The sequence below is a fragment of the Eschrichtius robustus genome, chromosome 3, assembly GCF_028021215.1.
Source record: "Eschrichtius robustus isolate mEscRob2 chromosome 3, mEscRob2.pri, whole genome shotgun sequence".
Classification (NCBI taxonomy): Eukaryota; Metazoa; Chordata; class Mammalia; order Artiodactyla; family Eschrichtiidae; genus Eschrichtius; species Eschrichtius robustus.
The window spans coordinates 74,920,939-75,065,117 of record NC_090826.1 but is presented as its reverse complement, the minus strand read 5'-3'; the positions used below and the strand labels follow the sequence as shown (position 1 = coordinate 75,065,117).

The 144,179-nt window shown below is 38.3% G+C and overlaps 2 protein-coding genes across 3 annotated transcripts; one reads left to right on the top strand and one right to left on the bottom strand.

The window, feature by feature from the left end:
• Window positions 1–9,450: 9,450 nt before the first annotated feature.
• Window positions 9,451–47,542, top strand: SYDE2 (synapse defective Rho GTPase homolog 2). 2 transcript variants are annotated; one of them, XM_068540220.1, is made up of 8 exons: window positions 9,805–10,611; window positions 14,226–14,273; window positions 19,936–20,631; window positions 25,966–27,068; window positions 30,724–30,850; window positions 37,620–37,801; window positions 40,943–41,174; window positions 45,971–47,542. In XM_068540220.1, exons 1-8 carry the CDS (start codon window positions 9,900–9,902, stop codon window positions 46,465–46,467), a joined length of 3,597 nt encoding a protein of 1,198 aa, XP_068396321.1. In that variant the 5' UTR covers window positions 9,805–9,899; the 3' UTR covers window positions 46,468–47,542. The 2 variants fall into 2 exon arrangements, with proteins under 2 accessions (XP_068396320.1, XP_068396321.1); XM_068540219.1 differs by lacking the exon at window positions 14,226–14,273 and having other exon boundaries at window positions 9,451–10,611; window positions 45,971–47,541.
• Window positions 47,543–71,061: 23,519 nt separating this feature from the next.
• On the bottom strand, window positions 71,062–143,918 carry DNAI3 (dynein axonemal intermediate chain 3). Its single transcript, XM_068537550.1, has 22 exons — window positions 143,855–143,918; window positions 140,160–140,489; window positions 137,019–137,200; window positions 136,322–136,426; window positions 133,621–133,770; window positions 132,364–132,563; window positions 127,140–127,256; window positions 118,553–118,743; window positions 117,672–117,796; window positions 115,484–115,573; window positions 113,233–113,319; window positions 112,230–112,358; window positions 109,761–109,834; window positions 104,730–104,877; window positions 103,271–103,358; window positions 95,766–95,896; window positions 87,181–87,244; window positions 80,312–80,442; window positions 78,438–78,642; window positions 76,852–76,943; window positions 75,491–75,613; window positions 71,062–71,279 (listed from the first exon to the last, which is right to left on the bottom strand). The coding sequence occupies exons 1-22, from the start codon at window positions 143,916–143,918 to the stop codon at window positions 71,136–71,138; spliced, it is 2,970 nt and encodes a 989-aa protein (XP_068393651.1). The 3' UTR covers window positions 71,062–71,135.
• Between the last annotated feature and the right edge of the window lie 261 nt (window positions 143,919–144,179).

Here is a 144,179-nt window from a genome sequence, read left to right as displayed (position 1 = left end):
GGAGCAACTAAGTCTGTGCGCCACCACTACTGAGCCTGTGCTCTGAAGCCCGCGAGCCACAACTACTGAGCCCGCGAGCCGCAACTACTGAGGCCTGCGCGCCTAGAGCCCGTGCTCTGCAACAAGAGAAGCCACCGCAATGAGAAGCCTGCGCACCGCAACAAAGAGTAGCCCCTGCTTGCCACAACTATAGAAAGCCCACGTGCAGCAACGAAGACCCAACGCAGCCAAAAATAAATAAATAAAGAAGCCACTTATATGTATTAGTTGAATATGTAGAATTGAGGGCTCTGTTGAAAAACTAGGATACGATGTGTGAAAGCCTTTCTGACAGTGATTGCCCAGTGAAACAAGCTTTCAAGCTAATTATTTGCATCTCTAGGTGCATCTAGGAAAACTGTTTTCATGCTTCATCGTAAATGAGTCAGTAGAGATGGTAACTTTGTTTACTGTGGTGATAAAATAGATGGTCCTATTCTTCATCTTGAATTCATCATTCATGTGTGAAAGAACTTCATTAACTCTTGGATGAGTTGTTTAGTAAAAATGATAAGAAGGTGTGTTTTGTGAACAGGCATGTGACTTGAGACTACTGTCCAGATTTCAAAGAATAGGTTAGGATGTGCAATGTTGGGCCCTATGGGTTCAAAGAATAACACATGATCCCAGCCATCAATGAAAGTATAATGCAAGAAAGAATTTCTCTGGAAATTATTGTCTTGTAATTAATAACTGGAGGCAGAATTTTTCAGAGCAAAGAAATTGTCATAACTTTCTGGTGTGTTCATCAGTATTGTCACAAATATGCATAAAACTAAATCTTTTACCACTTCAATTTACCACTTCTATAACATGTTACTTTAAGAGCCCTCCTATTTAAAAGAACACACTTGTCTTAGTCTGCTCAGGATGCTGTAACAAAAATACAATAGACTGTGTGGCTCAAACAATAGAAATTTATTTTCTTACAATTCTGGAGGCTGGAAATCCAAGATCAGAGTGCTCACATGGTTGGTTTCTGGTGAGGGTTCTCTCCTTGGCTTGAAGAGGAGCTCACACTAAAGACTGAATGTTTGTGTGCCCCAAACTCATATGTTGAATCTTAATGCCCAGTGTATTTGGGTGGTATTTGGAAGTGAGGCCTTTGGAAGGTGATTACGTCATGTGTGTAGAGCCAACATGAATGGGTTTAGTGCCCTTATAAAAGAGATTCTAAAGAGCTTCCTTGCCCCTTTCACCATGTGAGAACACAGAGAAAAGATGGCCCTATGTGAACCAGGAAGTGGGTTCTCACCAGACACCAAGTCTGTTGCTCCTTGATCTTGGACTTCTCTGCCTATGGACCAGTAAGAAATAAATGTTTGATGTTGATAAGCCACCCAGTCTTTGGTACTTTTGTTATAGCAGCCCAAATGGACTAGACAAGCTCACACGGACTTTCCTTTGTCTGTATCTGGAGAGAGGAATCAAGCTGTCTGGTGTCTCTTCTTACAAGGACAGTAATTCCATTAAACCAGGGCCCCACTCTCTTGACCTAATTACCTCCCAAAGGTGCCATCTCCAGATATTATCACATTGGGGCTTCAACATATGAAATTTCGGAAGATGCAAATATTTAGTCCATAGCACCACTTGAAATGTGTTTCTTGGAATCTACCACTTCTACACTGAATGGGCATTTCTGATCTTGCATATACTATGTTCCCCTCTCTTGTATGTGTCATAAATGATTCATGTACCACAATTTAAAATAGCACCTGAAATAAAATTGAGATTTCTCTAAAGTAAAACCATGGAGGTATTAATAGTTATATGTGCTCTCACAAAAATGAGATTGGGAGGAAAATAACTGGTTTTATACAGTAAAAAGAGTCTAGCATTCTTTCTGGATTACCTGAAATAGTTAATAAATAAGTGCTTACCCGAAGTTCCCTCTTGACATATAACTGAATAATCAGAAGATGATTTTAATCAGGAGGAAAGTTATCAGGCAGTGTTTGGTTTGGTTTTCCCCTCAACAGGTTCCCTGCTATTGCAAAAATAAGTAGCTCCTTACCCTGTGCTTTAGACAAAATCTTCCAGTAGAAGAATACAAAAGGCTAAAACTGTGTTTACTTACTTACCTCTCTCAGTGTAATTATGGGTTTGTTTTTTTTTTTTTTTTCGGTAATTTCTTGCTTATAAGTGTAAGTAATGCTCTTTGGTTTTGTTTACATGAAAGAACCATGAGTTTCCAAGTAAGAAATGAAAGGAGGTTATTTCTAATTGCCAAAAATTCTTTTGTCTTTGTTTTCTTGGTGGTAGTGAGAGGTTGAGGGGGTCAGAAAAGTCTTCTTGTTTATTTAATTTCGTGAGTCTAGATTTGGTAATTGATATTGATAATTATCAAATATTGATAATATTTGATATTGATAATTTGGTAATTGATACCAAGTCTATTACTTGGTAATTGATAGAGAAAAGTAAACTGTAAGTAAGAAGCCACTGGTATTTATTTGTTGAATATGTAGAAACTCTATTGAAAACCTAGGATTTGGTATGTGAAAGCATTTCTGACAGATTTTGCCCAGGGAAACGGCGGCCAAGCTGTTCTTATTTGCATCGCCAATCTTCTCTTAAAGTTTCCTTTAAAACATTTTCTTTCATTGAGATTTTCCATGAATATTAGCTGGGAGTATAAAGATAAAAGGGCAGGAAAATAGAGCCTCTTTTAAAAAAATGAGATGTAATTTGCTTACCATAAAATTCACCATTTTAAAGTGTACAATTCAGTGATTTCTAGTATATTTACAAGGTTGTGCAACCATCACCACCATCTAAGTCTAGAATAGTCTCATCATTTTAAAAAGAAATCCCATGCCCTTTAGCAATCAATCCCCATCTTCCCCCAGTCCCCGGCAAATACTAATCCATTTTCTGTCTCTATGGATTTGCTTATTCTGGATAGTCCACATAAATGAAATCATAAAATATGTCACCTTTTGTGTCTGACCTCTTTCACTTATCATAACCCACCTCCCCAACCCCACAAAGTGCAGCTTGCAGCATCTTAGTTCCTTCCCTGACCAGGGATTGAACCCCCCAGGGCTCACGGTAGTGAAAGCTCCAAGTCCTAACCACTGGACCGCCAGGGAACTGCCGAGCATGGTGTTTTTAAGGTTCATCTATACCCTGCTAAACAGTAGCAATCTGATTTTACCAGGGAGGAAATGGAAACATATACTAACTTGCTCTTGGGTGTGAAAGTCACACATTCATTCAACAAATATGTATGGAGCACTCGTCTACCAGGTGAGGTTACAGCATTTGGGGGTGTTGCTGGTGTCACATAAACAAATAAATGGACATCTCATGCAGTATTAAACAGTAATAGGTACAATGGAGAGAAATAAAGCAAAATGATGAGTAGATAGGGGTATTATTTTAGGTAAAGTGGTCAGGGAAGGGCTCTCTGAGGAGGTAACATTGGAGGTGAGACCTGAATGGAAGGAGGGAGCAAGTCACCCTGAAATCATTTCAGGCAGAGGGAACAACAAATGCAAAGGCTCTGAGGCAAGAGTGTGTTTGGGGTGTTGGAGGGCAATGAGAGGAGGGAGGAGAGGAGAGAGGTCAGAAAGTTGCCCTCAGGTAGGTGCAGGGCAGCCCATCTAATATAAGGGAGTGGGGGAGGTGGAATACAGGGTAATGCCAGCTGGTAGATTTGGTGGTGGAAGAATGAGGAAGTTCTCTCCTGAATGTTTCCATTATCTCAGTGTAACAAAAAGAAAAGTCATAACTGAGAGTGAGGAGGGGGGTGGTGTCAAAATTAAGTTCAGAAAGGGAAGAGAATGAATGGACTGGGCTATTTAGTGGAGTTGTTTGGCAGCATCCAGGAACCACTTGAAGTTTGTGATGTTTTTCTCCAGTCACATTAAGCCGTTCCAGTATCAATGCAAAGTATGTGGGAAAGTTAGTTTTAACCAGGGATGGGGTTTTGCCAAATGAGTAGGACAATGGGAAAGAGGGACAAAAGAGTTGAGGATGTATGCAAGGGATTGATTATACGAAGACCATGCAATCTAAACTGGGAAAGCATGAAGGGGAGTGATAGACTGGAGGGATAGTGGGATCGAAGTATTGTTGCAGGCAGTGCTATAGGGAGTGAGCTGGAAAATAGGAAGTGGTGTCTGAAGAGTTTGCAGTTATTGGTTATGACAAAGTCTAATGACTCTGGGACTGGGTGGCTGAAGTGGGTGAAGGACAAGATTATTAGAGAAGTTCAAGAAAACAACAGGCCAGGGTATTGGGTGGATCCTTTCTGTGAATAATGAAATCACCAAGAGTGATGACAAGAAAAATAGTGGAGAGAAAGAAATAGTGAGGTAGATGTTAGCAGGAATGAAGGGGAAGCTGGTAGATGACTACAAAAGCAGAGGCAGCAGGTGGTATTTCAAAAGAGCTGTGGAATTTTAGAAGGAAGGGGAAATATTGATCTGGAATTGGCAAAGATGAGCAAGAGTTCACCATGATCAGTGGTTTTGGGGTATATGATTGATCAAATTAGGATTTGAACTAGTTCTATCTGATTTCAGATCAATTCCATTATACCACTCAGAGTTTGGAATGATAGTTTTTTTTTTTTTTTTAAATGTTATTTATTTATTTATTTATTTATGGCTGTGTTGGGTCTTCATTTCTGTGCCAGGGCTTTCTCTAGTTGCGGCAAGTGGGGGCCACACTTCATCGCGGTGCGTGGGCCTCTCACTATCATGGACTCTCTTGTTGCGGAGCACAGGCTCCAGACGCGCAGGCTCAGTAGTTGTGGTTCACGGGCCTAGTTGCTCCACGGAATGTGGGATCTTCCCAGACCAGGGCTCGAACCCTTGTCCCCTGCATTGGCAGGCGGATTCTCAACCACTGCGCCACCAGGGAAGCCCGGAATGATAGTTCTTGGACCTAGATTTCAACGTTCTCTTGCCATCCCTGCAGTGTATATTATTTGGCTGCCCTCAAAGTTGTATTGCTTTAAAACAGTTGCCAGGATCTATTTGAAAAGTTGGAATCCAATTAAAATTTTGAAAGTTCATACAGTGCAATTGGTTAATATGTTGAAGAAACTGGATCCTCTGACCTGTAGCTTCCCATAGTCTGGATTTTGTGATCGCATTCCCATGGTGCTGTCGAACATTTTCCTCTGTTCTCTGTAATACCTGGAAATTGGTAATCAGATCTTGAGGTTGATCAGACTCAGGTTTCATTTTTGGTAAGAATACATCATAGGTGGTGTTGTGTACTGGATCAGAGGCCATGTAATGTCAGGTTGTCTCTTTCTCCCTTTGTGATGTTAGTAGTCATTGGTGACTTTTGCCTAGGTCCATTAGTAGAGCCATTATTTCTTTAAGATAAAAAATGTTGATATTGCATCAAATCTTGTTATTAGAATGACAACTCTGCAAAAGAGCAAATTCCCTTCAACTATGGGTTATCCTGAGGCACAAGTCATTTAGGAAAGACAGGCTATACCAGTTCACTTTTTCAAGGGGCTTATCTGAGAGCTCCTGTGGTTTTAAGGATGCATATATTTTGTCTTTAAAGTATTTAATTGTAGCTTGTCCTACTTTTCAAATTAGACGACATTTACAGGATGCAGTTTCACATTGTGGCTTAATATTTACAGTTAAATGGGAATATATTATAGGATTTAGTTCTAACACCCTTGAAGAGGACTGCACAGAGAAGTATTCCAAACGTTCAACAAGCAGCTTTCCAATGTTCAGCTGCATTTCACAAAAGCTCATAAAATATTAAAATCTTTTCTGAAAGGTGACCAGCTAAATAATTTATGAAAACAAAGGTTCAAGTCAGTGCAAGTAGAAAATGTCTGTTCTCTTTTTCTATACAAGGAAATATCCCAGGGCTGTAGTGGTTTTGGAATCAGATAGATGGGGTCTGAATTCCCCTTCACTTATTATGGTGACCTTGAGCAAGTTACTCTGCATATCCCAAATATGTAATAAGAGAAGCTGAAATAGTGAATATTCTAAAACATTATAAATTTCTAAATATTAGAAAATACATATGTACTTAGCAAAAGCCTCCTTTTTATTACTTTGGTTGGGGGTGTGGGATGAGGTAAAGAGTATTACCAATTGCCAGACACTGTTACGAGAAAATTAACAGAAAAAATCGCTCTATTGAGGACATGCCTTCTTTGATTCCCAGGGCAGTGGTGATGCGGTCAGCTTTTGGCTGAAGCACTTTTTATTCAATTATTTATGGAACTGCATGGCAGACCAGGTAGGTCTACACCAGAGGATCCCAATAAGGCAGTTTAGAGAGAGAGAACTGGGCAAATGCCAAGTTACACTGGCCTTTGGTTCCACTAAGAACCAAGAATGGAAGACTGAGTAGCAGTGAGACAGAAATGCACCCTACATTGCCTAGAAAATAACCATAAGATACCTAGATATTTCCCTTCTACTGCTGTTAGACTTAGCCCTCTGCCTCAACCTGCCCTGCTTTTCCTGCCTTTTCCTAGACTGAGTCAGTATGACCCCATCTCTAGTTTACCTCTCTGCTTACTAGAGCCCTGTTATCCCATAGTTATTTTATCTTTTGTGATAGTGCCGACACATAGTTGTTAATTCATGGGGCATCAGAATGATTTCCAAGTCGGTGAGAAGCAAGTACAAACACTGGAAAATATATCCCTACCTCCTAGTTTTCATAGGAATCTGTTGATTAGAAACATATGAAAATTGAGGTAACTGCGGGAATAGGGTAGAAATTGTTAAAACACAAAAAGGATTTTACACAATATAGCTTATGTTCATATCTTGTCACTGTCTTAATTATACGTATAGGTAAGTTTTGAGGGCACTGTCTTCTTAGAATTACATTTTTATAAACTTTTTATTGAAGTGTTATGCACATACAGAAAAGTGGGATTTACATTTCTAAAGTCATTAAATAGTGTCACATAGCTATGACTGCCTTCATTGCTGTTGTGACCCAAAATACTTCTTAAAAATTGGGAATTTATGCGATAGAACATTCTCAACTTTAAAGCAACTTTAAGTTCAGTTGTGCCGTACAGCATCAGACTTAGTTCTGAATAATTCTTAGAATACTGCATAATATTTTATACTGGCCAATATGTTTTATAGTTCCTGAACTCAACGAGATGACAAGTTGAATTAAGGATGAAATTCAACCAAGACCTTCCAGCTTATATTTTTCTATTCATTTTAACAGATATGCAACTTATGGTATTCTTAACAACTGTGTTAACTACAAAGAATAAAAAGATTTTGCAACCAAGAGTTGGAATGGAAACAATTTCTGAGATAGAGGTCAAATTGTGTTTATAGACACCATTGGCAGCTTTATCATCAGTCATTTCCTGTGGGAATATTTCACTGGGACATAATTTTATGCCTTGACTATTCATTAAATAGCTTTGGTTCCACAGAATAAAAATAGTGTAGAACTATAAATAGTAATGTATGCAAATTGTAGTGTAACATTTCACTGTATTTTCCTAGATGAGAATTAAGATTATTTAACAAAGTGTGTTCTTACACATCACTGAAAGAATTTTAAAACAACACTAATAGAGTATGGTCTAGTGGAGAGTCAGGCAATAGACTGGAAATTAAAGTCATTTGCTTCCTTCAAATTAAAGTTGACATTAGTGTTAAAATATTTATTCATCATGTACAGTGTATAAGATGTTATACTCTATGAAGAATATAAAAGTCAAGTATAAGTAGTCTCTGCCCTCAAGGAGTTTATGAATTTTCTTGTACGGGAGATAGGGTGCACCTTGTAAAAAACAAAAAATAATAAACATACTTTGAGTGGGTACGAATAAAGTACTATTGGAGTTTGGAGGAAGAGAGATCATGTCCATGTGGAAGATCAGAGACAACTTCATGAAGAAGGCAGCTGAATGGAACCTTAAAGGATGGGTAAGATTTCTGCAAATAGAGATGCAGGTAAAATTATTCCAGGACGCAGAGACTAGGTACTAATAAAGGAAGTATAGATCAAAGCACATTTAGAGGCTGGAGCCTTTGACTGATTGATAGGAAAAAAAAAAAAAAAAGGAACTTACAGAGATATATCGTTGAAAATAGGGTCAGTTAAATTCACTTATGCAAGCATTTGTTTATTCAACAAATATTTCTTGAGTACTTACTAGGTGCAAGTACTGTGCTAGGAGTTAGTAGTACACTCATGAGGTACTCAGACAAAGGCCCCTTCTAATACATAAGCGCTAAAAAGTTTAACTCTGAAATCAGATTGATTCTCATCAACCACAAACAGGTCCACTGCTCTGTGGCAACACAAGGTATTTTACAGCTGTTACACAGAACATGGAATTTAATGCTTTTGGGAGAGTGTTGGTATTTCCAAATAACATTGTTTCTCAATTTCAACCCAATTGTTTTTCAACCCAGTTTTAATTAAAACAAAGTGTTAGGTGATGGGGGAGGCTATATTTGCGCCTCCGTTTTACAAGTTTTGGTTTATGCCATAATTAATTTTGTGTTAGCATGCATTAACAGGAAGGAAGGCAGGAAGAAAGAAAAATAGACTTTAAAAAGAGACACCAGTGGTGATTTTTTGGACAAAAGGATTCTTCCTAATTGAAAAGGAATCTCTGCAAATTTCCTTTAAATAGCCAGCTCCCTGTACAAATTAAAATGATTCGGAACGTTTCTAGAACACACTGCACTAAGTGAGATACACCTGTACTCATACCTTATCCGTCAAAACAATCTTTTTCTCTCAAGCTAGGACTTGCACTACAGGACACGCCTCGTGCAGCGGTGGCAATGCGGAGGGTGGTGAAGGTGACTGAGTGGCAGCCAGGAGGGCACTTTCCCTTTCTCCGTCTCCCCAACCAGAACTTTGCAGCCTCCAGCCAGACTCACCTTCCCGCTCCTTCTTTTTCCCGCCTCGACTCTCACTGCACCGCCCCCCACCCCCTCGGTGCGCTCTCTCTGCATCCCTCGGTCTTCCTTAGCTCTCACCCACCTCCCTTCCCCGCCCTCCGCCTTGCCTCGCCCGGCGCCCGCGGAGCGGCAGCCGGCGGCCCGCGCGCCCCGTTGCGGCCCGGGGCTCCGGGGCATGCGCTCTGCGGCGCCGCCGCCCTCCCCCACCCGTCCCGCGGCAGAGTTATGCCAAGAATGTGAGGAGCCCGCGAGGGCCAGTGTAGGTCATGGGGAGCCGCCGCCGCCGCCGCCGCGAGCGCGGCTTTCTCCCGAGCGGGGCTCCGAGCTCTCCCCGCACCAGGGGCGAGCCTGGCTGCTGAGGCGGAGGGGGATGACGGACCCTTTGAGGAGGACGCTGTCCAGGCTCCGGGGGAGGCGGGGTCCTCGGGCCGCCGGGGGGCCCGGGCGCCGGGCGGCCTCAGCGGGCGCCGGGCGGCCTCAGCAGCCACCGTGGCGGCCTCTTCGGCTGCCGAGGGAGACGCCGGGGGTGTTCCGGGCGGGTCCCTACGGGAGCGCGCCAGCGGAGCCCGGCCGAGCCCGGAGCGACCGCCGCCGTCGCCTCAGGCGTGGGGTCGTGAGGCGCGGGTCCCGGGAGGGCGGCCGGAGAGGTCGGGGGCGCTCGGGCCTCGGCCGCTCGGCGGGAAGGAGGCTGCACCCCCGGGCCGCGGGCCCACTCGCGCCTCTCTGTACGCTCCGCCGGGCTCCGAGGGCAGCGGAGAGGACGAGGAGGACGACGCCGACTACTACGAGAACCTGCCCGGCGGCTCCCAGCCCGCGCCGGAGCCTGAGGGGGCGGAGGCGGAGCGGTGGCCCCCGCCTCCCCCGGCCTCTGGCTCCTCCCCAGGGGCGGAGGGCGGCCGTCTGGAGACAGGCAGGCTGCAGACCCAGTTGCGAGAGGCCTATTATCTGCTGATCCAGGCCATGCACGACCTGCCCCCTGACTCGGGCAGGCGGCAGGGCGACCGGGGCAGGGCGGATCGCGGCTGCCCTGTGGGAGCCCGGGCTCCGGGCCAGCCGCCTTCCCCCTGCGGCGCGGCGGCCCGCCGAGCCTGCCCCCGAGACTGCGAGCGGGGAGGCGGCGGCCGCCCTTGGCAGCAGGTGTCCCCGCCCCGGTCGCCTCCGAAGGAGTCGGGGGGAGGCCGCCCGCGGACTCCTCGGATGCTGCTGTCCTGCAGCAGAAGCCTCGACAGCCTCCGCGTGGGTGCCAAGCCGCCTCCCTTACAGCGGTGGCGGAGCGACAGCTGGATCAGGTGCGGCGCGCGCGGGGAACCGGAGGAGCCCCCGCCACGTGGAGGCGGGATGGACGGCTGGAGCGGAGGCAGCTCCCGGGCCGCGGCGCCCTCCGGCCTCCGGACTCGCAGCTCCGAGGACCCCCGCCGCTCCTCGGGAAGCCGCGGCAAAGAAGACGGCCAGGAGGGGCTCCCCTTCCTCAAACCGCCCGCGGTGACAGTCAAGAAGCTGCAGAAGTGGATGTACAAAGGACGCCTGCTGTCCCTGGGAATGAAGGGTCGCGCTCGTAGGACACCCCCCGAAGTCACCCGAGCGCAGGCAACGTCTCCAAATCTGGGCGCTTTGAAAATGCGGGAAAGCCAAGTCGTCTCGGTGCCGCCAGACCAAAGAATTACGCTGACAGGTAGGATACCTTGCAATCAAAATGTGTTTACCGACTGGGCTTCTGTCTTAAGAGTGAAGAAGAAGGTATGGTTTTGCAGACAGGTACGTGCCGGTGCCAAAGTGAGGGTCACGTGAGTGGCAGCCTAATGCCATTTCCAGGTTACCTAGTATAATGCCTTATCTCGGTTTTGTTTGTTTGTTTGTTTGTTTTTTTAAGACAGTGGCATGAGGAACTTGGGGTTTTTGTTTTTTCTTCTCTAAGAACCAGTGTACGTAGTCCTAAGCGCAACAGTGAGTAAAGGTTAAGTTCACCACACGCTGGTTTTCAGTCGGCTTAAGAGTTGGGCGGTGCTGCCTTGACTTTTATTCTTTGTAGCTCTGGGCTAATCTGTAGACGTTTGTGGAGTTTGTGAATTTGAATTTGATCCATGTTAGACTTTATGGGCTTCATAAACTGTCATTTTACTCATTACACCTCCCGGTCAGAAGCGTTTGTGTACACAGACAGATACACACAACCAAAACCCAAAACCAAACCAAACCGAAAAAACTATCATAGTAATACTTCTTTTTAGTCAGGTAGGATTTCACGTTTCTTCTCTTCACCTTTCCCTCCCCTCCCCCTCCCCCCTAAAAACATAGCAATGTAGGTAATCTTATTGTGGAAAATGAAGGGCACTTGGATTTTAATCAGAAGAAAAGTATGTCTTATGTACTTTTTAAAAAAGTGTAGGCATTTAAAGGAATTTGTAAAAAGTATATTTGTGCTAATAATAGGATTTTACTCCCTATTTTGTATGTGTGTGATTTTTAGTTTTCACTGAAGGTTTAAGTTATCCATTCTAGAAATCTCTTATGTTGTAAGTAGTAAGAGAATTCTCTTGTGAAAGAAGTACCTTTAAACTGAGCCAAAAACAACATGATCTTTTGGACTACACTTTTAAAGACTTTTAGTGAACATAATGACTTACATATCAGTAATACTTTAAAAAATATTAAATGCTGAAATGTAAAAGTATTCACAGTACTTGGCAGTTTCTCTGTTAAGAATTACAAATCCTACAGGACTAGGTTTGTACACATTAACTTTTTTAACCAATAAACACAAAACGGGGAGAAACAAAGTTCACACAACTTTTTATTACACAATGAGGACAAATCAAATAATTCACTTCAAGTGTATACAAAATGAGAAGTTTTTTTGAATCTATAAATCTCTAACCCACACCTGTCAATTTCCCTCAAATTTATTCCATTCCACCTGAATAAAAAGATAGTAGAATGTAAATTTTTGTGAAGAGAGGTGTACTTCATGCTAAGTTCATATTAAAATATGCATTTCCAGTGGTAAAGTATTTGTAATCATTTATTACATTTTAGTGCTATTATATCTTTATCTCCACTGATTTTGGTTCAGTTAAATAACTCTTTGTAAGACAGTTAATTTTTAGCCATAACAAAAATCTTTATAAAACTTAAGTAAAATATGTATTACCCTTTTGTTGCAAAGGTTAGACATTACTATCTGATGGCTTTTAATGCCCTCAGTTGTTGTGTAAACATTGAAGTGTTTTAAAAGTAATAATAACTGTAGTAACTCTTAGGAATGAATTCATTGACTTTTTCATTGAGAAACTAAATGAAGCCAATTTTTAAAGAAATTGAATGACACATTAGAATTATTTCGTGATGGTATTTTAGATATTTTACAAGAAATCTAAACAAAAGCTTAGATAATCTCTGGTTTTAAAAACTTTCTCAGATCTTATTTCCTTTCAAATCATCAGTTCATCTTTTAGGAAAGATAAAAATAATTTGTGCAATGTTTATATATCTAGTATAGATTTGAAGAGTTCATTTTTTTAAAAACTGTTTTTTATGAAGGTTAGTTGAACTTATTAAAACCATTCTGAATACTTTATGGGGTTTTCATATAATCTTTATTACTTCCCTGCCCCCCCCCCCCCATGGAGATATGACAGCTGTTATTGAACAACAACAGCAAAAGCAAAGAAGGGGTTAAGTAGTTTTCCCAAGGTCACTTAAACTAGTATTTGGTTTATGTATACTAATATATAGATTCAAAGTATTACGTGGATTCAAACTCAGGTCTTTATGACTCCAAAACCCCTATTTATATAAGGTCAAAGGGACTCTAAATTTCTTTAGAGGTTTGATCCAATTAATTCTATTAAGTTGCTTGGACTGAGGAGATGGATGGAATTTCAACAAGGTTTAGAGGGGTAAGTAACTTCCTCAAAGTTGCAAAGAAGATGGGGGAATCCTAGAATAGGTTTAAAGTCTTTCTTTTAGTCAATTGCTTTTCCATCTTAAACCTTTACCTTTAAATGTTTAGTTCAAACTGGTTACTTGGATTCTACTTTTAATCATGTTTTCTAAAAAGTTAACTGGGCAGTCCCGATGAAGCAGTACATTCTTGGTTGTATAAAGATGTTAAATAGCTCAGAAGGGGACTTCCCTGGTGGCGCAGTGGTTAAGAATCTGCCTGCCAATGCTGGGAACACAGTTCCAGCCCTGGTCCGGGAAGATCTCACATGCTGCGGAGCAGCTAAGCCCGTGCACCACAACTACTGAGCCTGCGCTCTAGAGCCCGCGAGCCACAACTACTGAGCCTGCGTACCACAATTACTGAAGCCCGTGCGCCTAGAGCCTGTGCTCCTCAACGAGAGACCGCCGCAGAGAGAAGCCCGCGCGCCGCAGCTAGAGAAAGCCCGCGCCAGCAACGAAGACCCAATGCAGCCAAAAATAAGTATAAATAAATAAATAAATGTATTTTAAAAAATAGCTTAGAAGGTTTATATCACATTTTTCTGTACAATATTATTTGTGACGATGTTTTCTTTCAAAATAAAGTTATAGTTAGAATTTATAACAGAATAACTATATAAGGAGATAGAAATACCTAATCTACTTAGGTGTTTTGGAAATTTTTGAAGCCATATGACAAATGGAAGCCAAAATGATATTCTGTTTTGATTTCTGGCTCCTACTAAGAACCACTAAAACTTTTGATAGTATAATACTGCCAATGATTTGATGCAGTTGGGAATATAGTGCTCACAGATTGATCAATTTGTTACTAATTGAGATGATTATTGAAGAAATCTAAAGTCATTACACACAGTAAATATTGTAAAGTTTCTTCAAGCCTTAAGGTTACAGAGGAATTTTAATCTATTTGCTGACTATACTTCATTATAAGTCTTTATAAATAAGTTTTAATTAGCATATAGTACTCAGAAATAAATCGGAAAGCACTGGGTTGAGCTATTTTGGCCTTTTACTGCTTTAAAAAATAATTAGCCTACTTTACTCTTCTTGCTCCGTGATCTGTGAAAGAAAAAAAATTTGGGCATGTAATATTCTGTTCAAAATCTTTAGACAGTTCTTTAAAAGTAGTATTAAATAGCTGGTATGATCTTGTGCATTATATCTTAAAGTGAAGTTGACACTGTTAATGCAGATTCCTATCTATTCCCTTCTCAAGTATTTGTAGCTTCAATTTCTTAACTTTATGAGCTACATTATCTTTATGAATTTTTCCAACAAATTCTTTTATGCATTAGCCCTTTCAAGACTGGTAACTATAGGCAAATACTTTCTGTCTTCTAGCTCTAAATTCTTCTGTTAGAAATTCTGCCATCGTGGCCCCAGAAGCAAGTGAGTCCATTTTTTTGTTTTTGTTTTTTGTTTTGGGAAGAGTGCCATAAAACATTGGAGTTGCTGGTGGCAGGAAAACATTGAGAGTTACAAATTCAGCAGAAAATAGTGTTGTGTTGATTTTTGAAAGTCCTACATTTCTAAGTGGTGTTCATGTTTTGAGAATCCTAAGGCTGTTTTCCAGACCTTTGCCACTCAAAGTGTGGTTGGCAGTTATAGAGCAGAACTTTTCAAACTTAATGTGCATATGCATTCTCTGAAAATCTTGTTAAAATAAAGATTTAATATGTATGGGGGTGAGACCTTGAGATTCTGCATTTTAACAAGCTCTCAGTGTAGATGCTGCTGTTTGGTACATGCTTTGAGTAGTAAGGTTCTAGAATTCTCAGTATCTAAATCACCTATCTTGATATATTTTAAAAAGTTTTGAAAAAGCATTCTACTTTATTCTGATACTTGATACTTAAACTAACCCCTATTAGAGCAAAGCACTTGAGCTCTTTCTGTTTCAGTTTTATGTGTATGAATTTATACTTACTACTTATATATGACAAGTTTAAGCAGATCCCTCCATATTAGTCTCATCTTGCACCAATAAAAGTGAGATTTTAGAATCTGCAAGAGAGAATGCCATATAGTGTAATGGCTAATAGAATAGAGATTCTGGGTTTCTGATCAAATCTACCACTTACCAGGCTTATGACCTTGGACAAGTTACTCAGCTCTGCATAGCCTCAGTCCTCAGGTTGCTGTGATGATGAAAAAAGATAATCCATTTGGTACCATGCCTGGCGCTTAGCTGTTATCAAGAGAAAGGCAAGCAGGCTTTGTGAAAATATATTAGGATTCTGGATAGAGAGTGAAATGATCTGAAGTTGAGAAGGACTGCTTTAAGGAGCATTGGGAATTGAACTAGAGGACACCACTTTAGGAGCACTTATTTATTCTACTCATCTTTTCTTCTGTGCTTCTTTTCTCTTGTTCCTCTTCATTACTTTCAGGGAACTGAAAAGAGTCTCAAAGTTTCCTTCTCTACTTTCCTGTCCGCAAAGCTAGCACACAGCTTTTTTCTTAAGAGTTTTTATTGCTAGTCACAAGGGAGGAAAAATAAAAGATAGAAAAATACCTTTTTTCTTTTCATTGTACCCCTCTCCTCATTTAGATTTATCTGGGAAAGATAAAGACATACACATAAGCACACTCATATGTAAACCTAAGGCTTAAGTTTATTCTAGTAATTTCATTTGGGCTGCCAAGCTTGACTCTATAAGCAGGGCTGCTTTTATTTATTTAAGCTCAAATACATTGTTCATAAGAATGCTTTTATTTAGGAGTTTTAAAGAGAAGTAAGCTAAAACAACAGTTTGTTTTTGCAGTAGAATGTTTTAAATGATGAAAAGATGCTGTAGATACTGTACATTTTCAATGAGGGCTGCAATACATAATTTCCCAGAAAGTTTGCTGTTGATTTTGATCTGGGGCACTAGTTAAATGTTTAGTAATAGTAAATCATCTAGATTTATTATGAAATACGTAATAGTTGAGAACACAAAATTGGCTTGAGTAGTTCACCACTATGTAAATATTTTTCTGAGTGAAAAACTTTTAATTGCCACTTCCGCATTCTCTTACAGATTTTCAAGGAAAATGACTTTAATTAGAGTCTGATAGTTATACCATAACGTGTATAGTTGCACGAGAATAAAGACTTTATTGCCTTGCAACTTTGCACCCTTATTTTTATATCTTTTTTACTTGTGTCTTCTTTCAACATTTAAATATATAAATGTCAAAATATATATATACACACACATATATATAAAATTTGAAGCTAAAAGTAACTTTTACATTTATGCCAGTAAGGTTTAACATTAATTTTAGCATAAATGGGGAGTGAAGGGAAGATGGTAAATTTTAGCATAAATGGGGAGTGAAGGGAAGATGGTAAATAGTTTTCCATTTCTGTGTAACTTATATTCATATGCATCCATTTAATTAACTGAGATAAATATGAAATGCTTTAAGTTATATATAAATAATTGCCCAAGTAAAATTTTCTGCCTTGAATAATGTGTTGCTTATATTCAGTTTTAATAACGGAATAAATTTGGCTTTTATCAGAACGTATAATAATGTACCTATTTATCTCTAAATTTAAACTTCAGCATTATGTGTTTTTAAATATTCAGCAATACCAAGCAGACTGTTTCATCTCAAGTTTATGTAGTTTGTAGTTTCATGAAAAATAGTCGTATTGTGTCTCACGATGTAATTATTCCTTTTAATATTACATATTCATTACATATCACTAGATGTATCAGTTGGTTTAAATATGGGATACTGGTAGCTTTATTTTTCTCATTGTAGTTCCTTGGAATATAGTACAAGTGGAAGCATGTTTATTTCATTTATAATGTACATCAAAAAACTCTGAAAAGACTCAAAATAATGTGTCTATATAAAATTTTGGATGTTTTGAGAGACATCTGAGAAAAAGATAAAATAGATATGGCTCATATCCATTGTGAGTTGTATAATTTTGTAGTTTTTTGCTTTAAATTTATAATTATGTCAAAACTGCATGTAATATCCTGTGAAGGTCTGAAATGCTGTTAAATAGTATAGGATTTGACCTTAAGTGTGAAATAGATCTTAGATTTTAGTGCACTCAGCAAAAGGTTGTGGTCACTAAAAACTCTGAAGTTCCAAGCGATTCCTGAGTATGTGTTGACTTTCAGTTCGTAATTTTTTTTTTATTGAAGTATAGTTGATTTACAATGTTGTGTTAGTTTCAGGTGTACAGCAAAGTAATTCAGATATAAATATATATATATATACACACACACATACTCTTTTTCAGATTCTTTTCCATTATAGGTTATTACAAGATATTGAATATAGTTATATAGTAGGTCCTTTTTTTAAAAAAAAATGTCTATAATCAGTTTACTTTTTTTGTTGTTGTAGAAGTATAGTTGATTTACAATGTTGTATTACTTTCAGGTATACAGCACAGAGATTCAGTTATATATATATATATATATATATATATATATATTCTTTTTTCAGATTCTTTTCCCTTATAGGTTATTACAAAATATTAACTATAGTTCCCTGTGTTATACCGTAGGTCCTTGTTTGTCTATTTTATACATAGTCATGTATGTCTGTTAATTGCAAACTCCTAATTTATCCCCCCCCCCCTTTCCCCTTTGGTAATCATAAGTTTGTTTTCTATGTCTGTGAGTCTGTTTCTGTTTTAGAAATAAGTTCATTTGTATCTTTTTTTAGATTCCACATACAAGTGATATCGAATGATATTTGTCTTTGTCAGACTTACTTCACTTAGTATGATAATCTCTAGATCCATCCATGCTGCTGCAAATGGCATTATTTCATTCTTTTTTATGGCTAAGTAATATTCCATTATATATATATATATATGTGTGTATATATATATATGTATATATATATATATATACATACACCACATCTTCTTTATCCATTCATCTGTCAATGGACACTTAGGTTGCTTCCATATCTTGGCTATTGTAAATAGTGCTGCTATGAACATTGGGGTGCAGGTGTCTTTTTGAATTAGAGTTTTTGCCTTTTCTGGATATATGTCCAGATCAGTTCTTAATTTTAAGTGTAAAGAAGACGGAACCATAGAAAGATCTTGAATCTTCAGGTTTCATTAGTTAAATTAAATCAAATCAATTCAAGATATTTATTGACTATCTGTTACATGTTTGCATGTTAAATCCTGGAGAGTGGAGGTGGGTATCCTTTAGTTAGTAGACCAGGTGTACTCCTACAAACTTTGGAGTCAGAAGAGTTTGTTTTGAGTGCTGCCTCTTCCATTTACCAACAGGTGATCTCAGGCAAGTTACTTGACTTTTCTGAGTAGTTTTCTAAGTATTTCAAACATTACCTTACTTAATCCCAAGAGCCACCCTATAAAGTTAACTTGATGGATATTATCATAATGCTCAGAGAGAGACACCTACTTCCCTACTTTTAGGGGTAGCATGGTGTAGGGGAGACAGGTGAGAGCAAGGATTTTAAGGTTAGACACGCTTAAATTTGAATTCTATGGCTAGCACCTTGGCCATATTCCACATATGTTTGAGGCTCATGGAAATAATCCTACCTGTCTCAGAATTGTTGTGGAGGTTAAAGGAGGTTAAGGGCTTTCTTACTGCTTTATCTCTTGTTCCTGCCACATAATAGGCACTCAATAAATATTTCTTGAGTAAATAAATATCTGGCATAGTAGACATTCATGAGAGATTCCTTCCCTTCTTATTCTTAGTCTATTCCTCTATTCCTGCCTGCCTCTGGAACTATTGAACTTGAAACCCAGTTTGTGTTTAAGGTTTTGTTTTGTTTTTAAATTAATCTGCTTGATTAGGTATTTAGGGTTATAAAAAGGACAAATTTACATTTTTTTTTTCAAATTTACATTTTTAAATGATTTTTTTCCAGTAGAAGGGAGATCCCTGAAAACCTTGAGTATGCATGAACCTAATTTTTTGGTTGTTATTAAGCTCCTCAGAGTTTAATGTGTTTTTATCACTCTCTGTTACTGGACTATTATATTTTACTTGCTGTAATACTAAAATGAATCAACCAAATACACACTCAAAGTAGCATAGACCATGATTTACAAACCTGACATGATCTTAAAATTAGAAATGTGGTTTTGTTTTAATTATCTATGTGTAGTGAATTAGTTTATGATATATATTTATTTAGCTTATTGACTGTCATTGAAGCCGGCTTTATGTAACTCTTTGGAAGTGCAAAAAAATTTTCCCCTTTATATGGAATTAATGTTACATATACATTTTTAGAGTCTTATCCCATTATATTAATACATACACATATCTAAGTATTTGACATCCTCCACTGGGCTATGAATTCCTTAAGAGCAGGGGCTATTTTGTTCATTCTTGTATTCTTGCTGCTTAAGTTTGTGCCTGTCAATAACATAGCTGTGTTGTGCTTATTGTGAGACAGGATACCTGGTCCTAATCAAGGGCCTCCTTAGGGACTTTTATTTTTATTTTTGCCCTAGATATTTAGAACTTAAATTCTGCATAAGTTGCTTCTGCACTGTATGGTTGGGAAACAAATGTTATTTTGAATTTTTAATAATCAGTAAGATATTCAGTAATAAGTAAGGCACAATTGTTTTGAAAGATTTATTCAAAGTTAATCTTTGTATGAAAAGGTAGTAATCTTACTTGTGTTTTCCAAAGTCCTTGTAGCAGTGAGTTTAAAATTACCCAAATATTAATGAAAGGCATACTGTGTATAAAGCATTCTATACAAGCTTTTTATAAAGCATGTTTTGCTTAGGGTAAAGCTTTTTTTAGCCCTATGATATTTATAAAGGCAGTCTCAGAGTTTGTTTATCCTTTTTCTTAGAATTCTTAATGATACCTATACTAGCAGTCTGATATCTAAATAATAGAAGTCATGTTTAGGTGGAAAATCCAAAATTTTTCTTGTTCAATTTTAGTCTCTGAATGTGATTAATATTACTTTTCTTTCTTTTTATCTTTTTAAAAATCGTATTTTAATAACTGGTCTTAAGTGACATGCCTTTCTTGGTATGCCAGGCATTATATTCTGCCTTCTTTTTTCTTTGAAACAGACTTATTTGAAAATGTCTATGAGTCTTCAATGAAGAGAAGAGAACTTGAAGATCTGAAGGATAATATTGGCTTCAGGGGTCATAAGCCACTTAATAGCATCACTGTGTCAAAGAAACGCAATTGGCTATATCAGAGTACTCTGAGATCTTTTAATTTGGAAGAAGAAAATAAGAAATGCCAAGATATAAGTCATTTATCCATCTCACCCGTTTCTCTACCTAAACTGCAGCTGTCACGACCTTTCCTCAAATCATCTGAAGAATATTGTACATATATGGTGTGTAATGCTACAAATTCTTCATTATCAAGAAACTGTTCATTAGACTTTAATGAGGAAAATGATGCAGATGATGAAGGAGAAATATGGTACAACCCCATTCCTGAAGATGATGACTTTGGTACATCAAATGCCTTGAGTTTTGGGGAGGCAGACTCTGCTGTTCTGAAGTTTCCTGATGTCGGTTTGAGAGTATTATCTGGTAGTGACCTAATGAAAGGAGAGCAGCACACTGAAGACTTGCTGTGCTCTTCTGAACACACAGGCGATGTTCAGACCACACAGTCAAATGAAATAAATCCTATAGATTCCACCTATTCCACAGAGTTTGTGCAGCAGTACAAGCAAAGGCATGGACACAAGACACAAGAAGGTATAATAGTAGAGGAGAGTCCCATGTTGAGATCTCCTTTTGCAGGTAAAGATGATCATATATCTCCCTTTTCTTCTTCCATTTTTCAATTCTTTGGTAGTATCTAAAACTAAATATAGATGTCTATTGTAGCTATGTACTTTTCCTTACAAAGTGAGTATATTTTCATGAAAATAAAGAAAACTGAAAAAGGTTTATAAACATTTTTATGTACATGGTTAATTATTCCTATTACAGACTTGGTTTTATAAGGGGTGAAGGAGCTGGGGTAGTCCTACACCAACTTTTAGTGTGTATGGTGTGGTTTTAGTATGTCTATCCTTTGAGGCAGTAATTACTTTTCTCTTAGTTGACAGAATGGAGTCACAGGGACTGGAAGAGATATATTCTTCATGTATGTCTTGTTTTACTTCATTCATGTATTCATTCATTCATTCACACCTGGTCTGGCCACAGATGAAAAATTGTGTATTCGGTATACTAGCAGTCATTAGTTTTCACTTTTCTGCCTACATTTCTTCAGAAACAAAGGAAAGGAAGAAGAGAAAAAGAAAGGAGAGGTAGAAGTATAGATCTTGCAAATAGGTGCTACAATAGATATGGAACCCAGAAAGGAAATAATTGAAGTTTGATATGTATTAGGTTGAACCATATGAAACTGCCAATATTTAACAGTTTTTGGTCTGAAAACAAAAACAAAAACAAGAACCTGGCATTTCATATAGTTCAACCTAATGGTGTTATTTTCCCTTGATTGCCTTGATTTCTGGTGTGCTTCTTTTTAAATTTAGTCCCAGACGCACTGCCTAGGAAACAGAGCATAAACACTTTTAGTTGCAATTATTAAATGTTGAATAGAAAGCAGTTCTATATAATATCGAGTCATTTTAATTTATAAAAGTTCAAATGATACAGAGTAGTCGAAGATGTGGGGTATAGCAGATGCTGTTAGTACTTGTCCGTATCCCTTGAGTTTTATTACTTATTTAAATGGAGGCGGCCTACTTCCAAAAATCCGTATCTGCATCTCTACTTGAGGACTCCTTCTGAAGTGTTAGGGAGTCTCCTGCAGGACATCCTGGGAGTGCCCCTCAACTAGTGACTGACAGGAGTTGGTATAGGCCTACCCCAGCTCCCTCCACACTTGGGTGGGATAATTCTATATTGTTTCCCAGAGTTTTCTCATGAAGTTAAGCTCCAGGTGCCCATAGTGGTAGCAGGCTTGATAATTCACCTTGAATTTTCTCCTGAATTTTCTCAGTTTCTTGCTGATCTTTTTTGTACTTTACAAATAATCTACTTGCATTTGGATCCTTCTCTCAGGGGTATGAGGAGAAGGAGTAAATGTTATATTGATAAGAAAAAAAGTGAGTTAAAAAACTGTGTGAACTGTATGATGTCAATTTTGAAAGAAACAATGAAAAGCTGTCCTGGAACTGTTAATGCTTGACCCACCCCTACCCCCTGGTGTTGGGATTAAAATTGTGTGTGTGCATTTCTAATTGTAGACTTATTTTCCAGAGCGAATGTGTGTTTCTTTTGTAATATGGATGGGAAGAGGAATAAATAGTCTATAAAACAATAGTTTGGAACAGGGGTTGTGATCAGGATGGAGTGATGAGGAAGGCTTGCAGGAGTAGGGCAGACAGATAGTGATGGGTCTGGAATGGTACAGAAAAGGCAAGAGGGCATAAGTATAAGAGCAACATTAGAGAGCCAGTGTGTGTAAAGTGATATACACTTTAAGTACTGTCTTTAAACTTTATTATTTTATGTTTGTGGCAAATTGTGAATCTGTAAAGACTGACAGACATTACCAAAAAAACAAAAAACAAAAAACCACCGAAATTTGAAAGTACAATAGGGCTGCCAATTATGTCTCCTTTCTTACTGTTATTCTTCTCTTAAGTATATTATTACAACAAGCACGTTCCTAAGTTGACCAAAGGAAGTATTTGGACAATTCGTTTATATGTCATCTTTTTTTTGCTTTAGTTTGATCAGAAAGGTTATTTACCTAAAGTGGTATGTTTTCTTTAGCAACATTGGCAGAAATCTGTTGAGAAATAGGCAAAGAGAATGGTTGAATTTCAAAATAATTTTTTGATTAAGAAATAGGAAAGTTTAAGTATTTTTAATATGAATGACAATTTTATGATCATCCTAACACAATTGTGACTTGTTTTTTGCCTGTTAACTTCTGGATGTATATATATGTATCTTTTACCTAGTTGCTGACATAGTGGACTATTTTTGGTTTTTGCTAATTTCACTTGCTATCTATATTTTGTATTGTCACATGTAGATTAATGTTATGATTGTTTCCCTATTTTTATAGTATTTAATTGAGTTGATGTGCCCTAATCGGTTTGACTGGTTCCTTAATATTGAGTGTTAATAGAATCTTTCCACTACTGTTGCAGTGATCTTTATCATGATCTATTTTGCTTCATTAGGATCGATTACTAGTATCTTTACTTGGTCTTTTTAGCTGGTAACTATTATAGGTAATTTCTATATTGTATTTCCTGAAAGGTTTACCAATTTATAGGCAATTAACAATTGGTTAATTCATTTATTCAATAAACACTGAGTTCCTGCTATGTGCCAGTTACTGTTCTAGATGCTGAAGGAGTGTGCCAGTTTCAATTGATTCTAGCCTAGTGCATAAATTTATATTTAAAGATTTTCATTTTATGCTTTCCCCTTACAAGCTATAGCTAATCTGTGATTTGGTTAGTATAATTTTGGTTTAATTTTAAGTGATTGTTCAAATTGGTCATATTTCAGCTCTTGGATTTTATAAAAACAAAGCATTTTTTAAAAATAAATTCAGTCTTGTCTGAAGTAGAAATGGCTAACAAATGCAGTATTTCATTTTAATAATTAGGTAAGGACTTCAGTAGGAAATATTTAATGCATAATATGTAAAAAAAGTCAGTATGTTAGATTAACTCTTTATTGATTTAATAAAACCTAGAGCAATTTCATATACTGGGTAGGTTTTTTAGGCCATGACAAAATAGATTGTAGACTACAGCAGGACCCTGACTACTATAGAATGTTTTAGACCAGGAAACCAGTAGAACTGTACTACAATTTACAGTACAAGGGAACGCTTTGTCTAGTTTATCAAACACTCCATTTCTTATTAGTTGCTTACCAGAAAAGCCCAGCAGGCATACTTAAAATAGTCCTTTCTCTATAAATAAACTACTTTGTCAATAGGACACATTGAAGGGTGGAGGGAGAATACTATATTAATACTTTAAAGAAAGGTCATTTAATCTACTGATTTTTGAAATGAATAAACACTTTTTTCTCATTTTAATTGTCTAATGTAGTATTACATAGAGTAGCCTCTGATATTAGGGTCATTAAGGATCTCTATAAGGAATAATTAGATAAAGTATGAAAATTTAATTTAAATTTTAAATATTGGGATAATACTAACAGATTTTTAGAAGTTATTTTCACTTTGTTCTATTAATTTGAAAACTTACTAGGAACAGGTTCAGATTTTTAAATGAAATTGATTAGTCTTTACATTCTTTTTTTGGGGGGGGGAATTGAAAGTTTAAGGTTAAATGGAATACTTTAACTTCTTAATAATAGTTGAGAAAAGGTATTTGAAAATCAGCTTGATGTATATGTATGGACAGAAAAATGTTTAAAAGGATGGAGAGACAGAAAGCGTAGTATTTTAGAGCATAGATTCTGAAAGCCTGTGTTTAGGTTTGAGTCCTGATTCTTCCACTTACCAGCTTTGTGATCTTAGACAAATTAGCTCATGCATGAGGTTCCTTACCTGGAGAATGGGGTGGTAATAGTATCTTAACTCTTAAGGTTATTATGAGAGTTAAATGAGGGTCTGCTCTTACCAATTGTTAAATTAATTTTTCACACTTTGTCTAACTCAGTAAATGTTGGCTGGTATTATTTTTAATAATAATTAAATATTAATAATTTAATAATAACAATAGAAACTACTTTTAATATTATTTTCACCACAATATTTAGCATGATTAATCTCCTGGCAGTGCGGTTTTACAATGGTTAATCTCTTGGCAATGTGGGCTATTATTTACTTTATTTGTACTTTTCTGAATTTTTAAAAAAGTTTTTATTGTAAACCTGAATAATTTTGACATTTAGGAGAAAATAAAACTATTTTTGTGTGGAGAAGAATTCGAAAGAATTTTACCACTTTACTCTTTATGAAAATTGAAAATTATGAGAAAACATATTTTATCTCTGTACTGTCATTTAATATATTAAAATTGCAAAGAAAGACCCTAATTTAGCTTTTGAAGTTCTACGAAATTATTGCATACAGATAATACAAGAAAGAAAATGTCTATACCGTTTTAAAAATTATTCAGTTAGGTTTATGATATTCATTATTCAGTTATTCTTGATTAACTAGAGTTCATTCTATATAATCTTTGGTGATATGTTCTAATAGAATTTTAGAACAAGAAGGGGCTCTTTTTTTTTTTTTTTTTAAAGAGCTCCTGACTTATTTATTTATTTATTTATTTATATTGCTGTGTTAGGTCTTCGTTTCTGTGCGAGGGCTTTCTCTAGTTGTGGCAAGTGGGGCTCACTCTTCATCACGGTGCGTGGGCCTTTCACTGTTGCGGCCTCTCTTGTTGCGGAGCACAGGCTCCAGACGCGCAGGCTCAGTAATTGTGGCTCACGGGCCTAGTTGCTCCGCAGCATGTGGGATCCTCCCAGACCAGGGCTCGAACCCGTGTGCCCTGCATTGGCAGGCAGATTCTCAACCAGTGCGCCACCAGGGAAGCCCAAGAAGGGGCTCTTGGTTGTCAAATTATACACTTGTTTGGTTTTTAACTTTTTTTTTTAACCAGGAATGCTATGTGATGAAATTTAGTTTTTAGAGAATTGTAAATATAGAGGAATCATTCTTATGTTAAGTAGAATTTATAAATAAACATTAAAATAGGAAACATGTTGAAATTAATGTTTTAATTTGTTAAAATGAACATATTAAAATAGGAAGCTTTCCTAGTTTTCTCTGATATCCGCTGTTTACAGTTATAAATACATACTCACTGAAGTATATTGCAGTGGGAAAGATTTAAAAGGAACCTATATTACCTTTCCTCCAAAGCGTCAGAATAGAAGGGCAGATGGAGAGGGAGATGTTTCTTTCCACCATGAGCCATTTGTAGATCTTGATATTCTGCTTAAACATGGTAATGGAGATTCATCTAAACTTCTGACTAAATCTCACCCTTAAGATGAGACAGGGAAGAATTTCTGTCCGTGTGAGAGCTTGTTAAGTTGGTGTTTTATAAAGTAAAAATAAAAGTAGGAATCAAAACATTTCACCTTATAATGTCTTTTATTTTCAAGGTCCTGGGATAGTAGCTGCTACAAATAAGCCTGATTTGGGAGTTACAGAACCATCTTCTACAAGCCCTAGCCCTGTGAAAAAAGGCAGTTCAATTCATTGGTCTTTCCCGGATAAAATAAAATCTCCACGAACTGTGAGGAAACTTTCCATGAAAATGAAAAGGTTGCCAGAATTTAGCCGGAAACTGAGTGTTAAAGGAACCTTGAATTATGGAAACAGTCCAGATAATACTCCTTCCTTGTCTAAATGTAACTGTCAAGAAATTCATCATGCTGTTATTCTACCTTCTGGGAACACAACCACAGCTGCTAAGAGGAATGTTATAAGCCGGTACCATCTTGATACTAGTGTGTCGTCTCAGCACAGCTACCAGAAGAAAACCTCTGTGAGTTCTAAGTATTCCTGCAAAAGTGGTTACCTCAGTGATGGAGATTCTCCTGAACTTATAGCTAAATCTAGCAAACATGGATGTGAAAACAAATTTGCAAAAGGAAAAGAAATAATTCCAAATAGTTGCAGCAAGAATGAAATAGACATTGATGCTTTTAGACATTACAGCTTTTCTGATCAACCTAAGTGTTCTCAGTACATATCTGGGCTCATGAGTGTGCATTTCTATGGTGCTGAGGATTTAAAACCACCTCGGATAGATTCAAAAGATGTCTTTTGTGCAATTCAGGTAGATTCAGTAAACAAAGCCAGAACAGCTTTGCTCACATGTCGGACAACGTTTTTAGACATGGATCACACTTTCAACATAGAAATTGAAAATGCACAGCATTTGAAATTAGTAGTATTCAGTTGGGAACCCACCCCAAGAAAAAATCGAGTGTGTTGTCATGGAACTGTTGTTCTTCCCACCTTATTCAGAGTGACAAAGACACATCAGTTGGCTGTCAAACTTGAACCTAGAGGTCTTATTTATGTGAAAGTGACTCTTTTGGAACAGTGGGAGAATTCACTTCATGGACTAGATATAAATCGAGAACCAGTAATATTTGGTGTTGATATTCGAGAAGTTGTAGAGAAAGAAAATATAGGCTTGATGGTACCACTCCTGATTCAGAAATGTATTATGGAAATTGAAAAGAGAGGCTGTCAGGTATTATTTTATTGTGTTTCTCTACTGCCCCCTTATCTATCTATTTGAGTAATAATTAAATTTATTTATAGTAAGTCTTGGGGGAAGGAGTTCAAGGTAAGTTAAAAAAAATCCAATTTAGACTTTTTCTCATTCCGATTCTTTATTTTTATTCCATTACTGTTTAGGATGTAATTTATGCCTTAACCTATGTTGTCAATGATTGAAAGCATGCTAGGTGGTTCCATAATTTATGTTGTGATGCAGAGCTGCATGGTGTTATACCTAGAGATGAAGATTGCTTTACAATGGCATTCCTAGGAAAAGCCAGAGCTTATAACATAGGCTAAGCCTAATTCATTTAAGGAATGTTTCTGAATGGTTTGACATTCTTTTGGTAGAGAGTTCGACAGTGAATATTATAACCCTGTTTCACTCCTAAAATTAACTCCCTGCCCTTATTCCCTGTTCTCCCTCAGTTCCACTCTTTGGAAAGCATAAGCTTATCCATGTCTTACCTTTGGGATAGCATGTAGGATAAGGAGAGGTCCTACTAATAAAAGCACATCTCATTCTCTTTTCCTTTTAAAGAAGGTAAAAGCAGTTCATTAGAACAAACAAAAAACCTGGTGTTATTTGTAACAAGATATGTAAATCTTAACCAGTTAGTAGACCTTATCTTTATTTTCATTTATACATGTAGACTATGACAATGAGAAACAGTGTATCACTGAGGATATTAATCTGAGGTATAAGTAATTATTTATACTAATTTTTTGCAATACAAAATAAGCCTAAGCATCATTACGTTCTGAAGTATTTTGCTTTAGTGCTATCGAATTTATAACATTGATTAAAAAATATCGAGGATAAATACCACAAAATCTGAATTATGATTTCTTTATAAAAATGTATAAGCAAACTTAAACTTAACCTACCTTGAATTTAACATGGAAATGATAGAAATTGCATAAGTTAGTGGAGTTTTATATAAAGGTACAAGAGACTTGGATTCTGGTTTCTCATCCATTATTGGCTGTGTGATATTGGGCAAGTCACTTAATCTCTGTGGGTCTTTTTTGCTTATATTAAATGAAAATAGATGCAGTAGCTTCCTGAAGCTGAGAGGTAGGACATTTGAATTTTTGAAACCTCTTTTCAGATATGTGATTCCATCAAGTCAAGTTTACGTTGTCTGGGTGGAAGTGAGGCCTTTAGTTTCCAATCCAACTTTTGGTCCAGTTACTTTTTTCTTAAGGTCCTCTGTTTTTCCTGTATTTTTTTTTTCCACGCAGCATGTAGGGAGGCCAGAGATTAGGCAGACTTTAAAGCTAATTATTTAAACAGAAACTTTTACAGTTGTATATTAAAATAAGTAACTCAAATAGTGCTGTACTTTTACAGTCTATTTTCTGAAAATATTTTATAAAGAGCAGGTATATAAGACTGTAATAACTGATTTTAAATGCCAAGAAAATATTTTTAGCAATGCTTTTTATTTCTGTACTTAAAGTTTAGAAAGATTTATTTTAATAAAGAATTATTTCCTGTGAAATAAAAAGTAAAAAAATTTTACAGTTGTATGTTTGGAGCTGTACTTTTTCAACACCTTTTCTTGTTTTGTCCCTTTTGCTTCTCACTGTTGCACCCCAACACACACACAGAAAGAGGCTGATTGTGCCTGCAGTTTACAGAGCGGCATACTGCTTAAATTTTGTTTACCTCTCTAGTCAGTAATTATTCTTGTTTTTTTACAATGACCATCAGGTTTTGATAGTCAAACAAAAAATCTTTTGTGATATCTTCGAAATACTTTGAAGGCTACTACCACCTATCTTCTGCTTCCAATGGGAAAAATTAGTCCAGAAATCATCCTCATGGTCCATCCGGTTCAAATTCTGTCCTCAATAGAGGCATCAAGCATGTACTTCAAGTGTTTGATTCAAGAAGTCAGCCTGGTAGGGATATATCCTAAAATATCCCTTCCTGACATATCTATATTAGCTCTTCCTTCTTTTATTCACCTTTAAAACTATATTTGTAATTGCAGCTTTTGGGATAACATGTTCCATTAATTTATTACTTGCTATTGAAGTATTGCTTTCTTTAATTTGTTCTAGGTTCATCTCTTTCTCAAGTTTAAGAGGATACATCCTTATGAGATTTTGTGACACTTAAGTGTGCTTACACCAGAAGGGCTGTACTCAAGTTAGTTTCTTCTCATGTGGTAGCATTTCCTTTGATCCTGTTTAATATTTTAGTTTCATTGTCTGGATCATCTACTGTTCTACTTTTCTTTCTTGTGATGATGTGATGTGAATGTACCATGAATGTGGATAAGAACAGGAAATTTGAATTTTCTTTCCAGTACCTTCCTCGATTTCCCATATCATGTTGATTCTTTTGAATGCAGCAGCACCTTGAATTACCTTCTCTTAGAAATAGTTGTAGGTTCTTTACTATCTTTCAATTAATACTTAATGCTTGTCATCACAAGTATTTTGGATAACATTTCCATGTATCCATTACTGACGCTTTCCTATATTGAGACCCACTTTCTGTGGTGTATTCTATCAGTTATTTAAAAACTCAGAAGAGGTTGTCATAAGTAAACCGGGAAATTTCATTTGCATTCTTCCTCTAGATCATTTTTAACATTTTAAAGTGATTCCTAGTTCAAATCCTTGGGGATTGCACTGTGTGTTTTCACTTTATTTCTGTCTTGAAATTATTTCTTTATCTGTAACTTCTTTCAATTCAAGGTGATTAAACTTCCTAAATAGTCTTTGGTGTGGAAGTATGGGTGACAACCGCTTTCCTCAATTTTCTTGAAGGTTTATCCTTTTAAAAAACTCCAATTGCTTAATCAGGCATGTTTTCTCTTTAAGATACCATGTTAACTTCCTCTTAGTGAATTTATACTGAACTAACAGTGTTTAAAAAACAAATCTTTTTAATGTAGGTTGAGGGGAGAGTGAGTGGTATCTTTGCATCTTATATACATTTTGAACTAGAAGTTTTATTTTACCTTTAATATACTATTTTAATTGAATTTCCTTCATTGCTTTATAATCAATTAATTTGGTAAGTTAAAAAATCCTAGATTTATTTTTATTTCTTCCTCAGAAACTTTTTTTTTTTTTTTTTAAAGATAACTTTACACAAATAGTATACTGGAACCTTATTTCAAAAATATACTTTTTTTGAATAAATAAACCGAGTTTTAAAGAGATTAAGTACCTGCTCAAATTCACCAAGCAAGGAGTGATAGTGTGGGGCTTTATGAATCCAAAACCCTAGTTTAACTGCTGTGCTGTATTACTTCAGTCTAGAGCAAAAGATATGAAAGGGCACCATCTTGGGGCATGGAGATATTGTTTGAGCATATAAAACTAAAGAGTAGGGATTGTATCTTTGCTTAAGATATGATAACCAGTATTACAGAAATCACAGTATATTGTTCAAATTTAAAGGAAAGAATATAATTTTTTATTAAACTATATAAGTATAATCAGTATAGTCTATGGTGAGATTTCAAAAGCTATGTTTGAGATATTTTTAATTAAATGCCATCAGAACATATTAGATTGCCAAGTTCATGTGATTTATACATACTGCACTATAATATTTTCTCTTTATCCAATTTACCATAATGTGGCCATAATTTTATTTCTAGGTAGTTGGCCTGTACCGATTATGTGGCTCGGCAGCAGTCAAGAAAGAACTTCGAGAGGCTTTTGAGAAGGATAGCAAAGCTGTTGGTCTGTGTGAAAGCCAATACCCAGATATAAATGTAATAACAGGTAATAAATAGATGTTATTTTTATGTACACATTCTGGAAAGACTACATCTGCAGGAAAGAGAATTGAAATACTATTTTGTAGCCTAAATTTAATTTGGTTTTATTCTGCAGTCTTATTTTCCTTCTTTTACAAACACTACTGTGTTATTTTCTGTGGGGAGATACCAAGATATGGTCCCTATCCTCAAACAGCCAACAAGTGTTGGGAGGAAGAGACCTACATTAAATTAACTGTAGTAGCTAACAGAAGGAGAAGGGTACCTTTTCTTCATAGAGGGATAAATAAAATGTCATCAGAGTTCAGTTTGACTGGAGCAAACATAATATAAGGGGCATTGACTATCTGGTTAGAGAATTTAGATTTATTTACTAGACAGAGGGGATCCATCAATGATTTTTGAGCCGGGGAGTGAAATCTTTAGAGATAGTCTTCAGGAATATTTATCTGGCAAGTCTGTGTGATGGACTGAAATTAGAAGATACAAGAGGAAGGAAAACCAGTTAGGAAGCCTTGGCAATAGTCTTAGCAAGGAGGTAATGAGATTGGACGGCATCTGGCAGCAGCAGCAACAGCAGGAAGAAATAGAATTGAAAGTATTTGAAGAAAGGGAGGGCCCAGACAATCCTGACTTTGACACCTGGTTGATTGGGTTCCATGAGCAGAAATAAGAAAGCTGAGAGGAAAGCTACTGCTTTCGGTGGAGAAATGTAGGAAAAGGTTATGAATTGGGTTTCTTTTTCAAACTTATATATTGAATTTGATGTACTAGTAGGAGATCTCAGTGGATATATCAAGGATATATCTCCTACAGCTAAGGAGAGGATGTAGTAGAATGTGAGGGATCTGCTGTTTACCCAGGTGATGAATACAATCCAATGTATAGCATTGTAAATACACTTCTAATACCCCGACTGGTGGGGTTAGAAAACGGCAATTTGATGGTCATTGGCACTAGTTGTAATTAACGCCTTGCAGTTGTCTATAGAGTTTGAAAAGACAAGAACTTTGAGGATCTCCAAACTTTGGAGGCAGGCAAAGAAAGAAGGAACAGCTAAAGAGATTGAGAGGAAAGGAGTCAGAAAGTATGGGAAACAAGAGACTACAGAGTTTTAAGGAAAGATGTGATGCACTGTCATTCTGTGGAGAGATCATATAAAATGAGAACAGAAAAAAGGCCTTTGAATTTGGCCATTAGGAGATTTTTCATAACTAATCGATATTCGAGGTCTATTGGCTTATAATTCCATGTTTGTTTTTTGTTGTTGTTTTACTTTTTATTAGCAAAGTTTTCAAGCGTATACACAAGTAGAGAGAATACCATGATAAACCTTCTTTATCCATCACCTGGCTTCCATAATCAACACATGACCAAACCTGTCTCATTTATACCCCTCATTTGATTCTTCCCAAACTTGGATTATTTTGAACCATATCTCAGCTATCACATCCTTTTACCTACAGATGCTTTGGTATGTATTTCTAGATCATCTATGTATTTTGATAGTCTTTCTCTTCTCTCTACTGTCAACTACTGTTTTTTTTCTTGCTGTAATAGTGTTTGTTTTTCTCTTCTAAGTTGCTTTCTTATTTTACACACAATTAATTGTCTAGGTGAGAATTTGAGGAAGGTTCAACTTGTACATATTCAAGAGATTTTTATTAGTTGAAATCCTTAAAGCTAACTGTTAGGATTGAGACTTTCCAAATAATTGAGCTTCCCAATCTCTGAACTCTGAATGACTGTATTTCATAGAATATTTAATATTATATTCTTAGATAACTAAAACTTTGATCCCAAGCATTTTAATTCTAAGAAGGAGCAAACCAAAGCACTTTTTCTTTCTCTTAAGTTTTAGCAAACCAGAAGTAATTGTTACTTTTATTTTATAAAGGAAGAAGGCATATTATTTCTACTAAAAAATGGATCATTTCTACAAAAAAGTAGAATTTTTCCCTTAATAATGTATAAATAACAAAATCAGCAAAGGACTCATTTTATGAATTTATTAAAGAAAAATTTTATAAATAGCAGTTCTCAGACAATTACACTCTATAACTAAATAAAAGGAGATTTTGTCTTGGTTGGAGCCTTGTCTTGGAGATAAAAATTATGTCAAATGTGTATAATTTAAAAAGATGAAGTGATGTGGTTTGAATTGATTATTTGTTATAAGAGAAGGTCCTTAGTTGGAAATTTGCAGCATATGCAGAAGGTATGACAATAGGTCAATGAAAGATTTATAGAAGCATTCTTTTCTAAAATTGAGAGTCTACATAATTTATGAATTGGGTATTTCTTGGCTTTATTCTTTGTATATTCCATTTCAGTAAAGCTGTTTTTCAGAAGAACCTAGAGCTGTTTTCTTTCTTGATAGAAAGCCAATGGAATGACTTAAGGTTTGTCTGAGAAATATCATTGGAATTGCAATAAAATATACACAAGGGCTCATCGTGGTTCAAAATAAAGGGTATTGTTGATTTGGGGAACTGGCCAGTAATAGTGTTGCCTCATGTGTTTGTTCCATGTGAACTCACATTTCAAGTAAACTTTAAAATATAATTAACAGTTCAGTAGGTCTAAAAGAAGAGATATTAATGGAGTGAATGATAGAGTTTACTCACAGTTTAATGCATTCTTAGTAGCTGGTTTGTCTGGAATACAGAATGAAGTGCTCCAGACAAACCAGAGTTTTTTCAATCAGGTGCAAAATTTTTTTTTTTTTTTTTTTTTTTTTATTGGGTAGTTGCTGTGCGCAGGCTTTTTTGTGCGCGGGATTTCTCTAGTTGCGGCGAGCTGCTCTTCGTTGCGGCGTGCAAACTTTAGTAATTGTGGCACGTGGGCATAGTAGTTGTGGTGTGTGGGCTTTGTTGCTCCGCGGCATGTGGGATCTTCCTGGACCAGGGATCAAACCCGTGTCCCTTGTATTGGCAGGTGGAGTCTTACACTGTGCCACCAGGGAAGCCCCAGGTGCAAAATTTAAGGTATAAAATCTATTCATAGTACAAGAGAAGAAATTAGAAAAGTCAAAACATTATTTATTTAGTGATTATTAGAGTTTTAGGCAGAGAGAACAGGGTGAATTTTGTGATTGAGAATTAATAAAATATAGGTACTTCAAACCAGCCTCTGAGAAGAAGTAGTTTTAGAGATGAGAATGACTTTTTTTTAGTGTGGTGATATGTATATCCCACCATGGGGATGAGTAGAATTTCTCTGTGTAGTTGGTCCTGTGCCTGAATGAGGGTGAGAGGCATATGGTTTCATAGTATCTAACTATTACAGGGCAGCTTAAGAGATGTAACTAGAACCAGTTCTTTATTTATCAATAATTGCCTGCTTCAAGCACATGATAAAAGATTTACTGTGTTGCATTAAATAAACTTCATCATAAATTCTCCCCAAGTCTTTTTAAAGTAGCTCCTGTAACATTAAAGATTGTCACCACAAATTTATTATCTTATGGTTTTTATGTCCCAAAGTGTTTGAAAGATGTTAAGAAGGCAATACGGCTTTAAGATGCTCCTGCCTATCACTAAGTTTTTGGGATAAGGCCATATAGCTAATTTCTAGATTGATGAGTAGTTATACCATATATGTTACAACGCACTATGAATACCTCCTCTCTGTTTCATTTTATAAAATCTTTTGATTATTTTTCCTGTGACGTTTGTCTGCTTATAGAAAAGCAACTATAATTTTTACTTCATTGAACATAATGTTCACTGAGCATACTTTAAGAGCTTAATATTTGTTATAATAATTCTCTCTTATTTGCCCTCAAATTATAGTGAAGTAAGTAATCTTGAACTTGGGTTAATTTAAAATTCCATTTATATTAATGGTTGTTTAGCATATTAATCATATAAAGGATAATGATATTTGACATATATGTTTCACTAAGGTATAAAGTTATCTTTTCTGGAGATCTTTTAGGTTTTGATTTAATATAATTGCATTATAGGGCAAGTCTCAAGCTACCAGGGCATATTGAGTTTTATAAGAACTAACAAGTCTTGCTTTGTCAAGGAACAAATATGGAACCTTTAAAAAATATTATGCCCTAAAGGGATAGTAGTGTCTTTATTTGGCAGCTACAGAAAATTGCATTTTCACTTTCTAATTGTAACTCAATGCTCTTTACACTGAATGTTGCAATTCATTGTAGGAAACTAATGATAGTAGTAAAGATCACATGATATAAGTTAAGGAATGTGAATAGACAATTGTTGCATGCATACTGTGTACAAAATGCTTTATCATTATCATCACTGTACGTCTAACATGTATTGATTATTATTATATGCCAAGCACTTTATATATGTTGTATCTCTTTGTATACATCAAAGAAAAAGTTTGGGGCTTCCCTGGTGGCGCAGTGGTTGAGAACCCACCTGCCAGTGCGGGGGACGTGGGTTCGAGCCCTGGTCCAGGAAGATCCCACGTGCTGCAGAGCAGCTGGGCCCGTGCGCCACAACTACTGAACCTGCACTCTAGACCCCATGAGCCACAACTACTGAGCCCGCACGCCTAGAGCCCGTGCTCTGCAACAAGAGAAGCCACCGCAATGAGAAGCCCGTGCACCGCAACGAGGAGTAGCCCCCTCTCGCCACAACTAGAGAAAGCCTGCACACAGCAACGAAGACCCAACGCAGCCAAAAATAAATAAATAAAATAAATAAATTAAAAAAAAAAAAACAAAAAGTTTGGTCACTATTCTCTTGGTTCCTTAGTGCTATTTCCTGGTTATTACCTTTTTACTACTGAGTAGGAACTTATGCTCAATGAAGGAATAAGGCTTTTTGGAGGCTCGTGGCACAGTCTTGCACCACCTCTGCCTTTCATATTTAACATCACCTACAGAACTCTTGGGCATTCCCATTTATTCAGTGAAGACTTTGATACCTTGCCTATGGTTAGATTTCCAACTGGAGTCCTGCCATCATTCTGAATGATTTTAACATACAGATGACCAATCCAGAACACTCTTCTTATCTAACCTAACTTTTATTGGGTATCAACTGATACCTTAAACTCTTTCTTGAAACATTCTTTCCTTGACTTCCTTGCAGCATATTTGCCTGTCTCACCCCCACCCCCATCCTGCCTCTTCTTACCACTCATACTCCTTTAGCCGTTCTTCCTACTGATGTTCTTCACAGCCTTCTCTTATCACTAGGCCTTCTCATATCATGCTGGATGCTGCCCTGATAATCTCAGTCATTCCCAAGTTTCCAGTTATCATCTTTAAGTTGATCATTCTCAGATCTGTGTCTCCAGCCATTTCTTTCCTGAGCCTCAGATTTTTATATCCAGTAGGCTTGAATGTCCCATAGATACCTTAAGCTTAATATGTTCAAAATGAAACTCCTTCCTATACCCTAAAACATGGTTTTCCTCCTTTTTCCCCTATTTCAAGTAATAACGCTGTTATTCGCCTACATGCTGAAGCCCCAGACCTAGGAAATATCCTTACACCTCCTTTTCCCTCAAAATGACAAATGTATTTTTGACCCAGTGGTCCTGTTTTGGGAATTCGTCCTACCAACATACCTGCATACATACAAAGTAATGATGTGCAGGTTATTCATTGTAGCATGTTTTGAAATAAAAGATTAGAAAGAACCTAAGTAGCTGTCTATTGCAACTGACTAGATCAAATTATGGGACATCCATACATTGGAATACTGTGATGTGGCTGTAAAAATGTTTGAAGAAAATCTCTATGTACTGAAAATATGGCAAGGATATGATGTTAAATGAAAAAGCAAGAAACAGAACAGGACATATATGCTATCTTTTATGTAATAAAGGGGAACAAATAGTAATATATTATTTATATTTGCATAAGCAAATACTGGAAGGATGCATAAGAAACTAATGAACATGGTCTATCAAATTTAAAAGATTTATTAGATGGGAAACTTCCTTTATGATCATGTTTAAATTCAAATTAAGCTCTCAAACTAAGTTCTCGGCTAAGCTGAGAGCATTTTCTAAATATTGTCTCTATTAAGGTTTTTGGTGTCAGAAATGTCTTCTATTTTTCCTTGTGATCACATTCTAGCCTTTAGCTAGTATCTTACCTACCTTATATGTAACAACCATTAATTACTCTTTCCTGTTTCCTCTACTATAGGTATATCATCTCTTAGTTCATAACTACTTGTGGTGTGTTTGAAATTGACTTAACCTCATTCCTATTATGGTGACAAGTCTGATGTTTTCTGTTCTTGGCTTTTGGTTTCATTTGTTTGGTTTTAGGGATGATTTTTTCCTTCCATAGTATAGCATTAGAGATTATCCAGACTATCCAGTATGTATGTTTAAGCCATATCTTTTGTATTAAAGAGGAGATATATTTATATAGCTCACTTATTTGCAAGGGCTTATGAAAAGCCTAGAAATTAAAAAAATTCACATAATTGGAATAATTTACAATTAATATTAGTATGCCTTATTTTCTTTACATGCACTTAGAGGAGCTTTTTATAAGGGATTTACTGTATGAACAAACCTAATATGTATGATAATCGGCTATTATGTGTGTACATTATTAGCAGGGTTTCAAAACAAAAAGTCAATTAGTGAAGCAATTTCTAAGGATACAAATTGCTATTGTTTTGTTATAATACTTCTTTTTACATTGTTGCTTTTATTGTTTTCAGAATGTTAAAAGTTGGCTGTAATAATTCTTTGAAAAAAAATTCACCACAGTTTATTTCACTCTAAAGACTAATTGCCATCTGTCTCTGGTTTGTTTTCTGAAGGTGTTCTTAAGGATTATTTAAGAGAACTTCCTTCTCCTCTGATAACAAAGCAGCTTTATGAGGCTGTATTAGATGCAATGGCAAAAAATCCTTTGAAAATGTCATCAAATGGTTGTGAGAATGATCCAAGTGATTCTAAGTACACTGTTGACCTGCTGGATTGTCTGCCTGACGTTGAGAAGGTAAGCACAGTTGGTATGCATTGAAGGTAAGCACAATTGGTATGCATTGAAGGTAAGCACAATTGGTATGCATTCTTTCTGAAAGCCAGCTAATGAACTGTATACTTAGCTCCAGAGCTACAAATAATTTTTTAGATATTTGACATTTGTAGCACTCATGAGTTTTAGCTCTGCCTTTGCCAAAGGCTACTTAAAAAGCATAAATCTAGAAACTGCTTCTTAAACAGAATAAATCTAGAAAATAATTTTATCTTTTCTGTATATGATTTTAGCCTAGGCATGAATACTCCCGATAAGTTTTAAAAGAGTATTGTTATTGTTAAAATGATATATGTTTATTATAGAAAATTTAGGAAGATATAGAAAAGATGAATGGAAATTATAATTATCAATATCTAAAGGCAACAATAATTAACATTTTGGTGTAGTTCCTTTTAGTATTTTAAAAATATGGTACTTATTGGTGTACATGGCTTAGCCTCAAGACTTAAACAACCCTCACCACCACCATTTCCTTCCTCCTTGTCTCTTTCCATTTGCCCCCTCCCCACAATCTGAATCTTGGGACCAGTATCTTCAGATATGCCTGCAGGAGAGATAGGATGACTGGGTCTGCAGAACTAGTTTTAGCCTAACTTTAGCTCTTGTTCCTTAGAACAAAAGGGAAAATAAGGGAAAGAAATGTGGCCAGGCTTATCCAGATGAGGCTGGCTTTGCCTATATTTCTTTCTTTTTAAAAAATATTTATTTATTTATTTATTTGGCTGTGCCGGGTCTTTGTTGCGGCACGTGGGATCTAGTTCCCCGACCAGGGATCGAACCCAGGACCCCTGCATTGGGAGCACGGAGTCTCAGCCACTGGACCACCAGGGAAGTCCCTATATTTCTTATCATATGAGAACAGAAAGTCAACAGTGGGGCTTCCCTGGTGGCGCAGTGGTTGAGAATCTGCCTGCTAATGCAGGGGACACGGGTTCGAGCCCTGGTCTGGGAAGATCCCACATGCCACGGAGCAGCTGGGCCCGTGAGCCACAACTACTGAGCCTGCGCATCTGGAGCCTGTGCCCCGCAACGGGAGGGGCCGCGATAGTGAAAGGCCCGCGCACCGCGATGAAGAGCGGTCCCCGCACCGCGATGAAGAGTGGCCACCGCTTGCCGCAACTAGAGAAAGCCCTCGCACGAACCGAAGACCCAACACAGCCAAAAATAAAAAAAAAAAAAAAAAAAAAAAGATTTAATCTATTAAAAAAAAAAAAAAAAAAAGAAAGTCAACAGTGAGTGGGTAAAAAAAAAAAAAAAAAAAAAAAAGTGAGTGGGTAGAAATGTTTTAAGCCCAATACCTTCATTCACTAGTTTATTGTAGTCATCTGAATGGCCTGTACTCTGTCTGGTTAGATTAGCAATTACTGCTCTTTTGGATGGGGGAGGGGAGCAGCTACAAAGGTAGACAGAAGCAGAAGGGTGGGGTGTGGGGTAGAAATATCCCTTCACCAATATAAGGTAAAGTTATACATGTCATTTTACTTATAAGTGAAGATTTGAGTATCGGAATGTAAATCACTTGCCCAAGAGTATATAGCTTTTTTGAGTGTTGTAGTCTGTCATATGAACTTAGGTCTTTCTGGCCTTAAAGTTCACGCTGTTAATATTCTTTTTCAAAAGGCTGCATAATATTCCATTGAGTAGATTTGACAATTTATCACCATTCTGTTTTGTGTAATATTTAGGGTTTGAACCTATTTGTATATATTTGTCCACAGATTTCTTTTCAGTTAGAATTACCTAGTTGGAATAGAATTTCAGAGTGGAATTGCTGATTTAAATAATGTGAACATTTTGAGGCTCTTAATACATTTTTCATATTACTTTTCAAAAGGGACACAACAATTATATTTTTTGGCTGATCTTATTTCGTAGACAAAAAAAAAAAGATTTCTTATTTTAGGTTGTGTTTCTTGGCTTGCTATTGAGATTGAACCTAATGTATTTAACCAGTTGTATGTGTGTGTGTGTGTGTGTGTTAACTGGGTTAACCAATGTGTGAATGGTTTTGATTTCAAAATATCAGTCTAGTCTACTCTAGATCCATTTTGATTTCAAAATATCAATCTAGTCTACCCTAGATCCATTTTTCCCCTCATTCCTTCCCTTCACAGCCAAACATTGAGCAAATGTTTATTCTGGCGTTTATCACTTCTTCACCACTCATTTACTACTCAGCATATTGTCATCTGGCTTCCTGCTCCATCTCTGTGGACCTGTTCTTGCCAAGGTTACTAATTACCTTCTAATCATCAAATCCAGTTGTCACTTTGACTCCAGAAATGTCATTTTGATTTTTTTTTTCTTTAATAATTTTTAAAAATTACAAATTATAGTTGGCGCTTATTTCTTCAACACAATTATGAAGAAGAAATTACACACTTATTTTATTTGTTAAATGATTGATCATATGCTAGTATATCAAAAAACATCATTCCTTTCCATAACTGCTTAAACCTAAATAACCATTCTAACTTCTTGAATAAACTCCCCTTACTAGTTTTTTCAAGGATTTAAAAAAATATTTTTCAATCAATTTTTTTCCATTTCTAATTATACTATTCTTCCCTTTTCCATGGTTTGTCTACTTAAAATATTTATTAGCTAAGAAGCGCATTGGCCTTTTTCCTACTCTGGATCACAATAGAACCTGGCCATGGTTGGCTCCCTAGATTTTAGGATGTTGGTCCCTACTTATGACTACAGGATTTATCTGAACTTAAAAATGAACATTCTCACCCTAATCCCCTTTCCATTGCAGCCTTTGCTGTTATCTTTTTAGAGGAGGAAAGAGAGGAAAAAGTTGATGGTATATTTTCCCAGGGACTCCAGCTGAAATTTGGAATGCATTCATGAGTACTTTATAGAATGTATATTTTAACCATTTAATGAATCAGATTATGTCGTTGAACCCTAAGGGTCCTGTGTAACATTTCTGTAAGAAACTATGTTTCAAGTTCCAAACATCCAACTTACAAGCAAATCTTTGAAACAACCTTTTAAAAAGTGACAGTATGCCCATCTATATTTTCTGCTATAAACTGTGTCCTTGAATTTGCCCCTGTGTGACTGTGTTAAGTGAAATTTAATTTAATTTAGGCAACCCTAATGATGTTGTTGGATCATTTGAAATTGGTGGCTTCTTATCGTGACGTGAATAAGATGACTTGCCAGAATTTGGCTGTGTGCTTTGGACCCGTATTATTAAGTCAGAGGCAAGAGACTTCCACCCATAACAACAGAGTCTTCACTGATTCAGAAGAACTTGCAAGTGCTTTGGATTTTAAAAAACATATTGAAGTTCTTCATTACTTACTTCAACTCTGGCCAGGTAAATGATTCTATGGAAATGTTTTTCTCTTTCAATGATAGGGTGTTTGAATTAGCTAATCATTAAATATGCCCATGTATGATTGAAGAAAATCTTTTCTAGATTTTGCTTTTTAAAATAGTTATGAATTGATACCTGCCCTTTAGATTTTTCCATTTAAATTTTCTGCTTTTGCTGATACTATTGTAGACATAGAGATCAATGTATACATTTTGGATTTGGTCAGCTCTGGATTTGAATCCTGGTTGTGTCACTTATTAGCAGTCTGACCTTGGACAAGTTCTTTAACATCATAGAGCCTCAGTATCATCTTTTGTCATGTGGATTAGTAATATGTTTATAGAATTTATAGGAGGATTAAATAAAGAATTAACGTGTGTAAGGTGCTCAGCACAGCTCTTAGCACATAGTAGGTACTCAGTAAAATATTAATTTCTTTACCCTTCTCGTTTTTATTTCAGCTGATATAAAGCAGAATTCATTTTTCTCCTTAAATCAGTTCTTCCTCCTGATGTCTATACTGTATTCATGGTCATTCTTCAAGTAATCCAGGCTTGAGTTGACGGTTATCTGCAATCTTTCCATCTTTCTTATCCATCCCCATTCTACTCAATAACGAAAGGCTGACAGTTATTTTTCTAATACATCTCTTATGTAGTTTCAGAGCTAAAAGGAATATGTATTTAGTTAGATGTTTTATAAAGGGTCCTGTATTTAGGTTCCAAAAATTTCTTACATGGTAGTAGCCCCTGCTTCCCTCCCCTACCGTGCATAGTACCAAGTGTGAAAGTACTTAGATGCTTAGTGTAGTGCACAGTGGTAGAAGTGCTTGGGCCCTGGAGTCAGGCTTAGATTCAGATTCGACTGTGGCACTCACCAGCAGTGTGGACTCAGGCAAACACTTTAGTTTTCCTAGGCCTCAGTTTGCTTCTCTATAAATAGTGCCTACCTCAGGGTTTTTGTGAAGATTGAGATAAAGCATCTAAGGAAATGAGCAGAGAGTTTAGCATAAAGTTAGCCCTCAGTAAATGTGCTTTGTTACTCTTTTATTAATGTATATGAGAAGAATAGACCAAAGTACAAAGGAATGCTTGATTTAGTCTTTTAAAAAATCTAATTAATTTTAAAAAATGAATTAAAAATTAAGCTAATAAAAATTTTCAACTTTTAAATTTGTAGAGTTAACATTTTTGCTTTCTTTTAAACACAGGCTTAAAAAATCATTTCTAATTTATATTTTACCTGAGTTAGTATGTGTTATTTATTATGTAAAAGTTCTGAATGAAGATGCTCTGGTTAATTGGTCTGATTTCTGCACTTGGTGCCCAACATAAGAAATCACTCAGGTTCAAGTTTTAAATGTGTGTTTCTTAGCTTTTCCTAGAACTGCTTTAATTTTAATAAACATGAGGAATTGGGAAAGGGGCCATCTTATCATTCTAATCACAAATGAAAATTTGTTTGCCTGGAGATACTAAGTTTACTATCAGTACCTGAGTTCTTTATCATTAATTCTGTATCAGTGGTTAATGTCATTTCATTGTTTTGTAATAGTCATCTTAGTCTTGGGTTTAGGAGCAAAAACTTAACTTATATTGTATGTTATAGAAAAAAGCCAGGTTCAGATTTGAGATTCACTGTACAGTATTTCAGTGACAACTTTAAGCAACTGTCTCCTAATGTACAGTACCTTATTCCAAAGGTTTGTGTGATTGGATTTAAAAATAACTGCCCCATCATCTATAACCTGTTATTTTTCTTTAGTTATAATACCTCAAACAAAGGACAGAACAGGGCAGAAAGATAAGAGGAAACAGCAGTTAGTTTTGCCCTCTAACATCACTTGCTTTTGGATTCAAGAAGAGGCAGAAATCAAGTAGATATAGTGCACTTACTGAGCCTGAGAAAATTGACGGTGACGTAGAGAATGGGCCACACCATATTAACTTGGTGAATGCTCATCTCTATGCATTCAGTGGAAGGTTTTAGCTCCCTTGCTATCTGTATCCTACTTATTTTTCTTTTGGGAACTTCCCCTACTCCAGAGGTAAAAAGAATTGATTCCACCCTTTCCTGCCCACCTGCCTTTTTACTTCCTTAACTTTTTATTTTGTTTTGTGTTATTTTGGGCAAGAATATAATTTGCTTTGAGCTTTCTACTTGAAAAATCTGTCTTCAAAGTGATCAGTTAGAACCCTGGCATATTGGTACTGGAAGGTAAAAGTCAGCCTGCCAATTGCTTTTCAGATTGTCTTCTGCCAAAGTCCTAAATTCTTTAGAAGCAGCCTTGAGGCCAGATTGGCAACAGGTGAGGGAGCAAAACAGAAACATATTTCCCTTTTGACCAAAACAGTCTTCTTTTCATCTTTCGTATGTACTGGGTTTTTACTAAATAGTTGCTTTTTAAAAATAGGGTTGCTGTTTTAAGAGTATTGGAAATTAATGATAGGCTACCGTTTCACTTTATAGATGGGGAAATAGCTTTAGAGAGTGTGTAACTCTTAGACCAGCTGTTTGGCGTATCACATTTTTTATGATGAATAGATTTGGGATAGGGCTTTCTTTTTTTTTTTTTTTTTTCTTTTGGAAAAGCTATCAATTTTCCCTAATTCTTTTTGTTTCATTTTTCTCACTAGACTAAGCTTCATGAGGTCAGGGACTATATTTTGCTTACCCTTATATTTCCAGGTCCTAACAGAATACTTGGCACTAACTAGACACCCAATATATTGTGTTAAATAAGGTAATTATACTATAGATAAAAAGGTAATAAAGTGGTGACTAAAAATATAAATCTATTGGAAGAAAACAAGATAAGAAAATTAAGTTTCTTAGTAATTATCATTATGTTTGGAAAAATTTTCAGCAAATTTATAGACTGCATGTTCATTTTATCCTGTTGAAGGTGAGTAGTCAACAGTGCTAGGAAAACCAGAACTTTTCTTTTGGGGTTAAAATTAGCCATTTTATCTACATATTTAATAGGAAACCATTTCACCATCAGTAGTTTAAAAAGCTAGTAAAGTTGATTTTGTAGAAATTGAAGTTTTAGTCTAAAAGATATAAAATATTATAATTGGTTTCTTAAATATTTTCCAAGAAAATATACAAAAGTAATGTTTGGATAAGAACTTGGTTAAACAACTTTAAGCACCCGACAGTAAAATGAATGTGGGTTTTGCAGGTGAATGTCGGAAAATGCAGACAAAATAAGACAAGCTTAACACAGAATCAAAAATGTTTTGCTTTGGTTGGATCACAAACCAGATGACCTCAATGTTAGCAGAGTACTGTAATGGGTTGGCAAAAACAATAGCCATGACACTTAAGCACTAAGAAGAACAGGAAAAGCACAGAAAATGAAGGGAGGAAAGCAAGGAGATTTAGAGGAGATAAGCAGTTTCAACAGAAGAAGGAATATGAATAATTAAACAGTGGAAAAATTCAGATATCAATTCTGCAATTACATCAGTTAATGACATAGGACATTCTATATTAATATTGTTATTAAATATCAAGGTAAAGTAATTATCAGACCTTTATTTTCTAGAAAGTTTTAGATCAAGAGCTTTTAGCTGTCATAATGATCTGTAATAACCATCATAAAAATACAGATAAACAAAAATGTTAAAGACATACCTATACAAAGTTATCAAGTATTTTAATAAAATAAGTTAAAAAAATTATGCAGTCTCTGAAAATGTTATAAAATCACTGTATGTCTGGAAAACTAGAACCATATACATGTTTATATATTATTCTTCAATTATTTTATACAGTAGGAAACAAGTATTTATTAGATGTTGGAGAGTGTAAAGTTGGTGCGTTATCACTGATTATATGTTCCCTTTATCTTAGTGAAGGGAAGTATGAATGGAGAGGTACTTATTAATGGAGAATAAACAAGCAGAAAGAGAAAGGTATTATGGACAGTTTTTAATAGCCATGCCTCAACATTTAAATTAAGTCCATTCGACAAGTGTTTTGTTCAATACACACAAAAGAGTAAACTGTAAAGCCTTGGTTTGTTGTGAAATAATGTGTGTCTCCATGGTAATATATTTGGCCAGTGCAATGCCTACTAATAGAAGAAATTAGTCTTAATATGAGGAATGTTATTTGAGATTGTTAGATTCCTAACCAGAATGGGAAAATAAAATATCTGTACTATTTTCAGGCAATAGATGAAGACTCTTAGTAGCTAATGCTGTATAATCAAGCTCAGGTAACAAGTGGACAAGTCTAGATTTCGTTCATTTTATCAAAGTGAAATTTGGGCTGCTTAAAGTAAAGTAAATTATGACACTGCTGCTAATAGAATTGCAAAAAAACACAAAGGTTAGAACTTTTAGAGTGAGCACTTTAGATGCCTTGGCCTCATTTAGATGTTTGCAGATGAAGGAACTTTTGTTTCATTTGTACTCCAACATGCCTTGCCTGCTTTTTGCTGTAGCTTTTAATTTAGAAGAAGCTACCAGCTTAGCTACTGTTTGAATTACATCTAGATAATAATTAACTTGCACAGAAAGTTAATCAACATTGGAAATTTATTTTGGGATGTTGTGATATAGCATGAATTAGCACCACTGAACATTCTCCTGGCTTCTGTCCCTAATCTTGATTATGTCTGATGATAGAAAAAATAATTATGGAATGCTTTGTTTTGGTAGTGTGCATGTGTTTGTTTTAATGCATGTTTGTAGTTGATTATTAAATGGCTTATATTTAGCTCTGTGTTTTTAAATTGGATTCAGTTGGATTACTGTCGCTAAAGCAAATTTATTGTTTGTTTCTAGTGCAACGTTTAACTATCAAAGAATCAGCAAACAATTTGTTCCCAGAGCACAAGTCTTCTCTAAATTATTTGAGGCGGAAGAAAGAACGACCTTACCTGTTAAATTTGAGTGGTACTGATTCATCAAGAGTACTTAGGCCAAGGCAAACCAGGTTAGACAGTCCACTAAGTAATCGATATGCAGGAGACTGGAGCAGCTGTGGAGAAAACTACTTTTTAAATATGAAAGAAAATTTAAATGATGTGGATTATGACGATGTGCCTTCAGAAGACAGAGAAAATGGAGAAAACTGTAGCAAAATGTATGAACCAGAGATCATGATTGAACAGCCAACTCCCACATCCAAAGAGTGCGCATTTCAGACATATTTGACAATGCAGGCTATTGAGTCTAGGGACCGAAAAGTCAATCTCAAAGATCTACAAGAAAGTATTGATACTTTGATTGGCAATCTGGAGCGTGAACTCAACAAAAACAAGCTTAATATGAGTGTTTGAGGTTGAGAGTTTCTTTTTTTAATAATGTCTTAAGTTTCACATCAATCTTTGTCACTTTCTTGTATCTCTCACAGTGATGTTTTAAATTTTTTACTCTTGAAAGCTTCAGTTACTTTCTAACAGGTTCATGTGATTCAATTAAAAACACCATTCATTAACATAATTTTTACTTATTTCATTAGAAAATTTTTCTTGAGGTAAAAAGATAACCTGGACTTCGTATGGATATTTGTTTAAATCTTGCCAATTCTGTGGATATAACTTTAAAATGCACTTCTAAGATTCACATAAGTTATTAGCCCCTCAAGATTTTTGTACTTTATAGGAACTGCTTTTCTGAAACAGATGTTCCTTCTAGAAGAATGCTGTGGCTGCTTAGTCTGATTTGCAGTATGAGTCCGTGCACACTGCAACATCATTCAATCACATTTCATTTGCAATGCAAATGCTGCTATAAGAAAACCTTTTTATAAATAAAAGTAAAATTATACAAATAGTAATGTATTCTGTATTAACATTCAGTAATTATTTAAACATAAAATTAAATATTTTTATAATCCCGAAAATATGTATATATTTATAAGTGCATATATATATAGGTATTAGAATGAGGGGAGGGATTGGCTGCAGAATCACATGTATCTTTAAAATATATGTCATGAGGCCAAAATCGTTAGCTTAAAAATGTCCTTTTCAGGGAAAGAACATTTAAGTTAAAGGAGGAGTTGCATAGAAACTCTTGAACCAAAACACTAGAAACATCTAAATATAGAAAAAATAGACTTTCCTTTTTTGATTCATAGAAAGTCACAATATCCCCAGTGAGAAGTCATCCTTTAAATTGAAATCTTCTAACTTTTTAAGAGATTAAGTTTTGAGATTTCTACACTGGTGACTTAAATTTAAAATTCTTCACCTAATCTATGTGTTTTTATCTTCTGCTTTTTAAAACAAAGTAATTATACTTAGAACATATTTATTTGTAATAGTACATATATAACTTTGACTTTATAATTACCTTCATTTGTTTCTAAAGAAATCTTGCCAGCATACTACATGTTATTGATTTTTAAAAATTAACTTATTTTGGCTAATTATATCTTCAAGATAGTCATTATAGCAATCACAACAGTGTTTGAAAATGTAAATTTAGAAGTTGTTTTATTAAATCGGAATGTATTTTTTTAAACTTTTATACCTACAGAATGTGTAATTTAAAATTATTAATAAAATTTGAGTTATCAATTTAAAGATGTAGCAGCCATTAAAAAAACTGATTCCTTGATGTTTTTCTAAATATTAAAGTATTTAACTATTTCTATGCAATATACATTGATAAGTGGAACACCTTGTTATTTAATTTGAAAATTTACTTGTTAAAAAACCAGATAAATAACTATTTTTATATGAAATTTTCATTTTTAAAGCTTTGTATAACAATTCAGAAGAATCCCAAAAGAATATATGACAGATATATATATATTGAGTAAACAGTCAGTAGACCTGTACCTAAATATTTTGTAAGAAGACTGTCTCAAGTCTTCTTCCTTTTGTTTGCTATATCACGTATATTGTATGAATTACTCAGTTGTTCCAGAAATGTAAAAGCTTTATTAAAATATATAACCTTGGTGGCATGCTATTAATTATTATAATGATTTTTAAGGGTCACTTATTTTAAAGTCATTCTTTTAAAGCGAACATGTTAAAGTATTGGACCATCATATATTATCCATAAATATATGTAATAACTTTTTTTTGTCCAAAATTGAGTTTTCCAGAATCTGCAGTACTTTAAGGGCCACACTTATTTTGTTACGTTATTTTGAATGGGAATAGTTTTAAAGTTAATCTCTGCCATCTTAAGTAGAAAATACTAAACATTTGTTGTGTAAATCACTGTCATAATAAACCTCTTATTTTTTTATTTTTTAAATTAATTAATTAATTAATTAATTTATTTGTGGCTGTGTTGGGTCTTCATTGTTGTGCACGGCTTCTCATTGTAGTGGCTTCTCTTGTTTCAGAGCACGGGCTCTAGGCACGTGGGCTTCAGTAGTTGTGGCTTGTGGGCTCTAGAACTCAGGCTCAGTAGTTGTGGCGCATGGGCTTAGTTTCTCCGCAGCATGTGGGATCTTCCCAGGCCTGGGCTGGAACCTGTGTCCCCTGCATTGGCAGGCGGATTCTTAACCACTGCACCACCAGGGAAGCCCAATAAACCTCTTTTATTGACTCTGCTGTATTCAGAAGTGCTCAATAGGTATATGCCTTTATTTAATATGGCCTTTTACTTCAAATCTATTTTGAACTTCTGTACCTGCTTTTTATAATCTCCTGGGATCTTCCTGCATTGTTAGACAGTCAACTCTCATTCCCGACTAAGCCTGCCAGCCCTAATGGTTTTTAGGATTAAAAACAATTTTAGTTTTAGTGCATGTACCTGAACAAAAATTTTAAACAATTCAGGTAGATGGAAAATTAAAAGTGTTCCTCTCTGACATCCACATCAATCCCACTTCTCAGAGGAAACAACCACTTTTTTCTTTAGGTAGCTTCCTCTATCACTCTAGGTTTACTGCTGCTGTTTCTTGATTTGTCATTTAAGCGATATCTGTTGGTTGTCCATTATGAGTGGTAAGCAATTTATCTCACTCCATTCCTCCTCCCCATTTATTTTTTTAGTTTTTCTTTTGTTTTATAACTTTAATTGTTATTCCTTGATCCATCAGTTTTAAACAGTATCCCTTGACTCCATACCATTGTGGAAATGACCAACCCTGTACTTACTTTCCAAATCATTACTGCCCTTTACCTTCAACTTCCGTAAGTTATACTATTAGTTTATATAATCAATCATTAATAGATGTGTATTGTTTTGGGGAACTATACTTGACGTATGTTTTTCCTTTATATATTGATGCTAAAAACTATAAATCAATAACTAGCAGTTGTGCTAGATTGTGCAGAAATATTCATGGGTAAACCAGGTGATTCTACAATATCTCTAATCTTATATTCTTAAGTCTATATACTGATTTAAGCAGAATACAAACTAAAGGTCAAATGGATTATTTTATCTTATAGCCATCAATTTCTCCAAATCATACTGTGTGTTACTTGCTTCATAATTGGGTCATGGCTTTTGAAATTTTTAATTTTTCCTGGAGTAAGAAATTACCTTTTTTTTTGGACAGAAGAAAAATACTTCCTTTACTATAATACTTGCTTTATCATTGAATTACCAGATTTGTTCAGAGTGCTTTTAGTTCTCATCCTGAAGTGTATTATTGCCTTTATTTTTCTTTGATAGAAGAAAAATATTTTCTTTACTATAAACCCTGAGATCATTTTAAGCTTCTTAATCAGCTTTATCACACTTGGGCAAAGTGATTTTTAGCTGTTATCTTGGGATGTATTTTCTTTGCACTCCTATGTGCTACTTTTTTTGTTTCCTGTTCTTTCTTGTGACTTTTTTTTTTCTTTTGGCCTTGCCGCGTGGCATGCGGGATCTTAGTTCCCCGACCAGGGATCGAACCCGTGCCCCCTGCTGTGGAAGCGTGTAGTCTTACCCACTGGACCTCCAGGGAAGTCCCTCCTATTCTTTCTTGTTTTCATTTTTTTTGTTTTTTTGATTTGTTTGCTGAAGTATATTTATAAGTACCCCCCACACACACACCAACCTCCCAAAACAGGGCGCATGGGAGATAAACTTTGAATCCTTACCTGTCTGACAAGGCCTTTATTTCTTCCTCATACTTCACTTTGATTGGACTTGCAGTTCTAGGTTCAGACTCATTTACCTTTAAAATTTTGAAGACATCTCTTTATTATCTTCTAGCCTCCAGCTTTGCAGTAATCCAGGCAAGAAAGAAGGTGATTCAGACCAGGGAGGAGACAATAGAAGTGATTGTATTTTCAATACTTTTTGAAGTAGGAGCCAAAGAAACCTGCCAGTGGGCTGTGAGAGAAAGGAGTAAGACATGAGCAACTGAAGGATGGAGTCGCTATCAAATGGGACTGAGATGACTCTACTGTATTTTTTTAAATGAGTTCCTTGTAATGGATGTTGCTATTATTAATACAGTGGTTATCGAAATGCCTTATAAAGTCCTGTTAACTATAAGTAATAATGCTTCTGTACCTGGTGATGATGCCCATAGAGTCATTTCAAGAATAAAAAAGCAAGAAGACTTCATATATATCTAAGCAAAGTCCCACATCATAACTGTCTTTGGATATTTTCAGATTGTGTAGCTTTATATTAGGGATCCTAAAGAAACAGGTTTGGGAGTGATACGGTTCCTGGAAAGAATTTAGTTTCAAAACCACAGAATGACTTTGAGGCTTAGGATTTTATAATTTAAAAACATCAATTTTTAGCTACTTGGATAGTGATAAAGTTGTAGTATGTTTAATAATCAATAACAAGTCCTAATTTGAGTCTTGCTGACCTGAGGAATCTGGTACAAAGAGGAATGCCCTTTTCTCTTTTCCCTGTCCAGTGTTCACTTTGAATTCAGTAAGGCTCATACATGATTAAACATTGAAGTGCTATCATTCCCGATTCAAAGTCTGTGACAGAAACATCAGATTGTGCCCCAGCTTCCAGGAGTCAGAGAGCAATTAGTCAGCATCGTTTCTCTGAAACTTACACAAAGGTAAATTCTATGAAAATAAAAAAGAGATTTAGATGCTGAGCAGCTGAGCAGTGACAAATGTCCACAACAGTTCCCTAGGCTTCATCTCGCCCTGTTGCCCAAAACGTGGAGTCTTTCTCTTACCCCTCATACACAACCTGCCAGCGGTTCTGACTACGGTATCTCCTGAAACTGTGCACTTAAGTTTGTCACTACTAACACCCTAGTCCAAGCCACCATCATCTCTCAATAGCTTCCTATTTCATCTCTTTGCTGTCACTCTCCGCTCTCCACACCCACAATCCATTCCATCCATTGAAGCTAAAGTAATCTTTAAAAAAGATAAACCACATCCTTTCCTGGGCTTTTCCCCTTGCTCTCTGTGCTTCAGCAATACTGCAGACCTCATTTCTGTCTTAGGATCTTTGCTCTTCCATTCCCAGTGTCTGGAAAGCTCCTTATCTAGATCTTACTTGGGTGGCTTTTTTGTCATCTCACATCTCTGCTTAAATGTCAACCCAATCAGTAACTGCTTTGAGAATTGGTGGAGGAAGAAGATGGAGATTTCTGTTTCTTGTAACAAGTACAAAAATAGTTATGCTATTAAATGATTAAACTATAGACATTTATAACTTTGGAAAATGTTTCCTGCCTTATTTTTGATGACTTTTTTTTTTTTTTTTAATTTATTTTTGTCTATGTTGGGTCTTCGTTTCTGTGCGAGGGTTTTCTCTAGTTGTGGCAAGCGGGGGCCACTCTTCATCGCGGTGCGCGGGCCTCTCACTATCGCGGCCTCTCTTGTTGCGGAGCACAGGCTCCAGACGCGCAGGCTCAGTAGTTGTGGCTCACGGGCCCAGTTGCTCCGCGGCATGTGGGATCTTCCCAGACCCGGGCTCGAACCCGTGTCCTCTGCATTAGCAGGCAGATTCTCAACCACTGCGCCACCAGGGAAGCCCTTCCTGCCTTATTTTCATCAAGACGTGTATCAATATCTGAAATTACCTTGTTTATTTGATTATTATCTGTGTCCACCCTTCTTGAATGTAATTTCCGTGGCGGCGGGGACCTTGTACAGCTAGTTCATTGCCATAGGCCTAGGACTTTTAACATAGAAGATGTTCAGTTAATTATTCATAAATGAATGAATAAAAAGGGATTCTTAGAGAATGCTTTTTTTTTTTTATAAAATTTATTTTATTTATTTATTTTTGTCTGTGTTGGGTCTTCGTTGCTGCGCGCAGGCTTTCTCTAGTTGTGGCGAGCACAGGCTGCTCTTCGTTGCGGTGCAAGGGCTTCTCATTGCAGTGGCTTCTCTTGTTGCGGAGCACAGGCTGGAGGCTCACGGGCTTCAATAGTTGTGGCACATGGGCTTAGTTGTTCTGCAGCATGTAGGATCTTCCCAGACCAGGGCTCAAACCCGTGTCCCCTGCATTGGCAGGCAGATTCTTAACCACTGCGCCACCAGGGAAGCCCCGAGAATGCTTATCTTTTGTCAGGAAAAGACGAAGGACTATGTGATGCAATGTCTCTGTAATATTTCAAATATTCACTCCTGAGCAATAAATCATTTGTGGTTAAGAAGGTAATGCCTTCTCTCTCTTCCTTTCTTCCTTTCTTCCTTCCTTCCTCTTTCTTTCTTTCTTTCTCTCTCTTTCTTTGTTTCTTTTTCTTTCTTTTGTCTCTCTCTCTTTTTAAAATAATTTATGTTTCTTTTGGAACTAGAGTGGCATTGGGAAAATTAGTGACTTAAAACGTTAGTGGATTGGTAATTTGGGGTAATTTTTTGTAGTAATTTTTTGCTACAGAGCTCAGTAGAACCAATTATTTAACGATGTGTGAAAAAGTACATCTCACCATAAGAAAGGAAGGTTTCTAAGAAAGCTTCTGTTAAAACGCATCATTTATTTCTTTACAGAAATCGTGATGAAAAATATCCTCTTAATTTTTGTGCACTTATTACTAGATCTAGAAAAACCTATTCTTCATTTTATTAAAAAATATTTTCATAAAGTTGAATGAACCCTATAAATATTTAGAATTCCTTTTTTTTAATTAGAGAGAATAGCAGAGACCACTGTGGGAGCCAGGCACTACATTTAATATTTTTATTTTTCTCAAACAAGTGTTTGTTTTAACTAAGTGAAAAAATGCCTAAATATTGCCTCTGAGTTGGGTTAACCTAATCCTTATTTGTTTGATAAGGCCATTGGCATGCTTTTAAGTCAGTTGAGTTAATCTTTCTTTTTTGGCTTAATGGAAGTATTATGTAGTGAAAACTTGGTGTTGGCCTCAATATTCTACATATTTCTTTGAGTGGAAATTCTACTCTTCAAAACAAACTCTTCCAAGGAGAGTTTAAAATTCCAACTTTAGAAAAGTACAATGGGTATTAAATCAAGAAAAGGGAAAGTTCTTTGCATTCAAGATGTTTATGTGAAAGTGATGGGCCTGCAGCTCACATTTTTTCACAGCAACAAGATACTGAACAGTGACCCCTTGTTCCTGACCTTTGTTCAAGAAAAGGGATCTCTCTGCATCTCTTCTTGCCTGACTTTCCCCCCTGTCGCCAGTGTAAAGCCCACATTTTAACCCAAGAGCAAGTTTGAATCATTAGGTAAGTGAAAACAGCTTGTCTAAACCTGGTAGATGAGAAATGTCAGAGCATAAAGTGTCATCTGTCCTAGTTTATGAATCTGTGTTTGATCTGTACATGATGTCAAAAGTCACCTGTAAAGTCAATCAATCTATATACATAAAAGAAGGCACGTTAATGTCTTTTTCCATCAACATTTTACTATGAACATTTAAAGTATAAAGAAAAGTTAAAAATTATACAGTGAACGCTCACATATCTATCATCTAGAGTCTATAATTGTAAGCATTTTGATGTATTTGCTTGATCAAGTATCCATGTATCCACCATTATCTCTCTTAATTTTTGGTACATTTTAAAGTAAGTCACAGAATTCCTGTACATGTCGCCATGTGTCATTTTGGACACCACAAAAAATTGAATCGGAGATCAGCTTTGTGTGATTATAATTAACCTCTAAAAGAGTCATGGAGTATGTGAATTCACCACAAATCCTAGGTTTCATCATCGTTAGAAAGATCAATTTCTATGAAAATCCTCTAAAAAAGTAATACGTATTTTGGATATTTTGTGTTCCTTTCCACATTGCTTTTAGCTATCCCAGACTTCCATCATTCACAGACAACCTCTACAATTTCTGCCACATTCAAGTACCATGTGTAATATTATTTTCTAATTTTCTCTAAAATTTTTTTCAATTAAGTTTATTATTAAAGTAAAACTTCATATTGCTACCATAAATGGGAAACCAGTATCATTTGTCATAAACAAGTTAACTACATATATTTTTTCAATACACTAAAACAAATTCATAATGTACACCTTGGCATGCATACCACACTTAGGGCAATACTGAATTATAGTCTCTGTTCTATCCAATTTTCCTACCACAAATATTGGGACACGAGAAAAGTCAAAGCTGCATTGGAAGTTGGACACACAGATGACACCAGGCTGTTCTCTTTTTGAGGGACAAAAGCACCACATGCAGATTTGCCCGAATCTCACCTTGAGCTGGCAATGGAGAGAGGTGAAGTGTTTCCTAGCAGGGCTAGGAAGGATCTGTCTGCAGCCTGTCTGACATATGTCCCAAGCAGGGTCCATTCTTCATGAGCCCTGTGCTGTCAACCCCAGTGGTCCGACAGTCCCCGCACCAGCAGGAACAGAGCCAAAGCCCAATCCTTGCAGCCTGAGTTCCTACTTTGGGAACTTCTCAGCACTGTGGCCCTGACCACATTTTCCATTTTGTTTCCTCTTACACTTTTGGCCCTCTCCTGCTAGCACATCTTCCTCTCAACTACCTCTGCTAACATAGGTGAGGTAGGAGACCGACAACATGCCTATCTTTCCCTCCTGAAATTAGAGCCAATCAGATTCACTACTGATAAAGGTAAGCTGGAGAATGTGACTTGGGTCTATGGTGAACTGGGCTTCTTTCTACATCCCTGTGATCTGATTGTCCCCACCAGTCACTGGCAGCATTGGTTAAAATCAAGCCTCCCCTGGCAGCAGTAGAGCCTGTCAGAGATATAAAAACAAGTGCATATTCCCGACAGGCTGGCTCTGAGCATGAGGGAACAGAGAAGCACCCAGCCAAGCAGGCTCAAGTCCTGCTCCACTCCTCACTCAGATAAGTCCATCTTCTTGTGGCTTGGGGAAGAGTAAATGAGGGGCAGAGAGCAGCTGAAGAGTTCCTCCCATACTCTTTCCCCTTGAGAGGTGGGGAAGTTCCCTCCCTTTTACGGAAACAGGAGAAGAACAGGATGTTATCGCCCAACAATTGCCTCCTATTGCTTCTTCCTCTAGTGACCAAATGTCACAGGATGAACTCGGGGACCCTTGGTCAAATGGAGCAGGAAATAGAAACGCCAAGCTGCATGTTGGCAGCCAAAAACAACATGTAAAGATTTTCCAGGTAATCGCTAGGAAATTGCTGCCATTCGGCACCCTGGTTAATCTGCACAGTGGCCGAAATTCGGCATATTCTCGCCTCTCTTGATCAGTCCCTTTCTCCTCAAGGCCCTGAGGCCGTGTGCCAGCTCTGGAGCCTTGAGCCCCAGGGGCCCAAGCAGTCTTGCCCTTCCCCCCTGTGCCCAAAAGAATCTGGCCCCCCCTCCTCCTCTGCCTCCAGGGAAAATTCACCTTCCATCTGGTCCTACAGGCTCACCTGGAAGTATGCAGTCTCCTCCACTGAGTAAAACACTAGGGTGTTGATGACAGGGTTTAATCTGTACTTTATTTTAAAATGACAGTGGGGGAATTCCCTGGTGGCCCACTGGTTAGAACTTGGCACTTTCACTGCTGAGGGCGAGGGTTCAATCCCTGGTCAGGGAACTAAGATCCTGCAAACCAAGGGGGTGCAGCCAAAAAAAAAAAAAAAGACACTACTGACTGTAAAATGAGAGCTTACTAAGCCCCTTTTTAAAGAATATGTATAAGAAAATATCAGAGGAACTCTTTTAGTTTCTCTCAGTTCTTTCTGTTGACTGTGGGCTCCCTTGCTGCTGCTGTTACCCTTCCAATGTCATGTTCACTTCTGGAAGATTGTCAGCTTTTGTATGAGCCTTCTCCCTTTCCCATATCTACTTACATCCTCAGCCATCACAGAACAGTACTTAAGCCGTTATCAGCTCTATCCTTAATACATTTATATAGGGCCCAAGTCACAAAGGGCTTGGGCTTCTAGCAAATCACTTAATGGAAATTTTATGAAAGTCAGAATTGCATATGTAAATTAACATATGAAGGCCTAGGCTAGCCCAAACAACATTGAAAAAAAGAACAATGTTGGAGAACCAATACTACCTGATTTTAAGATGACTTATAAAGTGATAGTAATCAAGACAGTATGGTATTGGCATCAGGATAGATGAATAAATCCATGAAACATAATAGAGAGTTCAGAAACAGACTCATACGTATATGGACGACAGATTTTTGGCAAAGGCAATCCAGGGGAGAAAGGATAGGTTTTTCAACAAGTGTTGTTGAAACAATTGGATATTCATATGCAAAAAAAAAAAAATCCCACCTTCAATAATATATCTTATACCATATATAAAAATCAGCTAGAAAAGTATCATATATCTAAATGTAAAGCTTAAAAGTATAAAACTTCTAGAAAAAAATCTTGGGTCATGCAAAAATTTCTCAGGTCACCAAAAACATGATCCTTTAAAAAAAACAAATTGCTCAACTGAAATTCATCAAAATTTAAAACTTCTGCCCTTTGAGAAACACTGTTAGAATGATAAGATAAACCAGAGTGGGAGTAAATGTTTGCATGTTTTTGGTAAAGGACTTGTATACAGAAAACTCCCAAACCTGAATAGTAAAAGAAAAGAATGAGCAAACTATGTGAACAAACATTTCATGAAAGAAGATATGTGGATGGAAAACAAACACATGAAAATAAGCTCAACAGCATTAGTCATTAGGGAAATGCAAATTAAAACTACAGTAAGATACCACTATATCCTAATTAGAATGGCTACTTTTAAAAGACTGACCACACTGGTGAGAATGTACAGGAACTAGAACTCCCATCACTGCCGGTGGCAGTATAAAATTGTTTGGAAACATTTGGCAATATCTTAAAAAGTTATATCTATCCACACCATATGATCCAGACATTCTACTCCTGGATATTTACCTAAGAGAAAAAAAAAGCATATGTCCATAAAAAGGCTTGGACAAGAATGATTGTAGGAGAATAATTTGTAATGAACCCAAAGAGGAAACAACCAATCCAAATGTTCATCGAACAAATCGTGGTATATCCATATAATGGAATACAGTTCAGCAATGAAAAGTAATGAACTATTGATACACAGAACACGGATGAATCTCAAAAGTGAAAGAATAAGACAAAATAAGTATATACCACACAATTCCATTTATATAAAATTCTAGAAAAATACAAGTTAACCTATAGTAATAGAAATAGCAGATCAGCAATTACCTGGGAACTGAGGGGAAGATGCTAGAGGGAGCTATTAAAAAGGAGCATGAGGAAACTTTTGGGTTGATGGATATGTTTATTTCTTGATTTTGGTGATAATTTCATGCGTGTATACATACGTCAAAACCTAACCAGTTGTATATTTTAAATATATACAGTGTGTTTCATATAAAGTATACCTTAGTAACACTGTTAAAAGTGTGTACGTGTGTATATTTGTGTATTGTACATATGAGATTCAAGTAGCACAATATTCTGAGATTCATAGCATAATATGGCCTGTGAGAGCAGGAACTCCGGAGCCAGTCTTGGTTTGTGTCTCATATATCTTGGAACAGTAACTTGACTTTTCTATGTCTCAGTTTTCTTGACTGTAAAATGGGGATGGTACCCACTACCTCACAGAATCGTTGAGGGGATTAAAATATATTAAAGCATTTAGGGGCTTCCCGGGTGGCGCAGTGGTGGGGAGTCCGCCTGCCTATGCAAGGGACATGGGTTCGAGCCCTGGTCCGGGGGGATCCCACATGCCGCGGAGCAACTAAGCCCGTGCGCCACAGCTGCTGAGGCCTGCGTGCCTGGAGCCCAGGCTCCGCAACAAGAGAGGCCACGGCGATGAGGGGCCCGCGCGCCGCCGCGAACAGTGGCCCCCTGCTCGCTGCAACTAGAGGGGGCCCGCGCACAGCAGTGATGACCCAACACAGCCATAAGTAAATAAAAAATAAAAAAAATAAAAATAAAGTGTACAATTCAATGGTGTTTATTAAAAAAAAAGCATTTAGGAGCGTTTAGTAAGGGTTCATGAGATGTTAGCTATCGTTATTAGTAGGGTGGTGTCAATTAACAGTTTTCAGCAGTAAAGACAACCACTGTCAAATCATAAAGGCCCGTTATAAAATACTCAAGTGATACAGACCTCTTAAGAAATGTCCCTTCGCTTCAAAAAATCTCGAGTGACGGGTATAATGGATTCAAGGAGATTAGCCATGTAGCCATTAATGAAGATTAGCTGTCTTCATTAAAGCGGAATGCTCACCCGCTTCTCCTCGTCTCCTGTTCCACCCCTGAGAAAGATTTGGGATGGGGAGATGTCCCTGGATTATCCAGATGCGCCCTAAATCTAATCACAAGTGTCCTTATAAAAGGCCAAGGGAGGTCTGACCACAGAAGAGGCGAAGGGCAGTGAAGGTGGACGCGGAGACGAGCGACGAGCTGTGAAAGAGGGATGCCAGGAGGAGGAGGAGGAGCAGGGAGCAGGGTCTCTGCTGCCTCCAGAAGAAAGTTGTCCTGCGAGACCCAGTTCGGACTTCTGGCCTCTAGAACTGTAAAAGAACAAATTTCTATTGCTTTAAGCTGCTAAATTTGTGGTAATTTGTTAGGAAACTAACACAGAAGTCTACGTCACAGTCTTTTGAGATTAATTTTTGCTATTTTTTAAATTTGTTACTTGTTAGTTGTTTTGGTTAGCTGTTTTTCTTTCAATGAATGTTTTGCAGACTTCAGAGCAAAATTGTATGTTGAAAATGTGACGAAGTTTATCATGGCGCTTTATGACACAGGTAGTGGGTCCCTTACCTCCTAAACTCACCTGCTTCTTGCCTTCCCCGTCCCCACGCTCCCTGCACCAAGCTGCTGGGGCGTTGCTTGACTGCGGTCCTACATCTCTGCAGTGAAGTTCCTGCTCCAGAGAACTCCCTGCTTCCCTTCTAGCCCAATGGTTCTTGGGGTGAGAGGTGCCAGTTTTGCCCGCACTTCCCCCACAGGGACAGTTGCAGTAACTGGAGACATTTTTGTTGTCACAACTGAAGAAATGTTATCTGCATCTAGTGAGTAGAGGCCAGGGATACTGCCAAACCTCCCATAATACAGATGACAGCCCCTCACAGCAAGGAGTTATTCAACCCCAAATGACAACAGTGCCAAGGTTGAGAAACCCTGTTTAGCTCCTCCATCCCAGCTCACCTTCACCTGCCTAACTCTTCAGGCCTAGAGTCAGAAGGAGCTTCCTCAGAAGCAGCTAGAATAGATGCCTTCCTGTGATTGCTTGTTCTCCTATGTCTGCTGCTTTTGACCAGTGATTCTTAACCCTGCCTGAGCATCTGTCCTTTTATAGTCACCGCAGGTCATTTTCACATGCAAGCCAGGCTGAGAACCCCTGCTCTAGGCTTGGGTTCTTCGGGCTAGTTGGTGGCAAAAATAAAGCAACCTGGGCATGTCCAAGCTTAGAATGCTGTTTTGCAAATGCTTGCAGGTCCTCATTCCTTTCTAAGGCACATTTGCTTGAGCAAGAGTTTTGATACTACAAAATAAAATATTCAAAGTCATCAGAAAAGTCTAATATCTTTTATTCTTGCATGATATTTGTTTAAAGCTAATAGATTTTTTAAAAGCTGGCTGTGTTTCTTTTTTATAAGAACAGTTTGTTTTTAAAAATTCAGACAATATGAAAAGTACAAAGACGAAAGTAAAAATCATCAGAACTCTGAACATCCAAAAAATGGATTGGTTACACGTCGGTGACTATACTTTCAGACAACTCAGAGCCCATGTAATATTTATGTAGTGACATATATGACATCTTACAAAAATGGGACCATGTATGTACTGTTCTATAACGTATTTTTTAACTCAGTATCATATTCTGTGTATCTTTCCTGGTAGATAAATATAGTTATACATCATCTCAACACCGAGAAGAGTGGTTCCTCCACTTTCTTCTTCTTTTCCAAAATTGTCTGGGCTTGGGCTTCCCTGGTGGCGCAGTGGTTGAAAGTCTGCCTGCCAATGCAGGGGACACGGGTTCGAGCCCTGGTCTGGGAACATCCCACATGCCGTGGAGCAACTAGGCCCGTGAGCCACAATTGCTGAGCCTGCGCGTCTGGAGCCTGTGCTCTGCAACAAGAGAGGCTGTGATAGTGAGAGGCCCGCGCACCGCGATGAAGAGTGGCCCCCGCTCGCCACTAGAGAAAGCCCTCGCACAGAAACGAAGACCCAACACAGCCATAAATAAATTTAAAAAAAAAAAAAAAATAGAGGATACCTAGTAAAATTTGAATTTCAGATAAACAGCAAAGAACTTTAAAAAAAAAAAAATTGTCTGGGCTAGCTGTTTTAACCATGTTAGCTTGGGTGAGTTACGGTGAGGGCAGACACAGATCAAGAGAGAAAAAGCAGAGAGTTTCACGGCTGTTATGCTCACAGTTCCGGGGGGTGAGGGGCGAGGCTGGGGGATGCAGCTACCACGCAAGGCCGCTCAGGGGAAGCACCGGGGCAGGTTGTGAGGTGGGGAGAGACCCGTGGGCAAGAGCCTTTATTGTGATTCCTGCTGGAGGAGTGGGTGAGATGGGGTAGGCTGGCTTAGGACTGGCTAGGTGCATTTGAAAGTGGCACCCTGCAAAATTTGTGTTCACTGTGACTGTTAGAGCCTATTGTTGGGAGCTATCTCAAATCTCCGGATATTTTGGGGTGGACCAGGGTTTACCTGGGAACAACTGGTAGTCATTTTGTAGATGTCAAAGCATCAATTTACAGAAGTTAAAAGTGTAATTAATACACTATCCCAGAGTCTTTCCCTTATGATATAAACTTTAGAATAAGCTTGTCTATGTCTACAAAGAAGTTAGCTAGAATTTTGATAGGAATTGCATTAAATCTGTATATCATTTGGGGGAGAACTGACATCTTTACTATGCAGGGTCTTCCAATTTATAGACGTAAGTCTCTATTTGTCTTCTTTGATTTATTTAATCAGTACTTTGTAATTTTCAGCATAGAGATCTCCACATTAGAGAGCGATTGTAAATGGAAGTCATTTAAAAATACATCCTGTCAAACTGCTTTCCACTCTTCTGCTGTGCTGCTTTCTCTAAAACTTCACCAATACTGGGAATTATTAATCTTTCTTTCGTAACCAATGTACAGGCAAAGAAGTACATTTAAAAGCAAAATTTTTACATTTAAAAACAAAATTTTTAAAAAATGTACTTCTTTTATTTGTTTTTGGGCCATTTGTATTTCTACATTTATAAATTGCCAATTTTCTACTTAGACATTGTTTTCTTATGAATTTATAAGTTATTTGTGTTTTAGAGGTACTGATCCACTGTCTAGTTTGTGTTGCAAATAATTTTTCAAATTAAAAAATTCTTATTGAACTAATGCATGCTTGGGTAATTGTTACATGCTTACACGGGAGTATACACAACTAAAAACTAAGTCAGCTGCATGCTTACAATTTGTGCACTCTACTGTTTGTAACACTTCAGTAAAAGGAGGATAATAAGTAAAGAAATGCATGTTTCCTGTAGTAATTCCAACAATACAGAGGAGTATGCCGTTGAAAGAATATTCTTTTATGCACCTCTTTCCCCTCTTTACTTGCTTAAAAGTAATCCTACTCACCAGAGGTTTGCACTACTTATAGTTTGATATTTATTAAGGACCTTTATCAAATTTTAAGGTGCATAGCACTTATTTCATTCTGTTTTCTATTGTAGTCATTTGAGTATATAGTTAATAGTCTCACTAGATTATATGTATTAAAAGCAGAGACACTATATACTATGCTTCTTATAACCCTTCCTTGAACAAAGTAGGGATAGAAATAAATAAATATACTATTTTGGAATAATTTCCATAATTATTGACACATTATAGGAAACTAACATTATGAGGATCTACTATGTTTTGGACACTGTACTAGGAATTTTTTATGTTCCATCTCATTTAATCATCACAAGAGCCATATAAGGTGGTTTTTCCAGTTATCTGCAGCTACGTAACAAACCACACCACAACTTAACAGCTTAACGTAATGACAGTGTTTACTTTGCTCGAAAATCTGGTCTCTGGCAGATCTTGGCAGGGATAACTCCCTCTCTTCCACGCAGCATCAGCTGGGGTAGCTCATTGGCTCAGGGCTGGAATCATCTGAAGTCTCATTCATTTACAAGCATGGTGGTTGACACTGGCCTTTGGGTGAAACTTCACCTGGGGCTGTTGACTAGAACACCTACATGTGCCTTCTCTATGTAGCCTGGACTTCCTCACAACATGGTGGCTGGGTTCTAAGAGCGAGTGTCCAGTGAGAGTGGGCCAGATGGAAGCTATATCCGTGTTCCCCTGTATGACCTGGCCTCAGAAGTCATGCAGTATCATTTCTGCTGCACTCTATTCTTTGAGGCAACCACAAAGCCCCATCCAATTTCAAGGGGAGGGGAAATAGAGTCTATCTTTTGATGGGGGTGTGGCAAGGGTTTTAAAGAGCTTGTGGGACCAGAAATATTGCTGCAGCCATTTTTGAGAATCCATTCAGCCACAGCAGAAGCTTGTCATGGTTAAATCTCTAAAGCTTGTAAGTGGCTCAGAATTCTGACTCCAAAGCCCTGATTCTGATCCAGATACTTCTCTTACTTTGTAACTTTGAAAACCATTAATATCACATTGTCAATTCTTTTTTTAGTCTCTAAAACAAGTTCTTGTGAGCACTGTTCATTTTTCCATAGAAGGACTACACATGAATTATTATTTTTAACAGGTGTGTAGGTACTATTCTGCTGCATTAGATACTAATTCATTTTAGAGCATTTTTGAATTCTTGGCAGCTTTTTATCCATGGAAGGGGAATAGCATTTTCCAGGAAGCAGAGGTAAGAGAGAGCACAGCACTTGTGGAGAACAACATGGATTGCAATGTCTGGAGGGGAAGTGAGGGAAGGAAAATCTGTAAGATTTAAAAAGCAAGCAGGCTGTGTCATAAGCAGGGAAAGAACTTAGACCCTATCCTGAAGCCAATGAGGGCCAGCCATTGAAAGGTTTTAAGTGGGGAAGTGATGGGGTTCAGATTTGATTTTTAAATGACCACTTTGGCTTTAGTGTTGAGTATCTAAAACATGAGATTTGGAGTAATATGTAAATCCCAATTCACCCACTTACTGAATAAGTTGGACTTTGCTTGGAATATAGTGTACTCTTTCAACCCATAGACACAGGTAATTTCCAATTTAAGAAAGTTTTTTTTCTTTTGATATCTTTAGTTATGGCTTTTTAAATTTTCCTAGTGTCTTATTAAATGTGCACAGATTTAAGTCCAATTCCTGATTGCCAACTAACAGTTATGCACATGTGTTCTAATGAGACTGTCCTCTCATTCATCTGACTTCTTCAGGATGGGCTAAGCTATGAAGGGGTAACAAATAAACCCTGATGTCTTGGTGGTTTAATACAATAAAGGTTTATTTCCTGCCTGTGGGAAGTCCTAAACAGGTTGAGAGACTTTTCTCTGTTTTATAAATATGGCATCTGAAACACGTAACAGGGGAAGGTACAGTCAGAGGATTTCATGAGATGAGTTAAAGCAAAGCCTGGAAGTGGCTTCTACCATTTCTACCCACATCCTGTTGCCCAGAATTCAGCCATAGCCCCAACCTAACTGCAAAGGAAGCTGGAAAATACAAAGGTGCATGTGGATGTTTGACAAGCACTGGTGGTGTCTGTCACCCCCTCCCTGCACAGATGACTATGAGTCAATTAAAATTAAGATTCTCATAATGAACTGGTGCAGAATCTATTTGCTTCAAACCCTGTCTACAGTGTGTCATTTCCGGGGACTAGACCTCTCTGGATGCACAGTGGCATCACCAGGGCTCCCTAGTTAGAGCCCAGGTGTTTTTCTGGGGTTTGCTCACTCCTGAGGCTGGAGAAGGGCAGACAAAGAAAATTCTGATAGTCTCAAAAAATAAAACCCATGCAGTTGAGTGATTGGCGACATGGTTCTCTGGTTGACGTGGATGGGGTTGAGAGGGACATACAAAATGCCTTCTGACCTCTTAAACAGGTAGCTCTCTTTCCTAAGATGATGTCTAATTTCCCCCTAAGTTTCAGACTTTAAGACCCATTTAATTTTTAAACCAAATCAATTGGCTACTAATACAGATAAATTGTTTATATTTGGTGGGGTAAGAGAATGGAATATCTTGGTTAGCTGAATATTAATTAAACACTATCAGGAATTATAATGTAATAAAAATATATTACAGTAAACATAAGTAAACTTGCTTTGATGATTCAAAAAATCACCTTACAGTTCTGAGATAGTTCACCATCTATTATTATTATTATTATTGTACATATTTATGTTTAAAGCAATTAGATTTTACAAGGAACTTTCATATGTTTTATCTGACTATAATCTTCATGATAATTCTGTGCAGTGGGAATTATTATCCTTATTTACTAGATGAAGAAATGGAGGATCAGCAAGCTTATTTGCCCAACATTACAAAGGTTGAGAGCGGTTGAGCTGAAACTCTACTTGGCTGTCTCTACACTAATGACCATCAGAAATGATTGTTCAGGGGACTTCCCTGGTGGTCCAGTGGTAAAGAATCCGCCTTCCAATGCAGGCGATGTGGGTTTAATCCCTGGTCAGGGAACTAGGTTCCCACATGGGGGTGGAGGGGCAGGCAGCTAAGCCCGCACGCCACAACAACTGATCTCACGCACCTCAGCTAGAGAGCCCGCGTGCCGCAAACTACAGATTTCACGCACTCTGGAGCCTGCGTGCCACAACTAGAGAGAGAAAACCGGCACGCCACAGCTAGGGAGAAGCCCGCGCGAAGAGCCGGTGCGCCGCAACGGAAAATCCCGCATGCCTCAACGATGATCCCGCATGCCACAGCTAAGACCCGACGAAGCCAAAAAAATAGAATAAATTTTTAAAATATATATTAAAAAAAAAGAAATTATTGTTCCGTCCGGCAGACATGACTGTCTGAATCCTACTGATATTTGGATGGACCTTGAAATTGGTCACTAATAAAAAAATCCCTAATAATAAGACATTTTTTTGTGTTTTGTTGTCAAAAGTGTTCATTGCCAAACTAGAACACATTGAAGTTCTAGTTATTGGTTAGGTTTCTGGATAATTGAGATAATGTATTCTGTTTTTTTTTTTTTTTTTTTTTTTTAATTTGTTATATTTAGATCCATACAGTCAGGAGACTTCATTAAAGGTGAAAAATTATTATCAGTTTCAGTGATTAACTTAGCTTGTTTATTCAGGCTGAAATAAAGCAGACACCTGCCATATATTAGATTTGATTTAGAGTTGTTTTCTTTTTTTAGAGTGGTTTTTTAAAAGAGAATTATTCTTCTTAAAAATATGGCTTCTAAAAAGCACTGGAAGATGTCTCTTTAGTTGACAGGGAAGAATATGAAATGTATTTCATATCTTCTTTCCTTCTCCTCTTTAATAAAAGTATAAAAACAGTCTAGAATATCACATGCACAGGTGACTTAGAGAAACCTTATTTTCTGTCCTTTTAAGTTTAGAATGTTGGCATTATTGCAGAGAAACACAACCTATATTATTTACCATACTCGCTGCATATATTTTTAGTGTCATATTTGTGAACAACAAAGCATTTGGAAGCAATTACACAATTTTTTTAAACCATCAATTGCCCAGTAGATTTCCATGGCTGGTTTCTTTGATGTTTGGGATTCTACTCTGATGGTGCGAAGTTGTTTTACATGAGCCTGTGACCCTCAAACAGTTCACCAGCCATGGAAGGAGTGAGTTCATCACACAGGGTTTAATTTGCCCTTCACTGAGATATTTAATTTCCGTCGCGGGGGCCTTGCTCGGTCACATAGTATCTGACCTGGCAATGGCAGCCTAGCAACTGGGTGCAGAGAAGCTACCCCAAGCAGGCTCTGGGGTGCAGGGCACAGGGAGATGTTAATTATTTACAGTGGTGGATTAGTGAGGCTGTGGAAGTGTGCCGGGGCCAACGTGTGCTAGAGTCAATGGCCTTTTCCTCCAAAGCACACACACACAATGTGTTTATCTGAGGGCCTGAAAATACACTGGTTTAATTATGCAACGTTTCTTGGTGGGTAAAAAGCAGTTTGTACAGCTGAATGATAATTAAATTTAGGCTAAATAAATCAAGTCTTATTAGAATGATTAATTTTCAGAATAGCCATAAGCATTTTCGTTCTACAAAAAAGAAAGATACCATTCAGATTTTAAATACTATGTCTAACATGTCTCGTGCTAAAATGATCATAGGTTAATATTAAACGAGGTGTGCAGAGCCCCCGCTTAGGTCATATTTGGGAGTGAGAGACATTCTCATTATGGTTAATAATAACAAAAATGGGGACTTCCCTGTGGTCCAGTGGTTAAGACTCTGCACTTCCACTGCAGGGGGCAAGGGATCGATCCCTGGTAGGGGAACTAAGATCCCACATGCTGCGCTGTGCGGCCAAAAAGTAAAATAATAATAATAATGATAATAATAACAAAAATGTGAAAATGAGAGATTATTACATAGGACAAAGAGGAAACACTATGGTTTCTCTGGTGTGTGAGTGTGTACACCTGAGACCAAGCAAGAAAAAGGGGCACCATTTATTGAGCACCAACTATATGCCAGATGTTTTACATACACTTTTGTTGTAGGAAGTAGGTATGATTATTATCCCCATTTTACAGATAATGTAACCAAGACTTGGGGGACAGAACAGTTTGCTCAGGGTGAAGAAGCTGGGATTAGCACTCAGTTCTGCTAGGATCTGAAGACCCTTTTCTTTTCACTATACTGTACACCAGACCAAAAGACCTAAGTGCAGACAAAGAAGACTGGGTTGACCCACAGCGCAGTAGGGGAAAGGGCTAGAGCCATGGGAATTGAAAGGAGACACAACACCAAACTCTGTTTTCATTCACACCCAATATTCCTACACTTTCAACCAGAGCTTCCCAGCTTGAGTCTCAACTGTGTTCTCTGCTGGGATTCAGCAGACCTTGCCTGCCAAATGGAGGATCCGAGCCAGAGAAAAAGGCATTTGTTGGAGGAGCTGAAGAGCCTTGGAGAGAACTCGTCCCAGGGAAGGAGGAGGCAGCACAGTGAGTGTGCCCAAATTCCAAAGCCTCAGTGAGCGTGCTGGGTGGTCTGAGACGCACCCTACCCGGTTCTCTTTCCTCCCCTCTCTCCTTCCATGGGTACCAGACCTGCATCGAGGTCTGAGGGCTCTCCCTGGCATCTCCTGCTCAGTCTCCCAGTAAATCTCTTGCACATCTAGTCCTGTCTTGGTGTTCGCTTCTTGCTGGAACTTAACTAACACAGAGGCACTGACCCAGAACCTTCCTCCATGTCACAGGTCATTAGCATCTCTAGCACATTGGGAAAAGGGAGTCTTGAGTGCCTTGTGGTTGTGGGCTTGTTTTTAAATATATGACTGTACCTTCATGCCTGGGACTACAGGACACACCTGGAGGGGCTTTGCAGAAGCCTGTTAAGCAGGTGGGGCAAGATCCCATGAAACGTGGGCTATGGCTATGTGACCCCATTGGGAGCCATAGGCTGGTGAGATGACGAGACCTGGAAAAACTGAGGTTATAAACACACAATAAAAATATCACACTCAACTGATAATAACTGCTATCATAGGCAAGATGAACCCTACGTTTAGTTTCTATAGCAAGAATATTATAATAATATTGTATTTATAAATTAGATAAAATAGTAGCAAAACATATTTACTGCTTGCTATATGCCAGACCACGCTAAGTTCTTTACTTGATAACCCTAAGGGAGACGCTTATTCAATATCTTCTGTGCTAAGAAAACCTTGCTTTTGTTTGAGACAACAATGTACCAGCCCCAGGTAACTCCTGTTCTCTGTAGTCCCACCTTCTTTTGCACTAAGAGGTGGCCACACCTCTGTCCAGGAGACCGAAGCAGAAGTCGGCTGGGGTTGGGAGGTGGGGGGCTGGGTTAGGAAACATGCTTCTCCTAGAAGACGACAGGGCAAAACCCCTCACCTTCTTCAGGTCTTTGCTCCAATGTCACCTTCCCGGTAAGACCTACCCTGAACACTCTGTTCAACTATATACTTCAATTAAAAAAAATCAAAAAAATTATAGAGCCTGGTACATAGCATGTACTCAAAACATTTTTTCTCTTTGCCTTTGAGGGAACACGTGAAAATAAAACAGGGAAAATTGCTGGAGAAAGCACAGACCAGCAAGCACAAACGCCCTGGGACAGGAACATGCCTGGCATGTTGGGTGCATAGGAGTCTGGCATGATGGGTGGTGTGATGAGGGGAGGAGAAGGAGAGATGAAACCAGGGTGACAGCGGAGGGCCTGACCACACGAGGGCTTGCAGGTCCAGGAAAGTTTTTGGCTCCTACTCCTACTCCTAGTGAGCTGGGAAGCCGAGGAGGGGCTCTGAGCAGAATGACAGCCTCTGGCTTCCATTTAAAACCACCACCTGGCTGCTGTTGAGAGAGACTGAAGGGCGAACCGTCAGGCCACTGTGAAAATCCCAGCTGGCGATGATGGTGGCTTGGACCACGGTGTTAACAGTAAGGAAGGAGAGACGTGATCAGGTTCTGGGTGTATTTTGAAGGTGTAGTCAACAGAATTTGCTCACAGTTTGGGCATGGATTGCGAGAGAAAGAGAGAAATGAAGGATGACATCAAGGTTTTTGCCCAAGCAACTAGAAGCAAGGTGATTGGGAGGACTGCAGGAAGCATGGGTTTTGGAGGGAAATTCAGGCACTCAATTTTGGATGCGTTTAAATATGAGATGCATATTATACACCCAAGGAGAGACATTAAGTACTCATATGAATATACAGTGCTTGATTTTACGGGAAAAGTCCAGGCCAGGGATAGAGGTAGTATATAAAGCTATGAGACTGGATGGATTCACCTAACCCATGGGTGTGGATTTAAAAAAACCAAAGGGAAGAAAAAAAAGTTCAAATACAAGGATGAGCCCTGGGACATTCCAGCAATGACAGTGACATGTGCGGGGCACCAGCACCTTACGTGCAGGTGCTCATTTGCCCTTATAAAATGTTACAAGGTAAATACTCTCAGCCTGACTCCACAGACGGGGAATGTTTCACAGCTATACGTCATCTGTCCAAAGGCACACAGATGGTTAAGTGCTACTACCTACCTGACTTTTGTGTACATAGTTTTTTTTTTTTTTAAATATTTACTTATTTATTTGGCTGCACCGGGTCTTAGTTGAGGCACACGGGATCTTCTTTGCTGCATGCAGGATCTTCAGTTCTGGCATGTGAAGTCTTAGTTGCGGCATGTGGGCTCTAGTTCCCTGACCAGGGATCGAACCTGGGCCCCCTCCACTGGGAGCGTGGAGTCTTAGACACTGGACCACATTTTACCTCCTCTAGCAACTTAACTTATAAACCTTGGCATTATCCTTTGTCTTCCCTTCCCCACCCAATCAGCCTTTCATTTTTATTTTCACATTAAGCTTCAGGACAGGGTGCCCTAATCTTTCACCTTGAACTACTACAACTGTCTCCTAATAGGATTTCCTGCCTTGAGACTCTCCCACTCTAATCCATTCCTTATCTTCCTGAGTATAAAGCTGATCGTGTCACCTTCCTGCTTAGCCCTTCCATTAATTCCCCATTATCTGCAAGCTCTAATCCAGCTTCTTCAGTCTGGTTTACGGGAGCCTTCACCATCTGGCTCCAAGCTGCTTCTCCAGTCTCATCTCCTGCTTCTCTCCCCGCAACCCACCTCTCACGCTAGTCACTTTCCTGTGACGTTGAATCTGTTGTTGAGATACATCAAGCTCTTTCACAACTCAGTTTCATACGCTCTTTCCTTTTTGTGCCCACACTGGTTAAACCTTCAGTACAATATTGACTAGAAGACACGACAGTGGGCACCATCTCGTTCCACACTTCTGAGGAAAACTTTCAGCTTTTCACCGTTAAGTATAACGTTTGTTGTAGGATTGTTTTAGCTACCCTGCATCTGATTAAGGAAGTTTCCTTCTTTTTGTAATTGCAAAGAATTTATTGTTTTATCATGAGTGGATGTTGAATTTTAGGGAATGTTTTTCTGCATTTTTTTGGTATCATAAATTCCCTCCTTTAATCAAATATCGATTTATTTTCTACTGTTAAATTTACCTTATATTTCCTGGATAAATCCAACATGATCTTCACGTGTTATCCATTTCTATGCGTATATTTCTGGATTCCATCTGCTAATATTTTGTTGAGCACATGGCCTGACAATCTGTGCAGTGGCCCAGTGGGAGCACTTTTTGGTGAGGTGACCACAAGCAACCTGATAATTAGGAGCAAAGTTTGAGCTCCACTTCTGTCTGGGATTAGGGGCTCTGAATGGATGTCAGCTGAGGACTGAGGGTGGATGTCTGAAGCTCTGTATTATTATAGGAAAATGAAAATTTCATTATCAATAGCTTTTATATTCAGTACAAAGTTTAGTACATATTCAGTCCAAAAAATAGAAACAGATCTTATTGTTTAATTCAAAAGTTTTAATAGCAGTGAAATAAAAGCTTGACATGCGTAAGTAAACCTTTTTCATGTTTAGTTTTGCTAGTTCATCTTACATAAAAAATGATGAGTAAAGTCCCACAAAGCCCTCAAAACACCCCTAGAGAAAGCTTTTCTATATCATTTCCATGTACGACATTGTCTCTTTCACTTTGATTAGACCAAGATGGATGAGGATGTCCTTTTCCAGTTCCAAATAACTCTCGTAGTCCATTTTCAATTCGGCTTCCAGTTGTTCTTTTGACTTCTGATACGTTTTCTAGGGGGGAAAAAAAGCAAGTCATTTGTATAAAACTCCGGCAGCTAGAGAGACCAAAGGCTGGGAAGGGTCTCTTTTTGAAAGGCTGGCCCGGCTGCCGATCTCCGGAAGGGCCGTGAGGGGCGGGGCAGGAGGGCGTCTCTTGCACAGTCGGGGGGAGGGGCTGCGGGCTCGGAAGGGGTGGGGCAGAGATGAGCGGAGCGGTGTGTGCGGACTCAAGGCGTCTCCTGGCGGTGGGGCTGACCCAGTCTGCTGATGGACTGGATGTGGGCTCTCGGGGGCAGGGGCAATCCAGGCTGGCCTACAAGCTCCTGCCACTGATGGAGGGAGGAGCACATTGAGAGGGGAGAGAATAACAATGAAGGGCATTTATTCAGCTAATTTACCCAACACCACTTGCTGAATAATCTGAGTCATCTGTTTTGTTCTTTGATCTCTCAGTGTTCGCCTGAGTACTGCTCTGGTTTAATTATTGTGACATTTTAATTGATTGTAATATCTGCTAGGGCAGTCATTACGATTTTCAAGATTTTGTTTTTTCTCATCTGTGTCTTCTTTCAGATGAACTTTAGGGTCACTTCATCTTGGTGTGTCATCCTGTGTGGCTTTTGTTCTTTCTCCTCTTGTCCTGTCCCCATCCTAATGTCTTCCCGTGCCTTCTGATCCCTTGTCACAAAGCCCTGCCTCTGTGGATTCCATCAAAGGGACCAGAACTGTATTTTTTTTTTTTTTAATTTTTATTTATTTATTTATTTTTGGCTGTGTTGGGTCTTCGTTGATGTGCGCAGGCTTTCTCTAGTTGCAGCGAGCGGGGACTATTCGTTGCGGTGCACGGGCTTCTCATTGCAGTGGCTTCTCTTGTTGTGGAGCACAGGCTCTAGGCGCTCGGGCTTCAGTAGTTGTGGTGCAAGGGCTTCAATAGTTGTGGCACGTGGGCTCTAGAGCGCAGGCTCAGTAGTTGTGGCGCATGGGCTTAGTTGCTCCGCGGCATGTGGGATCTTCCCGGACCAGGGATCAAACCTGTGTCCCCAGCATTGGCAGGCAGATTCTTATCCACTGCACCACCAGGGAAGCCCCAGAACTGTATTTTATTCTAGTTTCTTTAGAGAATAATTTGCAAGAGGTATTTTCCTCTTTTGAATATTCACAATGACTGATGTTTTCTTCCCCTTCCTCTGCCATATTCTTTCCGCATGTTTGCTTTTCCCCCTCTCTTAATATCTCTGCTTTCTCAGATTCCTCATGTCTAATCATTATGACTGCTCCATAGCACTGTGAGGATTAAATGAATTATTAAATATGGCAGGTCCTCAGAATGGTGCATGCACCCAGTAAGCACTTGTTAGCTACAATAACCAATTCACAAAAAGAGCACGACTTGATAAGGTGAGAGTAGAAAAATGTTATTCTTCTAACCTTTGTCCTTTACAACATATGTGACAGATTCCGTAGCATTTCCTATCATTTTTAGGTATTAGAAATAGTGTCGTTTTCAGGTGTTTGAAGACCCAGGCCAGTCCAATATCCAAGTGAAGGCTGCCCCTTGTGGCCCCCACTGCAATGCTCCCCTGTGCACCTCCAGGCTCTTTCTGTAGAGATTGCCTCACCCCACTTAGAAAGTCCTTTGGGGCACCTGATTTGAGCCTAGCTACTTTCAAGTTTCCACCTGGCCCCAGGAAAACTCACCACCCTCACTCTGCCATCAGTACAAGTTCATTGCCCCTGGTCCTCTCTCCACCCGTCTGTCAGAGCAGTTTAAGCCAATCTTTTGCCTGCAGACTTTCCAGCCATAGGAGTCAGGTCCCTGTCCCTGAGTTTCCTAAATTCTCCCTGGACATTCTGCTCTGGTCCCTTGGTAACTCCTAGCCCTTGGATTTCTGTGGCTCAGGAAGCCTACTGCCAGGTGGATGAGGCCAACGGTCCATCCTGGCCAGCAACCTATCTCTAGCAGTGCTTCTCCTGAAGGTCTCCTCCCAGAGTCTGGGCGGTGTTGCAGAAGTGGGAATGGGGAATACACAGCGCTCCAACACCTCTCTCCAAAAAAAAATTCCCCTTTTCCAACCTTCTTCCCCGTAATTCTTGCCTCCCTTGTGTAGCCTGGAGTGTGGGCCATTGACTAGGGGTTGCAGAATTCTTTTGAATCCTTCCGTCTTCTCTGTCCCATAGAGATGACATAATGAATCATATGGAAACTGCTACTTTTCTCAGTTTCGGGTCTCCAGCTGAAATTCCAGTTAGGAAAATTCCCATTTTAAGTGCTGTTAGAGCTGTAATTACTATTATTTTTCAATAAGTGAGCGGTATCCAGATTCAATGTTTGCAAAGAGATGGGTATATGATTTCCCTCAGATGTGTGGGTTGAAGTGCACAGCCTAATCCCTGCCAGTCGGGGGGCGCTCATGAAAACCAGCCTTGCTGGACGGATGTGTGATCATCCCCTGCCCTCGGTAATAATACTAATAGTGGACACTTCCTATCTGCCAGTTACTGGCTAAGTGCTGTAAATATTTCAACTCATTTAATCCCCACTGCAATCCTCTGAGGTTGTTAGTTTGTTCCCATTTCCCCTATTATCAGCAGTTGCTTGTAAGGAGATACTTCTGACTAACATTAGTTATTCTTCCTTGGTGACCCTTTTCATTTTCTAAATGTAACAGAGGAGCCCTTTTAAATGTATTCACTTATCCGCAGTCTAGTTCAAGAGAAAACTTGACAAGTGGTAGCTCTACTTTAAGGAGGGTACTATGTCAAATGGAAATGAAGTTACAAGAAGGCGGAAAAGTTTTGGAAACTCAAAAGCATCATATTATTCCAAGATATGATTATTATAATATTCAAGTTTTTAAAAAGTACTTCACATTGTAAATTATTTTTGGATTATCCACAATTCTATGTGGATAATTAGCTGTCACTATGCTATTTAAACACTCCTAGTAATCGATGATTGCTGGTGTAGGAAAGGGTGGCAGATTATCTCCCATGGCAGAATTTCACACAGTGTTTGTGGTTGTGCAAAAGAACAGACCAAGACCAATTTTTTTTTTTTTGTAGCAAAAGAAAACAAAGAAAAGTTAATTAATTGGTGTTCTTTTCTACCTTGCCACCACTAAACAATGTTTTGAAATGATGCTCCCTCTGTTTTTGTTCCACTAATTCGTATATATCAATGCGATAATGTTAATCTATTTGCTAATGCAGTACATTAAAATATTTCCACATGCTTGTGCTTTTAATTGAGACCTAGGGTCTTACATGAGCAATTACATTGGAGGAGGCTATATATTTGGCTATAAGGAAACAACAGGCGGTGATGAAATTGTTGGTGACAAAAGGGCAAGGAAGGGAATGAGCAAGAGACAAGCAGAAATATGGACTGAGATGACCTCAAGTGAGAAAGAAAGAAGAGCTGAATTCACAGAATATTTCAAGGCCCCAAATGCCAGTGGTCAAGGGAAGACCAACAACAGAGTGATGGAATTCACATCAAACAGAGAGGCTGAGGAAGAGGATGGGGGCTTCAGAGATTTAGGTTCCTTTCTGGTAGATTTTAAGATGGATGTAGCCTGTACCAAATACTCCTCTATTGCAAATTTCACAGTTCTAGTTTATTACAGTAAAATTTACATCTATTTGTCTGTCTCTACACACTAGCTCCCACTTAATGACAGTTTACTATTTGTCAAGTTACCTAACTGAAATCTTTACAGTAATCCTAAAAGGTTGTTATTAGTATTCCCATTTTAAAAGCAAGAGAACCAAAGCTCAGCAAAGACACAAACCTTGCTGTAGATTTCATAGCTCGTAAGCGGTAGAGATGGGACGAGCGCCCACGCGTCAATTCATAGTCCTCTCTCTTTTGCACTGTTTTAATGCATTATTCACTAGATGTTAAAATTCTATGAAATGAAAGCATTCGAATTTGAATCTTTGTATCTATAATTGGTATTTAGATACCACTGTATCTAAAGGCCTTTGAAACAGAGAAAATTTCAGAAACTTAAATTGGGTAGAATCTCACTAGGTGTGTCCAACTGGTTGCTCTGACTCATAGTAAGCTAGAAAATCAGAGAAATGCCCCCTTGACTCCCATCCGAACAAGACAAGAATGTAAAAAGGCATAATTTTTCTATTAAAATTGTGGAATAAGCCAAACAAATATATTCTCAATGGCATTAGAGGAAAGCAATGTTTGTTTCTGAAATTTAACTTACAACTTTTTTCTTCTCCATTTCCAGCTCCATTTCTTTCTTTTCTTCTTCCCGAATTTTTTTGCGCTGTTCTACATATTCCAGATGCTTGACTTCTCTTTCAAAGTAGTGGCTTATACTTGATACCTGTTAGAAACACAGGCCCATGAGAGGGGGACCTACATGGAAGCCCCCACGTTCTTTATGAGGCTCTGAAGAATTTCTGCTGCTTCTAAGTTATTAGCTATATTACCTGCTTTGGGATAATGCCCACAGGCCCACTATCAGAGGAACTAGCTAATTTGGGGGCTACTGGGCTAAGGTTTAGGGGCCTGCGAATTGGGGGATGGCAGGAAAGGAGTGGGATTGGAAGGAGAGAGCTGCAAAAAATTGCAATTTTGTAGGAGAAATATTCAGGGATTGCTCCCACCCCCCTTCTTTCCTTCTCATTTTTAAGACTGAGGGAAGTTTCACATCATCAAACAAACTTGGAAAACCCAGATGAGGATGTCAATGGAAACCCTAAAGGGACTGGAATCAGAGCTGAGTTCCTGGTCCCCTGGAGAGTTTAGCGTGTGGACGTAAGAATAGAAGCAGGGAAGTCAGCAGAGACCTTGGGCAAGGCCACCAAGGGAAGGAAAGTTTTTTGCCTACCAGTAACTAGGGTGATATTGTTGGGACTTGCAACAGATTGCAATCTATATGTTTAATGTTGGTTGTATACATATTTATGTATTTCTACATATTGATCTTCTTTTTGTAACCTAATTATTAACACTGCTTGAAACCCTTGGGTGGTGTGCATGGAGGGGCAGAGTACTGCCACTTCAGACCTGCTGCCTGCAGCACACCAAGCTGGGGAAGGACGGGTGGAGGCTGGCAATGGAGAGATGCATAAAAATGTCAGCTGGGCCCTCTGGGAAGGATAGCACTGAAATAAGGGTCCCACGCTTAGGTTACAACGTGAAAATAACATCTTATGATTATGAATCCCCAAATCAATTCCTCTCTGAATCTGGGCTTCATTTACTTGGCTTTTCTTTTGCTGCATGCTTGCTTTTTTCCCCTAGCTTTAGGCCATTTATCTCATAAAACAGAAATACATCCCCTTATTTTTTTTAATTTTTATTTTATATTGGAGCATAGTTGATTAACAATGTTGTGTTAGTTTCAGGGGTACAGCAAAGTGATTCAGTTATACATATACTTTAATCTATTTTTTTTTTCAAATTCTTTTCCCATTTAGGTTAACATCCCCTTATTTTTGACTGCATGATTCTTTTGTTCTCTTATAGAGCAGAAATGCTGTCATTTCTGAACATACTTCTAAAACATGCCTCGGCAGTATCTGATCACGTAAATCCTCAAAACCAAAAGTTACTAACCTCACTGGTGGAAGGGCGACTTAGTGTCCAAGGAATTTCCAATATATGCAATGTTCCATAATAATCAGCTATGGCTATAAATTGCTGCTTAGCTGAAAGATTAAAAAAATGGGGGAGAAAAACAACTCTGCAATCAGAAAGCCATTTTAGAGGTTAAACATGTACTGTGTTTTTGTTTTGTGATTTCCCAAAGGACCTGTTGTGGTTACAATGATCTTGGCATCTTCATCAGACCTTCATGACTGGAGACCATATTCACACGTAAAAGCCATTTTTCCAGTTGGTGAAATGAAGGCTGAGACCCTGAGTCTTTGTCAGCCACCCTGCTCACCCCCAATCATGTTTTCTCAGCCTCTATATAAGGAGTGTGGCTCCTAGCTGAGATTGACCCTCTCTGACTGGATCCACTGGGCAGATGTGAAAAGAAAGCAGGGACAATACATGGAAGATTTTCAAAGAAAAATCATGATGCCAATTTTCACCAAAGGCATAGTAAGGGCTAAAGGATGCCATTATTCAGATGAATTTCAAAGACACAGCCAGAACCAGTTTTCTTATTATAAAAACAAATTGCTTCCTTTGATCATTTAAAATGGATATAAAACACAAATGTGTTTGAAAATTTTCATTTTCTCTCTCATCAACTTTTGTCTTCTCATTTTCAGCAGGTCTGGTTCAAATTGCTAAATCCTAGACTTGTAATCCCTGGAGGTATACAAAAGCAATGTTTTGTAGCGAAGACGGGAAAACACACTTTGGTGACACATACGGCCAAGTAGTAGTAGTCAGACTCTGACACTCTTAGAGATTCTGAAGACTGTGTTTCTAAATGTAATGTTTCTTCTGAGAAAGAAATGAATAGAAAGACAATTTTATGCCTGCACAGCTTTGGAAACAAAGGGAAACTTCTCTGAAATGAAGCAAATATACACTGAATTTGGGTAGAAAGTATTACTTGGGTGAAACAGAGAAATTGGGACAAAGGATATAAATTACTTTTCCATCGACACATTCTTAAATTTCTGCTTGCTCTGTTATACATTATCTTTTTCCTCTTAATTAGTTTAAAAGTTATAGTTTAAAGAGATATATGACCCTGCAGAGTCATTTGATCTCAAGAAGGAAACTGCCTGATATTGTCCAGTGGAGGGCCATAAAGTGACAAAATATTGAAAATTTGTGATGTAGTGAAAAATTAAAGGTACAGAACTTATTCTATTTGGAAAAGAAGCAGCAAAAAGTAGCAAAGATTTAGGGTTCACCCTGTGATTTAGGGACCTGGAGAGGGTGAGAAGGATGTTTTTTATTGTGTGGTTCAAAATCAGCCTCTGCTTGACATACTAAAATGTGTCTCAGAAATAACTGTTGATGAAGAAAATAGTAAGAGAAACTCAGGTTGTATCCAAAATTTGAAAAGGGAAAGGAAGGGGAATGATGGGAAGGGAAGAGAAAGGAAGGGAAGAGATGGCATGGGAAGAAAGATCTTGAGAAGAAACATCAGAGGCTTTCCAGTTGAATGTCAAAATGTTCCTAAGCTAGCCCCAAAAGGCAAAATGACTTAGTTCATTCAATCAGAATTAACATACCAGAAAAGGTCCAGGGTTTGATGTACGTGATCATAGTTATACAGATGTTTTGTGACTGGGCTGGTTCGTGGGTTTTCTCCAGAAGGTCCCAGATATCGATGTATCCATCTTCTCGGCCAATGTAAAAGACTCCAGGCCTTGTCAGGGACCAGTGCCCTGAGGTGTACCTTTTTGGTGCACAGGATGACTGAAGGAGGGGTCCAGTCTAAAAATAAATTAAAAAAAAACAAATTAAAAGCTTTTGTTATTATCTGAGGGATATTCACAATGATTTTTTGAAAGTAAAACTCAGATGGCTATGATCATATAAAAGATCAAACCTTCAATCGAGCTATTTATGGTTCTAATAATCCAACTGCTGCTAAATCCCATTGCTATTTCTATGGAGATCGATGGACACCGGATAAGTAAAGATTATAAGCAAATTTTGTCTATATTTTAATTTTCCTGTCGGGTGCCTGCTCACCATGGAAATAGCTCTGGTGCGCAGGAAAAGGGAATGAAAAGTCAATTCTATCTGTGAGCTGCATCCAATGGCTTATTAATATTATTTGGGAGAGATTCTGGACCACCAAAGCAACATAAGATCATCTTATCTCTTCTCTATTTTGGGGTAATTTGCCTTCTTTGGGAGGTTTTCATAGAGACTGAAGATCAGAATGTGCTCTCTTCCTACCGTCATGCTATGCCTGGGCTCATTCACCTACTTACATCTGGACTAAACTAAGCCATGGAGCTGCCTTCCACCCTCCCATACATGCAAACAAAAACCTTCCTACAGGGAACCAAGAAGATCACCAATTCATGGACTCCTTAGAGGCAACAGGCCAAACCTGTTCTTGCTCAGCTCCTTCAGTTTTGGTGGATAACCAGGTTCCTGACCCCTGCATGGTCTTTGGACAATCTTGCCTAAATGTCTTTTGTCTTTCTCTTTAACTGCAAAACTAATGCTTGCTTGTTGTAAAAAAAAAAAAAAAAAAGATCATACAAAAGTACATTGTTATAAAATAGAAGTCCTTTTGTGGATGGACACTTAAGGAGTTTTCAACTTTTTTCAATGACAAACTTGTACATATATTCACACACATTATTTTTTTGAGTATTCCTGTAAGTTAGAGTCCCAGAAATAAAAGGAAAAAAAAGTGTTAGGTCGAAGAATACATATATTACAGCTCTGAAATATATATATATATACACACGTACATATATATATATACATACTTTTTAACAGATTTTGATAATTTCCTTAAGTAGCTCATGAGAGGGACATATCATACTGATTTTCCCACGCCCTTGCTTCACTAGATTTTACCAGTCTTTCTAGTTTTTGGCAGTTTAGCTTCTGTCTGCCTGGACCCAGGTCCTGTCCTAATCCGGACCACTGGATTCTTGGCACTGCCTCACCTTGACCCATGCATGTCTCTGCCTGCCTGGTGACGGACCCCTTAGCGTTCCTAGTCCCACTTTCTGAACCTGCTGACAAATTACCCGGTGCAAGAGCAGTGACAGACCCATTGCTTCTCCTTGGACTTCGTGCCATAATCAGCATCCCATCTTGTATTTTAAGCAGAGGGAAAAACATAAATCAAGGGAACTGCCCATGATATACACGATATTTCGAAGAAAAGACTGTTTGGTTTCAGAGAACAAAAGACTTGTAAATGTTTCCTTCCCTCAGGAAAGAAAAGCAAATGGTTGTGTTTTCCAAAGGCTTGTAGTGCTTCTGCTGACAGGCTGGGGCCCAGGGCATCTGTTCCAATTTCTCTAAAAAGTGTCCCAAAGGCATTGTTATGTCAGAACGGTCTGTTATTCCTATTGTTTTTCTCAATAACAAAGGACCACACACCCACCCCTCCATTTTGCAGGCAACTTACCGTAATACCTTCTTTCCAGATGGCCACGTTCCAACCCCCAACAGTGAGGATAATGTCCTTGTAAAAAGGTGATCTCTGAACGGTGTGGACACCTCCATCATGGACCGTGTAGAGGCTCACGGGCTTCTTTGCTGTTGGAGTGGAAAAGGCCATTTCACCTTTTATAACACTGTTTACATTCCTGCAATGAAGAATGGGCAGACCTCCGATGGACAGATAGGTCCCGATCAATGAGGTCCAAGAGTGGAGAACCAGAGGTCAGCTGGGGTGAATGAATCTGTCAAGGCACAACTCCTCCTCTTTTTTATGGAAAATCCAGGGAAATTCCCATCAAGGCTACTTTTCAGGCTCAAAGGAACACTTCCTGTTCTTATTCATTCACTCATTTATTAGTCTATCAGTTAGTCAATAGTATATATTGTTAGTCAATAAATAATTGTGGGTTGTTTTTATGTACCAGGTACTGTAGATGGATGGGTAAACAATGGTTAATAAACAAACATGATCTGTCCTCTCGGACCTTACAGTCCAGTGGAAAGACAGATACTCAACAAACAAATCCCAAGGTATATAATAAAAAAAATGTGAAAAGTATTATGAAGTAAAAAATATCACAAGAAAGAATAACAAGGGACATTCGTTATTTAGGCTGAATGGTCAGAAAAGACGTCTCTGAAGATGAGTCATTTAGGCTTGAGTTCGGCACGGGAAGATTGTGGTGTGGAGTAGCATTCCAGACAGGAGGAGTAATACACACCAAAGTCCTGAGAAGTGTTTAGTGCATTTATTATTTTGAGGAAGGCAATAGGACTGCAGTCTGATAATCCCAGGGTGAGACACAGGAAACAAATGGAGACCAGGAGAGTCCAGACCTTGCAGAGACTTGTTAGGAAAAACATTTAGATTACATTCTAAGTGTAATGTTTTTTAATGAGCCCTTTAGGCCTAGAAGACTATCCGATTGACAGATTGACATATGAAAGGATTCTCTGTTTACTGTGGGGAGAATGGATCAGAGGCAGGTAAAAGCAAAGAGGGGACACCATGGGAGGTTTTTTTTTTTTTTTTTTTTTGGAGGTTTATCCACACTACAGCACGTATCAGTAGTTTGTTCCTTTCTTTTTTTTTTTTTAAATTAATTTATTTAATTTATTTATTTTTGGCTTCATTGGGTCTTCGTTGCCATGTGCAGGCTTTCTCTAGTTGCGGCTACTCTTCGTTGCGGTGCGCGGGCTTCTCATTGTGGTGGCTTCTCTTGTGGAGCAGGGGCTCTAGGAGCGCGGGCTTCAGTAGTTGTGGCGCACGGGCTTAGTTGTTCCGTGGCATGTGGGATCTTCCCGGACCAGGGCTCGAACCCGTGTCCCCTGCATTGGCAGGCGGATTCTTAACCACTGCACCACCAGGTAAGCCCCAACCATGGGAGGTTGTTGCTGTAGTTCTAGTGAGAGAGGATGGTGACTTGGAGGAAGGTGCAATGGAGGAGTGGATAATCAAGAAACATTTGCAAGCTAGAGTTGACAGGAGGGGTGAGAGAGATGAGTGCTGAGAAAGACAGCCAGATTTCTGGTAAGAGAAACAGGCTCACTGTGCTTTCCATTTATTGCAACTGGGAAGACTAGAGGACAAGCCGATTTGGATATTAAGATGAAGGCTTCCCCGTTGCCTCTGCCCCAGGCACCAGGGTCCTTCTGCTCCCCTGGTCTGTCTACTCCGCCATGGCTTGGGTTTCCTCTCCCCGGTCCTGGCTTTGGAGCTGGCTGCTCCTCATTCCTTGCTGCCCATACCCACAAGCCCCAGGGGTGGCCATAAAAATATGTGCCTGTCCAGGCCAAACCAAAATGTGTGGCTATTTTATACTAAAACCACGAACTTACTCTGAAACTTATCATATTAACAGCTATGTGAAGGTTGGATTTTTTTTCTCAGAACAACAATGTAACATTAAGCAGAAAAAAAAGCTACCATAATCTTGTAAAAAGCTGATACAGTGTCAAAGAGATATTTGTCCACCCATGTTCATAGCAGCATTATTTGCAATACCCAAAAGACAGAAGCAACCCAAGTGTCCATCAATGGATGAATGGATAAACAAAATGTGGTATATCCATACAATGGAATATTATTCATCCTTCAGAAGGAAGGGAATTCTGACATACGCTACAACAGGAATGAAAACTGAGTATATTATTTTAAGGGAAATAAGCCAGTCACAAAAAGGCAAATACTGGGACTTCCCCGGCAGTCCAGTGGTTAAGACTCTACCTTCCAATGCAGGAGGCACGGGTTTGATCCCTGGTTGGGGAACTAAGATCCCACATGCCGTATGGTGTGGCCAAAAACTTAAGAAAAAAGGCAAATACTGTATGACTCCACTTACATGAGGTACTTACAACAGGTACATTCATAGAGATAGAAAGTAGAATGGTGGTGGCCAGGAGCTGAGGGGAAAGAGGAGTGGGGAGCTAGTGTTTAACAGGTACAGAGTCTCAGTTTCACAAGATGAAAAGAGTTCTGGAGATTGGTTGCATAACAATGTGAATGTACTTAATTCCCCTGAACTGTACTTAAAAATGGTTAAGGTGTTAAATTTCTTGTTTATGTATATTTTTATCTCAATGCAAAAATTATTTGAAAAAAGTGTATACAGTAAAAATAAATAAATTTAAACATAGCTCTTCTAGGTTAAAAAAGACCAATTTTCCTCTAATCAAAGCTCCATCTTGAAGACAGCACAGAAGCCTTATTTCTAAGGGCACCTTGAAGTGATCTGGAGGGTTTCTGGGAAGGCAGGAGACCCCTGGAAGCCAGCAGCTTTCTTCTTGCTGCTGCTTGTGTCCCTCAGATCCTGGTTTTGTCCTTGGTGAGCCGGGCTTTCCTACACCACCTCACTCTGGTGAGCAGGGCTATCCAGGAGACTAGAAGCCCTCTGCAAAATGTAATGACCACCAGTGATAGGAATATAGATAAACATCAAGATTTGTACTTTTAACATGTTAGAGGTTCTCAGCCCATATAACTTTTTCTTCCTTTTGTCCTTTGGAAGACCTTAGAGCCATTCAGCAGTAAATGGAGCTGTCCTTAAGTTATTAAATGAAATGCCAGAGCCCCCAGCCAGCTTATTATAAGAAACTTACAATAAACAAAACAGTAGTTTTCCAGAGTCATTATCTAATGAAGGATTTAGTATACTGATGTGGTTAAGAGCACAGACCTCCTGGGCTCAAATCCACAGTGTTGCTATAAGGATTAATCCGTGGAGCGTACTGAGCGCCTAACACACGACGTGTGCCAATTTGTGAGTTGAGTACATGAGATGATTATGTTAACTGTCATCATCATCAAATACATCAGCCTGCATTTCTTGGCTTGTCACTAAGATCATCTGTTTGATTTGGACTTCATCACACACAGCTCAGTCAGGGTAATCTGTCTTTCAGAAATTTCTTCTTAGAAAAGGAAATTCTCCTTCCTGCCTTGTTGTATATTTGAGATAAGAACATGGGGCTCCCAGCAGATCAAGAGAAAATGGGTCCCAGTATTTGCCTCATCTTTACCCAGGAAACCTCCATGGTGTTTATGAAAGACATCGGGCTGCTAGCTTCCAAGGAAAACAGTGCCAGTTCACAGAATGTTAAGTAGGGCATGCAATTTACAGTTCAGCATGTCTACACATTGACTTTCCCTGAACTTCAACCATTATCCAATGGAAGTAACAGTGTCATTTGGCTTTCCATGTTACAAAATACTTGATTGGTAATTTTAAAGTATTAAAGTATTAAGATGATTTAAAAATAGCCTTTAAGTAGGTGGTTAGAGCTATTTCTCAATGTTTTGGAATGAATTAAATGTCAAGAAATTAACAGCAACTTCTCTTTTTCTTTCCCACTCACATCCCACTGGTCACAAAGTCCTGGCATGATGACTCGTATGTCTCTCTCTCCCTCTTGCATTTCCTCTGCTGGACATCCTTGTCACCCTGCCTGGACATCAGTCCTCTCCATCTCTCATCTAGGCTGTTGCAACTGGTCATCCTACCGCTCATCCTACTTCCCACCAATTAATTTACCCTTGCTCTCCTGACAGAGTGATTTTCTGATTATACTGGTGGTACTAGGATAAGGTCCACAGGTTAGTAAAGCACTCAAGGCTCTTTGCCATCTGGACTCAGATGTCCTTCCTGGCACCTCTCCTGCTGCTGTTGCCCTCTCTATTACCATTACCATGCTTTGGCCAGAAGATCTCCCTGTTTCCTAATTGTCCACTACTCTTCTGAGCTTCCATGTTTTTGCACTTGTTTGTCTTTCTACCTGGAATGCCTTTCTCCAGCTGGAAACCTGCAAACCACCCTTCAAGATCCAGCTCAACCATATCTCTCTTCAGTGGGGTCTTTTCTTAACAGCCCAAAAGAGTTGGTCCCTCTCTGGTTTCCATGTCACTTTGTGTTTGTCTTTTTTTCCCATCCATAGCACTAATGGCAGTGCAATGTCATCATTTGTTTATGTGGTTGGCTTTTCCAATAATTCATGTAACCCCTTTGGGGGAGATAATATCTTATTCATCTTTGTATTCCCAGTGCCTGGCACATAGTAGATTCTCAATAATAATTTGATGAATGAATGAAAGAAAGAGCAAACAAACATCAATGAGGTACAAATGTAAAGCTCTTGGTTTTTAAGTTTATTGTCATTGGTACTATAGATGGAATAAAATCCATTTAAAATAAATAACTCAACCTGTTTGTCATGGGCTGCCTCAAAAGCAGTTTAGGAAGCTGGCACCAGGGTAAGGCTCTAAGAAAATCTGAGACCAGGAGGAAGCAGACAGTGTCCCTCTGTGCATAACCAAGTCATGGCATCACGAGCTGAGTCATGGTCTCAGCTTGTGTCCCAGGGGTGTAGTGGAGACTGCTGTCATGTATTATAGTGTCTGGCATGCAGCACGTGCACAATTGACATTCTTGAATGATTGAATAAATAGAAACATGAATAAGCATAAAAGTAGTTGAATGTAATTCGTTACATCCAATATATAATTTTGAGTTCAACTTTAAATTATGGAATTGGAAATGACTGGAAAATGGAAAATCGGTCTCAGTTCTACATGCACTTGATCCTCTTTTTGGGTCACATTAAATCTTCTCTCAATGCCTCACTCTTATTAATAACATACATTTGGGTCTCTAGGCCGGAGACCTATGTAAGAAAAGTAGGAGTGCTTCTGTTTCCAGATGGAAATGGCCACCCTGGAGGCAATGCTGGCAAAACAAGCCTTCCAAGGTCTAAGGCAGACTCTAGCCTGCAGAACCAGCCTCAGTAGATAGAAGTGAAGAAGATGAAGTTTAAGGCAGAGATTTGAGCCCCAACAGCTGTCCCCTGCAAGCGGTGGCTCTGACCTCAGGACTTCTGTCAGTCACTCACACGTCCACTTGTCTCAGCCACCCACAGGATTGACCAGATCCCCTTCTGCAACCCTAGCCTAGCTGCTCCGCTTCACTGCTCCATGGTGTTCTAGCAGTCCCAGGAGCTGCCTCTTCCTTATCTCATGGTTAGTCTACACTTTGAAAAGTGCAAGAGGGTTCCCTTTTCTCCACACCCTGTCCAGCATTTACTGTTTCTAGATTTTTTGATGATGGCCATTCTGACCAGTGTGAGGTGATACCTCATTGTAGTTTTGATTTGCATTTCTCTAATGATCAGTGATGTTGAGCATCCTTTCACCTGTTTGTTGGCAATCTGTATATCTTCTTTGGAGAAATGTCAATTTAGGTCTTCTGCCCATTTTTGAATTGGGTTGTTTGTTTTTTTGATATTGAGCTGCATGAGCTGCTTGTATATTTGGGAGATTCATCCTTTGTCAGTTGCTTCGTTTGCAAATATTTTCTCCCATTCTGAGAGTTATCTTTTTGTCTTGTTTATGGTTTCCTTTGCTGTGCAAAAGCTTTGAAGTTTCATTAGGTCCCATTTGTTTATTTTTGTTTTTATTTCCATTTCTCTAGGAGATGGGTCAAAAAGAATCTTGCTGTGATTTATGTCATAGAGTGTTCTGCCTATGTTTCCCTCTAAGAGTTTAATAGTGTCTGGCATTACATTTAGGTCTTTAATCCATTTTGAGTTTATTTTTGTTTATGGTGTTAGGGAGTGTTCTAATTTCATTCTTTTACATGTAGCTGTCCAGTTTTTTCATGCCATGATAAAATCCAAAGCTTTAAAGTAAGTTGTTGTAATTGTAGTGCACCCCAAGGCTCTGAGCTTTGACAGAGAACTTTGCTTACTGGGGAGCCTGAACTATTAACACTGATCCTTGCTCACACCTGGGTGTGTCCTTCACACCTCTGTTCATCTGCCCAGAGTCTGGGCCCTGGGAGCAGGGGAACACGTGGGCACCACCAGTCCCAGTCCCAAAGGAGGGCCCTAGAGTTAACTTCTCCCATACAGGGCTGAGGTCTTCAAGATCATGGTAAATTTAGCTTATAATTTCATGTTGACTCAGATTTTCCACATAGCTGAGCTACTGGGTTGTTGAATTATTGAAATAGCATTGTTATTTTAAAATTGAATTGTCCAAGGTTCTCCATAATTTAAGTATCAATACATCAGTGCTCCTCAAATTTCGGTGTGAAAACAAATCACCCAGAGAATTTTATTAAAATCTGTATTCAGATTCAGTAGGCCTGGGGTAGGATCCAAGATTTTGTTTTTCTAACAAGCTCCCAGGTGACAACTGTGCTGCTTGTCCGAAGCACTCACTTTGAGTAACAAGTGTAGAGTCAGAACCTCAGGTGCCCTCTCTCCCATTAGCAAGGACAGGGTTACTCGTACTTCGTAAAAAAGCAATAAATTATTAATAACAGAGCAATCATCAAAACTTACTCATAAATCGGCCAGTTTCAGGGTCTCTCTCCATTTTCCAATCTGTGTATATCACTTCACCTTCCTAAAAATATTACAGATTCTTGATGAGACAACTTAAAAGACAAAAGTCCTCTTATTCATGTGCTAAGACTGACCATGACCCAAACAAATGCAAAGTAACAGGTCAATTTAATCAAATGATAATTTGGTGCAGTGTGAGGAGGGAAGGCTCAAAATGATTACGTGATTTTATATTAAACAAAAAAATGAATTTGTTGAGTTTTTATCTACACACATTGATGGGGAGAACACAGGCAATTATGAAGCTATTCTAGGTACACAAGTTCCAACTGCTGGGTTCCCAAAGTCGCTGTTAACAAAAAATTGTCCCAATAGACTGAAAGCTCCAGAAGGGGAGGGATCTAGTCTGGCTTATTCAGTGGTTTGTTCTCAGCATGTTACAAAGTCAGCACTTAATAAATATTCATGGAATTAAGAGAGAAAGAGGGAATATGTATGGTACTCATCATCTTTGAAAGTTGAGAAGAGGAAACATAGAGTTCTAGCCAAATGACATAACAAGTAATATGTATCCCAGTTCTACTTATGGCCATTTTAAGGAGAAGAGAAAGAAGAGGGTCCTGGTGTAAACAAGAGGCAGAAATTGCCACACAAAGGGGAAAGACAGACAGAACCAGTGAATGAAGAGGTGGGAGAGGTTCAGAAAAAATTTAGTCCCAGGCCACCATCTTATAAATGTAAAACCCATATGCAATCTCCTAATCCCAATGTTTTTTTCACTAAATAATAAGAGGAAAACACAGAGAAGGATATATATTAAGATGAGTCAAGAGGACTCAGAGGAAGGGATGGATTGGGATGCATAGGTGAGAGAGAGGAGATGGGAAAACATTTGATTTATGCAAAGTGAAGGACAATCTCATGGGACCAGGGCCACTCATTCATTCACTCATCTGTGCTTTCATTCATCCATGTCAACTCATTTAACAAAAAAGGACTGTGTGTGGCGCTGGAAATTCAGAGTCTGAGGACAAGCCCTCCCTCCCCTCTTGGTACACAGTCTAAGGGAGCAGACAGCCTGGGATGCGTCTACTGTACACCTCTAGCCCATCACCTGTGGCACATCACCCTCGGAGTTACCATTTCCTGAGCACTCAGTGCTGCTGGAGTTGTTATGAGCTTTATGTACATGATCCCAGCCCTCACCAAAGTCCTGTAAGAGAGTTAATATCTCCTGGCTCTCACAGCTGGTATGTGGAACTCTGAAACTGAATCGAGTCACGGGAATAATTTGCACCAAGTTAATAAATATGTGTTGAGTGGTGATTACATCACCAGCCACTTGGCTAGAAACCTTCACCATCCCTCTCCATCTGGTTACCTAGTTCCGACAATTCCACTGCCCCCATGCCTGTGTGACATTCTCGGCCCCACTGCTCAGGCCCTCTTCACCGCTGGGTGGGCCCACCTGAGATCACTGTCTATCAGGCCTCTCTGCCTCCAGGGCTCCACTCCTTCCTGCTTCATCCCTGAGCCAGCCAACCTAGATCCCAGAGAGGCATCCCTTAAACTCTCTATCCAAAGCACAAGGATCAGTCAGCCATGCCAGGGGTTGGTAGGAGAGTGTCCCACTGGATGGTCAGCCCTGCGAGGGCAGGGAATTTTGGATGTCTGTTCTCTGCTATATTCCCTGGGCCAAGAACAGTGCTTGGTATATATTAAATGTTCAGTAAATATCTGCTGAATAATGAATGACATTCACTCCAAGGAGTGCAAGGACTTGAAAGGCAGGAAAGAGTTTGGTAAAAAGAATGAGAGAAAAAATCAGAGCAGACAGAGAGAGTGAGTAGACTGGTGCAGATGGGGGTGGAGAGAGAGAAAGGGGCCAAATGATGCAGAATCTTACGTCATTTGGTATAAGGAGTTTGGATTTTTCATGTGTCACTAAAGTAGTCACTAAAGAGGAGTTTAAGCAGAGGGTGTCATGCTTTAATTTCTGCTTTAAGATTTTGTGGTCATTTCTCTTTCTAAAGCTATCATTCTTGGCTTACAAAACTTTGGTGTGCACAGAGACAAATATTATATGAATCCACTTACATGAGGTACCTAGAACAGTGAAATTCATTGAGACAGAAAGTAGAATGGTGGTGCCAGGAGTGGGAGGAAGTAGGGAATGGGGAGTTACTGCTTTAATTGCTATAGAAGTTTAATTTGGGAAAATGAAATAGTTCTCAAGACGGATGGTGGTGATAGTTACTCAACGATATGAATGTACTTAATACCACTGAATTGTACACTTAAAAATGGTTAGGGGGACCTTCAAGGTGGCAGAGGAGTAAGACGTGGAGATCACCTTCCTCCCTACAAATACATCAAAAATACTTCTACATGGGGAACAACTCCTACAGAACACCTACTGAATGCTGGAAGACCTCAGACTTCCCAAAAGGGTCTTGGTGCTCCAGCCAGGTGTCAAGCCTGAGCCTCTGAGGTGGGAGAGCTGAGTTCAGGACACTGGACCACCAGAGACCTCCTGGCCCCACATAATATTAAATGGCAAAAGCTCTCCCAGAGATCTCCACCTCAACGTTAAGACCCAGCTCCACTCAACGACCAGCAAGCTCCAGTGCTGGAAACCCTATGCCAAACAACTAGCGAGACAGGAACACAACCCCACCCATTAGCAGAGAGGCTGCCTAAAATCATAATAAGGTCACAGACACCCCAAAACACACCACCAGATGCGGTACTGCCCACCAGAAAGACAAGATCCAGCCTCATCCAGCAGAGCACAGGCACCAGTCCCCTCCACCAGGAAGCCTACACAACCCAATGAACCAACCTTACCCACTGGGGGCAGACACCAAAAATAACGGGAAATACATACCTGCAGCCTGTGAAAAGGAGACCCCGAACACAGTAAGCTAAGCAAAATGAGAAGACAGAAAAATACACAGCAGATGAAGGAGCAAGGTAAAAACCCACCAGACCAAACAAATGAAGAGGAAATAGGCAGTCTACCTGAAAAAGAAATCAGAAATGATAGTAAAGATGATCCAAAATCTTGGAAATAGAATGGAGAAAATACAAGAAATGTTTAACAAGGACCTAGAAGAACTAAAGAGCAAACAAACAACAATGAACAACACAATAAATGAAATTTAAAATTCTCTAGAAGGAATCAATAGCAGAATAACTGAAGCAGAAGAACGGATACGTGACCTGGAAGATAAAATAGTGGAAATAACTACCACAGAGCAGAATAAAGAAAAAAGCATGAAAAGAATTGAGGACAGTCCCAGCGACCACTAGGACAACATTAAATGCACCAACATTTGAATTATAGGGGTCCCAGAAGAAGAAGAGAAAAAAAAGAGTCAGAAAATATTCGAAGAGATGATAGTTGAAAACTTCCCTAATATGAGAAAGGAAAAAGTCAATCAAGTCCAGGAAGCGCAGAGAGTAACATACAGGATAACTCCAAGGAGAAACACGTCAAGACACATATTAATCAAACTATCAAAAATTAAATACAAAGAAAAAATATTAAAAGCAGCAAGGGAAAAGCAACAAATAACATACAAGGGAATCCCCACAAGGTTAACAGCTGATCTTTCAGCAGAAACTCTGCAAGACAGAAGGGAGAGGCAGGACATATTTAAAGTGATGAAAGGGAAAAACCTACAACCAAGATTACTCTACCTAGCAAGGATCTCATTCAGATTCAACTGAGAAATTAAAACCTTTACAGACAAGCAAAAGCTAAGAGAATTCAGCACCACCAAACCAGCTTTACAACAAATGCTAAAGGAACTTCTCTAGGCAGGAAACACAAGAGAAGGAAAAGACCTACAATAAAAAACCCAAAACAATTAAGAAAATGGTAATAGAAACATACATATCGATAACAACCTTAAATGTAAATGGATTAAATGCTCCAACCAAAAGATACAGACTGGCTGAATGGATACAAAAATAAGACCCATATATATGCTGTCTACAAGAGACGCACTTCAGACCTAGGGACACATACAGACTGAAAGTGAGGGGATGGAAAAAGATATTCCATGCAAATGGAAATCAAAAGAAAGCTGGAGGAGCAATTCCCATATCAGACAAAACAGACTTTAAAATAAAGACTATTACAAGAGACAAAGAAGGACACTACATAATGATCAAGGGATCAATCCAAGAAGAAGATATAACAATTGTAAACATTTATGCACCCAACATAGGAGCACCTCAATACATAAGGCAAATGCTAACAGCCATAAAAGGGGAGATCGACAGTAACACAGTCATAGTAGGGGACTTTAACACCCCATCTGTCACCAATGGACAGATCATCCAAAATGAAAATAAATAAGGAAACTCAAGCTTTAAATGATACATTAAACAAGAGGTACTTAATTGATATTTATAGGATATTCCATCCAAAAACAGCAGAATACACTTTCTTCTCAAGTGCTCATGGAACATTCTCCAGGATAGATCATATCTTAGGTCACAGATCAAGCCTTGGCAAATCTAAGAAAACTGAAATTGTATCAAGTATCTTTTCCAATCACAACGCTATGAGAATAGATATCAATTACAAAAAAAAATCTGTAAAAAATACAAACATATGGAGGCTAAACAATACACTACTAAATAACCAAGACATCACTGAAGAAATCGAACAGGAAATCAAAACATACCTAGAAACAAATGAAAATGAAAACATGATGACCCAAAACCTATGGGATGCAGCAAGAGCAGTTCTAAGAGGGAAGTTTATAGCAGTACAATCCTACCTCAAGAAACAAGAAACATCTCAAATGAACAACCCAAACTGACACCTATAGCAATTAGAGAAAGCAGAAAAAAAAGATCCCAAAGTTAGCAGAAGGAAAGAAATCATAAAGATCAGATCAGAAATAAATGAAAAAGGAATGAAGGAAATGATAGCAAAGATCAATAAAACTAAAAGCTGGTTCTTTGAGAAGATAAACAAAATTGATAACACATTAGCCAGACTCATCAAGAAAATAAGGGAGAAGACTCAAATCAATAGAACTAGAAATGAAAAAGGAGAAGTATCAACTGACACTGCAGAAATACAAAGGATCATGAGAGATTACTACAAGCAACTCTATGCCAAAAAAATGGACAACCTGGAAGAAATGGACAAATTCTTAGAAAAGAACAACCTCCCGAGACTGAACCAGGAAGAAATAGAAAATATAAACAGACCAATCACAAGCACTGAAATTGAAACTGTGATTAAAAATCTTCCAACAAACAAAAGCCCAGGACCAGGTGGCTTCACAGGCGAATTCTATCAAACATTTAGAGAAGAGCTAACACCTATCCTTCTCAAACTCTTCCAAAATATAGCAGAGGGAAGAATCCTCCCAAACACATTCTATGAGGCCACCCTCACCCTGATACCAAAACCAGACAAAGATGTCACAAAGAAAGAAAACTACAGGCCAATATCACTGATGAACATAGATGCAAAAATCCTCAACAAAATACTAGCAAACAGAATCCAACAGCACATTAAAAGGATCATACACCATGATCCAGTGGGGTTTATCCCAGGAATACAAGGATTCTTCAATATATGCAAATCAATCAATGTGATACACCATATTAACAAATTGAAGGAGAAAAACCATATGATCATCTCAATAGATGCAGAAAAAGCTTTCGACAGAATTCAACTCCCATTTATGATAAAAACCCTCCAGAAAGTAGGCATAGAGGGAACTTACCTCAACATAATAAAGGCCATACATGACAAATCCACAGCCAACATCGTTCTCAATGGTGAAAAGCTGAAACCATTTCCACTAAGATCAGGAACAAGACAAGGCTGCCCACTCTCACCACTATTATTTAACATAATTTTGGAAGTTTTAGTCTCAGCAATCAGAGAAGAAAAAGAAATAAAAGGAATCCAAATCGGAAAAGAAGAAGTAAAGCTGTCACTGTTTACATATGACATGATACTATACATAGAGAATCCTAAAGATGCTACCAGAAAACTACTAGAGCTAATCAATGAATTTGGTAAAGTAGAAGGATACAAAATTAATGCACAGAAATCTCTTGCATTCCTATACACTAATGATGAAAAATCTGAAAGAGAAATTAAGGAAACACTCCCATTTACCACTGCAACAAAATGAATAAATACCTAGGGATAAACCTACCTAAGGAGACAAAAGACCTGTATGCAGAAAACGATAAGACACTGATGAAAGAAATTAAAGGTGATACCAACAGATGGAGAGATATACCATGTTCTTGGATTGGAAGAATCAACATTGTGAAAATGACTATACTACCCAAAGCAATCTACAGGTTCAGTGCAATCCCTATCAAACTACCACTGGCATTTTTCACAGGACTAGAACTAAAAATGTCACAATTTGTATGGAAACACAAAAGACCCTGAATAGCCAAAGCAATCTTGAGAAAGAAAACCGGAGCTGGAGGAACCAGGCTCCCGGACTTCAGACTATACTACAAAGCTGCAGTAATCAGGACAGCATGGTACTGGCACAAAAACAGATATATAGGTCAATGGAACAGGATAGAAAACCCAGAGATAAACCCACGCACATATGGTCACCTTATCTTTGATAAAGGAGGCAGGAATGTAGAAAAGCCAGCCTCTTCAATAAGTGGTGCTGGGAAAACTGGACAGCTACATGTAAAAGAATGAAATTAGAACACTCCCTAACATCATACACAAAAATAAACTCAAAATGGATTAAAGACCTAAATGTAAGGCCAGACACTATAAAACTCTTAGAGGAAAACATAGGCAGAACATTCTATGACATAAATCACAGCAAGATCCTTTTTGACCCACCTCCTAGAGAAATGGAAATAAAAACAAAAATAAACAAATGGGACCTAATGAAACTTCAAAGCTTTTGCACAGCAAAGGAAACCATAAACAAGACAAAAAGATAACTCTCAGAATGGGAGAAAATATTTGCAAACGAAGCAACTGACAAAGGATGAATCTCCCAAATATACAAGCAGCTCATGCAGCTCAATATCAAAAAAACAAACAACCCAATCCACAAATGGGCAGAAGACCTAAATCAACATTTCTCCAAAGAAGATGTACAGATTGCCCACAAACAGGTGAGAGGATGCTCAACATCACTGTTCATTAGAGAAATGCAAATCAAAACTACAATGAGGTTATCACCTCACACCGGTCAGAATGGCCATCATCAAAAAATCTAGAAACAATGAATGCTGGAGAGAGTGTGGAGGAAAGGGAACCCTCTTGCACTGTTGTGGGAATGTAAATTGATACAGCTACTATGGAGAACAGTATGGAGGTTTCTTAAAAAACTAAAAATAGAACTACCATACGACCCAGAAATCCCACTACTGGGCATATACCCTGAGAAAACCATAATTCTAAAAGAGACATGTACCACAATATTCACTGAAGCTCTATTTGCAATAGCCAGGACATGGAACCAACCTAAGTGTCCATCAACAGATGAATGGATAAAGAAGATGTGGCACATATATACAATGGAATATTACTCAGCCATAAAAAGAAACGAAATTCAGTTATTTGTAGTGAGGTGGATGGACCTAGAGACTGTCATACAAAGTGAAGTAAGTAAGAGAGAAAAAAATACCGTATGGTAACACATATATATGCAATCAAAAAAAAAAAAAAAAAGGTTCTGAAGAATCTAGGGGCAGGACAGGAATAAAGACGTAGACATAAAGAAAGGAGTTGCAGACACAGGAAGGGGGAAGGGCAAGCTGGGACGAAGTGACAGAGTGGCATGGACATATATACACTACCAAATGTAAACTAGATATCTAGTGGGAAGCAGTTGCATAGCACAGGGAGATCAGCTTGGTGCTTTTTGACCACCTAGAGGGGTGGGATGGGGAGGGTGGGAGGGAGACGCAAGAGGGAGGGGATGTGGGGATATATATATATGTATAGCTGATTCACTTTGTTATACAGCAGCAACTAACACAACCATGCAAAGCAATTATACTCCAATAAAGATGTTAAAAAAAAATAAGAAAGAAAACTTATGGATTATGCAGCCAGAAAAAAAACATGGTTAAGATGGTAAATTTCATGTTTATGCATATTTTGTCGTTATTGTTATTACATTCGGTTGTTATTTATCTTTTGAATTGAGTGAGTTTTTCACTCTCTTTCCTACTAGATTGTTCTGGCCTAACAAAGCAATATATTTTCTTAGTGAATCTCTAACACTTAGCATGGCTTCTTCCATATGGTATAGGTGTTTGATAAATATTTGCAGGCTGATCAAAAAATTATTAGTAAAAAGAGTCATACCTAATTTTATAGACTTTTCCACTTTTGTTCAGGAACATCTCAAATATGATGCTATGAGGCACTGAGGTTAAAACTTTTAAATGCAAGCAAGCGTATAAAAATATGAAACAGTATAAATATTGTAAACCAAAAGACAGAAGACTAAAAAAAATATTGTAAGTCCTCAAAAGGCAAACATACTGTAGAGGTCATAATCACATATTTCAATGTAATTTAGAAGCAGATAATTCCAACTCACCTCTGTTCCCACAAAGAACTTGGTGCAGAAGTCATCTATTGGCTTGAGATGATTGCCCAACCCACCTTCCAGATTCTGGTATGGGTTCATTTCTCCTGCCTTCGTTGCTTTGCTTTGGGCTAACATTTTGTCTTTTGGAGGTGTATGGATAGAAGAAACACATATTTACACTGAAAGATCTTCTAAAATATAGTTAGTTTGTATTCTCTGTCCTTTGTCACACATATCTGCCCCATTTCCTCCCCAGTGTGGTGGGCATAAGTCCAAGCGTTTTTAAACTTCTAATTTAGCAGTAGGATGCCTTTTTCAAACCAAAGTTTGTGCAGACTCCCCTGCCTGTAAAACTGATCAAAGCTGCACTGCTCTGGTTGAAGTGTTTCATGGGTGGGAAAGGGAAGATTCCTCTGCCCACTTTTCAGGGGCTCTAAAAGTTTCCATGGCACAGTTTGAAAACTACTTCTACATCATTTACATCATTTCAGAATTGTTTACAGTATATTGGACACAAAATACTTCCTCTGGGTTAAATAACACCCTTGATTTTCTTAATAAGTCATTGGTATTTCTCTTGACTTGTTAACACCCTTGATATTATCTAATGAGAAACTCATGTCATTTTTATTCATTTGGCATCATATAGCAATTTTTCAAATAATTCAAGGTTAGCCTTTCAAGTACCAAAAATTTTTTAACTTCTAAAAAACAAATCCATCTAAAATGTGTTACTTGTTTGTTATAAACACAGCGCACGGAACACAATTTAATATTTGCTGATTAGTTCAGGTTTATTATTTATGAACATCAATGATTGTGCTATATTACAGCTATCCATGCAAACAGTAAGAGCACAGCTAATCTGGGGGCTGAAACTCAAATGTCATCTGGAACTTCTTTCTTTTTAAAAGTATCTGATGTCAGTCAGATACTTTTGTTATCTAAAATTAATAAATGTTATTTGTTGATATCTAAAATTAATAAATGTTATTTGAAGCTTTGGAAAAGAGAGAAAAGCATTAATAAAATAACAAAAATCCTTCATTATCATGTTTCCCAGAGGTAACCACTATTAAAATATTGGTATATTTTTCCCTCTATTACTTTTTGGTGAATATATATAGACTATTTTTTAAGTGAGTATTCTAGCTTTTTATCCTGCTTTTCTATTCTCTTAAAGATATGTCTGGGGCATTTTCCCAAATCACTTATTTTTTTTTAAATGTGATATTAAATTTCTGGGAAAGATCATAAAGAAATATAAGCTCGCAATACTTAACTCATCACACTTCCTTAATGCATCCTCTGGGTTGTATCAATCATGGGAAAATCAACTAACAAACATATACATGAAAACTAAAATAGGAGAAGAAAACTCCAGCTATACTAAAAATACACATTGCATTTCAAAAAACTTTTGAAAGTAATTCCAGGCAAAAGTAAAAGATAATCATCATGATTTAGTAGGTACAGTCAACCAACACTTCCTTTGTTTGGGATCTACACGTTCTGACCAGTCCCTTTCATATTGGGTAAGACATTAAAAACAAGTACCAAAGTAAGCCAAACATGGAAGCTTTAAATAGCTGTATTATGAAGTATCATCAATATTTCAAGAAATAACTAGGCACATTCAATCACATTGTTCTTACTAAAAGATATTATTCATAATACATTTAGCAAGAGCAAAAAGGCATTTCGTACCCATTTAATACATAAAATTAAAATCATTAAAATATTTATTTCAAATTCTTCACTCTCATTTTTATGTCTGTTTTTCTCTTTTTAAAATCATGTACATAAATATATTAGTAGAGTAGAACATGTGTATAATTCGTAAATAAATACATGTTCACTGGGGATATGTGCTCAAAAATGTTTCCTGAGGGGGTGCAAGATAGAAAGATTTGGAACCCTCTGGTCTAACAAGGGGAGCCAAGAGCCTGATCCAGGGGTCACTACTGATAATGAAAAGGAAAAGGCAAATGTGCAATGCATTATAAACAAAGACTTAATTACCCTGTGTGAGAGACTGGGCATGGCGGCCTCAGGAGAGAGGCAGGGATGACTCACGTTATGAGTTCTGTTCCAGACACATTGATGTTGTAGGATTAGGTTGGGTTCAATCCCAAGAGATGGTGAGAGGCGAGATTTAAGGATTCTCAGCAGAGGTGAGAGAATACACTGTGTTACCAAAGGGAGAGTGCGTAAAAAGGAAAGCACACAGCTGAAGTTAGAGTTTGAGGTATATTCATGATAAGAGGGCAGTAAGGTGAAACGGAGCCAGGAAAGAGGAAAGAAACTGAAGGAGGATCAGGAAAATCACAAAAGCCAAGGTGGGAGCTCCAAGAAAAGGGGCTTAGTTGATAGAGTTTAATGTGATGGTCAAAGAGGATGAAGCCAGAGAAAAATGTTATCATCAACTGCATTTACTCAGACTTGACCAGAATAACTTGGATATTTATTCAATTCAATGTCATCCTCATGGGTCATGGATTTTCCATCACCAGGAATAGTAATAATAATAGCGGCTAACATTTACTGAGTGCTTACTACATGTCAGACACTAAACTGTGTGGGCTAAACCATTTCATTCAGTTCTCACAGTAACCCCTGAGGTGGTAAAGCATTAATCCTCCTCCCTGGGTGAGTAAACTGAGCCTCAGAGAGATTCAGTAGCTTGCCCAAGGGCTCACGCATGGTAGCTAACATTTATTGTGGGTTGATGATGGGCTGTTCTTAGAGCTTTACATGTATTAACTCATTTTATCTTCACAACACTCTAAGAGGTAGTTATCTTTATTATTTACTCCCCTTGTCTTCATCTCTCCCTTTTCAAACAGGTGGGGGAAAAAAAAAGTAAGGCACAGAGAGATAAAGCCATTCGATCTGTTCAAATAATAAATTGTGGCTTTGTGATTTAAACCCAGACTCCAGAATCCACATCCTAAAGTATTCTGACACATTGCTTAGAAGAATATAATGGAGGCTTTGAAGAAAATTCCCAAAGAGGCATTCCAGAACCATTTAGAGCAAAGGTTTGTATGGAAACACAAAAGACCCCGAATAGCCAAAGCAATCTTGAGAAAGAAAAATGGAGCTGGAGGAATCAGGCTCCCAGACTTCTGACTACACAACAAAGCTACAGTAATCAAGACAGTATGGTACTGGCACAAAAACAGAAATATAGATCAATGTTACAGGATAGAAAGCCCAGTGATAAAACCACACACGTATGGTCACCTTATTTTTGATAAAGGAGGCAAGAATATATAATGGAAAAAAGACAGCCTCTTCAATAAGTGGTGCCAGGAAAACTGGCCAGCTACATGTAAAAGAATGAAATTAGAACACTCCCTAACACCATACACAAAAATAAACTCAAAATGAATTAAAGACCTAAATGTAAGGCCAGACACTATAAAACTCTTAGAGGAAAACATAGGCAGAACACTCTATGACATAAATCACAGCAAGATCCTTTTTTTTTGACCCACCTCCTAGAGAAATGGAAATAAAAACAAAAATAAACAAATGGGACCTAATGAAACTTCAAAGCTTTTGCACAGCAAAGGAAACCATAAACAAGACAAAAAGATAACTCTCAGAATGGGAGAAAATATTTGCAAACGAAGCAACTGACAAAGGACTAATCTCCCAAATATACAAGCAGCTCATGCAGCTCAATATCAAAAAAACAAACAACCCAATCCACAAATGGGCAGAAGACCTAAATCGACATTTCTCCAAAGGAGATATACAGATTGCCAACAAACAGGTGAAAGGATGCTCAACATCACTGATCATTAGAGAAATGCAAATCAAAACTACAATGAGGTATCACCTCACACCAGTCAGAATGGCCATCATCAAAAAATCTAGAAACAATAAATGCTGGAGAGGGTGTGGAGGAAAGGGAACCCTCTTGCACTGTTGTGGGAATGTAAATTGATACAGCCACTATGGAGAACAGTATGGAGGTTCCTTAAAAAACTAAAAATAGAACACCATACGACCCAGAAATTCCACTACTGGGCATATACCCTGAGAAAACCATAATTCAAAAAGAGACATGTACCACAATGTTCATTGAGGCTCTATTTACAGTAGCCAGGACATGGAAGCAACCTAAGTGTCCATTGACAGATGAATGGATAAAGAAGATGTGACACATACAAACAATGGTATATTACTTAGCCATAAAAAGAAACGAAACTGAGTTATTTGTAGTGAGGTGGATGGACCTAGAGTCTGTCATACAGAGTGAAGTAAGTCAGAAAGAGAAAAACAAATACCGTATGCTAACACATATATATGGAATTAAAAAAAAAAAAAGGTTCTGAAGAAACTAGGGGCAGGAATAAAGATGCAGACATAGAGAATGGAGTTGAGGACACAGGGAGGGGGAAAGGTAAGCCGGGACGAAGTGAGAGAGTGGCATGGACATATATACACTACCAAATGTAAACTAGATATCTAGTGGGAAGCAGCCGCATAGCACAGGGAGATCAGCTCAGGGCTTTGTGACCACCTAGAGGGGTGGGATAGAAAGGATGGGAGGGAGACCCAAGAGGGAGGAGATATGGGGATATATCTATATGTATAGCTGATTCACTTTGTTATAAAGCAGAAACTAATACACCATTGTAAAGCAATTATACTCCAATAATGATGTTAAAAAAAAAAAGAATAAGTATAGAACTTCTTAAAGTGACTACTTACACAGGCACTGATTTTTATGGATCTAACATTTCAAAGGAAATGTTAAGAGAATAACACAACAACTTAAAAGAGTGTAAATCACAGACTGGGAGAAAATATTTGCAAATCATATTTGATAAAGAACTAGTATGTAGATTATATTAAGAACTCTTAAGATGTAATAATAAGAAAACAAACAACACAAGTAAAAAATGGACAAAAGATGTGGACACTTTACCAAGGAAGATATACAGGTGGCAACCAAATACATGAAAATATGTTCAACATCTTTAGCCATTAGGTAATCATGAGTAAGATAATCAGTACACACATTTTATTTTATTTAATTAATTAATTTATTTGGCTGCGCCACGTGGCATACGAGATCTTAGTTCCCCGACCAGGGATTGAACTTGTGCCCCCTGCAGTGGAAGCACGGACTCTTAACCTACTGGACCGCCAGGGAAGTCCCAGTACACACATTTTAGAATGGTTAAATTAAAAGGGCTAGTCACACCAATTGCTTGTGAGGATGTGGAAAAACAGGAACTCTCATATACTGCCAGGGGAATGTAAAATGGTACAACCACTTTGGAAAACACTGACAGCTTCTTTAAAAAGTTAAACATACACCTGCCATATGATCTAATCAGTCTCTTCCTAGGTATTTACCCAAGACAAATGAAAGCATATGTCCATACAAAGACTTGTATATGAACACTCATAGAAGCTTTATTTATAATAGCCCTAAGCTGAAAACAACCCAAATGTCCACCAACAGGGGAACAGATAAACATCTGTGGTATATCCATACAATGAAATACTACTCTGGAATAAAAAGGAATAAACTATTGATACACACAACAACATGGATGAATCCCAAAATAATTAGTTGATTGAAAGAAAGACAGACAAAAAAGTGTAACTGTGTGATTTACATAAAATTCTAGCAAATGCAAACTGTTATATAGTGACAGAATCAGTGTTGGCTTGAGGGTGGAGGTAGGGGAGGTCCTGGAGGAAGGGACTGCAAAGGGAATCCCTATAAGAGTTAACTTTTGGGAGTGATGGCTATGTTCATGATCTTGATTATAGTGATGGTTTCATGGGTTTTTAATATGTAAGAACTTATCAAATTGAACATTTTAACATGTGCATTTTATGGTATGTTGATTACACCTCAATAAAGTTGTTAAAAGTAAGGAAAAAACCCCACACTTTAAAAGATTTAATGGTATCCTTACTATAAATTGGATAAAAGCACTGACATCCTCATGATCACCTTTTTTCATTAGGTTAAAAAAGGACATTGATAACTTTTTACAAGTTACAGTCTTGATTTCCTAGATTATAAATTGATAACGAAAATTCCCAGCTTGCAGGACTGTTCTGATTACCAACGTCTATTTTACTCACCATTGCACCCCCAGTGCCTAGCATAAAATAAACACTTCATAAATATTTATTAAATGAATAAAAGCATGTGCAATATTAGAGCACTACTTGACCCTTGGTTGGAATTCAATACATGGTAACCAATAATCGAATACAAGAGGAGGAGTAGGAGAAGGAGGAAACTCTCCTTACTCACTCTCTAGAATGAAGGGGGCCCGAATACATAAAACACATGGAATGTTTTAATATTGCTTTGAAAATGTCTATAAAAATTCAGTGATTCCATTTTTTTAGCATGAGGTCTTGGGTTGTATCTATGAAACACACAGCTTCAAAGTGCATTTTGCCCAAGCTGGGTATTAGTTATATAATATGTTTTTCTTAGATGTCCTATTATTTAACTGAACATTGAACAATTTATAAATGTAAATCCTTTTGATAAGGCAAATGTTTGGAAAATACTTCAGTTGCTAGTGATTCTTGTACATTTTCATTATGCATTGCTCTCCAGGTGGGATATTAATCCACAACTTTATTCGAACAATTTTGACAGCTCATATGCATACCCTTCAATTACTTCAACAAAGGTGTATAGGTTGAGATATATTTAAAAGTCAAGGGGCTTCCCTGGTGGCACAGTGGTTAAGAATCCGCCTGCCAATGCAGGGGACATGGGTTTGAGCCCTGGTCCAGGAAGATCCCACATGCCGCGGAGCAGCTAAGCCCGTGTGCCACAACTACTGAGCCTCCGCTTTGGAGCCCGCGAGCCGCAACTACTGAAGCCTGTGCTCTTAGAGCCTGTGCTCCACAACAAGAGAAGCCATGGCAATGAGAAGCCCGCACACTGCAACGAAGAGTAGCCCCTGAGTAGCCCCTGCTCTTTGAAACTAAAGAAAGCCCGCGTGCAGCAACGAAGACACAACACAGCCAAAAAAAAAAAAGTCAATTGTTCTTTCTTTCCTCAGTTTTCTCATGGTGCTGTATAAATATTAATTTTTCTATTCTATTCTGATTGAGAATGGTAATTTGTTTCTGAGCACTTCATAACTTAGTTTGCTAGATTTGAGATGCATTCCATTCTGTAGAATTATTCTTGACCACATACATATTCATTAAGTGAGCTTCGTTAGTTAAATTTTTTAGTGTAATGAATTTTCAAAAATATATGAATGTGCTCAATAACTGTGAAACTGAATTGAACTGAGTTCTGTCAAGTCTTTTGGTGTGTATAGGCAGTTTTAGTGTGTTGGCTATAGCGATTACAGCCTTTGTAAAATTCCATATTGGAGGGTTTGCTTTTCTGTATTTTTTTTTTTTTTTAATTAGACTATCCTAGCAAGTACTCACCTTAGACATAAGGAACTACTAACACCCGAACTTCATTAAATGCCTTTTTAATAAGCAAAGGCAGTTACCTTGTGCTTTGTAAAGAAGACTGTCTTCACTCAGGCTTAACTTGGTTGGGCAGTGGTCTAAAGTTGTTTCACCTTTAGACAGCCTTATCTTTTGAGAGAACATACAAGAAAGATTATTTCCATATATCCTTAAATTATCCATGGCTGGTTTATTCTTGCTTCTCCCTTCTGCCCCCAGATCTCTATGTCCCTACTTCCCTCTCCTTCTCCCTTCTTCATTCTCCCTCAGATTCTGGTTACTTTTCCCCAATGGCAGGCACCTAAACCACAGTTTCTAAAACCAGGCTACTGAGGGGAGCTTGTCTGGGGGCTCATTTCCAAATCCCAAAGTCTCATGTGTTGTTAAGCTTCTGAAAATGTTTTGTCTTCTCTTCCATAAAATCTCATTGTTGGTTTTAATATAAAATAATGGCCTATTCCCCTGTTCCCTAAATCTTTTAGTTAAACAAAGCTCCAAACTGTTGTGCAGGGACCTTGCATTCCCCTGGAACTGTCACGTCCCTTCAGGGACACATATGCCCCTGAGTTCCAGGATGGCCCTGAGTCTGCTCCAGAATGGGAAACTGTCACACTTTACATTTTCCCCTCATGTCTCCCTCCCCACTTTTCTCCAACAGGATGTTTGTCCACATGCTATACAATTATTCTCAGGTGAATTTTTGTTTGCTTGTTTCTTTTAAAACTATCTACAGCTCAGTAAATCCTACCCTAGAAAATTTCTAATCCTCTCTATTTAATTTCTAATCCTAGTTACTTCAGGAATATTCTCACCCCTCTGTGCTCTCTCTTCCACCGGGAGCAAATACATGATAATGTAATTCTAGTGATACTTGTAAATCAGAGGAAAAGAAAAATATTAAGTTTGGAATTAGAATTAAACATTCCAAAGAAAAAGAGCCATCAATGTCAGAAGTTCATTCATACTTTTCACATACTTCCCATCCACAGCCTTATCTTTCTTAAATTAAAACTACTTTTCTTCAAGCTCTGCCACTGAAGATAACTACAAATAATTTCTCTTTCAATTACTTTCAGTTTTATTTGTTCATAGGTATTACAATACAATTCTACTATTGATATGCAAAATACGTAGAATTTTGGCCACAGGAGGGGTAAAATTAGCTTTCCCAGGCTAACCTAAGAGCCTACCAATTTTTAAGCAACTGCTATGCAAATGAATAATTATTACACAAGCCATTGGTAAGTTGTGGCTTGCTTATACATGAACAAATATCAATCTTGAGTTCACAATAACTGTGATTTCTGCCTTGACCTAGGCAGACCTTATCTTAACTCTTAACGAAGAACTGATTGGTTGAATGAATACATGGATTGTAATGTCCTGTGTTAATCTGAGCTGCTCTACTTTTATAGTGTGTGTATATGTGTGTATGTCTATGCGTATAAGCCATATAGTGTATATAAGCAAATAAAATGGACTAAATCCCATGTTACTTACCTTAGAAAGAGGTTTCCAGGAGAGATTTAGATGCAAAAAAGTGGATGGTACATCAAAAGGAACTTCAATACTTTCTTCTTTCTTTTTCTCTGTTGGTGGTTGAGGGGTTAAGGCTTTCTGTGGTCTGATATCCCAAAAACATATTGTGCTTTAAAAAGAGTTTACAGTTTATTTTTTAACTAAGTACAAAGAAGAGGTGTAACCTCAGGACTACCATTCTTGCTGCTACACATTACCAATGTGATCATGGCTATATTTAATATCTCTGAATTTAAGATTTTTATGAAATAGGACTGTTTTGCATTGAATATTTTGGGGAATTATACCATTTATAGGGTTATTTAATGACTTTGCTAGTACTGAGACTAATATTATCATACATGAGAGCTGAGTTTGGAGATTGACACAATCTTTTTTTAAAACATAAAGTTTTATTGAAATATAACCCATATATCACAAAATTCACCCATTTAAAGTACTCAATTCAGTGGTTTTTAATACATTCACTGAGTTGTGCAAGGCATTACCACAATCGATTTTAGAAGATTTTTCATCACCTCCCAGAAGAAAACGTGTACATATTACCAGTCAGTCCCCATTTCCCTCAATCCCTCCGACTAGCCCTGGGCAACCACTAACCTAGTTCCTGTCTCTACAGATTTGTCTATTCTGGACATTTCATATAAATGGAATCATATAGTATGTGGTCTTTTGTGACTGGCTTCTTTCATTTAGCATGTTTTCAGAGGTCATTCATGATGTAGTATATATCAGTACATCATTCCTTTTTATTGCCAAATAATATTCCATTGTATGGACTATACTACACTTTATTTATCCATTCATCATTTGATGGACTGACGAATGAATAAATTTGGGTTATTTCCCTTTTTTGCTATTATGAATAATGCTGTTATGAACATTTGTTGGTAAGTTTTGTGTGGATGTAGGTTTTCATTTCTCTTGGATATATATTTAGGAGTGGAATTGCTGGGTTATATGGTAACACACCTATGTTTAATCTTTTGAGGAACTGCTAGATTGTTTTCCAAAGCAACTGGATCATTTTTGAGGATTCCAATTTCTCTACACCCTCACCAAATGTATTATTTTTTTTTGTCTTGAGGATTCCAATTTCTCTACATTCTCACCAACATTTACTATTTTTTGTCTTTTTTAAACTTTAGCTATCCTAGTGGGTGTGAAGTGGTATCTCATCAAAAGTGATTCTGGGGCTTCCCTGGTGGCGCAGTGGTTGAGGGTCTGCCTGCCAATGCAGGGGACGCAGGTTAGGGCCCTGGTCTGGGAGGATCCCACGTGCCGCGGAGCAACTGGGCCCGTGAGCCACAACTACTGAGCCTGCGCGTCTGGAGCCTGTGCTCCTCAACAAGAGAGGCCGCGACAGTGAGAGGCCCGCGCACCGCGATGAAGAGTGGCCCCCGCTCGCCACAACTAGAGAAAGCCCTCGCACAGAAACGAAGACCCAATGCAGCCAAAAATACATAAATAAAAATAAATAAATTTATTTTAAAAAAAAAGTGATTCTGATTTGCATTTCCTTGTGCTTTTGGGGTAATATCTAGGAAATCAGTACCTAATCCAAGGTCATAAACATTTACATTTATGTTTGCCTATGTTTTCTTCTAAGAGTTTTACAGTTTTAGCTCTTATATTTAGGTCTTTATTTCATTTTCAATTAATTTTTGTTTAGAGTGTGAGGTAATTATTTTGCAGGTGAATACCCATTTGTCCTAGCACCATTCGTTGAAAAGACTATTCTTTCTCCATTAAATTGTATTGGTACCCCTGTTGAAAATCAGTTGACCACAGATATATGGGTTTATTTCTGGACTCTCAATTCTATTCCATTGATCTATATGTCTATCCTTAAGCCATTCTCAGTACATCTGTCTCACAACTGTAACTGTGCAGAAAGTTTAGAGATTAAGAAGTGTGAGTCTTCCAACTTTGTTCTTTTCTGTCAAGACTGTTTTGCCTATTTTGTGTCATTGTGGTTTTGAGTTGACAGCTAATGATTTTGAACATCTTTTCTTGTGCTTATTGGACATTTGTCTATGTTTTTTGAAGAAATGTCTATTGATAATCTTTGCTCATTTTTAAATTAGATTATTTGTCTTTTTATTGTTGAGTTGTAAGAGTTCTTTATATATCCTTTTTTTTTTTTTAACTTTTTGGGTTTATTTATTTTATTTATTTATTTATTTATTTATGGCTGTGTGTTGGGTCTTCATTTCTGTGCGAGGGCTTTCTCTAGTTGTGGCAAGTGGGGGCCACTCTTCATCGCGGTGCGCGGGCCTCTCATTATCACGGCCTCTCTTGTTGCGGAGCACAGGCTCCAGACGCGCAGGCTCAGTAATTGTGGCTCACGGGCCTAGTTACTCCGCGGCATGTGGGATCTTCCCAGACCAGGGCTCGAACCCGTGTCCCCTGCATTGGCAGGCAGATTCTCAACCACTGCGCCACCAGGGAAGCCCTATATATTCTTTATAAAAATCTCCTATCAGATATATGATTTGCAAATATTTTCTCCCATTGTATGGGCTGTCTTTTAAATTTCTTGATAGTGCTTCAAAGGCACTATCAACTTTTGAATTTTGATGAAGTTCAATTTATCTTTTTTTCTTTTATTGCTTGTTTTAGTGTCATACAATAGTCTATATACATGTTTTATATGTATATATATATATATATGTATATATATATATATATAAAACACATACACAGAGTTGGATTTAATGTGTTTTGTACATAGTAGGCATACAGTAAGTGTCATTTCTCCTCTTATTTCTCCTTCCTCACAGGTTGATTATGAAAATCAAATGAGATAATGTATATCTAGAGTGTTATTTTTAACACAATAAACTTGGTAAAAATTTATAATGATACTTGTTCAGTACTTCAGTATATAATGTCTTTGTAGTAATTATGTGAAAACATAATAAGAACAGCAAAGAATATGCCACATTAGCTCCATAATTTCTATCACTTAGGTTATGAGTAAACAGATTAATAAATTTAAGACATTATTAAAGAATTTAGATGTGTAAGTTAAAGTATTTAGATAAACAGATGGTAACTCGAGACTAACAAAACTTTTATTCATTTATGTGAATTAGTTAATATTATTTATTCATTTAATAATGGATAAATAATTAAAATTAATAAAAATATTAATCATATTAATGGTCAAAACATAAACCCTTGGTAGACTACCACAGATGACATAATAAAATATGTTTTAAAATATAATTATAGTTGGTTTAAACCTGTTTTTCCAAATTACATAGCTCTTCTTGAATCTCATTTACAGCATTAATTTGCATTATTTGTAAAATGATTTTGCTAAATACAGATAGCTTCAGTTGAACTTTCTGCATCAATCAATCACACATCCTTAATTAGCAGAATCCTATTTTATCTTATTCTGTATTATAAGACCCTTAGTATGGCTAAAGTATAAAGACTAGAACTGATGAATTTTCCGGATAGCTAAAAATTGGGCTTTCTAAATGCATAAACTTTTTCTTTTTACTTTAACAACTTTTGAAGGAACTATTTCCAGAATATTTCCAAATTCAAGGGCCATCATTATAAACAACAATCAAGGACCTGTATCTTCAACATATAACATGTAATATTTTAAGTCTGTTCAGAGCTTCTAAATGTTCTCCAAGGCCACTGAAGAATAGTATAGCTTTCCATTCTGTTGTTTATAATCAACACTATACCATAAGCATCTTTCCATGAAATAATAATACAATCTTAATTGTTGCATAATATTTCATATGACTGTGTAGGTGCTATGTGTTGTTTTTGCCTGGGCAGCAATTCCCCCCTCCTTTTTTAGCAAGAGCCTTCTAATTGGTTTTTTGAGAACTGCCCCTTCCCTGTTGCATGCAGTCAGGTTGGAACTGTCATTCAAGGTGCTCTGCCATTCCTTCCCTGGCCAAAGGACATGATGTAACAGAAGCCAGTCAGATTCTCTTCTGTCACTCTGAATCTTGAACAGTGACACAATGGTTGGAACCGATCCATTCAGATGGAAGGGGCTGGCCATTCATTCTGGCCATTCACTAGGTATACAGTGAGCCACAGGTGACAATGTATTTGCCTTCAAAGCCTCATTTCCTCTATCCATACGTATTTTTCAGGGTTGAGAATATAAAAATAGTTAACCTGCTATAGCACGTAGTACAGTATTGGCATAAACTTCCAATAAATTTATTTTATCCCCTTAAGTTAACTATAGTTAATTTCTGTTGCTTGCACTCACAGAACCTTACCTAATACGTGCCCACAGGATTAATCATGTCTCCCCAACCCCCTGCCCATGGCTGCTGCTAATGTTACTTATGCCTTCACCTGCCACTCCACAGCTGCTTCTGCTGCGATCAGTGTCTAAAACTTACAGTGTCATGATATCTATTGGGGTCAAAGCTACTTGGAGTGGTAAAGTTTTGCCAGTATTTGGATGCTAGATAATAGTATTGCCCTTCTTATGTCCTACTTCACTCTGAATTTTCAGTTCTATAAATTGGGGGATACAATTTTTAAAAATAAACATTCTTCAACATAGTTACTGAATTACTTATAAAAATACTTGTAATAAATATGCAATAAAAAATGTAAAACTCTTCCACTTTTTAAAAGAAACTTTTCCAATTAAACGTTGTCATCTTCGTAATTGTGAGATAAAATTGAATGTAAACAACACATATTACAAATTTACAAATATGTGAATATGAAGAAACAGAATAACTATAGATAATGCTATATGACATTACCAACCATGAAACGTAGTTAATTCTTCTTTTTACAACATATTCGTATCCACAAAAAGATTTTTTTAAAACCAGCAGCACTCTAACATTCTGTCCTTTAGTTATATTAGGTTTAATTGCTACAACAAAGATTATTTAAGGAACAGAAGAGGACAATGATTTTATAAGCATCTAAAAAAACAATATATTGTTTGAAAACATATTCGGTAATGATTAAAATAAGACATACCAGTCTGCCGAACAAGTGACAAGTTGACAGGATATTCCACTTCGATTTTCAAAGACAGATCCCAATCTGTTAACCTATTTTTAAAAATGCTGGAAGTAAGTTCTGTGTACCTAGGATAGTAATGACTTTTTTCTCAAAGCTTTTTACGCTAAAAATTTTTTTCTCCTTTGCTTTAATTTTTATTAAAAGAACAACACAAACAGAATTAGGAAACTGGAAAGTTTCAAAATCAAATATAATTCTGCTATACATATTTTCCAGCCTTTTTTTCACAGAAACATTTTTACACTTTAAAATTGGTTTTAGTTAGTATGCATATAAATTTCCATCCTAAGATCTTTCAGTTAATATAGTTTGAACATTTACCTATGTAGTCATAAATCATTCTGTTTTTTAATATATAGATGATGTATCATAATTTCATTACCATTATTATTAGAAATGTAGGCACTCTGTTTTTCACTATGAATTGTGGAGCTGAACATGGGAGCTTTCATGAGATTGTTAAGCAGGTAAGATCAATAGAAAAGAGACTTGGTGTTAAATTAGATACCTACAGCATGCAGTGAATGCTGGGGTGCCTGCATTCTTTTAGTAATTAGTGGCACAACTCTGCTAGCACACAGAGGAGTCCAAGGAGGGTTAGCGGATCCTCAGAGTCCTAGAAGGTCCAAGATTCCAACCAGCTAGCTCTCAAAGGAGGTGGAAGGTTTTGTGGTGACCTATGAAGGTGCTACTCTCAAATCAATAGGGAAACATGACTTTCCCCAATACCCTACTTACTTGGTAGGACTGATGAGCAAAAGGTCAAACAAAGGTGGGGGTTCCAGCAGCAGATAAACAGTAAAAGTAGGGGTGGAAGGAAGAATACAGGCGCAGCAGTGGTAAGGCCTGTTGGCAAGGCCTGTTGGCATCATGGGAGCTAGGATCCTAGAAGCCTGGCTGACACTGCTGTGGCCTGAGCCCAGTCAGGATCACTTAACAGCTGCCAGCTTCCACTGTGATTGATCAACAATCCAGAACCCATCTCTCCTCTCCCTCTAATAAGGCTTCCCTGTTGTGGGAAGTTCAAGACTCCAGAGTTGCGCTTGCTCTGGAGTTTTATGTTTTAATGATTTAAAAAAAACCCACAATCATATTATAGAGTTCGGAAAATAGAAGGTTTTAAAATCAAATATAATTCTACCTTACATTCTTTTCCAATCTTTTTCATGGATACACTTTGACATGATTTGTCAAGGTATGCATGCGATTGTATGTCTTAGGACACAAATTGGATTATTTCTTTGCATAAGTTTCCCAAATTTGAATTACTGGTCAAAAACTGTGAAAATTTGGATGATTTAAGAACCACATTGACTAAATTGTATTCTAAAACTTTTATGTTGGAACCAGTAATGTTGGAGTTTATTGATTTCACCATTTCATCCTTTCTAACATGGGAAATCACTAGAAAATTTCATTTAAAAATTAAATAGGTCCAATGGAAAAGAAAAAAATCAAATAGGTCCAAAATAGTACATTATTGTTCCTTTATTATTAATTTCTTTGATATTAGAAAGTCTGAATAATTTTCCTGTTTATCTACTAATTGTTTTTCAGTATATGTCTTTAGCTTATTTACTGGAAAATTTGTATTCACCATATTTGAGGCAAATATTTTTCTTCATTTTGCTACTTGCTCTTTATTTTTTAATTTAAAAATTTACATGTGTATGTTTTGAATTTCTTTCAATATTAATTAGCTTAGAAAACTATAGAATCCAGAAATACGATATTCTATTTTGATTTGTTGTATTTATTTTGGTCCATTATAACTTTGAAAAGTAATTGTGCTTTTGCATAATCCATTTGAATATCTTGAAGGGCTAATCATAGTAGACTCTTAGTTCCTTGAGGGAAACATTTGGGAAGCTTACCAGTTTTCAAATTCACAAACACCAGCCGTTGTGGGTCAAGTAAAGAACCACAAAGCCATACTGCAGCGCAGACGCTAGGCAGTCATCTGGGCTCACTCACTGCATAAATAGTTTTCACCTATCAGCCTCATGACGCACTCAATTCAAGACTGCCTTGCAAAATGACGCATTACTACATGTCGCAGATCTTCAAGGTTGTATGCTCTAAATAGTTGAAATCATAAACTTTAAATCCGCAAAGGCTAAGGGTGTAAAATATTTGCGCTCTATTTTTACAACCTTCATTTTCTCCACTGTTGTATTATATCAGTGTTAATACCACCTACATTTTTTATTTTTATAAAGCACTGAAGTTGACACATTGGCCTTATTCTCATCCCTAAGTCTGATCTTGGTCTGTCAACAGTGACACAACTGTGTGACGTGTGGTTTCTGGTTATTTCACAATTAAAATACAAATGAATTGTTGACTTGAAACATCCTCTTTGAATAAAATTTTCTAAAAACTTACAAGCCAGGAGGAGAAAAGTATGAAGCCATCAAGACTCACCTCAAATGTGTCAGGCAGCCAATGTATATCTGTAATAACTTTCCTATGTCCATTTTCTATTGAGGAGACTGCACAGTGTCTGATATACATTGCTTCTTTATTACTCTCTGGTTCAAGGAGAAACATAGGCTGTAAAATGTTACGAGAAAGTTATGTGCTAATTTCAGAGAGCTGATGAAGCAACTCATACTTTACTTATCATTCCAATTAAAATCAATAATTTGGAGAAATACCAGTTCAAGGAAAAACACAAATTAGTGTTTCTATGTATTATATAGTTAGATAATAAGATTATCTTCTTTCTACTTCAGTTCAGTCTAAGATTTTATCTCTAAACTTTTAACAAGAATGACTGACCCATTCCCTAAAGAACCAATGAGATCCCATTTTTGAAGGAGTATTTCTGTGAGTGCACAGAAAACCACATCCCATGGTTTCTTGGTCAGAGACCCGTGATGCTTAGGTTGAAGGACTGGGGGTGAAGATGTGCAAATGGTGGGTGAGTAGTGAGTTGGGAGCTGAGGAATCTCTTCCCAGACCTCTTGGCAGAATCCACAGCTTCACAAATCATAGCGTGTTATTACCCGGAAGGCTTGTAACACCTTCGTTTTATACACGAGAAAATTGATGCTTGCTGAGGGGGTGGGGGACATATCCAAACTCACAGGACTGTGATCTAAAGGCTGGATGCATGGGCCTTCTAGCCAGTGCTCTTTCAACTACATCACTTTAGGCAATCCCTTGGCCCCTTCGTTTTATTTAACAACAATAACAACAAAAAAGAACCCCTGGGATAGACAGTACAACCTATTTAGTGGTGTTTTTAATCAAGGGCCTACATAAAAGTGATTCAAAACACATCCACAGCAGATGTGAAGACTTAGGAAATAACACTTTTTTTTTCTCTAGTGAGTCTCTGTTTAGCTTGGCAACCCTGTTGTGTACTTTTTGATAAACTCCTGAACGGAAAAAATTTGCAAGTGAAAAGTTATAAAAAGCTAACCTTGAGTGTGACGTTTTTACTTCTACTACCATCTGCCTTGATGTTTTCTATTCGATCTGCATGTGCGGTAATATCCCACATGACAATCTAAAACAGAAATAAATGTTATTACAACATACTTTCAGGAACCAGCAAATTGCATCTTGAACATTTAAAAAACCTATTGGTAGTGCATGCATCCTGATAAATCAGCCACCTTGGGAGGATAATCAAATTTAGCGTACATCGTAAGAAAGTCAGCAACTCTTATTTTTTATCTTTATTTATTTGTTTTAACATCTTTATTGGAGTATAATTGCTTCACAATGGTGTGTTAGTTTCTGCTTTATAACAAAGTGAATCAGCTATACATATACATATATCCCCATATCTCTTCCCTCTTGCATCTCCCTCCCTTCCACCCTCCCTATCCCACCGCTCTAGGTGGTCACAAAGCACCCAGCTGATCTCCCTGTGAGTCAGCAACTTTTAAAGCTTATATAAAAAATGTTTTCTTCTCTTTATTTATTTTTTTGGCTTTATATATTTTTTATTTATTTTGAGCTACACATACATTTATTAATTTTGTTACTCTTAATTTTTTCCTACTTCTCCATCCTGTTATTCAGGATTTTCCCCTTCTTTTTTTTTTTTTTTTAATTATTTATTTATTTTTGGCTGTGTTGGGTCTTCGTTTCGGTGCGAGGGCTTTCTCTAGTTGCGGCAAGTGGGGGCCACTCTTCATCGCGGTGCGCAGGCCTCTTACTATCGCGGCCTCTCTTGTTGCGGAGCACAGGCTCCAGACGCGCAGGCTCAGCAATTGTGGCTCACGGGCCTAGTTGCTCCGCGGCATGTGGGATCCTCCCAGACCAGGGCTCGAACCCGTGTCCCCTGCATTAGCAGGCAGATTCTTAACCACTGCACCACCAGGGAAGCCCCCCCCTTCTTCTTAATAATGTTTTCTTCTCTTTAAAAGAATTTTCAGCACTTTGATTTTTGTGCTGTGTTAATAAATGCTAGTGGGGTTTTTTTTTGTTTTTTTGTTTTGTTTTATTAAATCCAAGATAGGCATAATGCAATTCTCTCTGATTTGGGAAGAGTTCTTCCTCTGTTTTAGGGAATGTGGGGGCAGCTGCTTTAGACGCAGGAGAAAGCAGTCTGTTCTCCAGAATTAAGTACAAACACCCAAAATTGTTCAAAAGGCTAGGAAATGATGATTTCTATTTAATTGAATATTATGGCCAACTCTGAATTTGCATATACACAGATGGTCATTTTTTGAAAAATCAGAACAAAGCAGAATACGCAACACTAAATTAGAATAATTTTCAATGACTAAAAGTCATTTCAGTACACTAAAATGTAAACAAAATGTCAGGATCACAGAATTGTGAATAGTTTTGTTTTCAGCATTTGCTTTTCTAAAATATTCTAAAACAAAGTTGTGTCACCTTCTCAATGAGTAAAAACGGCAATATTTGCAGGGCTTGGAGGATGTGCTCTGGGTCCTCACTAGGTCACCAGTTATTGTTGAATAAAACCGAGGAAAAAAATTAGTTTTCTTAGATGTTTTTGGTTCTGGATAAATGGGCATGGATGATGCAGACATTTACATTTCAACTACCTAAAAGTTTTCCTAGCCACACGATAAAAAATCATTATACCCTTGTAATGGTCAAACTCACTGTATCACAATGAATTTAAACTTTGATCATAAAACAGCTATAAGATTTTTGTTTTGCTCTGTTGGAGAAACAGGCAATTGGAAGATAGAATCTAAATTTTATATAAATTAGATAACTTAAAAGAGAAAAAAGAAAAAAGCAAATAGGATATCAAATTATACACACATAAATTCAGTGATATAGGTATGTTTTCCAGAGAATTCTGTTTAAATTCTGGATCATTCCCTAACTCCTACCTCTAGGGAAATTTCAGAAGAGGGCTCTTGACCAAGAGGTATTATGCTTATGGTTTTTGTTCTTCCCTGGAATCCTGTACAATGCGTGGTTCTATCCCAGCAACACAAATAGATCTGACCCGGTTTTCTTCCAGGGTCAGATCATAACTGGGTTACCCTGTGGACATCTTGAGCCCAGATACCATGTCTAACACATCTTCATACCCCAGTTCCTGGCATGGTGACTGGCATACAATTGACATGCCTTCCCTCTGCTGAGTTGAACCCTTAAGTTAAAAAAACTACCAGTCAAAATGTGTTACAGAATGCTGCCTAAATTAATAAAGAACTGAAAAAAAAAGCCATATGTACCTGCCCGTTTATGCACCCTCCAGCAATGATATTAGGGTCACTTGGACAGAACTGGAAGCAGAAGATGTCATCTGGGCTTTCCAGCATTAACTAAGGTAAACGCCCAAATTCAAGAGAGAATGAGAAAATCTATTAAGATCATGGCTAGAAATAATATTAATAAAGTCAAAAGTCTAATTTTATAGCTATTTATAAGAAACATGCACATGAATTCCATTCCCAGAATTCTACCTCTGGATCGGAAGCTGCTTTTGCTGAATTTTATTCTGGACATTGATCATGCATATGAGAGCAGGTAGTTTCTCAAGGGGACCCAATCTCCCCTCCCCTCCCCTCTGTGGGTCATTGCTGGGGCATGTTATAATTTTTTATAAATAAAAAGACTATGAAATCAGTGTTTCTGAAAAGTGTGGAGAGTAAGCTCTGGGGGCCAGGATATTTGTATGATTTTTTCCCTGCTGTATATACCTAGCCTGGCACAGAGGTGAGCACTCAAAAATAAAATGCATTGAAAAAGAGAAGACGGCGGCGTTGCCAGTGATAATATTACAAATTTTAAAATAATGCAGAACCCATAAGGTAAACAAAATCAAGTGCCTGGAGGGTAGGGAGGAAGTCCTGCAAGGAATACACCAGTGTGAGGAAATAGATATACTAACCATAGTTAGCACCTTAGCTACTGTGTTACCACCAAGCTAAACACTTGCATGGTTACCGTTCTTTAAACGTAACAGCCAAAAATACAGGCCCCAGAGGCCACTGGTTTGCCACCACTGAGCGAAAGATTTCAAATTGGAATTGAGGTGAATTATGTTGGTTTTTTGGTACTTTGTGGATTCTAGAGAAACCTCTACTTTTGAAAATGAAATCTTTTAATACTTTCCTATAGTTTTGATTAGAACAAAGACAAAATTAATCATTTGCCTCATATCTTTAAGAAATTGTTTGCGTGTCTTTTTAAAGCTATTCTTCAAAATAGAGGAAAGGTTAAAAAATTTTTTTAATAAAAATAAATAAATAGAATATAATTAACTTTATAAGTATATTTAACAAAACTATAAATTTTATATGGAATTTCTATCTTAATAAACTGATTACTGATTTCCTTAAGAAACTAAAATAAATAAATAACATTTCTATTAAAAAAAAAATAGAGGAAAGGAGAGTCTTTCTTTCCTCTTCCTATTTGCCTGGAGGTTCAGCCACACTTCCATGGCATGGAGTGAAGAGTAGTTCTACACTGCTGGAAAATGATAGAAAACACCAGTGACAGAATGGCACCATACTTGTGGTAAGTAGGCTGACAAGGAAGAATGACAGATCTGTCATTTTGATCTCTGTATCTATGAAAAAGCATCTAGACCCTATAACAGTAAAACTGCCTTACTTCAGATGAATTAGGGAAGAAGGAATAAGGGGACACTAGGGTTTATTAGGGAAAGCCTTAATTATATAATGCTTTATAAAAACAAAATATTATATTTAAGTATGTTGAAAAAACTTAATCTAACACTATAAAGCACCCTCCCCCTAAGCAGAACTCATCTTGAGCAGGTATTGGAAATTGAACACTGCGGGGGCAAACCCAGCCTTTAGCCTTATTTTATTTGGACTGCTGTGTGTTTTGGTTTGGTTTTAGTTGAGCTGTTTAAAAATTGGGAGATCACACACAGAATTGCTGGATTCTCTTGACAAGTGGGACCACCTGGCAAGGAAAGCAGAAGAGTAGCTGTTCCCATGGGTGGGCTGGGTACCCTCTAGGGCCACAGTCCCCACCATTCCCCACTGTCTCCCACACAGTCATCTTTACTCATTACCATCTCCTACTGGTGATCCTTGGAATTAGGGATATCCATGTGAAACTAAAATCTCTTTGCATTTGAACAATTAGTACCTAAATAAAGTCCATAAAAGAGTTTGCTCTTTAAAATCAATTGAACATTCCTCTTACAATGTTTTTTTTTTAAATAACATGTTGATTTGTTCAATATATCTTTTCAATAAACTAAGTGTAAACTTAAATTTTGCTCAAATTGAATGATGACAAATTCTGAATTGAAGAAAACCTAGCTTTATAGGGGTTTACAACATTAAGTGATTATAAAGTATTTTGCAATTAAAACTGCTAAAGATATGTGAAAGTAGTAGTTAAAATTTTTAGAACATGTGGATGACTCTCCTTCATTACCTGAGGATGTATGGGATCGGAGAAACTCCAGAAAAGAATCAGTGATGGTTGCAGCAATAGTTTACCAGAAAAGTGGACCCTCTCTTCAAAGGAGAGTCGTACAGCCACCGACACAGCTATTAGCCCTGATAGAAACACAACTAGAGATTAAAATCTGCAGCAACTGTGCATGGAGAAGTGTTTTTAGGTTTTGTTTTCCTACACAGTCACTGTTCATTTCCATTTTGATGAAACTTGTGTAAAAATATTCTACAGGAGACCAAGAGTGTTTTTAGAGCTCTACTGTCTAATACATTGGTTGCCAGTAGCCATGTGTCACTTATTTAGCACTTGAACTGTGGCTGGACCAAATTGAGATGTTCACAAAATAAACAGTGAACTTTGAAGACTTAGTAAGAAAAAAAGATGTGTTGTGTTTCTTTTTTTGTTCTTTTTTGTGAGGAGAGGGCCAATGTTGGGCAGGAAAGGAGGAAGAAAGAGGGCACAGATGGCTCTGTCCATGGTTCCACCCTCACATATTCCTATCCCCTTGGCTGCTGAGCTCTTTAAAGGAGGTGTATTTCCTATCCTGCCCAGTAAGCTGAGAGTCAGGGGGAATGAAGTTCCAGATTTGGCGTTGCACCAGCTGGGTGACCTGAGCCAGTCACTTTCCTGAGAGCTCTGGTCCTCTCCTTATAAAGTAGAGACCACAATGTGGTCCCACAAGGTAGCTGGGAGGACACACGATGGAGAGAAGGTGCAGAAAGTGCTTGGCAGGTGCCTGCACTCAGGAATGGAAGTTGTCTCATGGAAAGTGAGCTAGTTTGCAATTCTACATATAAAAGCAACAGATTATTTCAATGTCATCCCAGAAGGGAATCCCAGTCATGATTCTGCCTCACCATAGATGATCGGATGCCAGGAGACACAGGTGATCATCTTCTCCGTTAGGTTATGCAGGTCAGTAAAGGACTGGTACTCTTTCAGGTGGGTATCAGTCTTGTCCCCAAAGGTACCTTCTTCTTCTGCCAGGCTTTTCCAGTCATTAATAAATGTATTCATGATTTCATTTTGCTGCAGGGCTATTTCAACACTATTTTGTAAAAGAAAAAAAAAGGAATCAAGATGTTGGATTTTGGTATTCAGTGATACGTCTTTCAGCAGCTCCTCCTGCTTCATTTTTACTGAAAGAAAAAGTATTCTCAATTGTATTTGGTAACTAATGATTAATCCTGTGTGAAATAAATGACTTAAGGGAAAAATAATTCAAGATAGTGTGCTACTCAGAACTGCTTCTAGTGCCAGGAAGCTGTTAGTTGACAGCCTCTAGCATCATCACAACTCGCCTCAGTTTCCCAGCCAAAGTCATGCTTTCTCCCAGTCAATGACTGAGCATGGTGGGGGGACCTTCAAGATGGCAGAGGAGTAAGTCGTGGAGATCACCTTCCTCACCACAAATACATCAAAAATACGTTTAAATGTGGAACAACTCCTACAGAACACCTACTGAATGCCGGCAGAAGACCTCAGACTTCCCAAAAGGCTAGAAGCTCCCCACGATGTACCTGGCCGTGTGGCCAACAGCGTCTTGGTGCTCTGGCTGGGTGTCAGGCCTGAGCCTCTGAGGTGGGAGAGCCAAGTTCAGGACATTGGTGCACCAGAGACCTCCCAGCCCCACATAATATCAATCAGCAAGAGCTCTCCTAGAGATCTCCGTCTCAATGCTAAGACCCAGCTCCACTCAACGACCAGCAAGCTCCAGTGTTGGACACCCCATGTCAAACAACTAGCAAGACAGGAACACAACCCCATCCATTAGCTGAGAGGCTGCCTAAAATCATACTAAGTTCACAGACACCCCAAAACACACCACCAGACGTGGTCCTGCCCACCAGAAAGACAAGATCCAGCCTCACCCACCAGAACACAGGCACCAGTCCCCTCCACCAGGAAGCCTACACAACCCACTGAACCAACCTCACCCACTGGGGACAGACACCAAAAACAATGGGAACTACGAACAAGCAGCCTGCTAAAAGGAGACCCCAAACACAGTAAGTTAAGCAAAATGAGAAGACAGAGAAATATGCAGCAGATGAAGGGGCAAGGTAGAAACCCACCAGACCAAACAAATGAAGAGGAAATAGGCAGTCTACCTGAAAAAGAATTCAGAGTAATGATAGGAAAGATGATCCAAAATCTTGGAAATCGTATGGAGAAAATACAAGAAACGTTTAACAAGGACCTAGAAGAACTAAAGAGCAAACAAACAATGATGAACAACACAATGAATGAAATTAAAAATTCTCTAGAAGGAATCAACAGCAGAATAATTGAGGCAGAAGAACGGATACATGACCTGGAAGATAAAATAGTGGAAATAACTACTGCACAGCACAATAAAGAAAAAAGAATGAAAAGAATTGAGGACACTCTCAGAGACCTCTGGAACAACATTAAACGCATCAACATTCGAATTATACGAGTCTCAGAAAAAGAAGAGAAAAAGAAAGGGACTGAGAAAATATTTGAAGAGATTATAGTTGAAAACTTCCCTAATATGGGAAAGGAAACAGTCAATCAAGTCCAGGAAGCACAGAGAATCCCATACAGGATAAATCCAAGGAGAAACATGCCAAGACACATATTAATCAAAGTATCAAAAATTAAATACAAAGAAAAAATATTAAAAGCAGCAAGGGAAAAGCAACAAATAACATACAAGGGAATCCCCATAAGAAGGTGGTGGCAGGACATATATAAAGTGATGAAAGGAAAAAATCTACAACCAAGATTACTCTACCCAGCAAGAATCTCATTCAGATTCAACTGAGAAATTAAAACCTTTACAGACAAGCAAAAGCTAAGAGAATTCAGCACCACCAAACCAGCTTTACAATAAATGCTAAAGGAACTTCTCTAGGCAGGAAACACAAGAGAAGGAAGAGATCTACAATAACAAACCCAAAACAATTAAGAAAATGGTAATAGGAACATCTTTGAGACGATAAACAAAATTGATAAAACATTAGCCAGACTCATCAAGAAAAAAAGGGAGAAGACTCAAATCAACAGAATTAGAAATGAAAAAGAAAAAGTAACAACTGACACTGCAGAAAAAACAAAGGATCATGAGAGATTACTACAAGCAACTATATGCCAATAAAATGGACAACCTGGAAGAAATGGACAAATTCTTAGAAAAGCACAACCTCCCGAGACTGAACCAGGAAGAAATAGAAAATATAAACAGACCAATCACAAGCACTGAAATTGAAACTGTGATTAAAAATCTTCCAACAAACAAAAGCCCAGGACCAGATGGCTTCACAGGTGAATTCTATCAAACATTTAGAGAAGAGCTAACACTTATCCTTCTCAAACTCTTCCAAAATAAAGCAGAGGGAGGAACACTCCCAAACTCATTCCTTGAGGCTACCATCACCCTGATGCCAAAACCAGACAAAGATGTCCCAAAAAAAGAAAACTACAGGCCAATATCACTGATGAACATAGATGCAAAAATCCTCAACAAAATACTAGCAAACAGAATCCAACAGCACATTAAAAGGATCATACACCATGATCAAGTGGGGTTTATTCCAGGAATACAAGAATTCTTCAATATATGCAAACCAATCAATGTGATACACCATACTAACAAATTGAAGGAGAAAAACCATATGATCATCTCAATAGATGCAGGGAAAGCTTTCGACAGAATTCAACTCCCATTTATGATAAAGACCCTCCAGAAAGTAGGCATAGAGGGAACTTACCTCAACATAATAAAGGCCATATATGACAAATCCACAGCCAACATCGTTCTCAATGGTGAAAAGCTGAAACCATTTCCACTAAGATCAGGAACAAGACAAGGTTGCCCACTCTCACCACTATTATTCAACATAGCTTTGGAAGTTTTAGTCTCAGCAATCAGAGAAGAAAAAGAAATAAAAGGAATCCAAATTGGAAAAGAAGAAGTTAAGCTGTCACTGTTTGCAGATGACATGATACTATACACAGAGAATCCTAAAGATGCTACCAGAAAACTACTAGAGCTAATCAATGAATTTGGTAAAGTAGCAGAATACAAAATTAATGCACAGAAATCTCTTGCATTCCTATACACTAATGATGAAAAATCTGAAAGAGAAATTAAGGAAACACCCCATTTACCACTGCAACAAAATGAATAAATACCTAGGAATAAACCTACCTAAGGAGACAAAAGACCTGTATGCAGAAAACTATAAGACACTGATGAAAGAAATTAAAGGTGATACAAACAGATGGAGAGATATACCATGTTCTTGGATTGGAAGAATCAACATTGTGAAAATGACTATACTACCCAAAGCAATCTACAGATTCAGTGCAATCCCTATCAAACTACCACTGGCATTTTTCACAGAACTAGAACAAAAAATTTCACAATTTGTGTGGAAACACAAAAGACCCTGAATAGCCAAAGCAATCTTGAAAAAGAAAAACAGAGCTGGAGGAATCAGGCTCCCTGACTTCAGACTATACTACAAAGCTACAGTAATCAAGACAGTATGGTACTGGCACAGGAAAAGAAATATAGACCAATGGAACAGGATAGAAAGCCCAGAGAAAAACCCACGCACCTAGGGTCAACTAATCTATGACAAAGGAGGCAAGGATATACAATGTAGAAAAGACAGCCTCTTCAATAACTGGTGCTGGGAAAACTGGACAGTTACATGTAAAAGAATGAAATTAGAACACTCCCTAACACTATACACAAAGATAATCTCTAAATGGATTAGAGACCTAAATGTAAGGCCAGACACTATAAAACCCTTAGAGGAAAACATAGGCAGAACACTCTATGACATAAATCACAGCAAGATCCTTTTTGACCCACCTCCTAGAGAAATGGAAATAAAAACAAAAATAAACAAATGGGACCTAATGAAACTTAAAAGCTTTTGCACAGCAAAGGAAACCATAAACAAGATGAAAAGACACCCCTCAGAATGGGAGAATGTATTTGCAAAGAAAGCAACTGAAAAAGGATTAATCTCCAAAATATACAAGCAGCTCATGCAGCTCAATATCGAAAAAGCAAACAACCCAATCCAAAAATGGACAGAAGACATAAATCGACATTTCTCCAAAGAAGATATACAGATTGCCAACAAACACAAGAAAGGACGCTCAACCTCACTAACCATTGGAGAAATGCAAATCAAAACTACAATGAGGTCTCACCTCACACCAGTCAGAATGGCCATCATCAAGAAATCTACAAACAATAAATGCTGGAGAGGGTGTGGAGAAAAGGGAAACCTTGCAGTGTTGGTGGGAATGTAAATTGATACAGCCCCTATGGAGAACAGTATGGAGGTTCCTTCAAAACCTAAAAATAGAACTACCATATGACCCAGCAATCCCACTACTGGGCATATACCCTGAGAAAGACATAATTCAAAAAGAGACATGTACCACAATGTTCATTGCAGCACTATTTGCTATAGCCAGGACTTGGAAGCAACCCAAGTGTCCATTGACAGATGAATGGATAAAGAAGATGTGGCACATATATACAATGGAGTATTACTCAGCCATAAAAAGAAACAAAATTGAGTTATTTGTAGTGAGGTGTATGGACCTAGAGTTGGTCATACAGAGTGAAGTAGGTCAGAAAGAGAAAAACAAATACTGTATGCTAACCCATATATATGGAATCTAAAAAAAAAAAAATGGTTCTGAAGAACCTAGTGGCAGGACAGGAATAAAGATGCAGATGTAGAGAATGGACTTCAGGATGTGGGGAGGGGGAAGGGTAAGCTGGGACGAAGTGAGAGAGTGGTATTGACATATACACACTACCAAATGTAAACTAGATAGCTAGTGGGAAGCAGCCGCATAGCTCAGGGAGATCAGCTCAGTGCTTTGTGTCCACCTAGAGGGGTGGGATAGGGAGGGTGGGAGGGAGACACAAGAGGGAGGAGATATGGGGATGTATGTATATGTATAGCTGATTCACTTTGTTATAAAGCAGAAACTAACATAACATTGTAAAGCAATTATACTCCAAGAAAGATGTTAAAAAAAAACTTAAAAAAAAAAAAAAAAGACTGAGCATTGCAGCTGTGGGCACAAGGGCCTGCCAGTTCTGTGCCCGGCAGGACACCTCCAACAGGTTGTCTTCCTCTGCAGCTTCCTGTTGGGTTGGCTGAGAGTTTGTCTGAAGCTCTCCCTGTTCAATCCTGCTTCCCTTCCCTTTATTTTTTACAGTGAACTTCTCAGTAAACTTCTACTTTGAACTTGATCTCATTTGCTTTTTGAAAACTCCAAACTGATAGAAAAGGCAATTTTCTTAGCCATATTCAGTACCAAATGATCATGTATACTAATTATTGTATTTACATATATATAATTATTATATTAATATATATAATAATTATACTATATACAACTTAAAACAACAAATAAGATATTCTCAAGGGGAGATTTGGAATTTAGAAGTGTGTGTGTGTGTGTGTGTGTGTGTGTGTGTGTGTGTGTGTAGTGGGGGGGGGGTGGTTTTAGCTGTCAGAGTGTCTGGGAGGTGCTAATGTGTTTAATTCTGTTACTAAACCTCCCACAATGCATAAGACAGTCCCTAAAATGAAGAATTATCCTGCTAAAAATACTAACGTTGCTCCTTTAAAAAATAATCTTGGTGCTCTTCTTAGTCTAGGGAACTTGGCTTGACAAGTTCCTGTTTTACAAGTTACTATAATGTTTATTGTCCCTTTATATGTTTAGGCTTGAAAGCTCAGCCTCCTCCCAAGGCCTCTAGGAGCTTTCCCAAAATTAGAATGCCACCCAAGGTTTCACCCTAATGACTGAAATTCCAAACAACTTGTTTTTTTTTAATAAATGTAGTAAGTTGAAAGTGGTTTTCAATTATGAATTTCCTAAAATAAGAAAAAAACCCTTTATTTAGATAATTAAATATAAGCAGTAAGTATCTTAATAGATATTCCCTAACATATTAAATAAGGGTGCCATTTAATACCTGTGTCATTAATCATTACACTACCATTCACTGTGTAATTGAATACTCTTTGGACTAAATTCTTCTTGTACTTCATCTTTCAAACTGGATGCATTTCCTAGGACGGCAGCATCAGCATGACCTGGAGCTGTTAGAAATGCAAAGCGGCAGGCTCCACCCCAGACCTACTTAGGCAGAACCTGCATTTTAACAAGATGCCCAGGTGGTTCACATGCACATTAAAGTTTGAACAACCCTGTGTTTGAACAACCCTGAACAACCCTATGAACAACCTGAAGCTTCAAGGTTTAAGGCCAGTTTCAAGTAGAAGCATCTGTTAGCATTTTCAAAATCATTTCTTTCTGTTTCAGCCTCAACTGTCTTCACAAGGGAGTAATTCACAAGGGAGAAGTGAAGACAGCACCTTTTCTCTGGTTTCCTGTTTCTTGATTTTGGTGTACTCTACCATGTGGTTCCTGAAAGTGATGAACTGGAGGCTGGCAAAGCTTGTTGTCTGAGTGAAAGCCCATGGGTATCACTGTTTTTTTAACCCCAAAACGAACGTTTCTTAGTTGCTTTGAGAATCCCCTTGAAGTTTCTCTCTCTCCTCTCAGATCATTTTCTTCTTTTGCAAATAATGCTTGCCTTAGGTTTGTTCTGGACAAAATTCTATGAGAAGGAAAGAACTCATTTCTAAAAGAGCTCTCTTCCAGAACAAAACAAGGCTAATTTTAATCTTAAAAAATTAAGTAAACCTTAAACAGTTCTAGAGTGGGAAGCATGGCTGTGATGTAAATGTGGTTTCTTATTTATTCTTGGCCAATGCTGTTAAAATTCCTGTACCAATTTTCCTCTTTCTTCTTATAGTTCTGGCTCCTCCCTCCCACATCTCAAGGAGGGAATTATGAAGCTGTTCACCATCCCTCTCCTTATAAGCTTGGCAATTGAAAGGGAAGAATAAAAGCCCACATCTAAAGATAATACAGGGACTTCCCTGGTGGTCCATTGGCTAACAGTCCATGCTCCCAATGCAGGGGGTCTGGGTTGGATCCCTGGTCAGGGAACTAGATCCCACATGCATGCTGCAACTAAGGATCCCGATGCCCGCGTGCCGCAGCAAAGATCAGGCTTGCCACAACAAAGACTCAATGAAGCCAAATAAATAAATATTAAAAAAAAAAAAGATAATACACAATGTAGATAATTGAGAATTGGCTATAGACCATTTATTCCCCAGAAATTGATTGTACATAGACAGACTTCTCATTTTAATGTCCTTAGGAAAAATTTTAATAATTACTTAATTTTGATATGAGGAAAAGAAACCTCAGGTTTTCTGGTTTCTTTCTAATTGTCTACATAGGAAAAACTATAGCACACTTGCTGTAAGTGAGTGGCAAATAGTTAATAAGCTCTCTTTGAATAATTAGTGAATTTTTGAACCAGATTCTCTCTAGGCTTAGGTAACAACTTTTGAGAGTTGTTGGAATTTTCTTTTCTTTTTTTTTTTAACATCTTTATTAGATTATAATTGCTTTACAATGTTGTGTTAGTTTCTGCTGTACAACAAAGTGAATCAGCTATATGTATACCTATATCCCCCTCCCTCTTGGGCCTTCCTCCCACCCTCCCCATCCCACCCCTCTAGGTCATCACAAGGAATTTTCAAGACATTTAATCTTAAAATGTTTTCTTAAAAATAAAAATAAAAGAGCTTAACTTGGGCTATATATGAACTTGTCTACCAAATCTTTAATTTTGGGAGGAAATGGTAACCAACCTATTGGTACAACTGGTAGACATGTCCACCATTGGCTCCACTTATCTGAACTCTGATATCAACTTGATGAGACCTTCAAACTCTTTCTCTGGTTTAGAAGTCCCCAGGGTCTGCCTAGGGCCTGAACATGAGTGTAGGGGGCATTTTAAAGACACCTCTCTTTCAGAGCCAGTAAGAGTGGCAGCAACACAGGAATTAGAGATAAGGGTGACATATCCAAAAATTACATCTGAACTGACTTCAGATTCTCATTTAAAAGGTATTTTTGTAAATTCCTATCATCATGGTAATGACCATCCTCAACATCCACAACATCCTCACCTTTGTAATCCTGTAAAAATCAATGAAGCTAAGAAGGGGACTGAGGAGTGAAGAAAAAGACTTAAAGGAAACCATGGTAAATAAATGTTAATTTGCCGTTAGGAAAACATCCTCACATGTTCAACTATATACACCTTCCAGGCTGACACTGTTCGGTGTGGCCCTAGCTTAGAAGGTCTAGGATGTTGCTTAGCAATAGAAGGGAAAGAAAGACTGAGAATCTGTAGAATGTGTCACATGCTCATGAGTATCTGATAACTGTCTTCAGACTCTCTATCTGTACACCAGGTATGGAGTTGTTTTTTAAGACCTATTATTATAAGTAAACATATACATTTTATGTTTTATTTTTTTAAATTTAATATACAATTTTTACCTTATAGACACATTGTTAAGAAACTCAGTCAACGTCTTTGATTGTCCCAGTGCCTCTTTTTCTTCTTCCGAAAATTCTCTTGGATAATATTGTGTAGTAGCATTTTTGGGATATGTCCTAATATATTGAAAGAAATCGAACACCAAAAGTTAGATCAAAGACAAGCAAATATAGGTCATAACAGGGAAAAGATTTTTCTCTGTGACAATATTAGGATATAATTTTATACTTAAATTCTACATATTGAATTTTTTCTTTATCCTAGACAACTGATGTTGGCTGCCATTCGAAGTATTTGTGAATTTCTCTTTGACATAATCAACAAGCTCTTTATTGTAAAAAAAATATTTAGTTATCATTTTAAACTTACAGAAAAGTTGTAAGAAGGGTATAAGAAATTTCCATACATCCTTTACCCAGATTCATTAATTATTAACATTTTGTCACATTTGTGTATCATTCTTTCTTCATTTCATTAAATCAGTGTTTCTCAACCAGTGCGATCCTCTTCCATCTTCTCAATCCAGGAATATGTGGTAATGTCTGGAAACAATGTTGGCTGTCACAACTGGGAAGAGCTCCTGGCATCTAGAGGGTAGAGCCCAGGGACGCTAGAGTGCATAAGGCAGCTCTCCCACAACAGAGAATTATCCAACCGGTAGTGTTGAGGTTGAGAAACTCTGCTCTAAATATACAAAACCTGGAACAAGTTACATTTTGGCAGTAATGGCAGCACCATCTCTGGGAGAAAGTTTATTCCATCCAGTCTGCTCTCAGTGTTCACCTCCACCCTTGAACACAACACATTGTATTGTACCTCTGGGCTTTGTCAGTCTCACCCACTAGACTGAGTGAGCTCCTTGATCTTAGGGTGCGGGGCTGTAGAAAGATCATATGGCAAGTCCTTAAGAGAGTGCACTCTGGTGACAGGCTGCCTGGCTTTGAAGCCTGGTTCTATCACTTACTAGCTATGTGACCCTGAGCTAATTATTTAACCTCTCTGTGCCTGGTTCTTCATCTCTAAAAGAAATTCTGAAAGTCCTTAGCTCACAGTGTCATTGTAAGGATTGAATGTGTTAATAGATGCAAAGCTTTTAAAACAGTGCCTAGGACATTTTAAGTGCTCAAAAAAATTAGGTTGTATTTAACCTGTGTTGTTGAACAAATGTCAGGAAAATGTCTCTGAGAGGCAAGTATATTAATGGAGAGTAATCAAACAGAGTGGTAAACAGAGTTTTGTTTATATTTAATTGAACAATTCATTCTTTTTTTCCCTGCCTAGATCAGTATCCATAGCAGAAGACAGGGTGATGGAAAGAAAGAATGTTGGTGCTGGAACCAGAGACTTGGGTTCAGATCTTAGCGTCACCTTTTATTTTCTATCCCACACTAGTACCCTCCAGGTAGGATTAAGTAAGAAATTATATGGTGCCTGGTGGTTTCATCAAAGTAGCAATATGACTGAGTCACTCTTATTTTTTAAAATGTGATTTCTTTTGTTGTTTCTCAGCAGATCTATTCATTATTGCTTTAAATTTAAATTATGTTCTAAACATTGAGCTTTCATTTTTAACCCTTTTTTGCCTTAGTTTCCTTATTCGTAAAATGGAGATGGTGCCTACCTCAGAGGGCAGTTGTGAGGATTAATTGAGTGGATGTGTGCAAAGTATTGATACTTAGAAGAATGCCTGGTATGTGGTAAGGACACTGTAAACATTTGCTTTCATTGTCATTACTCTTTGAACCTCATCTTTGATTTTGCTTTTTTACTTCTTCCATCACAATCATATATCCCATCTTTTCCACCTAATTTCTGATCTTAGTAAGTGGTACCAGCATTCTCCCAAGTCACCTGGATTTGAACCATTTAAATTCCCTTTGATTTACTCCCCCCCACACCCCACTTTGTGGGTCCAGACCTTCCGCTATTTCTCATCTATTCCCTCCATCTACATAGAAACAACTGTTCATCATTATCAGTCAACATTCATTGAGAGCCTAATAAATCTAAAGTCCTGTGGTTAGGGTCCCTGTTGTTAGAAGTTCACTCTCCCTTTCTGAGTCTACCTCCTGAGTCTACCCTGGCTGACTCATTCTTTTCACTTTTCTGCACCCTGGTAGAAAAATAGAAATCTCTAGTTGTCTTGACTAAGAAATTTTTCTCAAAATCTAAGTTTCTTTTGTACTAATGAATCACCTCTCTCTTTCCTGTCTTACCCTCACTTCTTGGTGTTTAATGATCTTTGATGTCCTAATTCTCTGCCGAGACTTGACCACCAATCCTTGTCTTTCTCTTCATCTCTTTTGGTTTGGCCTGTCTATCTGCCTCCCTGGTTTCTGACCCATGTCTTGTCCTGACCCCTGGTATCTATGTACATGTGCTCTAACTTTAACATTACATTTTCATGGTTCCTGATCCTTTGGTTCACAGAGATCTGAAAAGCATGTTTTGTACTATGGTCCACACTGAGGACCCACGATTCTCCTGGTCACAGCCTCTCTCACTGTATATTTCATGGCTCTTCTCTGGACATTGAACTCAAGTCAGTGACTCTGCACATTCTTCCTTCACTTGATCCTTCTCCTCCTCCTTCCCTTCCTTGGTTCCTTTTCCCCCTCCATTTAGTAAATATGTGCCAGGAACTGTCCTAGGAGTTGGGGATATAGAAGTAAACAAAATAGACAAAGTTCCAGTCTCATGGAGCTTCAGTTCTAAGTGGTGGTGAGGCGAAGGTGAGAGAAGAGAGACAATGCTTGGTGAATTCAAGGAACAAGGAAGCCAGTGGGGCTGGAGTGGATGAACCAGGGGAATTGTGGGAAATGAGGGTAGAGGGGCAGATGGAATTTAGATCACATGAAGCCTTGTAGGTTCCTTCAGGATGGGAAGCCATAGGAGGGTTTTTGTCAGGGACATGATATGACTTGCATTTTAACAGGATTAGTCTGGCTCTTCTATGAAGAACAGAATGTAGGAGGGAAAGGATGGATGGAGAAAGCCCAGTTAGGGTGCATTCCAGTAATCCAGGCAAGAGATGATCATGGCTTGATCCAAGGTGATAGCAGTGAATATGTTTTGAAGATAGACCCAAGAAAATTCAAGGTTTGGGGTCTGAGTAATTACAAGAAGATCAGTGCCATTTACTGAGATGAAGAAGATTCAGGGAGTTTCAGGTTTGAAAATAGAAAATCAAAAGTTTGTTGTGGGGCATGTTAACTTTGAGACACCTATTAGATACTTAAGGAAGCAGATGAATAAATGAGTGTAGGGTTCAGGGGAGAGATTGAGGTTGAAGGTATAGATTCGGGAGCCACCGGCAAACAGATAATAGGTAACACCACAGGAATGAATAAATTCACCCAGGGATTAAGCGTAGTTAGAGAAAACATCAACAGGAGTCAGCTTTGGGGTCCTTTAATATTTAGAAATTGGAAGGAGAAGGATCCAGTAAAAGAGACTGAGAAGGAGCTGCCAGTGAGTTAGGAGGGGTACACTGAGTATTGTCCATAAGCCAAGAAGGAGAGATAGTCAACCATGTTAAATACTGCTGAGAAGTGGAGAAGGAGGGTGTCTGAAAATGGGATTAGGCAATCAGACCACTGCAGGTCTTTGGTGACCTTGTTAAGACTAGAGTGGGCTCAAGGCAGAATGGAAGAGAAGGTGCAACTAGAGAATGTGGAAAACTGCTGTGAGGAGTTTTGTTGTTAAAAAAAAAAGAAAGAAAAAGGAAAAAAAAACAGAGAAAGTAGCTAATAGCCAGAAAGGTTGAAACAGTTTTTTGTTTGTTGGCTTTAATGATGGGAGTTACAGCATTTTGTATTTATACATGTCTCCTCTCCACCCTCTCTTCTTGGTTTACTGACACCATCTTACTTTACCTGGTTTAATTACAGTAGATTCCCATTTGGCCAATCTCCTCAACTCCAGGGATTTTTTTTTTCCCTCTGCACTCCAATACATACTGCCTGGCTCATCTTACTTTAATAGCTTTAATCTTGCCTCTCCCTTGCTTCAGACCTTGCCAAAATTCCCTATCGTCTGCCACAGAGAATCTGCTTGTCTCTGCTGCTCCCTCCACGCTACCCAGGCTGGTCTCCTTGTGGTCCCATGCAGACCCTGTTCATCCCACCCCCTAGATGTTCAGGTCATTTAAAAAAATCTGGGATGTTTTCCCTTTCTCTATGTCTCCAAATCATATTCAACATTTGTAGCTATCTTTTATAGATCTAAAACTATTTCAAAATAACTTTTTTTAATCCTAAAAAATATGCATAGATTAGCTAAATATGTCTTCAGATTTATACAACATTCAAAGCCGAGCTCAAGTCCCCAAAGCATTCCCTCAGCAATCAATTTTACATCAATTCATTCACTGGATAAATTTTAATTAAGTTACAAATTTAATTAATCATTTGTAGCCACAAAGTGCTCAGGATCTAAGGCAGACAGGTGAGCAGATGAATACAATATGGGTCATCAGTGCTACAATAAAGATACCTCTAAGCTCTAGTGGGAACCCAGAGGAGAGAGTGATCAGCCCTACCTGGAGTTTCCAGGAAGTCACAGAGGAGGGGGTACTGAACTGGAACTTAAAGGATGAGGAGGGGTGGATAAGGTAATGAAGGGCATTTTATGCAGAGGAATAGCAAGGGCAAAGGCAGGAAAACGTGGAAGAGCAGGTATTCTGGGAGCTGGAAGTAGCTCATAGGCTAGAGCACAGAGGGCTTGTTTGGGAACAGGGCTGGACAGGCAGACAGTGCCTTGTCATGAAGGAAGGGGGACCTTACATGTCATCCTAACGGCTCTGGATGAGATGGGGAGACATGGAAGAGATTTGGGCAGTAGGGAAGTAAGACAATCTGATTTGGTACGTAAGAATGATCACTTAGGCAGTAGAACAGACAAGTTAGAAGGTGATGGTAATATTTCAGATGAGATGACCAGGTCCCCTTCTCTGAGAGCAGTACTATAGTTATTAACAGCATTGCTCATTTCCCCACTTCATAATCTTTACGGTCTTATATACGTGTATTTCATTTTCCTAGTAAGATTGTTAAAAGGCATTGTTGCTTATAATTAGATCTTCTTGAGCTGAATTACTCTGTGGAGATCTGGCATCACTGTCAATGCGTTTCTATTATACAGATCTTTAAAAGTAATCATGGGTGTTGCTGGATTTTACCATAACTGCCTTTGAAAATACATATAAATTCATCGCATACTTACCATCTTGTCTGAGTACTTGTGTCCTTGATTTTGGGGACTACTTGCATGCCAACGTCTCTCTCAAGTTGCTTAAGGGTAAAATTTTTATCTGGGTAGGCTGTACATTCAATATAGGCATCTTTTACGCTGGAAGCATTCTGGTCACTGAACTTAACTGGGGCACCAAATTCACTTCGTTTTCGAGAAATCATATATGTAATCTGCAACACATGTAAGCAGTACAGGAAACAATCGAGTCTCGAGAAAAATGATGTGTGGCCGACAACACTGGTGCTCTGCCCACATCCTCTTGGACCCCTTTGTGTACTTTCTGTGCACCTTTCCAGGTCCCTTTGCTCTCTGTTCCCACAGCCACCAGCCACCTACCTCTCTTCTGTGGAGGATGCTCTAGAGCTACCAGGACCACTCTGCCTGAAGGTACAAAGAACAGGAAGTGACTGGCAGTTTATATCCAGGCCAGCAATGGACTGGTGGGAGACATATGTAAGCCCATCTCTTTTGTTTCTGTTTGGGACAGCTCTGAGGTATACTTTACACTCCAGAGTTCCCTAGAGGTGCAGGCTGAAGCCTTCACTCTGCCAGACTTTTGTCTGAGAGTGCACCCTTGCAGGGCTTCTGTCTCTCGGTCCTGCTGCTTTCCTATTCTCTTATGGGGCCCTTTCATAATAAATCACTTGCACACGATTGCTCCTCTCAGGGGCTGGTCTGGGAATGCCACTTGATTAGTTTCCTAGGGCTGCTGTACCCACATACCACAGACTAGGTAGGTAGCTTAAAACAACAGGAATTTATTCTCTCTTGGTTGTGGAGGCTGGAAGTCTGAACTAAGGTGTTGGAGGTTTGGTTCCTTCTAAGGCGGAATCTGTTCCCTGCCTGCTCCCAGCTTCTGATGTGACGGCCAGCAATCCTAGGTGTTGCTTGGCTTGTGATACATCACTCCAATTTCTGCCTCCGTCTTCCATGGTGTTCTCCCTGTGTCTCTATGTTTTCACAAGAGCGTCTTCCTATAACGACGCCTGCCGTATTGGATAAAACTCCCCTTATTTCCTTTCTGAGGTACTGGGGTTTAGGACTTCAGCTTATCTTTTGGAGGGAGACACAGTCCAGCCCATAACACCCCCCAAGACAGTGACTATTCTTCTATCAAAAAAAGCCATATCCCCGCAGCAAACCCAGCAAACCACACTGATCCCTCGGGGATACGTGTTGCTCAGCTATAGGGAGGTGACCGCTAGACATCATATTCAAGCTGCTGACCTCTTTTGTGGATTCTTTAACCGATTCTTCCTCAATTTCTTTTTCACTGCCCAAAGAAACCCATGGTTTACAGATAGGTGGCTTATAAATATATATATCTTCAGGAATATGCTCTTTATATTCTTCTTGTTCTTCTGGAACTTCTGGAGGCTGCAGTAAAATAAATAGGATTCTAAAATATATTACCAGGGCTTCCCTGGTGGCGCAGTGGTGAAGAATCCGCCTGTCAATGCAGGGGACACAGGTTTGAGCCCTGGGCTGGGAAGATCCCACATGCCGTGGAGCAACTAAGCCTATGCGCCACAACTACTGAGCCTGCGCTCTAGAGCCTGTGAGCCACAACTGAAGCCCGCACGCCTAGCGCCCATGCTCCGCAACAAGAGAAGCCACCGCAATGAGAAGCCTGCGCACCGCAACGAAGAGTAGCCCCCGCTCATCGCAACTAGAGAAAGCCCGCGTGCAGCAATAAAGACCCAACGCAGCCAAAAATAAATAAATAAAATAAATAATAATAAAATTTTAAAAATAATATGTTAAAAAATAAAATATATTACCAGAAAAAAACCTATGGTTACCAAAGGGAAAGGGGGGGAGGAATAAATTAGGAGGTGGGATTAACATATACACACTACTGTATATAAAATAGATAACCAACAAGGACCTATTGTACAGCACAGGGAACTCTACTCAGTATTTTGTAATAACCTATAAGCGAAAAGAATCTGAAAAAGAATATATACATATATATATACACATATGTATACAAAACTGAATCACGTTGCTGTACACCTGAAACTAACACAACACTGTAAATCAGCTATACTTCAATTAAAAAAAAGAGATAAGTTCAGCAAAATATATATACATATTACCAAATTTAGGTTATAATTACACATGTATTTTTGCAATAAACTTTGCTTTTATATAAATTCATTAAGCTCTTCCTTATTATTTTTCTTCTTTGTTGGTTCATGCTTTTCAACTATGAGAAGGAAACTATGCAAAAACAACAAAAAAGGAAGAATGACAAAAAAGAAAGAGATCAAAGATATAGAAAGAAGATGAAAGAATCAAGAGGGGAGAGGAAAAAAAGGAAAAGATGTGTGATAAGCAAAAAGCATTTACTGTATGCCTTTAAGAATATGGAATGCTAAAACTTGATAAAATATAAAACTAATTTTCTCGGATTTAATGAAATGTTTTTCTGATGAGACGATTATATGTATGAATAAATATGATATCCATTAAATTATAAAGAGCAAATGTTTTTTAAACCAAGATGTCCACAAGAAGATATACAGACAGATAAAGATATAGATACAGATACAGATATAGGTATATAGATGTTCACTGCTACTTTATTCATAATAGTGAAAAAATGGGCAACCAAATGAATATCAATAGGGAAAAGGGTTGATACACTGTGGTATAGTCAGAAGGTAAAATCTCATAAAACAGTTGCAGTGAACAAACTCAATCTACATGTATATGATTCTAAATGTATTAACATGAATAGATCCTAGAATTTTACAATTTGGTGAAAAACAAAAGTTGTAAAACAAGTTGTATAATATAATTTTATGTAAATTTTAAATGAATAAAACAATAAAATGTATTATTTGTGGAGCATACATGCATGGTAACAGTATGAAACCATGGACAGAAGACTATATAACAACCTTAGAATAATAGTTCCTTATAGAGAGGAGTTAGAAAAATTGAATTAAGGAGGATATAAGAGGGAGTGAAACATTATCTCATATTTTATTTCCTTTCAAAAGAATTTGAAGTAAATATGATAGAATACTAACATTTGTTAATTCTGAGTGGTGACTGTATAGATATTTGTTTCATCATCTGTGCTTTTCTATACACTTGAAATATTTCACCATAATAAAAAAATTAAAACACAGAAAAAAGCAATCATAAAAATAAAACTGAAAATGTTAAGGCTAACTGAGAAATTATTTCAAATGTAAAAAGTGTTCAATATTTTAAAACTCTATGGCTTTCCTTTATTTTTCTTGCTTATTGGACAACCACACAAACCCCTCTGTCTCCCTCAGTTTGACCAAACCTCCCCATGAGGATGCCAGACTGGAAGGCAAGTGTCAGAAACCTGTTGCCTTTCATGACCACTTTGAACGCAACACCCCGAAGGTGAACTGACTTCCTTTCCTTGGAAACTACCATTCTTTTATTTTCTGCTTATATTTGACACCCTGTTCCCCTCAATTGCCCACTGACCAAGTTGTCCTTTAAAAATTTTGCTTTTAAATAATCACAGCAAAAATTTATGGAGCACTTAGCTTTGTGCCAGGCACTATACAAAAGGCTTTACCTGCATCAGCCCATTTAATCTTCACAACAGCCCTATTGGTGCCACTGTTTTGCAGATGAGAGATTCAGTAGCTTACCCAAAGTCATGGTGATGGCAAGAGGAGAAGCAGGAATATGGGCCAAGGAATGGCCGAGAGCAGTGGTACTCTAGATTTGTTGTTTCCAGTCCCACTGGGTAAATGAAGGGCAAATAAGTAGAGTATCTGCTACCCCGAGATGTCTGAGTTAGCTCACCCTTAGCCCACCTACTCTAGGCTCCAGGGAATCAGAGCTGAACAAGAATAATCATGACCATGTCTGGGGTTCCCCCAGAGGTACCACTTCTTTCTGACAATCAACAGATTGCTTAGGGTGTGCTTACATTTAAATAGTTTTCCTTGCCCTCTTCAGTTCCAATAAGATAAAAGTTAAGTCCATATTTGAAGTCTTTGTCGTAAACAAGGAGAAGCTCATCTCCAGGATATTCCTACAAAAATATAATCAAAGAAGGTTAATGTTCAGTAGTCATTCCGTTTATTCAGATATCGACACAAAATTAATATTTCTTTAATCAATCAATCATAGAAGATAACCATAGTGCAAACCTATGGTTAATAACCCCAAATTGCAAAGTTATTTTATTAACTTACAAAAGCTCTTAAAACACAATGCGTCCAGGGAAATTTACCATGCAAATTTATTTCTAACAGGAAAAAAAGGAAGCATTCCTTTTATTTGGTATTGTGCTCTGTAGCATGTTTGCAGACAAATCAGGACTAAAATTGTGAATTAAATAATTAAAGCAGTATGGGAAAATAAGTGTATGTTCCCTTTCTAGTTAAAATTGGGCAAGGATGAGCTTTTCTGGGTGTGGAATAAGACAAAATGTCACAGACAGGAGTTTGCTTTTCACAAAGGGCCATCAAGAAGGATTCCCAAGGAGGCATGGGCAAGCTAGCATTTGCCCAAAGTAATGGGAAATGCCAGATTTGAACTCAGAAATCTCTCCAACTTTTGTGATTATGTATCAGGAACCTCTTGAGGTAGGACTGAAAAATAAAGAGGGATACTGTACTTACCTGAATAATTTTTTTGACTGGGTAGAAATCAGATACTGCAGCTCTGTTTTCAAAGTCTGCAAAAATATCTTCTTTTTTGATAAGTTTATAAGGGTGTTCATCTGTGACATCTTCATCTATTCTGCAGTTAAATATCTCCTGCGTCTTGTTAGTTAACACTAAAGGATAAATTTCTGGATGACCTGGGAAAGGCAAAGTGGAATTTGGACATTAAATATAACCATTTAAAATATTAACACTAGGAAACATGCAATTGTTTGCTTTAAATAATTGCCTTGGTTAAAATTTTAAAAGACTTTAAAATCATTGTTCATATTTTTAAAGTAAGTTTATCCATTATAAAAAATGTCAAAAAAAAAAAAAACAAAAACAAACAAAAACAAACAAAAACAAAAAAAACCAAAAACAACAACAAAAAAATGTCAACAAATGAACTTATTTACAAAACAGAAACAGACTCACAGACTTAGAAAACAAACTTATGGTTACAAACGGGGAAATGTGGCGGCAGGGAGGGATAAACTGGGAGTTTGGAATTGACATATACACACTACTATACTTAAAATAGATAACCAACAAGGACCTACTGTATAGCACAGGGAACTGTACTCAGTATTCTATAATAACCTCAGTGGGAAAAAATCTGAAAAAGAATAGACGTATGTATATGTATAACTGAATCACTTTGCTGTACACCTGAAACTAACACAGCATTGTAAATCAATTATACTCCAATATAAAATAAAAAAAATTTTTAAATGTCAAAAAGATAAAAAGATGAAAATAACAATTACCCATAATTCTATCTCTCAAGAGAGAACCTCTATTAATCGTTTGCTCTATTTCCTTCCAGTCACTCCATATATAGTATCTTAAATGAAATTCTAAATCCTGCCTTTCATACTTACCATTATGTCACTAGAATTTTACTATGACATTATATAACTTTTCTAATGCATCATTTTAAATTAATGTAATTCTATAGCATAATTTTTAACCGTTCTGTTGTTGGTAAGCATTATATTTTTTCTCATTTGTTTCTAGTGATTACAAATAACTCTACAAACAAATATATAGTTTATAAACTTTTATCACATTTCAAATTATTTTCTTAGGATAGGTTTTAAAAAAATTTGTTTGTGTGTGGTTTAACATTATATTTTAAATCTGAAAGAAGACAAAGGTCAGATTCTCAAAACTAATACTTAAGATCTAATGAAGACAGTTATATATGATGAGAATGTACAGAAATGGCCTGAATCACAGTTGAAAATAGCAGTTCATATTTTTTTTTCAGTTATACATATACCTGTAACTGTTCTTTTTCAAATTATTTTCCCAGGATAGGTTTTAAAAGTGAAATTATTGGTTCAAAGATATTATCACCATTTTAGGCTCTATCAAACCTGTATTGCTCTCCTAAAACACCTCCTCCCTCACCCCTTCACCTGTTGCTCTCTCTCACCAGGTGACCCTGCTTCCTCTCACAGAGAAAATTCTGTGTCTGTACAGCAAAGAATCCTGTGATGTCCCGCAGCACTGCCCACCAGCTCATCAGCACAGGCCGCGCCTTTCTGCCTTTCCCTCCAGTTCGAAGACCTGCCTGCCCCTCTCCACCCTTCTCAGCCCATCAACTCTTCCTCTCCCATCAACCTTTCCTACCTCTGTGCTGTTTGCCCTCAGCATGCTGATTTGCTCAATGGTCTCCCATTTTAAAGAAACCTTCCCTTGACCCTAGATAGGTACCTCTGCTCCCTAGGGTTCTTTTTCAGTCAAACTTGTTATTCAGTTCTTCATACTTTTTTAAAAAAGTAAATTTATTTTATTTTTGCCTGCGTTGGGTCTTCGTCGCTGCGTACAGGCTTTCTCTAGTTGCGGAGAGCGGGGGCTACTCTTCGTTGTGGTGCGTGGACTTCTCATTGTGGTGGCTTCTCTTGCTGCGGAGCATGGGCTCTAGGCGAGCGGGCTTCAGTAGTTGTGGTGCATGAGCTTAGTTGCTCCGCGGCATGTGGGATCATTCTGGACCAGGGCTCGAACCCGTGTCCCCTGCATTGCCAGGCGGATTCGTAACCACTGTGCCACCAGGGAAGCCCTAGTTCTTCACACTTTAAAGCTACTGACTTTCCAATTAGGTTGTATTAGTAAAGCTGGAACTGGGGAGGAAGGTGAGGTAGGGAATCCCTCTTCCCTCCTCTGGTTCCCCAGTCCCAGAATTGCCCTCAAAATAGGAGGGAGGGGAGGTTCAACAGGCTTCCACTCCTGTTCTTCCTGTCCCTTTGCCCCTCACCCCAGGTCAGTCCTGGGCAGCAGCAGCAAGCCCTGGGACAGCGGATGGAAGAAGACAAGGTATCGTTTTGCCTCAATCTTCTCTCTCAATCCTACTTCTCATTTTTCTTATCCTTTTTATCACCATCAGCTTCTACCACCCCAGGTTCAGTTCTGCATCTATCCCCAGAACTCCCTCCCCCAACTCTATGCTCCGGGGGCCCCAGAACCCGCTCCCATCCTCTCCAGGCCCCCCACACCTGGATGTCCCAACATCCTCCCTCCCACTGCTCAACAGGTGCGTCATCGAGGGGAAAAGTGCATGCAGCCTCTCAAGTAGGAATTTTGAGCTTATTTTCCCACAGAAACATTGACCCCTCGCCCTGGAAGCTCTATGATACGATTATTCAGGTGATTATTAGTGACTTTATGCATAAACACTGATTATGTATGGAAATATATTCCAAATTGCAATCAGTTGGCATAATAAACAAACATTTGGAATACAAGTGGTTCATAAATTAGGGACAAATTGCCCATTTTTATCTCCCCTTAAAATACTAACCCTAACACCTGCATGTAGGGGATGCTCAAAGGCAACTGGTTTTTTTTTTTTTGTTGTTGTTGTTGTTTGTTTGCTTCAGATCATATTTATTGTGGGGTTAGGGGTGGGGATCTTGGGGTTAGAGGGCGGCAGCAAGTGCGGCTGGCGGGATGAGCCGCTCTCCACGTGCCTGCGGGAGCTGTCCGGGTGTCAGGGACGGGACGGTCCAGGGCCAGAGGGCACGCAGGATCCTGGGGGTGCTTATGACAGGAAGCAGTGTTCTGGCGTCTGGGATGCGGGGGGGGGGGGGTGGTCTCCAGAGCTTCACGCACAGCAGGGCCCCCAGCACGCCCTCGGGGGGGGGACCTCAGGGCCCAGATCCTGGTTGGTGGTGAGGTGGAGGTGACGCAGGGCAGCCACAGCCTCGGGGTCTGCCCCAAAACAACTGCTGACTTGATTCACATGCAAGTTATCCTTTAAAATCATACTGCCAGCCGTAATTTGTAGAGTGTCCGATGCATAAGAGCCCTTGGCGTTTTGTCTTGGAAAACCACTAGGTGGAACTGTGAGACCCACACGGAGCTGGAGCTGAAACGGAGGCGGCTGCCCTTCATAAACAGAGGTGCTCACAGAGATCAGGAAGCTTCCTACCCGCCAAGGAGCTGGAAGGACACTGACAAAGACGGCGTTCTATGTCACCTGCTCCCGCCAAACATACTGCAAATCCTACTGGCTGGATATCTGTCATAAAAATAATCCTTTTACACTACTTGGGCTTTTTCAAGGCAACTTTAATAGAGGATCTAACATTCCTTTATCTAGAAGTTAGCAGTAGTAGTAGCCTGTTTCTGGCTGGGGTCGGGAATCAGTAATAACTGCAGGCAACTAGTAGCCAATAGACTACACAGAACTCCTAGAGTCCAGTACCTCTGTGCCCTACCTGAACAATGGCCAAACTAAACAGAGCAAGGCCTGACGCTACTGGCCACCCCAAGGGTCTCTGGCTAAATTCAGTGTAAGAATTGTTGTCATTTAGGCTTTGAGGCCTGAACTGAAGACAGCACTGTAGGTATATAACAATGAGGCTCTGGTGATTAGCGATGAGATGGGCTCTGGGCTCAGTTGTGCCTCCAGCAGAGTGGTCCAGGAGGGTGAGAAAGATGTTGGAGCAGAGGAGAAGGGCTGCAGGGCCTCCTGCCTACAGAGGTCAGGAGTGCCTGCCATGAGGGCAAGACCTACTGGATAGGGGGCCAGGCCAGTGCAGTGAGTGAATAACAGCGTGAGTAAATAACAGCATGTTAATTATAGTAGCTTCTGTGAAGCACCTACTGCCAGACACTATTCTAAGCACATTACATGGATTATTAATTCATTTACTCTTCATAACAACATTCAGAGGCCGCTCCTATAATTGTCTCCATTTTTTAGCTGAGAAAACTGAGGCCCACAGAGTCCAAGTAAGGTATCCAAGGTTGGGGGCTGGGAGTTAGAAATAGGGGAGCTAGGATCCAAACCAAGGTCCCTGCATTGTAACTAGCAGGCCATACTTTCTCTCAAAAGTGTGAACACAGCAGAGCACAGGAGATGGTCCTCTTCCTCCTTCACAGATAGTCAGGGAGGTAAGAGAGATACACTGTACAGGATGCAGTGAATGGCAGTTATTCACCTAGTAGCCTGGTAGAGCAGGAGCCAAAGACAGACTCAAGCTCCACATAACTAACTAGCTCGGAATCTTGCTGTGTGCCCAAGGAAGAGGCCAGTGCAATACAAATCATAGGTCACACATCAGTTGTCCTGCATATTGAAACAGAGTATGTAAATAAGCCCCATGCATTTCATCCATATCATTTTTTTAGCATTTTGGTTGTTGTTTACTTAAAAAAAAACAGTTTTATTGAGATATAATTGATAAATAATAAACTGTATATATTTAAAATGCACAATTTGATGAACATATGCATTTACCCATGAAACCATCATCACAATGGAGATAAAGAACACATCCATAATCCCCAGAAGTTTCCTCCTGCCCCTTCTCCCAGCACCCCTCCTCACTCCCAGGCAACCACTGCTCTGCTTTCTATTACTATAGATTAGTAGTTTGTTTTTTATGGAATAGTTATAAAACTCACCTCTCTGGGCATCTGCTTCCTCATCTGAGGAATGAGGTAGTGATACCTACCTCACGAGCTTGTTGCAGAAGTTAAATTAGGTAGTCCATGCACATTTCCTTAAAAATTGCACAACATATACTTTTTGTTTGTTTGTCTTCTTTTGCTCAGCACAATTATTTTGAGACTCACTCATGTTGCTGCACATAGCAGTAGCTCATTCCTTTATATTTCTGACTAGTATTTCATAAAAGAAAAAATCAATTAGGCAAAGATTTCTTAAGAGTTACAGTTTGGGGTGTTGTATCTTGGAAATCTTTGCTAATCCAAGGTCACAAAGATTTTTCTCCTATGTTTTCTTCTAGAAGTTTTATAATATTTGGTTTTATATTTAGGTCTATGATCCATTTTGAGATAATTTTTGTATATGATGTGCAATATGGATTGAGGTTCACTTTTTTGCATGCAAATATCCAACTGTTCCAGCATCATTTGTTGAAAAGACTATCTCTTCTCCACTGAACTGCCTTTGTACTTACTTTTGTTGAAAATCAATCGACCATATATATGTGAATATAGTTTTGGACTCCTTATTCTCATTCACTGATCTATTTCTCTATCTTTTTTTTTGGCCGCGCCGTGCAGCTTGTGGGATCTTAGTTCCCTGACCAGGGAATGAACCCGGGCCCTTGGCAGTGAAAGTGCGGAGTCCTAACCACTGGACCGCCAGGGAATTCCCTGTTTCTCTATCTTCATAGTACCTTGTTTTTATAGTAACAACAGTAAAATGCAAACCTTCTTTGAGACAGCCCTCTGTAAGGAAATGTGCATGTACTACCTAATTTAACTTCTGCAACAAGCTCATGAGGTAGGTATCACTACCTCATTCTTCAGATGAGGAAGCAGAGGCCCAGAGAGGTGAAGTTGTTTGGGGCCACACAGTCATTAAGTGGCAGAATTATGATTCAAACCACATCTGTTTAATTCCAAAAACTGTGCTATTAATCACTTGTGGTAAACAGAATAATGTCCCCCCAGAGATATCCATGTCCTAATTTCTGAAACCTGTGAATATGTTGCCTCACATGCCAAAAGGGACTTGCAGGTGTGATTAAGTTCAGGATCTTGAGACGGGAAGATCTCAAGAGGTGAGTCCAATGTAATCACAAGGGTCCTTATAAGAGGAAGGCAGGAGGGTCAATGCCAAGGAAGGACATGTGCCAGAGAAAGATTAGAAGATGTTATGCTGCTGGCTTTGAAGACAGAGGAAGGGGCCAAGAGTCAAAGAACACAGGGAGCCATTAGGTGAAAAAGGTAAAAAAACAGATTATCCCTTCAGAGCCTCCAGAAGGAACCAGCACTGCCAACACCTTGACTTTACCCCAGTGAAAGTAATTTCAGACTCCTGATTTCTAAAACTGTATGATAATAAATTTGTGGTAATTCGTTATAGCCGCAATAGACCATTAATACGCCACAGATGCTCTAACCTGTATGAAAGTGTGACTTATAATTTGGGTAAATTATGTAACTTTTGCGAGTCACGGCACCTCCATCTCGTAATGGCCACAGTAATGTTACTTCCTAGAGCTAAAGAGATGAGAGGGGTATGCCTGGCACAAAGCTGTTACTCCATAAATGTTAACTACATGTAAACATCATACCTCTTCTCTAGAACCCTCCAGACGTTGCCTTAATTAGGAGACAGTTTTTAGCTAGTCTATTGCTCCCTTGGTTCCTTGGTAGGAAAGGGAAACCTAGTCCCCTGCAGCATGACAGCCACGAGTCCTGAGTGACAGCTGACAATGTCAGGACCCCACAGCAAGGAAGTCAGAGGGTCCTGGTGTCGCCTGAGGGGAGTCTGGGGGTAGAGAGAGAGAGACTGTAAAATAAGGGGATGCTAAGTCAAAACCTACCCTCAAGTCTCACTACAAAGTGCTGAGAGTTCTTCTTCTTTTTTTCTTCTCCTGAAAGAAACATACTCGTATCTATTTTTCAGTCCATTTACTTTCAGCTGAAACCTCTCCACCATGCCCCATTCTCAGGTCCATGGATTTGCTTACCAGTTAATTATTTAGTCAGGAAATATGTACTACGCAGCTACTACGTGAAAAGCATGGTGCTAGTGGCAGGGTATACAATCTAGAGGGGGAGACGGACATTAAATAGATAAATACACTCAGAAATACATAAGGACAAATGGTGACAAGTGCTATCTAGGAGAAAACAGGGTAAGAGATA

Bases quoted from the DNA above. Each gene is read 5' to 3' on its own strand.
- SYDE2 (XM_068540220.1), top strand. From the start codon at position 9,900: ATGCACGACCTGCCCCCTGACTCGGGCAGGCGGCAGGGCGACCGGGGC. The intron at 14,274-19,935 runs GTGAGTCCATTT...TCTTTGAAACAG, and splicing joins CATCGTGGCCCCAGAAGCAA to ACTTATTTGAAAATGTCTAT. The intron at 20,632-25,965 runs GTAAAGATGATC...TTTATTTTCAAG, and splicing joins GTTGAGATCTCCTTTTGCAG to GTCCTGGGATAGTAGCTGCT.
- DNAI3 (XM_068537550.1), bottom strand. From the start codon at position 143,918: ATGTTTCTTTCAGGAGAAGAAAAAAAGAAGAAGAACTCTCAGCACTTT. The intron at 137,201-140,159 runs GTGCGTGAAGCT...TGCCTTTCCCAG, and splicing joins GGCGTGCTGGGGGCCCTGCT to GTCATCCAGAAATTTATCCT. The intron at 75,614-76,851 runs GTTAGTAACTTT...TGTTTCTAACAG, and splicing joins GTCGCCCTTCCACCAGTGAG to GTATCAAGTATAAGCCACTA.